We start from the raw sequence: 118,337 nt of genomic DNA on the forward strand, positions 1-118,337 counted from the left end.
ATTAATAGCTTCAAATGTGGCTGAATCCCCCTGAATCCTGTTTTTTAAAAACACTCTTAACTGAGTGCGGTGGCACATGCCTATAACCCCAGAGGCTCAGGAGGCTGAGGCAGGAGGACTGAAAATTCAAAGTCAGGCTTAGCAATTTATGGAGGCCCCAAGCAACTTAGTGATAACTTAGCAAGAGACCCTGTCTCACAATGAAAAGGACTGGGGACGTGGCTCAGTGGCTCTGGGTTCAACCTCTGGTCCAAAACCACCACCACCACCCACTCTTTGCCTGGCTGGTTTCCTCATTATTCTCTATCACAGTATAACTACCTTTTCCTGCATGATAATTTGTAACTTAAAATTACTTATCTGTTTGTTGTTTACTCTTCTCTAAGAAAACCATATTCTCTACAAAAAGAGGAACTAAGGCTGCCTTGGTCACCACTGTATTCCGTTTATGACAGCATTCTCACATGGGAAGATACTCCACAGGCTGAGAAAGGGGTTGAGGTTTGGACTTCTGGCCTAGAACAGTCACCAGGTCTTTGTTCATTAAAAATCATAGTAACCTCTATCAAGCCACAGAGAAAATAAAATGACCAGATCTGCAGAGGAGGTTCTAGTTTGAATAATGCATCAACCCATGTGTGTTCAGGAGGTAGACGTCATATAGTGACTGCCCAATAATGTGGGCCAAATAACATCTTTAATTTTCACCATTGGATTAGTAAGTAGTTCCTTTTCTCGGGGGAAGGGGAAGAGAGGAAGGAAGGTTTTTCAAATCTTTCCGTGAAGTCTTTACTATTATTCATACGATACCATGGATGTGAAAAAAAAAAATCTGGTCTGTTCATGGTCCACACAGCCTAACAATCCCAAGTTAATCTTTGGTTTGTGGGTCTTTCTATTGGCACAAACCTTGAGATTTCTAACTTTTACCATCAGATGTAGCTCCTCTTCTCCCCGCAAAAAAGAAAAAAGGTAGCACGGGCAGTAACAAAGGTGTCAGTATTAATGGCTGAAACCAATTTCTATAGTAAGAGCTGTGCCATGCCTTCTGGAAGTCTGGCACCTTTGCTATGATTGCAATGGTCTCTCAATTTCCATCTGTTGAAATCATGTTAGCTTTGCACGGTCTGGCTCAAACTCTATTGCGTCCATAAAACGTTCTCCAATCCCATCAACCAGGAGGAGACTTGCTACCCTTCACGGTCAGTGGACTTCCACGGGGTTTCCAATGCGCGGCTCGGTGAAGGTCTCTTCCTTTGGTGGTTGTGTTTGGACTCGGGTGTTCAGTTAAGAAGTTTCGCACCAAGTCCTATCAGCCGAGGCTTGTTTTCTTTTTGGCCACGCTACCAAAGCGTTGTTCAGTGGCCCCATCTAGTAAACCTGAGGAAAGTGAGGTTCAGTAAGGGTGCACAAAATTCAAGGCCTTTGAAATGACCCCAAGCTGCGTGAGCCGGCTCTCACTTTAACAGCCCCAGCCGCGTCACGGGGAAAAAACAGATGACTGCAAGGAAGGTGCTCGTTTGAGCTCCAGTCCTAAAGCTGACAACCCACAGAACTCGTTTCTCTTCAAGAAGACGCTGGAGGGCGCGCCGCGTCGGACGCTGCAGAGAACTTCCGCCTTGAAAAAAAAAAATGTCGTCACGGGGCAAACTTCCGGTTCCACTCTGGCTGGCAGCTCGAGGCCTTTAATCCTAGTTGGCAGTTATCCACACTCAAAAGCGACCCCACCCAGCCGCTCCCTTGGGCTTCTCCACACCCTCAGGAGCAATTTGCACGTCTCCAGGGTGTGACGGTTACGTCGTGACGTCACTGCAGATAAAGGGGTTAGGAGAGCAAAGTACAGAACATCTTGAAGGACTGGAATCCTACCGCCGAGACACTAGCTGAGAGCCTGGTGGCGGGACTAAAGTTGTGACTGGCATCCACACACACCCGTTGCTCTTTTCATTCCTTCTCAAACCAACCAATGAATGCGACGACGGAGACGGCAACGTGCCCGGGCCTCTAGAAGTGGCTCCTCCCTCCTTACTTGGCTTCTCTGGTCGCCATGCTTAGTGTGGCTACCCACTACCTCTGTAGTGTTTTTGTCTCTTCTTTGGATTTTTGATGCCCTTGAAGAACTCCTTCCTTCACATTTCTTTCCTTTCACCCTCAACTTACAACTTCTTGGAGTTTTTACTTGCTTGCTAAGTAACCAGCCACACTTGAGATGGCAGCTGGAGGCGGGGCCGAGGCGGGGCCGAGGCGGGGCGTGACCGGCGCGGTGACGTCAGCGCGCTGCGTGTCGGCAGGTGGAGGGAGAAGGGAAAGTTTGGCCCGTGCGTGGGGCTCGGGTGGAGGGCGGGACAGAGGGGTTGGGCCCAGGAGAACCTTCTGTTGCGGCTGCTGCGGAGACCGAGGCTGGGACGTGGACCCGGACGAAGAGTGCTGGACGCGGAGGACCAGGAGGCGAGATACGTTGCAGCTGTGAACCCTTGTCGCTTTGCCGTGCAGTGACCGGCGGCTGTTCCTTAGGCAGTTGGTGGGGGCGCGGCGGCGGCGGTTGGGGGTGGGGAGCCGCGCGGCGAGGAGACGAGAGAGGTCAGCGAGTTTGAGGGAGGACCGAGAGCCGCTGCCGCCGTCATGACTGAGGACTCGAGCGCCCTGCCCTGGTCCATCAACAGGGACGATTATGAGCTGCAGGAGGTGATCGGTGAGAGCAGGCGCCGCTGAGGGGGGAGGCGTCACGCTGGGCGGCGGGTGACACGCGGGAACGTGGGGAGCTGCGGGAACTCGAGGATTGCAGCATTCACGGGAATTGGAGGGGCGCTCGTGGGGCCAGAGGTTTGTTAGGCGCGTGTATGAAGCACGGGGTTGGTGGAGCTTTGTGAGGCGGGATGGGGTGGGGCTTGAGGGGCTCGTGGAAGATTTGTGTACATTTGACAGATGCTTGCACGCGAGCGACAGATTGTCTTGAAGAGCAAGAGAAGTGCTGGTGTGGGAGAGGCCTTTTGGGGGTCGTGTGAGAAGTGGGATATTGGAGTTGCGGGCTGAGCCCCCTATTTCTGGGATTGTAAGGTAGATTCATTCCTGCATCCGTTCGAGAACCACGCCAGGAAGTGCCAGACGTTGCTGGGGAAGCTGCAGGTACTGCGCTGAGGAATGTAGACCCAACTTCTGTTTCCTTCCAACGGACTTGCTGGTCAGGGAGGTAGACATTACCTAAGTAGTCAAAAAAAAAAAAAAAAAAAAAAAAAAAAAAAAAAGAAGAATTAAAAAGAACAGATTTTGGCAGGTGATGGGAAGGAAATAAGATGTTCTAATAGAGAATAACCTGGAGACCAAGTTAGGGTGATTTCAGGGAAAATTCTTTTTCTGAAGCAGTGATATTTAAATTGAGCTCTGAAGGATGAGAAGTGAGTCTTAAAGAGCCTAGGGAAGACGTTTTTTCCCCTTAACTGAAGGATGAAGAAATGCAAAGGCCCTGGAGAGGGAAAGAACTTGATATGTTTTAGGACCCGAAGGAAGGCTGGCATAGATAGAGATAAGGGGGAGCCAGATCTTAGGGACCTGTTCAGCCATGTAAGGATTTTGAAATTTTATTTTTAAGTGTCATTGGAGGTCTTCAACCAGGGATATGACACGATCTGATAGATCTGACTGCTGTGCTGGAGTGAATTTGAAGGGGGTCCAGGAATACTAGTTGGCAGAGACCAAAACTTTCACAAAGGTGGATTGTAATTTTCAGAGAGGCTTAGTGATAAGGGGGAGGTTGGGGACTGTGGATGAGGGTACTGTTTGTTGGACAACAATAACTCAAGTGACCTTAGAAATCAAAAGGGGGTGGGTTTAGCTAAACAGAGGCTCAATCCAGCTGACATGAGCAGACCCCTGTGTATTGGAGGAAGAATTGTCTACTTTGCCAGCATGCTGTGCTAAAATTAGTTTTATAACAAAGACTAACTGAAGACTCTTGAGCTGTCTTGCCTGGCTGTCAATGTTATCAGCATTGTGTCTGTGTTTTAAAGAAATGCCAACTTTTTTCTTTTTTTCCCCCCACTTTTCTTGCCTCTTGGTTGTTTTGTTTGTTTGTTTTGGTACTGGGGATTGAACCCAGGGGCACTTAAACACTGAGCCACACCGCTAGCCCTTTTTATTTTTTATTTTGAGACAGACAGGGCCTTACTAAGTTGCCGAGGCTGGCTTTGAACTTGCAATCCTTCTGCCTCAGCCTCCTGAGCTGCTGGGATTACAGGCATGTGCCACTATGCCTGGCTTTGCCTCTGGTTTTAAAACAGCCTAAGCTAAGTTTTATCTAAAAGATACCATATCTTTTACTTTAAGTCACTTCTTGGGTCTATGTCCTTGCTACATGTTGGGTCTTTGATATGTATTGATTGAGCTAGTTAGATCTTTTTGGGGAGGGGTGCTGGGGATTGAACCTTGGGAGTCTTTAACATTAAGTTACATCCTTAGCCTTTAAAATTTTTTTTTTTTTTAAATTTTGAGACAGGGTCTCCACTAAGTTGCCAGGCTGTCCCCAGATTTGCTATCCTCTTGCTCAGCCTTCTGAGTAGCTGGTATTATAGGCCTGTGCCACCCACCCAGAGAGATCTCTGTTTTTGATTGATTACTTCTGGGTCCCTTAATTAGGGTTTCATATTGAAGTAAGGGATTAAATGGGAGATTCCAAAATGATAACAGAAAAATAAAGGGCTCTCTACAGTTATTTTAGAAGAGGAGTTTTGCTTTATTTTCTGGTAGGGATACTTCTTTCTAAGGTGGAAAGGGTGGCTGTAGTCATTCTTAGTATGTTTATTGTTGAGATGACATGGAATTTCAGATTTGCAAAGGCTCTAGAGAGTTAGTGGTATTATTAATTTGGTGTCCTCAGAACCGTAAATTGTCTGTAAATGGGCAATAGAGAGTGACATTGAGTCCTCCAGGATAGGGTTACTTCTTATCCCATTAACCACAGAGTAGTCCAAGGCTCATCAAAGGTTAAGAACTCTACTGTGATTTGATTAGGTTATTTTTTTAAAACAACTTTACAGAGTTATTTTTTAAAACAACTTTTACATTTAATACTATAAAGTGTTCTTATTTTATTTATAAAATGTAACAGTGTTTTAGTAAGTTTGCTGTATAATTGTTGCCATCACCCCATTTTAGGATATTTCTATCAGCCCAATGAGATTCCCTTGTGCCTTTTCATAGTTAATCTCTCTTCCCTTCCCCAGCCTCAGGTAACCACAAATCTATTTTTTTCCTCTATAGATTGTGTTTTTTGAACTTTTCACATAAATGGAATCCATATAACATAATTTTTTAAAAGTCTACCTGATTAAAGGTGAATTTACAGAGTTGGTCAGTCATCACCAAAGGCCAGTTTTAAAATATTTCCGTCATGCCAAAAAGATGTCTCATGTCCATTTGTAGTAACTCCCTATACCCACCCTTAGCCCCAGGCAACCACAAATCTACTTTCTGTCTTTGTAGATTTGCTCTGGATGTTTCATATAAATGCAATCATATAATATGTAGTCTTTTGTATTTATATTTTTTTGCATAATGTTTTTTGAGGTTCATCATAGTGGTGTAGCATGTTGCAGTACATGGTTCCTTTTTATTGGACATCGGTTCATGGACATTGGATTGTTTCTGCTTTTGGTTATTTGGAATAAGGCTGCTATCAGAATTCACATTAAATCTTCATGTGAACGTGTTTCATTTTCCTTGAGTATATCTCAGGAGTGGAATGGCTCGGTCATATGATAAATTTGGTAATTTTTTTAAGATACTGCCAATCTTTTTTCAAAGTAGTTATACCATTTCACATTCTTCTAACTAATGTATGAGAATTCCCATTTGTCAACATTCTGGTCAGCTTTGTTGTCTGTGTGCTATCTTGTATACATTTATGTGGTACTGGGAATTCAACCTGGGACTTCACATGTATTCTACCACTGAGCTATATCCCCAGCCCTGTCTTTTTTTTTTTTTTTTTTTAATATTTTTTTAGTTGTCAATGGGCCTTTATTTTCTTCACTGATACATGGTGCTAAGAATCAAACCCAGTGCCTCACACCTGCTAGGCAAGCGCTGTGCCCCTGAGCTACAACCCCAGCCCTGTCCTGTCTTTTGGATTATGGCCATCCTGGTGGGTATGAAGTGGTATTTTACTGTAGTTTTGATTTTTATTTCTCTAATGACTGATAACAGTATCTTTTGCCTATCTGGATTATCCATTGCTATGTTTTGTTTTCTTACTGATTTATAGGAGAGGGAAAGAGAGTGGTATATGTGTATTCATTCTTCATATAAGTCTTTCATCTGGTGTATGATTTCAGTACAAGTATTTTTATTTGTCTTCCTTTGTGTGTGTGTGTGTGTGGGGGGGGTGCTGGGAATTGAACCCAGGGTCTCACACATACTAGGCAAGTGCTGTCCCACTGAGCCAACTCAGCCTTGTCTTCATTTTCTTAGTGGTGTCTTTCTTTTTTTTTTTTTCGTTTTTTTTTTTTTTTAAGACAGAGTGAGAGAGGAGAGAGAGAGAGAGAGAGAGAGAGAGAGAGAGAGAGAGAGAATTTTTTTAATATTTATTTTTTAGTTATTGGTGAACACAACATGTTTGTTTGTATGTGGTGCTGAGGATTGAACCCCGGGCCGCACGCATGCCAGGCGAGTGCGCTACCGCTTGAGCCACATCCCCAGCCCCTTTCTTTCTTTCTTTTTTTTTTAATATATACTTTTTTTTAGTTGTCAATGGATTATTTATTTATTTATTTATTTATTTATTTATTTATTTATTTATATGTGGTGCTGAGAATTGAACCCAGGGCCCCACACATGCCAGACAAGCATTTTACTACTGAGCACTACTGCAGCCCCCTTAGTGGTGTTCTTTTATTTTTTTATTTTATTTTATTTATTTATTTATTTATTTCAAAGAGAGAGTGAGAGAGGGAGAGAGAGAGAGAGAGAGAGAGAGAGAGAGAGAGAGAGAGAGATTTTTTTAATATTTATTTTTTAGTTCTCGGTGGACACAACATCTTTGTTGGTATGTGGTGCTGAGGATCGAACCCGGGTCGCACGCATGCCAGGCGAGCTCGCTACCGCTTGAGCCACATCCCCAGCCCAGTGGTGTTCTTTTAAAATACAGAAGTTTTGATGAAGTTTGATTTGTCACTTTTTTATTTTATTTATTTTATTTTTGGACAGTATTGGGGATTGAACCTAGGGATTTGTACCCTCTAAGCAAAGGCTCTACCACTGAGCTACAATCCCTAGTCCATAAACACAGTATTTCATAATTAACTATAATCTTCAAGTGAATCTTTTTTTAAAAAATATTTATTTGTTTTTTAGTTGTAGTTGGACACAATACCTTGATTTCACTTATTTATTTTTATGTGGTGCTGAAGATCGAACCCAGGTTCTCACATGTTTGAGGCAAGCACTCTACTGCTGAGCCACAACCCCAGCCCTTCAAGTGAATCTTCACAATTCCTTTATATTTCATCATTTTTTTTTTTTCAGGAGACAAATGGTTGGAATCTAGAAAAAAAAGATTTGAGAAATCATTTAGATTTAATTTTCAAAGGATTATGTTCCAGGGAAATTAGTGTAATTATTTCAAAACCTGTATATTTATTTGGCCTGTAATATTTTTCACATGTGCTACTTAGCACTGTGATATTTAATTATTCTCTCATTCTGTTTTTTTTTCACCTGTAGGATTTTACCAATATTTTTAGTTGCTTATCCAACATAAATTTCCTCTTCTTTAATAAGAGAACCCCAATCTATTTTGTTTTAAGTAAAAACATATTACTCAGTTAGAAAGCTTCATTTACCAACTTCCCTTGTCCCCTCCCCCCCAAATAATATGGAAAAATCCTACAGGCGAAAAAAAAATCTCTCCCTAGGAACATATTAAAAGTGTACCAATTGGGAATTCAAAGGACTTTCTTGTAAGAATTGTATCATCCTAAGCATGTTTTTGTAAGATTTTAAAAGTTATCTATGTATAATTATTTGTAAAAAAAAAAAAAAAGTATGTGCTCTTCTTATAATTAATTATCTTTTTACTATTTTTGAGCTCATTTCTAGCCTGTAGTTTTGTATTGGGATTTTTGAGCCTTTTATACTGTATTTGACATGTATTGAAGTAGTTGTGAAAGTGTGGGCTTTTATTATAAAGGTGTGGACTGACTTGAATTCAAATCTTGGCTCTTATTAGCTTTATGATCTTGGGGGCAAATTATATAACTGGTTTTACTGTTAGCTTTTGTCTAAAAGGGTGATAATAGTACCCGTGTCATTGGGGCTGTTACATGGATTGATTGTATTAAATGGTCCAAAAAGTGGTTGTTATTATATCCAACTTTTTTCCTCCTTTCTTTTTTGTATTTACAATTTTCAAATTTTGGTATTGACAAAATATAAAATACTATGTGATTTGTAATCTTGTAACACTGTAACACTTCGATATTTTGAATCTATTCTTGTGTATTGGAACATTCCTTCATCTTCCATTTTTTTTCCTTCTTTCTCAGTTCCAGGTCTTATATTCAAATTAGATGGATTTAGGGATTCATGTTAGACATGGTAGTATACCTTGTGTAAGTCCTGCCACCATGGTATTGCCAACAGTGCAGTATGATGGCAAAGATGAAAACCAGTCTGCACCATATGGCTTTTATTGTCATGTCTTGAAAAGTCTCAATAAATATTTAGTTTATACCTAAGACTAGGTTTAGAAAATTGAAAATTTCAGACTAGGTTTAAGATTTTTTCTTCTTCTTTAAGATGGGCATGATTCACTTGGCTTTGGTGAAGGCAACCCACAAGCTTTATTCTCTACTCCCCCTGCTTTTTTTTTGTTTTTGTTTTATTAGTTTTTAATTAGCTACACATATTGATATTTAAGTAGTAGTTTCCAAATACAGATTTCAGAACTTCACCTCAAATCCCTTCATAAATGTGAGGATCTTTGTGCTCTTATCAATAGAGTGATGCATAATGGTATATTTTCCCCTTGATTGGGAGACTCTGCTGAGGTAACATTTTCAGTGAGGGCAACAACAGTTTCATAGGGTTCTATAAAATAGGGATTATGTTTGTCTGCATGTAATGCAAATGAGGCATAGCAATGGCTTAAGAAATACTTTTCCCCTTATGTGACAAGAGAACTGGAGGTGGCAGCCAGTCCAGACTGTCAGGTACCAATGATCCTGGTTTTTCATATCATTGCTTTTAGCTCTCATTCTCATGGCTGCAAGATAGTTGTTCCCTCTCTAGCTTCATGCTTGCGTGTGGGCCAGAAGAAGAATGTGGCAAAAGGACAAAGACACATGACAGCTAAATTGGCTCCTGTTCAAAGGGCTTCGTTTCTTGGGTGCCTTACTCAGTGATTTCCACTTCTATTTATTGGTTTGAACTGTGTAATTTTTATTTTATTTTTTTGGCAAGGGAAGTTGGTAAATGAAGCTTTTTAGCTGAGTAATATGTTTTTACTTCAAACAAAATAGGTTGGGGTTCTCTTATTAAAGAAGAGGAAATTGTATGTTGGATAAGCAACTAAAAATGTTGGCCTTGGGTTTTGTTTTTTAAGTTAAAATAGTTAAAAAAGACATTGCAAGTAAATAATTAACATAGTAATCATATGTAAGTTACCTTTAATCTAAAGAGGTGACTGGGTGTGGTGGTGCACACCTGTATTCCCAGCAACTCTGGAGGAAAAGGCAGGAGGATTGCAAGTTCGAGGCCAGTCTCAGCAACATAGTGAGCCCTGTGTCAAAAAATCAAATAAGATAAAAAGAACTTGGGGGGCTGGGGTTGTGGGTCAGTGGTAGAATGCTTGCCTAGCATGCGTGAGGCTCTGGGTTCCATCTCCAGCTCCACATAAAAAAGAAAATAAAGGTACTGTGTTCATCTACAACAACAACAAAAATATTTTAAAAAATTTTTAAAAAATCAAAAAGAATTGGGTATGTAGCTCAGTGATATAAGTGCTCCAGGCTGAATCCCCAGTACCAATGGGGGGGGGTGTGGAAACTAAAGAGGTAATTGCCTACCAATTAAAAATTTAATATTGAAACATGTAGTTTCGATTTGGAGGCCCTGTGTTGCTTCTTATTAACTCTATGACTTAAGTCTTACCTTTGCTTATGTTGTTTGTAAAATCAGTAATACCTAATTCATGGGATTATTTTAATAGCTAGATGAAAAAAAGGGATACAAGTAAAGAAAGTGCTCAGTATAGTTCTTGGTATACAGAATAAGTATACAATAAATGTTATCATTCATGATGGTAACAGTTCGGACATGCTGAAGATGACTGGGTTATTTTGTGTTTGTTCTGACCCAAGCAAGTAGGTTTTTTTTTCTCCTTGAAAATATATTCTATACTTGATTGATAAATTCATTAAACAGATATTTCTTGAACTGCTGTTATAAGCCAGGCACTGTTCTGAATACTGGAGATAAAGTAGTAAAGCAAATAGATAAAATTCCCACTTTCATGGGGTTCATAATCTAGTGGTGGTAGTGAAGGAGAAAAATAGAGCAGTGCTAGGGACTGGGGACTACTAGGGATGGAGGTGGGGTATGGTTTTAAATAGGTCAGGGGAAGCCATACTGAGAAGGTGACATTTGAATTAAGACCTGAAGTAGATGAGAAGTGCTTATCCATAGGAACCTTATTCCAATTAGAGGGAACAATGAACACAAAGGCTCTGAAGTAGAAGCATGCTGATGTGAATAAGGAATTGGAAGGAGGTGAGGGAGGCCAGAGCTGGGGGAGACAGGGTGAAGTGACAGGTGAAGAGGTCAGAAAGGTAAGTGGTACAGATGCATGGTCCTTATCAGATAAGTCATTGTCAGAATTTGGTTTTTGCTTTGAGTAAGATTGAAAATCATTGCAGGATATTGAGCAGAGGTAAAATAGTTGTGAAAATAGTTTTTGTAAGGATGATAGGAGAGGTTATCAAGGGGAGGGGGAAGTGTAGTGGAGGTGGTATTGGTTAGACTCTGGATATGATATATTTTGAAGTTAAAAGAGAATTTGCTGTTGGATTAAATGTGAGAGAAAGGGGAGATAAAATGACTCCAAGCTTTTTGGCTGGAGTGTCAGGAAGATTGGCATTACTGTCCCTTGAGCTGGGAGATCACCAGAATGAGGAGGAGGGTGAGGGATGATTCACATCATGCTGTTTGAATAATTACTCAACACATATGGCAGTGTATCTTTATTTTCATCTTGTATGAAGAGAATAGCCTGATTTTTATGATGGTGCCTGTTTTTTTTTTGGGTGTGTGTGTGTGTGTGTGTGTGTGTGTGTGTGTGCGCGGCCAGCCAATTCTAGAAGCCTTAATTTTCAGTGTGACTCTGACAAGATTCTATTTAGAAAAGGGCTTACTCCACAATTCAGGTGACAATACCTTGTTTGCCTTTTAGAATGAACAGTCTGGGTTGGCTCATTCCTTTAATAAATGCAAAACCTTACTAAGGATTACTTTAAATAGTCTTTGGAATTTACCTGTTAGAGCTGTGACCAAAATTTTTGGGAAAATATCTTTAATTGATCTGACTTATTTGACTTATTTTTTTCCTCACAGGTTAGGAGTAATATCCATTTTTACCTTCCCTTAATTTCTGGGTCTGGTAAGTTGGAGAGAGACTCAGAACTTTTTTATTTTTAATTTCCCTCATGTGTGGGTAACTCCTTTTCTTACTTTCCATTTTGAAAGGTTTTAGGAGAAAGCTGCACCTCTATTTTTGCACACCAGTCCATTCTGGCGTGTACACTGACAATGCAGTTAAAGAATTAACTAGGAGAGAACAGAAGTTAGAATACAAACCAGTGCAAAATAATGAAAGTCTGACTTTGGGTATTTTATTGGAAATTGCTTTCAAATTTTCATTATATCAGGTCAGTGCTTAGTGGAGGGCACATCAGGGAGATAGCTTTTCACACTTTGAAATCATTCCTGAGTAGTACTTCTTACCCATATGTATGTGTATTCATACTGAAATAACAGTTTTTACAAAGTAACATTTATGTTTGCTGCCTATAGTGCTTACCCATTCTGTTCATACTAAGAAAAATGATGGTAAGCCCAGTGTAAATAGACTTGTAGTTTAAAAAAAACTGCATTAAGAAGCCTGCTTTAAAGAGGAGATAAAGCATTTAAAAAATTTGTTCTGCAATCCGTTTGTTACTAGATTTTTGAAAAATATTGGAGATAATAGTTTATTAGAACTGCACAATTCACAAATAGCTAAACTGTGGAACCAACCTAGATGCCCTTCAGAAGATGAATGGATAAAGAAAATATAGTATATGCACACAATGGAATATTATTCAGCAATAAAAGAGAATAAAATTATGTCATTTGCAGGTAAATGGATGGAGTTGGAGAATACAATGCCAAATGAAGTTAGCCAATCCCCCAAAACCAAATGCCGAATGTTTTCTCTGATATAAGGAGACTGATTCATAATGGGATTGGGAGGGGGAACATGGGAGGATTAGATGAACTATAGATAGGGCAAAGGAGTGGGAGGGGAAGTGAGGGGAAATGGGGGTAAAAAAGATGGAGGAATGAGATGGGTATCATTACCCTAAGTACATGTATGAAGACATGAATGATGTGAATATACTTTGTATACAACCAGAGATATGAAAAATCATGCTCTGTATGTGTAGTGAGAATTGTAATGCATTCTACTGTCATATATAACAAATTAGAATAAAAAAGTTCACTTAAAAATAATTATGAATAAAATTTTTTAGGTATTCTTTTACCCTCCTATTTGCATTATTAACTACTATTTTCTTTCTTTTTTTAAAAAAAATATTTGTTTCGTTATACATGGGCACAATATCTTTATTTTGTTTATTTATTTTTATGTAGTGCTGAGGATGGAATCCAGGGTCTCGCACGTATGAGGTGATTGCTGAGCCACAACCCCAGCCTACTATTTTCTTTTTGATACTGGAGATTCAACCCAGAGGTGCTTAACCACTGAGCTACTTCCACAGCTGTTTTTATTTTTTGAGAGAGGATCTCACTAAGTTGCTTGGGGCCTCGCTAAATTGCTGAGGCTGTCTTTGAACTTGTAATCTTTCCTCTTTAGCCTTCCATCTCTGGGATTTCAGATGTGTACCACTATGCCCAGTAAATTGCTATTTTCTATAAAGTAAATTTTTTTCTAATGAAAGAACATGGTTGACTTTCTAATTAATGGTATTGAAAGTATTGAGTTTTTATTGGATTACTGTACTTCTCTATTTTAGAATCTTTAAATATTTTGTTTTTGTTTTGGGAAAAATCATATGATGATGGATGAAAATGATTGTTGGATAGAACTGGAGCTTGCAAGTTTCTTTTTAATACTGGGTTTGGTGAAACCTTTATAGTTTGTCTTTGGTCATTGGTTAAATCACACCAGAACTTAGGGAGATTTATTCATTAAGTGAGTGAATCTTTGAAATAAAGATACTTTAATAGATGAGCAATTATGATTGATAATACTTAGGTTTGATGTTTCATTGTTGGTGTAACTAAATTTATTCCTTTATCTGTGCAGTATCTTCCCTTATCTATGGTTTTTTTCTTGCAGTTTCAGTTACTTGCAGTCAACTGAAGTCTGAAAATTTTAAATGGAAAATTCCAGAAAAAAATAATTCACAAGTTTTGAATTGTGTACTGTTCTGAGTAGCATGATGAAGTATCACATCACCCGTCCCCAGTATGAATCATTCCCTTGTCCAGTGTTTCCAAGTGGTATTTGCTACCTGTCCCCTTGCCTGTTTAAATAGCCATCTTGGTTATCAGATTTAATGTCATGGTATTGTAATGCTGGTGTTAAAGTAATCTACTCAATAAAAGTGCAAAATGTGGGCAATTTGAATATTCCAAAGAGAAGACACAAAGTGCTTTCTTTATGCAAAAGGGTAAAGATTCCTAATAAGAAAAAAATTGTTGCTAAGATATATGGTAAGAATGAGTCTTCTATCTGGGAAATTGTTAAGAACTGGAAAGTATGTTATTAAAATGTTCTTTTATTATTGTTTTACCTATTACTGTGCCTATTTTTAAAAATAAATCTTATCATAAGTATATGCGTATAATAAAAATATAGTATATATAGGGATTAGTGCTGTGCATGGTTGCAAGTATTCTCTGGGGGCCTTGGAAGATGTCCTCTGTAGATAAGGGGAGAGTACTGTATTTTTAACCTTGGCATGGTTTTGGTTTACATATGTATAACATTAATATGTTTAAGGCTGGTATTTTAGGTTTTGTGTATGTAAAATAGTCAATATAGGGTTACCCAGGAGTAGATGTGAGAATTAACACTGGTTAAAAAGACTAACACCTTTTGTACATTTTTGAAAATTAATAATCAGTGAACACATCTATATATTAGAAGATGTCTGTTATATAGGGTCAAAGGTACCATTAGAGGCCACATTGTGTTTTCTGTGATTTGAGAATGCTTCTGCTCCATGATTAGCTTCCTTCTATTCTGTAGTGTTTCCAAGAGTCAAGTAGTGGCTACTTGCTGAAGACAAGAGAGTTTAGATTTTTTTAGGGATTCCTTGAAGTGATGTGAAAGGAAGGGAGCTTAATTGCAAGCACTACCATTCTGCTCAACTCTACCTGTATTCATGTGCAATAGAGCATGTTCAACTAAGAAGCAGACAAACTAAACAATTTCAGTAGTAGCCTGTTGGATCATTTTTATTAAGCAAAGGATTTTAGTGTTCCTAAACAGTTGTGAAAATTGTTCAGTTACAATATTGGATGATGTTATTGAATGTAAACGTGTTCTTAAATATTGGATCTCAATCTAAATTTTGCGTTATTTGAGTTTTGTGCAGTTTTTGTTATCATTGGGATTTGGGTTTATCTATGTCAGTATTGACTGTGGTTATGTGTGTGTGGCTTTAGACAAGGATTTTTCAAATAGATTTAAATTTAACACATGTATACTCTGTTGAATTAGATAGTTGTATATGTGTATTATTTGCAATTTTTAATGTTTGAAACACATTAATTTAGAAATTTGACACACTTGAAGGATTTTAAATAATAGCATTATTGAGATGTAATTCACATACCATAAAATTCAGCCTTTTAAAATGTACAATTCAGTATATTTGCAGAGGTGTGTAACCATCACCACTAATTCCAGAACATTTTCATGATTCCAAAAAAGAAACTCCATTCCTGTTAACAATACTTTCCATTTCTTTCTCCCTATGGTCCCTGGAAACGGCTAATTTACTTTCTGCTCCTAATGGATTTGCCTATTCTGGATATTTTATACAATTGGAATCATACTATATATGGCCTTTGTGTCTGGTTTCACTTTGTGTGTTCAAAGTTCTTCTGTGTCCCGGGGTTGTGGCTCTGCGGTAGAGCACTTGCCTAGCTCGTGCGAGGCCCTGGGTTCAATCCTCAGCACCACATGAAAATAAAGAAATAAAATAAAGGTATTGTGTCCAACTACAACTAAAAAATAAATTAAAAAAAAGTTCTGTGTTGTAGGATGTATTAGTACTTTATTCCTCTTATTGCCAAATAATTCATTGTATAGCTGTACATTTTACAGTCCTACCAGCAAAGTAGGAGGGTTCCAGTGTTTTTACATCTTTATCAGCACTTATTATTGTCTTTTTGATTTAGCCATTTAGTGAGTGTAATTTGTAGCTTACAGTTTTGTGAAGGGATTTTTAAAATTGAAAACTCTATTAGGAAGTTTTATATACGTATGCATTATATGTTAATTATTATTTTGAATGAATAGGAATAAGAATAATGAAAAGATAGTAACATTGAAAAAAGTAAAATTTTAAATAGTATATTCAATTACTGTATCTGAGTCTAACCCTTTAAGATCTTTACTGTTAGATCATATAAACAAGGCAGGTTTAAGATGGTCTCTACCATGTTTTCATGTTTATCTAAGTTGGTTTATAATTCAGAAATTATTACAAAAATTATCAAGTTTCTTCTGCTACTGCAATATGGGTTCTTTGCTAGAAATCTAGAAAGCTTCTAGAAGATTTGAGTATTTATTTCAATAATATAAAGATTTTCTTCTTGTAGTATAAATAAAAATATGACTTATTAATTGGGAAAAAACAACTTATTTTTTTAAAAAACTTTTTTTTGTACTAGTTATTTATTTATAATAAGTCAATGCTGAGGATCGAACCCAGAGCCTTGCACATGCTAGGTGAGCGCTCTACCGCTGAGCCACAACCCCAGACCCAAGAACTTCTTTTTAAATTATGTTTCTGTGCATTAACATTTACAGACAGTACTTTCTTGTCTTTTTGTTTTTGGTGCCAGGGATTGAACCCAGGGCTGTTTAACTACTGAGCATCACATCCTCAGCCATTTTTTATTGAGACGGGTCTGATAAGTTCCTGAGGTTGACTTTGAATTTGTGATCTTCCTGCCTTAGTGGATAGTACTGTTTTTTAATCTGGTGTTTTGCTGATGAAGTGGTACTCCTTGCCTACTCCTGTTAAACAACTTTAATAGTTTCTTGTATTTCCTTTTAGAAAACTTAAACGTGTATCATTTTATGTAGGAGGGGCTTGAGGTGTAGCTCAGTGATAGAGTGCTTGCTTAGCATATGCCAAATCTTGAGTTCAATCCCCAACACTACAACAACAAAAACAACAACACTGGCTTCTAACATACTGCTTTGCTCTTTGCTTTTTATCCCTTAGATATTTGAGTTTTAAAGCATATACTTTCTTTTAGATTATGTAATTGTTTTGTTTTTTTAGGCTGGTATAAAAAATCTTCTGAGATAATTTTTTTCTTTTTTCTCTCTCCTCTTCCTCCTCTTCTTCCTCTTCCTGTTCTTCATACTGGTGATTCAACTGAGGGCACTTTGCCACTGAGCTACATCCTTATTAGCACTTTTTATTTTTTTATTGTAGCACAGGGTCTGGCTGTGCTGCTTAGGGCCTCGATAAATTGTTGAGGCTGATTTCAAAATAACCATCCTTTTGCCTAAGACTCTCAAATCCATGGGATTAAAGGTGTGTGTCACTGTGCCCAGCTAAGGTTCTACCTTTAAAGGAAACAACCACAGATTGCCATGGAAACACTTTGAGGTGATCCTTGGGATTATTAATTTTTATAGTCTTCTGTTTTATATTTAAGTTTGTGATCTATTTTGAGTTGTTTTATTTAAATAAAAGGTTTAGGTTGAAGTTCATTTTTTTGTCTTTGGATGTCTATCTGCTCCAGTACCATTTATTGACAAGGCTATCTATCTAATTCCATCGAAATGCTTTTGTACCTTTGCTAAAAATGGGGCACATTTATGTGAATCTGTTTGTGGTTTCTATATGTTTTGTGTATCTATCCCTCTGCCAATACCACACTGTCTTGATTATTGTAACTGTATAGGTCATGAAATTGGGTAGTGAGTCTTTTTGTTTTTTTGGTGATACTAGGAATTAAATCTAAGGCCTCATGCATGTTAGGTGCAACCAATGAGCCACTTCCCCAGACCAATCTTTCAGCTTTGTTATTGTTCTTCATTAGTGCATTGGCTATTGTGTTAGCTTTTCATTGCAGTGATTAATTATCTGATAAGAACTACTTAGGAGGAAAGGTTAATTTTGGCCCATGGTTTCAGAGGTTCAGTCCATGTTCTGCGTACTCCAAGGCAGAAACATCATGGTGGGAGGGTGTTGCGGAGGAAAGCTACCTAGCTGTGGGTGGGTGGAGGTAGGACAGAAGGGGCCAGGGACAAAATGTATTCTTTCAGGGAACACTGCCAATGATCTGCTTTTCCATCTAAGTCCCATTTCCCAATAATCCATTCCACTATCAATGGATTAATTCACTGATCTGATCAGAGCCCTCATGATCCAGACATTGTCTGAACAGTTTTCCCTCTGAACTTTGCTGCATTGAGGTCCATACTGTCAACATGTGAGCATTTGGGGAACATTCCAGATCCAAATCATAGCAGTTATTTTAGGGACTTTCCTTTTCCATATAAACTTTAGAATAAGCCTGTCTACAAAATACTTTGGAATTGGGTTTAATGCAATTTCTATCCTATCTATCAGTTTGGGGAATATTGATATTTTTACTGTGTTGAGCCTTCTAATCCACAAACACAGTTAAATGTCATTAGTTTTTCATCCTGAAAGATTTTTCATTAGTATTTTGTAATTTTCAGCATACATGAGATTCTGTACATGTTTTATTAGACTTATTACATTTTGGAGGGAGCAATTATAAATGGTATTAACATTTTAAAATTTGCTTTTACTCATTTATTGTTAGTGTATAATGAAATTGATTTTTGTGCATTGATCTTGTATGTTTCAGCTTTGCCAAACTTGCTTACTAATTATATGAACCTTTCTTGTAGCTCTGTCATCTGCAAATAGGAATTGTTTTTTTTTTTTCCTTCCTTTCTGATATGGGTGACTTTTATTTCTTTCTCTTAATTTATTGTAGTAGATAGGACTTCCAATACTTTGTCAAGTAAGAGTTAAGAATGGATATTTCTATTGTCTTCCTCATCTTAGAGGGAAAATAGTCTTTCATTATTAAATAGGATATAAATTGTAAGTTATTTATTTTTTAGATATTCTTAATGAAGTTGGCCAGAAATTCTCTATTCCTGGCAAAGGCTTTTTATCATGTTGATGAATTTTTCCAATGCTTTTTCTATTCCAGTTGATGTGATCATGTAATTTTTCTTCTGTAATGTGTTGCTATAGTGTATTACATCGATTTTTAAATATTTTACTAGCTATGCATATCTGGAATCATTTTACTTGGTTGTGATGTATTCTGTGTTGCTGATTCAGTTAGCAAATATTTTATTAAAGATTTTGCATCTTATTTCAAAATACATTTTTTAGTTGTAGATGGATAACAATATCTTATTTATTTTTATGTGGTACAGGAGGATCACATGTGTGAGGTACTGGGTTTGAGCCACAACCCCAGCCTCAAGATTTTACATCTTAAAATCATAACAGATACTGGTGTGTGGTTTTCTTATCTTTATCTGGGTTTAGTATTGGTAAAATGGCCTCTTAAAATGAATTCGGAAGTGCTTCTGCTTCCTGTTTCTAGAAAACATGTGTAAAATGGCTATTAATTCTTTTAATGCAAAGCCATCTTGGCCTGGAGATTTTGGGGGAACTTTAGAATTACAAATTTAATTTTCAAAGTAGTTATGTTATTGTATTATCCATATCTTGGCTGAATTTCAGTTGTTTTGGAAGAATTGGTTTATGTTTTCTAATTCATTGAATTACAAGCTAAGTTGTTTGTAGTATTCCCTTATCCTTTTTTTTTTTCTTAAATTGAGGTAAGATTTTACTATTTTAAAGTACACTTCATTTATTTTTAGTGTATTAAAATCTAATTCCAGAACATTTCCAGAAAAAGCCCATGTTCATTAAGTAGTAATTCACCTCCCTCTTTTCCCAGTCCATGACAACCACTAATCTACTTTTTCTCTGGATTTGCCTATTGTGAACATTTCATATAAATGGAATCAAATAGTATGTGATCAAATAGTATGTGAGTGTTTGTGCCTAGCTTCTCTTACTAATTAAGCATGGTGTTTTCAGGGTTTCTCCACATTGTAGCATGTATCAGTATTTATTCCTTGGCTCATGGCTACATCACTCCAACCTTTGCTTCCATTATTTTATCTCTTTGTCTGACTTTGACCCTCTTGCTCCCCTCTTTCACATTAGGACTCCTGTGAGTACTGTGCCTGCACAGATAATACAAGGTAATCGCATCTCAAGATCCTTAATTTAATAACATCTGAAAAATCCCTTTGCCATAAGTAACATACTGTCAAGTTTCAAGGATTAGAACACATACATGTTGGGGTGGGAGGCATTATTTTTATATACCACATGGATTTTAGATCATTTCATCATTATTTCACTGTTCTCTAAGGCTCTGTTCTTTTTTTTGTCTGTTATCTTTGTTGTTTAGATTGAGTAAACTATTGATCTTGTCCCTAAAGTCACTGAATTTATCCTCTGTAATCTCTACTCTCTTATTGAGCCCTTTCAGGAAAGGTTTTATCTCAGTAATTATATAAGTTTTAGTTGTATAATTTCCATTTGATACGTTTAAGAATAACTTCTGGGGCTGAGGTGTAGCTTAGCACTAGAGCATGTGCATAGTGTGTGTGAGACCCTGGGTGTAATCCCCAGAAACCCCTCTGCTCAAATTCCATTTCTTTGCTGAGATTTTCTATTTTTTTGTTTCAGTAGAATTCACAACTGTTTATTGAATTTTTTTTATGATGACTGCCTTAAAAAAATTTATTTTTTGGGGGGAGAGAAGTACCAGGGGTTGAACAAGGGGTACTTAACAGTGAACCACCTCCCAGCCCTTAAAATTTTTTTTTTTTTTTTGAGATAGGGTCTTGCTGAGTTGCTTAGGGCCTCAGTAAGTTGCTGAGGCTGGCTTTGAACTCACCATCCTTCTACCTCAATCTCTTGAGCTGCTGGGATTTCACACTGTCACACCCAGTGTGCTTTGAAATTTTTGTCATAACATTCCAACATCTTATTGATCTTGGTATTGATGTCAGTATGATGTTTTTTCTTGTTCGGATGTGTTTTTCCTGGTTTTTCATGGGTATGTCAATTTTTGATTGTATCCTGGACATTCAGAATATTATGTTAGAACACTCTTGTCTATTTTAATCTTCTAATTTAGCAGTTCCCTGTTTAGGTTTAGCATAGCTGCTGTCCTACTTTTGTGAGCTGTAATTCCTATGGTAATTTAGTTTTCAGAGCTCTTGTAGTGCTATTCTCTTCTACTTTATTCTCTTGACACCACTGTTCCTTCTTTTTAGATGCTGCCTTGGCTGTCTGGTGGCAGTGGGTCCCTGGCTTCATTACTGCTAAGGGCAATTTGCCTTGGCATTGCCGCAGGTGTAGGGCAGAGATGCAGCTGCCCTGCAGTGTATCTGGCCTACCACTGTTTTAGGTGTGGGATGAAGGGCCCTGCTGATGCTGTGGGGAAGCTGGCGCATCACTGTTTTTCATGAGGATTAGGAAATGTTTCTCTCCATTGGGTCTCTGTTGAGCTGTCCCTTTCATAGTCATTTGGCCAGAGAGCAGAATTTTCTCATTTGTCTGTCTGTGCATCCACCCGTCCACCCACTTCCCTCACTATTGTTGGTACCTGGTTACAGGCCTCTCTGGTGTGTAGTCTGGGATATGTGGAAGATAGAAGGAAACCCCAGTGAACTCACAGTAGTGCTTTCCTCAAGTCCTGAGTTCCCTGGCTAATCTTCTGCCTCCTTTCTAACTTTCAGGGTCCTTGTATAATTGTATGTTGTTGTTTTTAGGGTATTCAGTTGTATGATAGAAGAGCAGGGAAATGTGGGCCTGTGCCATCATATTGTAGAACTAGTACCCTAGAAATTTTGAATTTTTGCACTGGTATTTATTTTCAGTGAATATAAAGTGGTTGATGCTTTTATTCACTTTGCTCTTTTAGAGTGTTTCTTTGCATCTGTTGTTTACTCTAGGAATAATATATGACTCTTGTTTAAATAGTATGGGAATTAGAAGTGTCATGTCTCTCTGTATACATTTATTTATTTACTCATTTTATGTATTTATTTTTAGGGAGTGGAGCAACTGCTGTGGTCCAAGCAGCTTATTGTACCCCTAAAAAGGAGAAAGTGGCAATCAAACGGATAAATCTTGAAAAATGTCAAACTAGCATGGATGAACTGCTGGTATGCACATCTGATTTCTTAAATGGAGGGGCATACGTCTATATATTTATGTGAGAGTGGGAAATAATATGAAGTTTTTGGTTTGTTTCTTTAAAAAAAAGGTTTATATGTATTTATTCACTTATTTTGTGGTACTGGGTATTGAACCTATTGCCTTGTGCATGCTAGACAAGTGTTCTATCTCTAAACTATATCCTCAGCCCTTTTTATTTTTTTAATTTTAGACATGGTCTTACTAAGTTGTCTAGACTGGCCTTGAACTTGCAGTCCTCCTGCCTGACATCTCTAAGTAGCTAGGATTATAGGTGTGCTCCACCATGCTTGGGTGGGACTTACTATTTCTTCATTAGTAAATAATGTTTATTGTAAAATGTATAAAACCCAGGTAAGTAGAAAAAAATAAGTTATAATCCTCTCATTCCGAGATTAACATTTGCTATGTAATCTTTCAAATTGTGAACATTAAATCTATTCCAGGCTAGAGATAATAGCTCAGTGGTAGAGCACTTTCCTAGCATGAGCAAGGCCCTGGGGATGATTCTTAGCACCACCAATAAACAAACAAAATACATCTTTTTTTTTAGTGGCAAGATAATTATATATATATTTTTTTTATTGAAAAATTTATTATTCAACTCAGATTCTGTGTCTATAACTGTGGATTTAATGTTGTTTTTTTGTTGTAGTATTCTGTTGATAGATGACTATTTAAGTTGTTCTTTGGTACTGGATGATTACCATGTTTCTTCTTTTCTTCTTGGTATAAATAATGCTTGCTTACATCTCTGTTCCCTTAAATATTATGGTATCGTGATTCCTGGATCAATGGAATATTCCAAAAAGACATAGATTTCCTAAATTTAGATTCCTAAATACCAATTTGTATTAAGACCATTGATGCAAGTTGAGAAAATACCCACTCCCACCCTCCCGAGGCAGCATTGTCTTCTCCAAAGGCTAGGGAAAGGAGGAAGTAATGTGAGTCTCAAAGATTAATAACTGTAAAGAGATTAAAATGTCATCATACAATAATTGTTTTGTACTACTTTTGTGCACAGTGATGCTTAGAATAGTTTTAAATACGTAATAAGGACTCAGCAAGGAAAATATGTCAATTATCATTTAATGCTTTGAATCCTCTTTCTTTGGCATTAAGTGGAAATAATAATACCTGTTTTGGGTACCTCATGAGGTTTTTCTTGAAACCCACTATAAACTTTAATTTCTTTTATTTAGCTATAAAGCTATAACAGTATTTAAAACCATATAAAATGAACTAGTAATTTTTCTAAGAGCATATAAAGCTAGTAATAGAAAAGGAAGGGCTTAGGACTAGGATGACCTGCCTATCCAAAGTTTTCCACTGACTCAAATTGTTTCTCTTCTTTCTTTTCTTTTTAAAGTGTTTTTTTTTTCTTTCTTTTTTCTTTTTTCCCTGATGCTGGAGATGATAGAGCCCAGGGCCTCTCATGCTAGGCAAGTATTCTACCACTGAGCTATATACCTATAGCCTTCCACTGTCCCAAGTCGGATTTAATTTCTGATATTGTCTGTACAGAGTTTTAGTATTACACAGTAATTGAAATGAAAAAAAAAATGGATTTATATTTCGAACTTTTAGCAAGTATGACACATGTATCTCTTCTGGAATTGGTAGCACATGCACAGAAGCTGGAGTGAGTTGCTGGAATGATCTTGTCCCATCTTTGGTGAGAGAACATGCACTTGAAATGTGAGGCTGAGTGTAATCCTATTTGAAGATCTAGATTTACAGTTGCCAGCAATATCATACAGCAACATTTGAACTGCAGTGATGATAAGGGAAGCCTGCAAATTGTAAACTGTCAAAGCAAAACAAAATTCTAACCTACATATTAATACTAGAGTTTGAGAAGCCCAATTTGAATACTCATTATTTACTATTTATTGTACATTGTCTATAATGATAGAGACAAGAGACAAGATAAATAAAAAGCCTTATTATTTACTACTTAAGGATTAAAGAAACTGAGGTTCAAAGCTTAAATAACTTGGCTAAGTTCACATGATGATAATAGCAAACATCTTTCAGTACATTAGCCTCAAACATGTCTGAGATAGGTAGTAGCATTATTTCTTAGATGAGGGAAACAAATCATAGAAGAGGTGGAGTCAGTTTTTTTGACTCAAGTCTATTCTATTTTGTGTAGTATGTTGCTTTTAATCTTAGTTCAAAAGTAGAACATCTCTTCTTAAATATCATAAAACATCTATCTAGTATTTTTGTTTTTATGTCAAGGCCTTACTTTTAGAGGAGTACAAATTGATTTATCAAAAGAAATAAAATTGGTTAGAGATCTCTAAATTTTATCCAGAAGTATATATTTTGGCACCAGGGATTGAACCCAGAAGTGCTTAACCACTAGACCACATCACCAGACCTCTTTATTTTTTATTTTGAGATAGGGTCTTGATAAATTGCTTAGGGCCTTACTAAGCTGCTGAGGCTGGCTTGAACTGGTGAGGCTCCTGCTTCAGCCTCCTGAGCTGCTGGGATTATAGGCATGTGCCACCATGCTGGCTATCCAAATATTTTAATAAAGTCTTAAATGGCAAGTATAGTAAATATGTACTTATTAGCAAATATGAAAAAGAGCAAAAGTGACTTTTAATAGAACAAGTTAAAAATAATTGGCTTTTGGGGGAGTTGGGGAAATAAGCAAGAAAATTCCACTGGACTTGAAGAAATTTCAGGAATATATGGAATGCTGGAATCAGCTAATACTCTAAATTTATAATGAATCATATTTTCTTTGTAGAAATACATATATATGTATATCTGTCCATTTCTATTAGATATAATGTTAATGTAACTGAAACAACATTCTCGTGGAATAATTCTTGTATGCGTGGAACATACTCTCATTTTCTATTATATTTTTATTTTTTTATTTTTTTTAATTTTATTTTTTTTTAAAGAGAGAGTGAGAGAGGAGAGAGAGTGAGAGAGAGAATTTTTAATATTTATTTTTTAGTTCTCGGCAGACACAACATCTTTGTTGGTATGTGGTGCTGAGGATCGAACCTGGGCCGCACGCATGCCAGGCGAGCGCGCTACCGCTTGAGCCACATCCCCAGCCCTCTATTATATTTTTAAATGCAACTTTCTTAATTGATTTTGTGACCCATAAATAGGTTACAACTCATAATTTGAGGTGTACTGAGAGGTATTGAGACTGTACATTTCAGGTTGTAACAATTGTAAAGGAAAGGAAGACACAGGTTTCTTAGATGCAAAATTTGTTTATAGTCCCAAATAAACTGTCCATGAGGGCAGAGGCTTTATTTATTCTATATGAATAAATGAATACAGTAACATTACTTGGGGGACTGACTGAATTGTGTGAAATGGAGGAAAACTGCCTACTTTTGAGTAATTAGAAACCTGGAGTGTAAATGCTAGAAATCAAGATGAGTGAGTTTCACAAAGGAATGTAAAGTCACTATTAAAGGAAGAAGAAAGCTTAGGTGGAGAACTAAGTAGTCTTAACAGAAAGCCTTACATAACAGATTAATAAAGGACTTTTAAGAAAGCAGTTTCATTAGTAGGGGTAGAATTTACCCCTACTAATGGTTGTTGAGGAAACTGCTGGGAACTTTGAGTCAGAATGAATATACCACTTCTGGAAAACATTTATATATTTATTTTTCCTTTTGAAAGGAAGAGGAAAAAAATAATTTTAGTGGGAGTTAGGGTTTAAAGGAATAGAGGGGAAAAAAAGAAATATTTAAGTCCCTTTTCATGTTTGAATTTTGTGGGTTTTTTTAATAGTTTCCTATTGGAAAACCCTTTGTAGTAAGCCCTTTTCAAGTTAAAGCTCAAAATCCTTAGCTTTACGTTTAAGACCTTCCATAGTTTGATCCCAAGTCTTTGCACTATTGTCACCCTCCTGTGTAATTCTTTTTCCCTTTACCCCTCTCTGTTACTAAGTCACTAAGACCTCTTGTATCTCTTTATTACTACCTCTTGACTCTTCTTCTCCTTCTTTTTTTTAAAATGTTTTAGTTGTCAATGGACCTTTATTTATATTCAGTGCTGAGAATTGAACCCAGTGCCTCACACATGCTAGGCAAGCGCTCTACCACTGAGCCACCACCCCAGCCCCTCCTTTTTTTTTTTTTAAACAGTGCAAGGGATAGAACGCGGCTTATGTGTGTTAGATAAACGCTCCACCACTGGGCTGCACCCTAGCCACTTAAATTTTTAAACCCTTTATTTATTTTTTGTAGTTGTAGATGGACAGCATGCCTTTATTTTATTTGTTTATTTTTATGAGGTGCTGAGGATTGGACCCAGTGCCTCACACTGGTAAGGCAAGCGCTCTGCCACTGAGCCCCAGCCCCAGCCCTTAAACCTTTTATTTTGAGAAAACTTTTAACAGAAAAGTTGTAGAAGTAGTACAAAGAGTTCCAACGTGCTTTTCATCCAACTTCTTCTAATGTTAACATAACTGTAGTGCAATTAACAGAATTGAGAAATTTATCATTCTTCCATCATCTCTCACCCAGATGGTGGCAATAGCTTGAAAAGTCTTTGCCTCTAGTCTTGGCTTCATTTACTTCCTATGTTGTAGCAAGAGTGATTTATGAAAAAAATATATATGGTTAAACTTTTTATGCCTTCCTATAGCTGTTAAGATGAAGACTAACTTTTTTGACATACTTACAAGGTCATTTATGTTCTGGTTGTAGGTAGTTAAACAATCAAAACCTTAAAATCAAAAACCTACTTATCTTTCCTATTTCAGTGTCAGTGCAGTAAAATTTAAAAGACTTCACTGATTATGACTCCTATATTTTCTCAATATGTTTCTTCACTGAATTTATATAATATCTAGTACTTTTCTCTCAAAATTATATTTACTATTCTTGTTGTAACAGTATAACTAGCAAGGTACCTGGCACACAGTTGGTATAGTAGGCACATAAAAAATATCTGTAGAAAGCATGAATTGTTTACCATAGGCAGATTTATTTATTGTGTCTTAAATGTATCTGACATATTTCATCTTATTTAAAAATCACATTACCTTGCACCTTATACTGTTATCCTTTTTTTCACATCCTATAGAACTAAACCTGGTTCCCACCTCCTTTGTAAAGAATTCTTTGGTCACATTTGCCTGCCTTAACTATTCTTTCCTATGATTCTTGTAACATTTAATATATTTATTACTCACTTAGCACATATGTGCTATCCTGTCAGTTAGCTCTTTTATGTACATATCGTATCTCTTCAACTCTGTATGTCAGTAGACAAGTGCTTACTTCAGTTCCTTCTTCCTTTTCTTTCATATTTACTTAGCTTTTAGTGCAGAAGACCATGCAGGTGAATTTGGGGTTTACAAAATATATATGACAAGGTCCTTGACATAAGTGAATTTATTTTATTTATTTATTTTTTTTAGAGAGAGAGAGAGAGAGAGAGAGAGAGAGAGAGAGAGAATTTTTTTTAATATTTATTTTTAGTTTTCGGCAGACACAACATCTTTGTTGGTATGTGGTGCTGAGGATCGAACCTGGGCCGCACGCATGCGAGGCGAGCGCGCTACCGCTTGAGCCACATCCCCAGCCCCATATAAGTGAATTTATATTCAAGTAGAAGCTGAGAAAAAAGAAAACTGGCTTTTGTGTGAGCACTTCTTATGAATCAGAAATTATGAGCAATTCACACACTGTGTATCTTATTGAACAGATATCAAGGACCTTGTGCAAGGGCATGAATAAATGAAAAGCTACATAAAGTGCTGTTGGATTTCATTTACTCAGCAAATATTTATTGAAGGTGTTCTGTGTGCTGGGTGCAATGATGAGTTCTAAGAATAATCTTAGTTTTCACTGAACTTACAGTTTTGCGGGGGATGCAGAAAATAAATAGGCAGTTATAGTATGGTATGATCAATTCCACAGGGGTTGGGAATCAACTGTTAAGTACTTGCCTTCATGTGGCTCTTAATCTAGGAGTGAGAGATGAATAAGCATAAAGTGTACTATCCAGTACATTATATGAGGTGATGGAATGAAAGACATGGTACTTGGAAGATAAGAGACAGGGAACCTAACAGACTTGGGAGGAAATTTTATCTAGAGTGAGATCAGAAGGAAGAAGCAAAATGTCCAGAGTTAGAAGAAGCATGGCAAATTTCAAGTTTTCTGTGGCTGGATCATAGGACTGGGTCAGAGTAGTTAAGAATGAAACCAGGGTGTTAAACAGGGCCCTGATCATACCCTGGGCTTTCTAAGGCATTTTATCATACCAAATCTAATTTAAACTCATAATCTATGGTAGAGTAAGCTTAGATATCTGGTTCAGGTTTCTACTCTGTTTTAGTATATAACCTTGTCCTGTTTCAGTATGTTTTTCTTTAGGGTGAGAATTGTTAATTATTTCTCAAAAATGGGAGTAAAACAATATATATTTTTAAAGTATCCCACATAAACAAAAACCCCTATTCTCTGTTTATTAGTAATTACTTTCTGTGGCTATTAAACCATATTTCCCAAGATGGTTCTTTCAGGACACCTTGAAATAAAAATGTGTGTCCCAGTGGAGGACTCTTGTGGTATTGTAACAGGGTGTGGTGTATAGTGTGTGTTTCAAGTTTCAAAGATGACTACTGAAGTGAGTTAAAGGGGTAGGTTGGGGATGGATTGTGGGAAGGCAAGTGGCTTTTTGGCTTAATTATTCTTGAAGAGATCAGGGCTGTGGAGTTTCTAAAAGGTTGTGACAGTATTGGGATCCCTGTCTGTATTTGCTAACTTGCAATGTATGTGTTAAGCTTGCATATAATGAATTATCATGTTTTCTGTTTGTAGAAAGAAATTCAAGCTATGAGTCAGTGCCATCATCCTAATATTGTGTCTTACTACACATCTTTTGTGGTAAAAGATGAGCTGTGGCTAGTCATGAAGCTGCTAAGTGGAGGTGAGTGGTGTGCAGTAAAATGTTCCGTTCCACAGGTTGAAAAGTTAAAAATTTCCTTCTTTTTATCCTGATTTGATTTCATGGACATTTGTATTTGGGGAGATACCAAAAATGTATTATCTGTTAAAGAGGCTAGTGTATAAGCTGAGACAGATTTCACACATTGCATTGGGTTGTTATGCCTCTTAAATCTTTCTTAATTTAGGATGATTCCCTTGCCCTTCCTGCCTTCCATGCCATAAGCTTATTGAAGAGTCTTGATTCAGTTATTTTGTAGAAGGTTTCACATTCTGGATTTATTTGATTTTTCTTCTTGTTGATGTTTAATTTGATCTAGATTTCTCTATTTTTTGAAAATTAGCTGTAAATACTTTATTAAATTCAAGTTAAATATTTTGGGGCAGAATACTTTGTAGGTGATGCTGGACACTTCGTATTACATCAGGTCAGAAAGTGTTTGCTGTCTGGTTGTATCTTTAATAGTGATTTTAATTTTGTTTGCTTAAGATTATGACAGCCAGACCTCTCCATGGGAAAGTTAACTTTTTTTCCCTTTGTATCCAGCAAGTAATCTCTGAAATGATACTCTGGCACTGTGTGAATATCTAGCCCCCATGTCTTTTAAAATGACTTTACCATCCATTAATAATCCTTGTTTGCGTCAGTTCATCAAGGATTTTAAAATGTGATTTTTCTTATTGTATCATTTCTTTTGCATTTATAAATTGTCATTCTTTTGTGAAGAGGAACTTTGCCTTACCAACTGATGCCCTGTACTTAATCTGTACTGTAGTTTAACTGAAAAAGGCAGGTTTTATAAACCAATTTTCAGAGTAAAAAGTTGCTCAAAAATTACCTCCAACAGTAGCAAATGAGAGGGTTTTTTTTCCTCCTTCTTTTTTCTAGTTGTGTTGGGCCTTCACTTTTTTGCATATCATTATGACTCAAGTTTTTTTGTATGTTGGCAGTGTATCACTCAGTTGTACTTGGTTCTCTTTGCTGCTTTGTGTCCAGATTTTGTTAGTGAAAATCCCTTAAGATCCCTCTTGTATTCTTTTGACATGAGCCCACTGATCTTTGATTACATCCTTTCTTTTTGATTGAACGTTTCTTAGGTTGACATTTATATATTTTTTTCCAGACCCAGAATCATTTAATACTCTAAGCAGCTCTGTTATTTTTTTCTAGGGAATGATATTTAGAAAGCATAACTTATACTTGGTATGCTCATTGCTACTGCCTTGTTGGTGCTCCTAAAATTTGGAAATATAATATACATTATAAATAATAATTTGACATTCATATTTCTAATTCAAAGTTTAATATTGTAGACTTATAAAACTTCTCTAATACTATGCTCGAATCTCTTTCCTCTTACAAAAAGATCTTGGTCCACAATATTACCATAATTACATGTGCGCTGTATCCTGCAGACAGACACACACATACAACACACACACACATGCTATTATTTCTACTTTATCCTTACAATAAAATATAAATATTGCTAATTGCAAAGAAAGGACTTGGGCATGAATAGATTGAAAATTTTGTTATTGTTACCTGAAGGTCCATGCCACATGATAAATTAGTCTTTTTGCCAGGCCTGGATTTGAGTTATGTGGCAACATTGGTAGGACTCAGGAATGCTGGCCCTGGAGCCACTCCAGGCTTCTCATTTCTGCCTGTTGGTTTTGTTTGCCTATGTATTTTGTGAGGGAATATGATTTTTCATTTTAGAATGCAGAGTTACAGAAAAAAAATCCATATTTGTTTAGTTTGTAATTTTAATACTGTCCCTCACTGAACATTGTACTTCTCCAGAGAAGCTCCAAAGGTAAAAAGATAGGCTTTAGAATAAGTTCCGCCTTTCCAGCTTAGCAATTGTATGTCATTGGGCAAACTGTTTCAACCTTTTGAACCTTTTTTGTTTTTTTAAACATGGCTGTTAAATGAGGATACCTTCCTGCATTTCAGTGTATTGGTGAGGAGTAAATAAGATGATAAATGTAAAGCATCTACTATTGTGCTGACATGTAAGAGTTGCACAAGAAATTTTTATTCATAAGTAGTAATGTTCCCTTGCTATATTTTGATGCTTTTCAGTGTAGCCAGAATCACCTTTTTGTTTCAATCCCATTAGTGACACACTGGAGAAACTGGATTGCTTTGTTAAAGGCCCTGTTCATATGATGGTTGGAAGCCTTGCTAACACCAACCACCTTTCAAGATGGTGGTCAAGCATGGTTCTTTCTGTATGGACAGATATGGGAACATTAGGTAATACTGTATCTTTCCTTATTGATCACCTGTGGTATAATTTATTTGTAATTTACAAAAATGTATAATACAGAGTTTTTAATGTTTTGCAGAAAAATTCTCTGATATAGGAATAAATTGTATACATAATTCTGTCTTCTGTATGCTAGCCCATCTTTTCTGCTACTTCTAAGCAGAAAGACTCTTCTTCTTTTTTTTTTTAAAGATTCCTATTCCGGGCTGGGGTTGTGGCTCAGCGGTAGAGCGCTCGCCTTGCACGTGCAGGGCCCTGGGTTTGATCCTCAGCACCACATAAAAATAAATAAGTAAAATAAAGGTATTATGGCCAACTATAACTAAAAAAAAAAAAAAAGATTCCTATTCTTTTGTTAATGAGTATATGTTCTGATCACAGAAGGGGTGGACATGTAGATGGGTGAAATGCCTTTTAAAAATAGCTCCTTGTCCCTTCTGGTCTTTGATTTCCTTGGGTAGTGTCTAGTTTTTCCATCCTTATAGTCAGAAATTTCCTGAAGGATAATTTTCAATCATGTTCCAGTCATAACTCATAATATTTACATGTTTAAGAACCAACGTAATCTTTACATCTAAACTTCTTAAATATTAAAATTTTTGCATTTTTTTGGAAAATGAAATCTTTTGTTAGTATTAAGTGAATAAACATTTAAACAGAAAAGATATATTAAGCAATATTTAGGGAAACAAAAAGCTAGAACCAAGTACATCTTAAAATTTTTTTAAGTAGAGGAAATTACATGAGGGTTTATAGTGCAGCTAATACACTATTCATTTCCGCTGTCATGTATTTAAAAAATAAAACCAATTAAAAAAAACACTATTCATCAATACTTATTGAACACCACTACTTTGGTAAATACAATAGATAGTTCCTTGCTCTCCATGTAATTACAAGTGTGTAGAGTGCCATGAAGAAGTACCAAGTGCCATGGGAATACGCTACAGGAGAGCCTAACCTTATTGAGGGGTAATGGATGCACTAGGATTAACAGAGACTTCCCTTAAGAGGTGACATCCAGCTGAGACTTAGAAGAATAAGCAATAATTAGCCAGGTGAAATGAGGGATGGAGGTAGTATAAGGGGAAGGATGGGAGAAGCGATCCAGATAGAGGACACTCTACAAAAGAGGGATGGAATAAAGATGGAGGAGTGTGGAGTGTCTCAAGAATCTGGATATCTGGGTGCCACAGCCACAGGAAGATTTGGGAAGACCTTTGGGGGAGGCTATGACAATCTCTTTGAATAATTTAAAAAATATAAATTACCAGAAAATGCAAATATGAATATAATATCTTCTTTTATATCAGCTTCTTTAGCCACAGTATTTAAAACAAAAGTATATTTTTGATTTAGCAACATTGTACTAATGTAGAATTTAATAAACTAAATTGTAAAATAAATAGTAACTGACACTCTTAAATCATCAACTGGGTGAACATCATGGTTAAATAAGTTAGCTGGATGTGGTGGCACATTGCCTGTAATCTTAGTTACTTGGGAGGATGAGGCAGGAGATTCATAAGTTTGAGTCCAAACTTGGCAAATTAGTCAACCCTCAAAATGAAATATAAAAGGGCGATGTAGCTTCAGTGGTAGAATACCCCTGGATTCAATCCACAATAGCACAAAAACAAAACAAAAAGTTTCATTAAATGTCAGTACTGCAATTATTTCATAATGCTTTCTTATAACAGTAATATTCTTATATTTTGCTAGTTAAAACCCTGATGTTGAATGTTGGGATTTGTTAGTAATCTAATGAATCTTTAGAAATTAGAAGCATGTTTTGTCTGAATAGCTGTTCATATAGTTTATAAGTACCAAACTGTCATGTGAGATTTTTTTTAGAAACCCAGATAATTAAGAAAACTTACGAGAAGAAGAGAAAGAAGTATCTGTAGTATATAGAGATGAAGAAATCTAATTTAAATGAACTGTCCTAGAGAGTGAGTATTTTGTTATTTAGGAATCCCACAAACGTTTGTCATTTTCTAAGAGATAAAAAGTGTGAGTACTTCCTTGATTTACACAGAACCCAGGTCCGGTACCAGATATTTATAGATTAGTTTTGAAGGTTCAGTCAACAGTGGAAGGTTTTAAACTTTTGCACCTTCTAGGGGCCTGAAATGGAATAATTAACCAAGCCAATTTTGGCCCCTTTGAAACCCAGCCTAAAGATTTAAAACTTCATAGTAGAGACACTTTTAACTAAATCAAATGAGTTGATTTTTTAAAAAAAAATTTTTTTGTAGGTGTAGATGGAAAGAATGCCTTTATTTGTTTATTTTTACATGGTGCTAAGGATGGAACCCAGTGCCTCACACATGCTGGGCAAGCACTCTGCCCCTGAGCTACAGCCTCAGTCCAAATGAGTTAATTTTGTATTTGAAGAATGTCTTTTTTTTTAAAAAAAACTTCCCTTTACTAGGTAATGAAACTGGGGTACTCCTTTCCAGCCATTTTAGTTTTTTGGATTTTGAGGCGAGGTCTTGCTAAGTTTCCCAGGCTGCCCTTAAAACTTGCAGTCCTCTTCCCTCAGACTCCCAGGCAGCTGGGATTACAGGCTTGTGCCTGTTTGCCTGGCAGAGTGCCTTTTCATAAAAGTAAATGAGGAAATTAATGTGTTGACTGAGTAATTAATTTGAGTTGTAATTGTCAGTTTAACAGGAATCTTAAGCCAGCCAGTACTTCACTACTTTGTCAGTATTATTTTATCATAATGATTTTTTTGGACAGTTAAAGCTTTTGCAGTTTTTTTTGGTTGGAGGTGGGGGGTAGAGTGTTGGGAATTGAACCTAGGGGTCCTTTACCACTCATCCACATCCCCAACCCTTTTTATTTTTTGAGACAGGATCTAGCCTATCTAGTCACTGAGATCACAAGTGTGTGCCACCACACCTAGCATCGCATTGTTTTTTAAATGTTCTGTGCCACAGGCTGTGAAGACATAGAATATAATTTTGGAGGGGGGGGATAGATATGTGTTTTAACTTTTTGCTTTATGTTATAGAATTTTTACTAAATCCCCTTAGTTTTCCATGTGATTTATTTGCCTTTATTTTGAAAAATGCTTAAATTTTAGTGGTGGACAGCTTTTATCAAAGTAGCATAGGTTGTTAAAATGTCTGAAAAAGCACTTCTTGGGCTCAGATATCTTGAATGACAGTCTTTAGGGTCTGCATCTTTTACTTACTTGCCAAGTAATTCCTTCATATGTTAGAGTTCAAGATCTGATTATCCTAGCAGAGTATTTGTTTTTTTCAGATTGTGCTTGAGAACACAATATTGTCTACACTATTATAACTTTCCCAGTTGTTTCTACTTTTTAAAAAAAAAAGATATTAATAAAGTCACCAATGATAATCTGTAGTTTCCTTTTGCTTTAGCATGCTTTACCTTCAACTTTCTCTTAGTTAACATTTAAATTGTATGATTTTGATATTTGAGGAGCAAGTATTACAAGCACCATCATTGAGTTTGGTGCTTTGTAGCATCTTGTGATGCCAGGAAAATCAAACAGATAAGAAGGGTTGGGGGGACTCTAGAAATAATACCTGTCAATTAAGGATGAAGATTTGCCACTTATAAAATTATTGTTGGAAGGAGACTAAAATGGAAAAGAAATAGTTATACCAAGGAAGGGAGAGTTTTGTCTATTCCTTGTTCAGATGCCTGATTTGGACTTACACTGGGATGTGCATTACTCTTAATTTTGATTGTTGGATGATGTGAAATTAATTTGAAAATTTAAAATTTTGAAAAGGAGCTCTTCCTTCACACTCTTCCAAAATATAGAACTAATAATTTTTTTACACATTTAAAACAATGTTTATTGAATATCTCATTTTTTAAACAAATATTTATTTATTTTTTAGTTATAGGTGGACACAATATCTTTATTTTACTATTATGTAGTGCTGAGGATCGAACCCAGAGCCTCATGCATGCTAGGCGAGTGTTCTACCTCTGAGCCACAACCCCAGCCCCTGAATATCTCATTTTTCATTTGGGAGATGCTAGAAGGGCCTGAGGCCCTTCAGCCAGGCTTATTCTGGAGGCAGAAAAAAATGGGGCCCAAACCTGGACCCAGAAAGTTCTCTTAAATATATGTTCTTGGCCCAGGCCAAGAACAAGATACTGCTGATTCCTTTTAGAAGTACGTGAGGCTTCAAATCTGCTCAATTAAGATACAAATTCTGCTTCACTTCTCACTAGTGTCAACATGGTCAGGTTAGGCCTTACTTCTCATTTTCAGTATCCATGTCATACTACACAGGTGCCACATACTAGCCTAGTAGCCACAGAAGGGATTTCAGCTCTGGCATCCTGGGATCACTGCTGCTGAAACACCAACGAACAGCAGATAGCCTTCTGCTACATGCTGGGCCAGGGACACAGGAAGTGGTAGTTGTCAGGAACTGGAAAGTCTTAAGATGCTCTTCCTTGCAGCTAACAAGGTAGCCTGCCAGTTTTATGATGCCAGTAGAAAACATAAAAACTCCCAGGACATCTTCCTGAAGAGCTGCTGTGGCTGTAAACCCTTCTCCTACTTTGTGGAATCATCCTGCCTTTTGAAGCGGGTCTCCCATGAGGTCACAGGTCCCAACCCAGGGGTGGGCTTGAAGGTCATAGGACCCATCTCTAGTGGGGTCCCTAGAGGTCACAGGTTCCATCCCGCTTATCGGTGCCCTCTAGGTCACACAGAAGAAACCCTGTTTCTCTTCTGAGCGAGACCCACAAAAGAAAGGCACAAGTCGTCCCACAGCACAGGAGTCTCCTTTAGGGCCCTTGCGGGGGGACCAGCCCTTGTAGGGAGGGCCCTGCCTCCTACCACTGAACAGCAACCCCAAGACTCTTAACCCGGCCTCATTAAAGAGCTCAAGCTGCCTGGAGTCTTTCGATGGCAGCGGATACTGAAGGGACCCAGGAAGGGATCTCAGAGACCAAGAAACTGCATCACCAGCCACAAATACTGCCATGCACACCCAGAACTAATAATTTTGATGTGCTCTAAGATCTTTGTAGCTTCCTTTCTTTGAGCTATCAGTCTGGAAATTCCCTGAAAGTACGCAGTCATGTCATATATCTCTTGTCATACTCTGTGGCACCCAGTACGAGATCTTGAATATAATGGGGCTTAATTGTTAAGTAAATACACTGCTTAATTTTTCTTTTCTTTCTTTCTTTTTTTTTTTGGTACCAGAGATTGAACCCAAGGACACTTTTACACTGAGCCAGAGTCTTCCTGAAAAGTTGCTTAGGGTCTTGCTAAGTTGCTGAGGATGGCTTTGAACTTGCGAGCATCCTGCCTCACTCTCCCCAGCTGCTAAGATTACAGGTGTTTACCTCTACTCCTGGCTGTTGTTTAATTTTTTAAAAAACTGTTAATTTTAAATTCCTAGTAGGAACTTTTTCCTTGGCATTCCCTAATTTAGATATCCTTAAAGTTACAAACATGCAGCTTGCTCAGTGATTATATAAGTGTCTTCTTGCTAAGCAGTAAATACTACTTTTATGTGGGTTGAAATTCTCAGAAGAATGAAACATGGCCCATTGGTGTAATCATTTTGCTTTAGGGATCAATGTGTGATTGATTAAACTAAACTGAACCAAGTTTCTCCCTTAGGCCTCCCTGCTTCCATATCACAAACATGTGAATCTCAGCAATAAGAGGGGAAAGAACTAGTTTGATAATATGCTAGGAAGTGCTGTCTGAGCTGGTGCAACAGTGCACATCTGTAGTCCCAGTGACTCAGGGGACTGAGGCAGGAGGGATTGCAAGTTCAAGGTCAGCTTTAGCAACTTAGGGAGACCCTGTCTCAAAAGAACAGTAAAAAGGACTGGGGATATGGCTCAGTGGTAAAGTGCCTCTGAGTTCAGTCCCTGGTACCAATAAAACAAGAAAGGGAAACACTGTCTAGAATTTGGAGCCTCTGTGGTTTATCATCTTGAGAAAATAAACTAACTGAGGCTTTCATAGGGGAGGAAAGATATAAGAATCTTACTCTTTTTCATCTGAATTTTCAACCAGTTTTAGGACTCAGGATATAGCTCAGTGGTATAGTGCTTGCCTAGCACATTCGAGGCTTTGGGTTTGATACCCAGTACAGTGAAGAAAACCAAAGATAAAAATAGTTTTCTCGTTTTCAGTCCTCTCCTTCACTGCCCTCTCACTTCTTATGTGGTATTTGTGTATAGTTCTGGCCTTTTTGGAGCCAGAACTCCAGAAGGATCACTTTTTCTTAAATGTATACCTTCTCTGCAGGCATTGAAAGTAAAATTTTTTCACTTTGTTTAGTCAGTTACTTTTTATATTTCTGCTTTCTTTCTTCTATAATATTGTTGCCATTTCCCCCCCTCCTGCCACACAACCTTATTAAAAAATCTCTTTCCCGTTCTCTTTGTTCATCCTGGATTTATGCCCCCTCCTTTTAAAAATAAACTTTATCAAGTTATTGTATTTTAAGTGGGAGCTAGAGTGAATTTAAATTCAGTCCTTCATGAGTTCTGGGAATTGCGCTCAGGGTGTCCTACCACTGAGTTATACCCCCAGTCCCCCTTTGTGGTTTTGAGGATCTTACCTAGACCACTTCTTTCCATGTATTTGGAATTAGTATTGTTTTCTTTTTAAGTGAATGAAATAAAACCATCCAATAGGGTATGTTTTCAGCAGGGTTGAGTAAGTGATTTTTAGTCTTGATCATTGAGGTTTTGTACCAAAAAATGGATATTGAATCTTTCTAGTATAGTCTGTCTTCTGTTTCAGACTTCTTGACATAGTTTCTAATAGTGAGGATTGTTTTGTTTTGGTTCTATGATCTTTATAGGTCAGTATATTCCAGACACCTTAGGAACCAAATCTCTGGCATGCTTTTTTAAAAATAATTATTATTATCAGTTTTTGTAGTCAACATTCTGTGATTTAAATTACTGTTTTTTCCTCTCTCTCTTCTCGTTCTTTAATAGAAGCTTATTTTCTATCCTGGGAAGAATAGGATTGATAAGACATCTGGGGTATTATTTAAAGAGAACTTCCATTGTTATTCATGTTTGTCTCTACCTATTTTATTTCTATAATTTATTAATCAGAAAATTTAAGTGTTTAAGTTACTTTGTATACAAATCTGATCCTCATACTTAGGAAGTATACAGATGTGGTTAAAACTCTTTCCCTACTTCTTCCAAATTCTCATTAGAGGTCTAAAGGAGATGCTGGTCTAACATACTGTTCGGATGATAGCAATTTACTTTGTGTTTTAGATTGGAATTGAGAATAAATGATTACTTTTAAATGTCTCTCTGTTTCCTCATGTTCACTCTTTTTTCCTTTCTTACATAATTAATTTTATGAAAAGGTTTAAATGTGTTTTGATTCCAGAATGGATCTGAATTATACTGAACAAGTTAAAAATTTTTCATGAACTGTGTTTTCTGTTTTCAGGTTCTGTTTTGGATATTATTAAGCACATCGTGGCAAAGGGGGAACACAAAAGTGGAGTCCTGGATGAACCTACCATTGCTACGATCCTTCGAGAAGTATTAGAAGGGTTGGAATACCTGCATAAAAATGGGCAGATTCACAGGTATATAAAAGATGATACTTCTATCTTTTGGATAGATAGCAGTGCTGTATCATGTTATTGAGGCCAGTCTCATTCTTCTACAGAATTATTCATAGCTCTAATTGTTGTCAAGGCACTTTGTATCAATAGTTTCAGTACATTGTGGTTAGACCTTTAATTATACATCTGGTGAGTATTAAAAAAGTTATAAGTACTTCAATAAAATCAGAAAACATAAAATTAGCAATTTTTTACTGAGAGGCAGTTACTAATAACATTTGGAACATTGTTTTCCATTTTTCTTTTATGTGCTTTAAAAGTATCTAAGATAATGATGTGTATATAATTTTGTCTGTTACTTGTTTTGTTTTCTATTTCCAGTATTTTCCCAAATTATGAAAAGTTCTTTGTAAAATAGCACTGTTTTTATTAAAACTTTTTTTCCCTTTCTTTTCAAATAGATAACATAACCTGGTTCTGGCACTGCTAAATGAATAGTGATAGCTAAATGAATAGTGATAGATTCTGGGTACAGGAGTCTTTGAGCACTTTCCCAGGCCCATTATGTGGATTACCATATTGTGCAGGTGGAGTTCTCATTCAGTCCTATGGGAATTGGAAGTCTTTTTCCTTAGGCCACTTTTTGGTGCTCTTTGGAGTGTTTGGACACTCTGGGCCTACTGTTGTCCTTTGCTATTTGACAGAAGGCTGGTAGATACTAGGCCTGGTTTGCCCTCTGCTCTTGAATTGGAGGGCTGTGAGATGCCAGCTGTGCTACTGATGGTGGTATGGGCCTACCTGCTGCCCTTGGGGTAGGGCAGGGTGTAAAGTTTTCTGAGTTGGTCTTCATTGGTGACTCTGGTTCTGGAATAGTGGGCTCTCTCGCAACTGTGGAGTCCAGGGTGAGGCCTCCTGTTAGTACTTTGCCAGGCTGCCCCTTCACTGCTTCTCTGATCAGAGAAAGCATGCTTGGGCCTTTTTTTGACCTATGCTTGTAGTTCTTAGTTTCAGAGCCCTCAAGTGCCCAGTCTAGGATGTAGAAGATTAAAAGAAAGCTTAGGAAACTTAATGGCCTGTTGCTTTTCATGTCCTAAGGCCCTTAAACACTCTGCTCTTCTCTTTTCACTTTTCAGAGTTCTTTTGTGATTGTTGAATTATGTCTGGGAATTTTAGTTGTATTTAAAGAGAAGGAGCAGGGGAAAGTAAATTTATATAATTAAAATTTTTTTATTTGCCTGAATTAATTACACATGACAGCAGAATGCACTACAGTTCATTGTACATAAATGGAGCACAGTTTTTCATTTTTCTGGTTATACACGAAGTAGAGTCACACCATTAGTGTAGTCATACATGTATCTAGGGTAATGATGTCCCATCTCATTCCACCATGGTTTCTATCCTCATGCTTCCTCCCTACCCCTCTGCCCAATCCAGAATTCCTCCATTCATCCCATGCCCCTCCCCGCATTATGTATCGGCATCCACTTACCAGAGAAAACATTGAGCCTTTGGTTTTTTGGGATTGGTTTACTTCCCTTAGTAGACATTCTCCAACTCCATCCATTTACCTGCAAATGCCATAATTTTATTCTCTTTTAATGTTGAGTAATATTCTGTTGTGTAAAATTTATATGATTTTTTTGGGGATTGGAATAAATCCCTAGATTTGGGATGGCACCATGATTTGTTTTTAATCTATTTCATTCCTGAGTTAAGATTCTGAGTGTAATATGACAGGTTTTTACATGTTATATGGGCCCATTCTCTGAATATTTTCTATTTATATTGTTATCAACATTGTAATAAACATCTTCCTCTGTGGTTTTTATTTTTTTAAAATCTAGCTTTCTATAAAGAGTCAAGGAGTCAAAGGGAAAACATTTTATAAAAAAAAAAAATTGCCACATCTTTTCAGAAATGTACAGATTTATGCCCCTGTTAGCAGGTTATGTAAACGGTAGAATTCATTGGACCTGTGCTAGCCTTGCCCATTAATATTTCAGTTTGCGGGACTGGGGATATGGCTCAAGTGGTAGCGCGCTTGCCTGGCATGCGTGCAGCGCTGGGTTCGATCCTCAGTACCACATACAAAGATGTTGTGTTCACTGAAAACTAAAAATAAATATTAAAACAAAAAATTCTCTCTCTCTCAAAAAAAAAATTTCAGTTTGCTAATTTTGATGAAGGAAGAATGGTATTAACTTTAATATTCTGGATTATTAGTGAGTTTAAATATTGATTTGTATGGAATAATTGGTATTTCCTCTTGTGAAATGTTTGCTTCTGACTTTTGCCTGTTTTTCTTTGGGATTTCACTGCTACTTTGATTATTCTGAATTTTTTATCTGTTCAGAATGCCCTTTTTTCAGTTTTTGTCTTAGTTTGGCTAAAGGATATGCTGTTTGGGTCTTGGTCAACTTGTAGAATAGAGGGGCAAGAGGGAATGAGGTTGTCAGATTATGATTAAAATCTGGAAAATAGGATGGGCTGATGGAAAGTCAAGATGGGTTGGTTGATTGGAGATGTACTTACTTCCATACATACACATCATTGAAGTCAAAGAATAGTCTTAGTGGAGTGATTGAATGGTTTCCTAGAAAAATAGGAGGTTATGGTTAGAGAGTAGTAATTTTGTACTTGACTGCATTTTGATGAAAACAAGATAAAAAACTGAGGAAGGAGATGACTAAGGGGTGGTGGAAGAGGAGGTCTGTAGAGGTGGCATTAGTGAACTGAGAAGGAGTGCATTGCATGATCATCTCTGTGATGGTTGAAGTTTCTTAGAATAATGGCAAGATCATTTGGGCTTAAATAAACAACTGGGAAACTGAATGATGGCAGCAATGAAGACGGTGGATGGCAATGCCTGAAGGGAATTTTTCTTTTTTGTTTTTTTTAAAAATTATTTTTAGTTGTAGATGGACACAATACCTTTATTTTATTTATTTACTTTTATGTGGTGCTGAAGATTCAACCTGGCCTTACACATGCCAGGCAAGGTCTCTACCACTGAGCCACCACCCCAGTCTGGAAATTTTTCTTTTAACTGAATGTTTAATACATTTGTGGGATTCAAAGGAATCGAGAAAGGATTAGAATTCTATAATATATATTAGACATTTATGTAAAAGATATTGCCTTTTTTTCCCCCCAAGAAGTTTTCCCCTATTTCCTTATCATTTCTGTCGTCCTCAGAGCAAAGAATAGTAATTACTACTTTCATGGATAAGCTGCTCCATTGTGTTGGACAGTAATTATATCTTTATGTTTCACATCATCATTTGTACTATTTCACAGTGAAATTGAACTCCACTCAAAGTAGAACCTAAAGAAATTAGAACAAATAGTAGTCAAATTCATATGAATGAATGCTAAAGGCCTAAGGATTTTTAAGTGCTGATTTAGTAATAAAATGTCTGCTGGCACAAACCTTATATTTACTCAGATTATTAAAACTACAACAATAGAAATGATAGCCATTTTAAGGAAAAAAGAACTCTGGGACAAGGTCATTAAGTAAAATACATTTTAAATATAAATACCATGTATTTCCTGATTAGTGTCAAGTAAATATCTTAATTAGTGTCAGGTAAATATCTTAATTATCCTGAGTTTATGTCTCAGAGGAAAAAAATCAGAAACAGTTACAAAGAAAGTGCTTTACTTTATATTATCAGATTCATTTTCAAAATAATTGAGATCCAAAAAAATAATAATTGAGATCCATGGGGAAAATTGTTTTAGTTTTTCTTTTTATCAAAGATGTATTGGTCATTTTTTTGGTAATCCATTTATGTCTGCATTCTTTGTCTACTTTGCCTTCATTTTTATGATTGGATTCTTTTTTTAAAAATATTAATTTTTTAGTTATAGTTGGACACAGTATCTTTATTTATTTATTTTTATGTAGTGTTGGGGATCGAACCTAGGGCCTCGCCTGTGCTAGGCGAATGCTCTACCACTGAGCCACAACCCCAGCCCCGATTGGATTCTTTTTTTAAAAATCTTTTTAAAATTGTGGATGGATCTTTATTTTATTTATTAATTTATTTATAGGTGGTGCTGAGAATTGAACCCAGTGCCTCAAACATGCTAGGCAAGCACTCTACCGCTGAGCTCAGCTACGTACAAACCTAGCCCTATGGTTGGATTTTCTAGTCTGTATATGACTAACAAAGGGGGAAATTGGAGGGTATATGTATTGCTCCACTAAATTTTTATAGATCTAGAGCAGAATCGGAGTGATGATATAGAGTATACACTATTATCTCAGGCTTGAACTTCTAAACTGGAGAGTGAGGCTGGCTACAAAGCATGGAGGAAGCCAGAAAAGCAAACTGTGCATGGCTAGGTCTCCATGACCATGACCTTGTGGGACCTTGCTGAACAATGGGAAAGTGCTGTGGTAGCTGGGAGGTCAGAACCTATCTCTACCTTGAACACCCAGTCTGCTGCCTGCCTGGGGCTACTCAGGCCCTGCCCACCCACATCCAGAGTCCAAATGGCAATCTGATTGATATTATATTTATATAAAAGAAGTATATATAAAATAAGAGGAAGGAAAAGCAAATTGAGGCTCTAATCTTTTTCCTCTCTATCTCTTGGATTGATAATTCTATCTTTAGGCTTAATGAGGTTTAATGATTCTTCTGCCATCTTGAACCTGCTGTTAAACTCTGCTGGTAGATTTTTCATTTCAGAAATCATACTCTTTTTTTTTTGATACTGGGGATTGAACTCAGGGGCATTTAACCACTGAGTCACATCCCCAGGTCTATTTTGTTTAGAGACAAGGGTCCCACTGAGTTGCTTAGTGCTTCTATTTTGCTGAAGCTGGCTTTGATCACATGATCCTCCTGGCTTGGCCTCACGAGCTGCTGGGATTATAGGTATGTGCACCATACCTAGCTCAGTAATCATACTTTTTAATTCCAGAATTTCCTTTGGGCCTTTTTTATTGGTTACTGGGGATTGAACTCAGGCGCACTCAACCACTGAGCCACATCCCCAGCCCTATTTTGTATTTTATTTAGAGACAGGGTCTCACGGAGTTCCTTAGTGCCTCACTGTTGCTGAGGCTGGCTTTGAACTCACTATCCTCCTGTCTCAGCCTCCAATGCCGCTGGCATTGCAGGTGTGCGCCACCGTGCCCAGCTCCTTTTGGTTCTATTTAAAATGTTTTTATATCAGCATTAAGAATCTTTGTTGCTTCTTTTTCTTTATATATTTTTTATAGTTGTAGATGGACACAGTACCTTTATTTTATTTGTTTTTATGTAGTGCTGAGGATTGAACCCAGTGCCTCACACATGCCAGCCAAGCACTTTACCACTGAGCCACAACTCCAGCCCCCTTTGTTGCTTCTTTATCTTCTTTTTACTTCTTTAAATGTGGTTTCCTTTGATTCTTTGAACATAATTTATTTATAGTAAATGATTTCAAATCTTTCCTAAATCAATATCTGTGAACACTCAGATAATTTCTAATTGATTGCACTTTTTTTTTTTTCCAGAATATGGGCTACACTTTTCATTTATCTTTGCAAATCTCTTGTTTTTCTGTTGGAGAACCTGAAATTTTAGATGCAATTTTGTAGAAACTCTGGATTTTGATTTTTTTTTTCTCTGAAGGCTAGTATTCTAATTTTTTTCAACCCCCCTTCATTAACTTGCCTGGGACAAATCTGTGAAATTTGTTCTCCCCTTTGGTAGGTAGTCATTGATGTGATTTCTCTGCTTAAGTTGTTTTTTTTTTTTTTTTTTTTTTTTTGTGGTTGTTTAAATTCTTTTTATTTTAAAGTCTGGTTTCCTAGGAGTTACTCTATGTCCCTCTGAGTACTCAGCCAGTGAAACTAGTGATTATGCTTATATATCAGGAGCCACTAAGGCTTTGCTTTACCAGAATCCTTCTATGAATTTAAAAATGAGCATTTTCAAAGTTCTGTTTTCCAGTTTACCTGGATTTCAGTTTGAACCAAGCATTTTTTTGTGGGGGGTAGGGGGGTTGTACCGGGGATTGAACTCAGGGGCACTTGACCACTGAGCCATATCCCCAGCCCTGTTTTTTATTTAGAGACAAGGTCTTACTGAGTTGCTTAGCATCTGACTTTTGCTGAGCTGGCTTTGAACTTGAGATTTTCCCATCCCAGCCTCCTGAACCGCTGGGATTACAGGTGTGTGCCACCATGCCCAACCCTGAACCAGGCCTTTTTGAGTCTTCTGTGTTCTTGTGTGTATTCTCAAGGTTGGCCAGAAGTGTTTGACTAGCAAAGGCCTCTTTGTCTCTGTTGTGCATGTGTGTGTCTTCAGCCAGGATATTTTTATCTCAGTCTGGACTGAAATTACAGGCTATAGAGGCACTCTTGATCCTTTCTTGTTGGCTAGTCTTGAAAAAGTCATTTCTACTCACAGTGTCACTGGGTGTAGGTGTTGTCCACCATTTGTAATCAAGAGAGCGCTTCAACTCTGACAGAAGAGCTGCCAGTCATCAAGTTGCGTCTACCTTAGAGGTACTACCTCCATGCAGACTAAGCTGGGGCTGGTTCCAGACCAGAATACCATGGAATCACACTGTTCTTATCTGTGATGCAGTAGTGTTTTCAAGCATAAATGTTTCTCAGGTTAATTTCCAGAGTACTGAAATGGTTGTTTTGTCCAATTTGTTCAGCTTGAAGGTTGATTTTTGGGGGGGGAAGTCTATTAATTTCCTCATTGAATTGTATCTAGAAGATCCACTCTTCTACATGTATTTTCTTGTCTTGAGATTGTCTTAAGAATAAATACATTTTGCAAGTAAATGTATGGATCTGGAGATTCTCATGCTAAGTAAAATAAACCAGTCCCCAAAAGCCAAAGGTCAAATGTTTTCACTTATATGTGGAAGCTAATCCATAATAAGGGAGAAGAGGGGAAGAATAGATATTCAGTAGATTAGACAAAGGGGAATGAAGGGAAAGAGGGGGGGTAGGAAAAGGAAAGACAGTGGAATGAATCTGAAATAATTTTCTTAGGTACATATATGAATACACCATAATGAATCCCACCATCCTGTACGTCTGTTAAAATGGGGTTCTAATTAGAATACAATATATTCCAGGCTTGTGTAATTATATAAAAATGAATTCTATAATATATAATTAAAGAATCAGTAAAATTTAAAAGGCGGGGGCTGGGGATATAGCTCAGTTGATAGAGTGCTTGCCTTGCATGCACAAGGCCCTGGATTTGATCCCTGGTAACACACAAAAACACAAGCAAAAATGAAAAATACATTTTCCTTCTATAAAGAAGCCCCTAAATAAAATCTCTAAAGAAAAAAGTTTTTATGGTTATATTTTGTATTCTTAAAACTAATTTCTAAATAAGAAAATTTACATATTGCCACAAGCATAGATAATATGTTGCTATTATTAATCTCACTTTGCAAGTGAAGAAAATAAGCCTTGTTAAGTTAGGGGATTTGCTTAAGCTTACAAAACGGGTCTATAAAGAAGTTTTCAGTGGCTTATAAACTAATTTTGAGGACCATTCTGAGTGGGAATTTCAAAGATATTTTTGGCTGTGATTTTATGTCAAAGTAATACTCTTTAAATGGCAGCCTCTTAGGTAACTGTTAAAAGGGGTAATGCTAAATTAGCTAATCGAGAACTGACACACTGAACAAAATAGATGTTACAGTCATACAAAGTAAAGCTGACTGAATTTCTTTGTGCCTGAACTTAATATCAATTTTTATTCGTTTTCTAACAATTTTATCCACTTTATTTTCTCTCTAAAAATATAACTTTCATTCTCTTGCTTTTTGTAGGTTAGTGTTCCTGACGCATATCATTTTTCTCTCTGAAGAACTTCTTTTAACATTTCTTGGAACACAGATATTGAGTTCCTTAATTAAGAGTTTCTTAATTCTTGTCTAAGAAAGTCTTTATTTTACTTTTGAAAGGTAATATCACCTGATATAAATTGGAGGTTGGTGGGGTTTTCTCTCAATACTTTAAATATTTCACTTCCTCTATCTTCTTGCATGCATGTTTTCTTAAAGAGAAGTTGGATGTAATTCTTTTTTGCTCTCCTACAATAAAGTGTTTTGTTTGGCTTATTTCAAGATTTTTGTCCCCCTTTAGAAGTCTTTGGGTTTCCCCAGAGACTTCTTAAATAAGGTCCAAGACATTAATATCTTTCACTTGCAATCCCTTAAAATTTCACAGAACTATTTGGACAGATTCATAATACTCAGTTCATCTGGCAGTTGAGGAAAACTCCAGTTTTCACCGTTAACTACCCAAAAGAAGATCCAGCACCCTGTTGAACACATTAGGTATTAGAGAGAGAATGTACCTCACTTGGGCACTCTACTGGTCCTTCATATCAGCTAATCTGCAAATTAGCATCCTTTGATGGTGGTCAAAACTATCAGGCTGGGCTGGGGTTGTGGCTCAGTGGTAGAGCGCTTGCCTACCACACATAAGGCACTGCGTTTGATCCCCAGCACTACATAAAAAAAACTACACAAACACAATAAAGGTATTGTGTCCAATCACAACTAAAAATGTTAAAAACACAAAAGTAACAGGCTGTATGTTGGAAGCTGTCTAGCAAGCTGTGATAGTTTCTAGTGGGGGCCCTGTAGTTCTAATGATCCCTTTGAATTACAATTCTTTGTGATTGGAGGTATGTAACTGGAACATACATATTCAGGATTGTTATTTTCCTGATGAATTTTTTCTTTTGTTATTACGTAATGATCCCTTTTACTCCTAAAAATGTGCTCATGTTAAAGACAATCATGTTTTATTTTAACATAGCTAAATTAGCTTGCTTTTGTTAAGTATATTTCATGGTGATCGATCTTCCCTGTGTTCTGGCTTTATTAAAGGTCACACTTAAAAGAGTACCTAGCCTTAAATTAGCCCAGTCTATGTTTAGGTGTAAATTTAAAAATGAGCCCCCTACCCATTTGGGCATTGTCTTGGTTCTATTTCTCAAGATTTACTGTTCTGCCTCTTAAATGTCTCTTTCATTTCTTCTTACCATGAGGATTTCCTCTTTGTTTCATGTTCATCTACTTGGTAATTTTTGTTTCCTAATTTATTCAGGATTTCTTTGTTTTTAGCAGTGAAGGGTATGTTTTGGGGCAGGAGCCTCAGACTTAGTAATGATAGTCTCTGCTTTCCATGCAGTTGTGCTATATTGTTTGGGATGGGAATTTTCTGTCTCATACCCCACCCCTGCACCTCTACCCACCCACCCACCATGGCTATTGAACCTAGGAGAGCTCTACCATGAGCTCTATTACCAACCCTATTCATTTTTTTTTTTGAGACAGTGTCTCCAAAACAGCAGGGTCTTTTTGCTAATGTGTCCAGGCTGGTCTTGAACTTGTAATCCTCCTGCTACAGCCTCCTGAGTTGCTGGGATTACAGCTGTGCACCACCACGCCCAGCTTCTCACACTTTAAATCAGAGATTCAATCTTTCATATTCAGTGAAATCATTTGGAAAGCTTTAAAAAGTATCGCTGCTTGGTCCACTGCCAGAAATTCATTTAATTGGCCTGGAATAATGCCATGGCACTGAAGCTTTTAAAAACTCCCATGGTAATTCTAACATGCAGCCACGGTAGAGAACTACTACTTAGACTTTAGCAGTGAGCAGTCTGAAATATACAGAGACTTACACAGAGATGGATATTTTTAGTAGGTTTTGCTACTTCTCATATGTTTAAGGTCCAGTTGTTACTGTAGGTGGATTTGTGTGTTAGCCTGCTGAATCAGGTCACATAATTTTCTTCCATTTCTATTGTGTTTTCCCCCGATCCTTTAGCTTTAGAGATTTTTATTAGGATAAACATATCTCTAAATTAGACTTTTCTTTCTTTGTGTACCTACCCAAATATTTTTCCCATTAAGAAGATTAGCTCTAACAGAAATGTTAGATATTTTAAGATGCTTAAATGTGATATATTTCCAGCTCTGGTTTTGATTCATTGCTTCTCTTGACCTCTTTTCAATTTTTCCATAAACTGTGCCTATTGATGAGTAATAAAAATGTTATGAGTACAAACTTCTATTTTGTACTTATGAGAAGGCCAAGCATTCTTTGATATTCTTTTTTAATTTTAGGAGGAATGTGTAACTTTTGGGCAGTGGTGACATGTGAGAAATGACAGTAAGCAGTGAAAAACAAAACTCAACTATTCTTGCTAAATAACAGTAGGTGGATGATTCAACTGATGGGGCTGCTGAGTTGCTTAATAATTGTTTATGACAAAGTAAAAAAAGTTCTTTAACCTGAGGCCTTAGATTGGTTTTCAGATACATAGTTATAGATCTTTTTCCTTGAAAGGTCCATTGTCCTGTTGTGTGTGAGGACAGACTGTGGTGTATTTGATTATTCACTGGGTCATGATTTTCCTCTGCTTTTACTCCTGGAGATTGTTCTGCAGATTGCACTTTGGGTTCAAAAGAGAAACAAATTGATTATCAGGAAAAATAAACAAAAAGTGCAGGCTCTACTGAAAATCGGATTGATATGTTTTCATTTATGAAAGACAGAAACTTAAAAAACATTTGTATAGGTAATCCCTATACATGGCTTAAAGCATTCCAACAACACAAGATGGTGTATGGTAAAAAGCTTCATCTGGGGCTGGGGATGTGGCTCAAGCGGTAACGCGCTCGCCTGGCATGCGTGCGGCCCAGGTTCGATCCTCAGCACCACATACAAACAAAGATGTTGTGTCCGCCGAGAACTAAAAAATAAATATTAAAAATTCTCTCTCTCTCTCTCCTCTCTCACTCTCTTTTTTTTAAAAAAAAAAAGCTTCATCTGTGCTGACTTATGTTGATACCATATACCTTGAGGTGATGTGATAAAAATGACACTCATGAGTTTCCTTTTAAACCCAACACCAGTCTAACAATGAGAAAAATGTCATATAAATTCTTTAGAAGAATGTTTGACAAAACACTTGACTAATGCTTCTCAGAACTGCCAAGAACATCAAAAACAAGGAAAGGATAAAACACAGGTATTCATTCATTATACATAGTATTTCATGGTATGAATGAGATGTGCCACAGCTTAATTGGTTTCTTACTGATGCAGTGGTTAGGTTTCTCACATTCTTTGACTGAAGTGTATTAGTTTATAACTCTAACATCTGGAACGAAGTAGGAGGTCAAGGATAGGGGTTGGAGTATCAGGGAGGGTACAATCTAGGTTGCTTTTTTTTTATGTTGTTGTTTAGTTGAAATTTTTATTTACTTTGTTGATAATCCACTTCTTTACAGAAGAGGGTTTAGAATCAGGTAGTGTCCTGCATAGTTTAGTTGATGGGTATCTGGGACATGCTAAATAAGATATAGGTCCAGATGTAATTCAGGATAAAATGGGGAGGCTGACCTGGAAATACAATCATACAGTAGTAATACACTGTGGTAACATTGTAATACAACCTGCTATAAAAACACATGAGAGAGTGGCTAATCTCTACTCCCCCCCTACCCCCCACAGCTTTTGATGAGCTCAGAAAAGGGAGTTGGAAGTTAGTGGTTGACTCAGTTGAATGGCTTTTGTCACTAAGGGAAGGGAATGTCCTGAATTCTTTTCTATTTGTAGTATCTAAAGAGACTCTAGGTTCATGGAGCAAAAGCAAGTCAGCTTCTTCCACTCTATTGAATCAGCCTCTGGGAAAACACTCGTAACTTGCTTGGGTTTCTGAGCAATATACAACACTCAAGAACACAATTTCCTTATGCTTCCGTATATATCAAGGAAACGCATTATATGCTGTGGTATGATGCTGCTGCAAACAGTTGTGAAACTGTTTGCCAGCAAATGGTTATGTTTAAAGATGGAGGAAAAAGGGACATGGACAGGAAGGAATGACGTGTGTTTCTCTGACTCGTTTTCCTGATAGACAAAGCTTTCCTCCATGAGCTGGCCTTGCTTTTTTTCTTATCTAGCCTTAAGTACTGCCTTTCTTTTTCTTTTTTTTTTAAATATATATATATATATATATATATATATATATATTTATTTATTTTTGTTGTAAATGGACTTTTATTTATATGCGGTACTTAGACTCAAACCCTGGGCCTCACACATTGCTAGGCAAGTGCTCTACCACTGAGCCACAATCCCAGCCCCTAAGGTACTGCCTTTCTTTTGTTTATTTAATTATATTTGTTTTAATTGCAAAATGACTACATGAGTACATTCTTAGAAGATATTTGAACACTGTTCCCCTTGACTTTAGCCCCACTCATCACCATGGAAACCATTAAAGGATGTGTGTGTGTGTGTGTGTGTGTGTGTGTGTGTGTGTGGTGTGTGTATGTGTGTGTGTGTTGTGTTTGTGTGTAAATGTAAGTAAAACAGTCATATAAAATACACTCTTATTTGACTTGTTCATTTAAAATGTGTGTTAGAAGGCATTTCATTTCACAGTCTGTTGATGGACATTCTGTTTCGTGGATGTAGCAGAATTAATTTAACCTTTCCACTATAGCTGGCTGTCTAGGTCATTGCCTTATTTGTTGTTATTGTGCTAGTTATTACAAACAATGCTGCAGTGGAATCTCTGTATATGTGTGTGTGTATACACACACACACACATATATATATATAAATTTTTTTTAGTTGTAGATGGACATAATACCTTTATTTTATTTATTTTTATGTGTTGCTGAGGATTGAACCCAGTGTGTCACGTGCTAGGTGAGCACTCTACCACTGAGCCACAACCCCAGCCTCCACTGTGAGGCTTTTTCTGGGTTATCAAGAAATGGATTTGCTGTTCTTAGGACTTAGAGGTTTTTAGTATACCAAAGAAAACATGTTGTAGACTTAAATGAATAGTATAATATCATTTATACTGGGGGAAATGTCCAGGTAAGCCATAGGTAATATATTTGTTAATTGGACTAATAACATTTGACAACTTTGGAGAGAATACTAGACTTGAGAATGATGGTCAAAGGACTTTGATCTTCTTAGTGATGTTTAAAAAAATTTTTTTTGTAACAAGAATATATTCCTGTATTACTTGAGTTGTTATAAATATCAATAAAAGTATAGTTGGATTGGAATAATTTATATCTGTCTTTATGCTATAAGCTCAGAATAGTCTCTACTTTCAAGTGCATATTGATTATTTTAACAAAATCGATCAGTTAGGAGTTGGTGGGTGGGTATTTGAGGTTCCTGAGAGAGAATGATCTAGTATTTGTAAAAAGTGTTTAGTAGAAAAGTTAGTATTAGGTGAGGGGAGATGCAGGTCATGTTCTTTGGCCACTGTGATCTCAGTCGAGAATATTTAGTCACCTTAAGTTATTTCTAGATATTATAAGAAGAACCTATACCTTATTGTGGTTTTCTGTTCAATGTTTAGATTCTGGTAAAGTGACTAAAATTTTAAAAAGCTTATTGTTGGCCTTAATACCCTTTAATACAAAATAAAACATTTAAATATTGCTTGTGTTGTGTAAATACAGTAAACAATTGCTTAAAGTATATTACTCCAAAGAATATATGTTTTTTGAGATGTGACTTTTTTTCCTTAAAGAGATGTGAAAGCTGGAAATATTCTTCTTGGAGAAGATGGCTCAGTACAGATTGCAGGTAAGGATTGGTGTTCCTTTTTATTCTGATTTAATGGTCAGTAGAACCACATTACATATCTTTTATGTTAGTATTTTCTCCTGTTCTCTGGGCCATCTCTATTCAAGCATCCTGTGTTGGTACATCCCTGCTGACTCTCAAGATATCTTCTACTACTCATCCCTCATTTCTGATCTTGGACATTTTTATGACCATTACTCATTACTTTCCAGTTGTCCACTCCTCATCCTGATCGCGGTCTTCTGCTTTGGATTCTCATCGCATTCTATGCTTAGCATTCTGTACTTTGCTTTAAAGGAGAAATAGTCGAGAATCCTCACTATGTTTAAGAGTAAATATGCTGTAGAGAGATAATATAGAGCTGCTTTTGTCCTAGGAGAAAGTATTTGTTAATTATCAAGAGGAATCTGAGAAGTGGAAGTGCACTTTTGGCAACTTCATAACTGTGGGATAATAAGAGCTGGAGGCCAAGGCCTGCCAAAGGTGGCTATCCTGATGAAACACCGCCTCCTTCAGCTTGGTCCCAAGCTGCTAAAACAGTTAAATGTTTGGCAGGAAAAAGGTGGTTACCCAGACCTTAAATTATTTCTTTCACCTTTAGAAGATAATTTAGGCAAACATCTTCATGTCCTTGAGGTAAGGAAATGTTTTAACCAAGCCACATAACGCTCTAACATAAATTTGAGTCCTTTAAAAATAGCAATTCTGTTTATCAGAAGAGGAACAAGCAGTTTTATGACTATGGTAAAAAGGCAAGCCATAGAGTAGATGTTTACAACATGAATAATTAACAGGGATCAAATTTAGAACATATAAATAACTCACTAAGGTAAAAAAAAATAATAAAGTGGGCAAAAAGATTGGCATAGGCACTTCCCAAATGAAGAAATCCAAACATAAATATAAAATCTATTAAATGAAAAGTACAGTCACATTGGAATAATATTCTCAATTGACTGACTTTGTAGAAATACCTTGGCAGTACCAGTTATTGGTGATATATTCACTAATGATGGAGTATAAATGAGTTAGAACCATTTATTAAAATTGAAGAGGTGTATATTGTAAGACTATGATTACTGCATATATAGCCCAGAAAAACTCACCTCTATGTTTACCACAGTAATCTTAATCATTATGAGTTTGAAAAGATTCATCACTTCATTAGTAGAGCATATAAATAAATTGTGACTAATTTATATATCAGAATACTATATATAGTGAGGGAAATGAACAGATCTACAGCGACATACAAAAACATTAAAAATAAAATTACAACGTAGGATGATAGACTAGATGTGATATCCTAGCCTAGTGTGAATGGCACCAAACAGGAATTCAGGAACAACTTTGCTGCCTCTCTTTCATCTGTGTCCAATTTATCTCCAGGTAGATACTGCCTCCTTAGATAACTTTAAATATTTTTTCATTTTTATATATTTATTTGTTTTTGTATGTATGGTGCAAAGTATTGAGCCCACAGCCTAACAAATGCTAGGCAGGTGGGTCCTCTACCATTGAGCTACACCTCCAGCCCTATTTGTATATATTTTTTAATTGTGATAAAATATAACATAAATTTTGCCATTTTAACCATTCTTAAGTATATGGTTCTGTGGCATTAAGTATGTTCATGTTGTGTAGCTGTCACAACCATCCATTTCTGGAACTTTTTCATCTTCTTCCACTAAAACTCTGTACTTATTAAAAAGTAATTTCCCATTACATTGTCACCCTGATTCTGAACAACTGTGATTTTACTTTCTGTCTCTGAATTTAACTACTCTAAGTACATCATAACTAGTCATACAACATTACTTCTTTTGTGATTGGCTCATTTTATTTAGCATAATATCTTTGAGGTTAATCCATATTATAGTACATTGTGGATTTTCATTACTTTTAAAGATTGAATAATAATTCCATTGTATGCATATACTATATTCATCCATTTATCCATCAAGGATGATAAAAGCTTGTTTCATCTACCTTTTATCTATTGTGAATAATGCTGCTATGAACACACGTATATGAACATCTGAGTCCCTGTTTTTCATTTCTTTTGAGTATATGCTCATAAGTAGAATTATTGGATAATTCTGTGTGTGTGTGTGTGTGTGTGTGTGTGTGTGTGTGGTGGTTTTTTTTTTTTTTTTGAGGAACTGCCTCAAAAACATGGCAGCTGCTGTTTTCCTTTTTTTTTTTTTTTTTGTAGTGGGAGTTGAATCTAGGGTTACTCTACCACTGAGCTATATCCCCAGTCTGTCTTTCGTATTTACTTTTTTTTTTTTTTTTTTTTTTTTTTTTTTTTGTCGTGCTGGGGATCAAACCCAGGGGCTTGAACATGCTAAGCAAATGTTCTACCACTGAGCTATATCCCCATTCCCTATATTTTTACTTTGTGAACGGGTTTCCCTAAGTTCTCTAGGCTGGCCTCAAACTTGATAATCTCCTGCCTCAGCCTCCTGCTTGCTGGGATTACAAGCATATGCCATGTGCCCTACTTTTTTTTTTTTTAATTAATAGTAGCTTTTCTAATTGGTGTGAGTTGGTATCTATCTCATTGTAGTTTTGATTCGTATTTGCCTAGCAATTAGAAATATTGAACATCTTTTCATGTATTTATTGACCATTTGCCTTCTTTGGTGAAATGTCTACTCAAGTCCTTTGCCATTTTAAAATTGGATTTTTAAAAATTGTTGAAGTGTGGAGTTCTTTATTCTGGATATCAATCCCTTATGAAATTTTTGGCTTACAAATATTTTCTCCCAATTCTTGGGTTATGTTTTGCACTCTGTTGAGCGATATTTTAAGAAAATGTGATGAAATAAATTTTGGTGAAGTCCAATTTATCTGGTTTTTCTGTTTCCCAGGATTTGGTGTCATATTCAACAAGTTGTTGTCAAATCCAGTATTATAAAGTATTTCCCCTGTGTTTTTAAAATAGTTTTTGGGCTTACAGATATATTTTTTTTACACTATATAGAATTTAGCATAGTGTATTCTAATTACCTGATTCTACCTTCTATAATGAGAAGTTGCATAAAGGTAGGGAACATGTCTCCCTTGACCTTTACTTTTGATCCTGTCATTTAGTAGGCACCAAATTCCATTTTGTACTTTATTGAAATTGTTAACAGAGGAGTTAAAATGGTTTATTTCAAATTTTAGTTACTTTTTGTCTTTAGTTGGCAATTTAAATTGAGGCAAGTAGGGTATTTGCTGCTTGATTTCTCTTCTTTATAGTTGGAGTAACAGTGGACATTTTAGTAAAGTGGATGCTCTCATTTACATGCCTTAGCTGACTGCTTTAACTCAAGTCTTCAGGGTTGGTAAGTCTTAGGGATAAGAGAAGTGTATAAAAGGAAAATCTGAAGATTTTGAATCATTAAATTCTGGATTTAGAGTTCTGGATACAGTTTCTTCATCTGTAAAAAGTGGTAAATAATAGTATCAACTTAAAATGGTTGTTGTTAAGGAGTAAATTAAAAATTCCCTGTAAAATACTAAGCACCTGATTAAGTATGGGTATTTTTACTAATAGAACAAACCTATGCCTTAAAATTCTTAAATATAAAATACTTAACTAATCAGGTTATGTACACTAACTATATCTTCAGGTTCAATTATGAGACTTCTGATTTTTTTAAAAACTTACTCAATACCTAGATATTCACCAGTTTAGGAGCATTAAGAATTAAGATAAATTTTTTAAAAACTTGTTTTGTATAGATGTGCTGTTTTACATAGAGACAAGCCAATAATCACTTCAAGATGAATGAATTAACTGTTTTCTAAATCTATTTTTAAAGTTTACAGTGCTAGAATTAATCTTTCTCACACTAGGTTTGTCTATAATTTATTCTATTTTCAAGTATAGACCCATTTTACATACCACAGGGTGTTCTGAAATAGCAAGAAGGGAATTGGATAAGGTGTTTACTAAAGTATATAAAACTCTTCACTATATTAGATATTGTTCTTTGGTTGCATCAGAAATTATCATTGGCTAACTTAACAAAGCAGGAATTTTTTGAATATGCTGGGAGTGAGAACACAGAAAGAATCCACCAACAACTAAGCCTCAGGATGAACAAGAACCCAGTTGTGCTAGTGAACAAGATTCTTCTGTTAACATGACTTGACTCCAGTGACCCCCATTTTTCTTGTTTTTCCATTCAAGCTTCAGGCAAGAGCTATGATTGATCAAGCTTGGATTAAGGTGTCTAAACCTGGCTCAAATCAGCTATGCCCTGGTGTCAACATCACAGAACACAGTTACATGACCAGAACTACTATAAAAGGAGGAATATTGGTGAGACAGGCAGTCCTCCTCATCAGTGACTTTGGTTTCAATATTTTGGAATAAAATCTTTGTGGAGAAAATCCTGAGGCTTGGATAAACTTCAGTTTACCAATGATATCTATTAAGAAGTCAAGATGGGATATTAAGTTAGAATTACTAACTCTAATTTATTTGGAACCATCTTCTTGTGAGCTTTTTGAACCTGTAGGAGTTTTTGAGCTGAAAGAGCCAGATGGTAGAAAAGGAAACGAAAAGAGAGGAAGGAAAGAAGGAAAGATGGATCCCATCCTAGTATGTAGAATGGATTTGAACAAGGAGCAGATTAAGATGATACTTTGTGAGAGTGGAGAGGAATGGAATGAAGGACCTGTTAAGCTATACCTTAATTTAGCCACAAAGTTCAGCAAATTGGTCTCTCTCTATATGTCTTATGTATAGGATGGTGACTAACAACATATTAGTTTCCTATTGGTTTATGATTATTACTGACTTTATAATTCTCTGCTGTTGTATTCAATTTCAGACTTTGGGGTTAGTGCTTTTCTAGCAACAGGTGGGGATATTACCCGAAATAAAGTAAGGAAGACTTTTGTTGGCACCCCTTGCTGGATGGCACCTGAAGTTATGGAACAGGTACTATGATTTTTGTCTTTTAAAAAAATGGCTTAGGTTTTTGTGATGAAACTGAGTAAACTAAATGTTTGCTTTTGTTTAGTACATATACCAGGTTAGCTTTAAGAAATGTATATTTCTCCTCCTTGGTTAAAACTTAGTCTACTCTTTTTTGTGTGTGTATGGTGCAGGGGATTGAACCCAGGGCCTCATGTGTGCTAGGCAAACACTGTACCACTGAGTTACATCCCCATCCCTTTTTATTTTTATTTTGAGACAGGGTCTCACTGAGTTTTCCAGATTGGCCTTGAACTTATGATTCTCTTGCCTCAGCCTCCTGAGTACATGGTATGATAGGTGTGTATCATAGCTGTAAAATCCCCCAAAAGAATCTAAACAAAAAAGCCAAAGCATAACTCAGAACATAATATAATAACAATTTAAAAAAAATCTTAATACAAAATAAATGACCTAGTAGTTTTACATGTTTTTTTAAAAAATTTATTTTTAGTTGTTGATAGACCTTTATTTTATTTATTCATATGTGGTGCTGAAAATCGAACCCAGTGCCTCACACATGCGAGGCAAGTGTGCTACTGCTGAGCCCCAGCCCCAGCCCTTACATGTGGTTTTGTTGGTGTTTCTTGAAGGTCTAAGTGATCTCCACATCCCATTTCTTATTTGCATTTCACATATCTACAACCTGTTGTCACTTATCCCATCACTTAAAGAAAACTCCGCTGATTCTCAAATCTAGTGCTTATTTCTTATTCCTTATTTATTTTTCTCTTTGTTGGCATTTGAAATTGGTAGCATTCCAACTTTCAATACCAGCCTCAGCACCTTAGCAAGGCATTAAGCAACTCAGCGAAACCCTGTCTCTAAATATAATAAATGCAAAAATAAATACAAAAAATAATCCAAAAAAGGGCTGGGGATGGGGCTCAGTAGCTGAATGCCCTTGAGTTCAATCCCCAGTACCTCCCGCCCCCCCCCCCCAAAAAAAAAGAGAGAGATGATGTATCTCTTGTTACTGTGTCAAACAATTCATATTATTTTTCTCTTCATAAATGTTTTATCACAAATGGTTTTTCTGTTTTCATGTAGAATTAATAAGCATTGCTTTTAATTGATTATGTAATATTCTTATAAGTTACTATATCATAGTTAACAATTTCTCTTTTTGTGAAGATTCAGGTTGCCTCTTTCCCCATTACCAAGTATATTTAGTTTTTGTTTACTTTAGATTATTGTATTCTATAATGCTTATGAATGCTTTTCATTGTTCTTGACGATAATATAGTAGAAACTACCTTTTTTAAAAAAATTATTTATTTTTTAGTTATAGTTGGACACAATATCTTTATTTATTTATTTTTATGTGGCACTGAGGATGAACCCAGGGCTTCGTGTGTGCTAGGAGAGCACTCTACTGATGAGCCACAACCCTAGCCCCAATAGAAACTACCTTAAAGAGCTTTTAGCAAAGAAGAAAAAAAATTTAAATATTTATTGTTTTAGTTGTAGTTGGACACAATACCTTTATTTCTTTTATTTATTTTTATGTGGTACTTAGGATTGAACCCAGGGCCCCACGCATGCTAGGCGAGCGCTCTACTGCTGAGCCACAATCCCAGCCCCAAGAAAAAAATTTTTAAAAAGTGCTTTTAAATTGGTTAAAATAATCATGCACATCTTTCTGTTCTTTGCAGGTCCGAGGTTATGATTTCAAAGCTGATATCTGGAGTTTTGGAATCACAGCAATTGAACTGGCTACAGGGGCAGCTCCTTATCATAAGTATCCACCAATGAAGGTGAAGCTCAAATTCAAAATACTATACCCAAGTTCAAGTCCCAGTTTCTTTTCAGAGCTTTTCTTCATTTGCTGGTCTTACCCTGGTTTTCCATTTTTTTTTTTTTTTTTTTATTGTGGCAAAATATCTGTAACATTTACCATAAATTTTTCATCTTAACCATTTGTGAGTATACAGTTAAGTGATGTTAAATATATTCATAATGTGAAATATCTTACTGTCAATATCTAAGTGTTTTCTTAAAAATTTTTTTTGGTGATACTAGGGGTTTTAGTTATCGCATTTAGGTCTTTCCATTTTGAGTTGATTTTTTTTTTTTTTTTTTTTTTTTTTTTTTTTTTTTTTTTGCTCAGGGGAAGTACTGGGAATTGAATTTTTTTTTTTTAAATATGGTGAGAGGTTCTGGTTTTATTCTGCATATGAATGTCCAGTTTTCCCAGCACCTGTATTTTGAAGAAGATGTCCTTTTCCTAATGTGTACTTTTTGCATCTTTGTTGAAAATAAGTTGTAGATGCGTGGGTTTATTTCAGAGTTCTCTGTTTTGTTCAATTGGTCTGTATGTGTGTTTTTATGCCAGTACCATCTGTTATGGTTACTATAGCTTTGTAGTGTGTTATGAAGTCAGGTATCATGACACCTCCAACTTTATTGAAGTTGCTTTGGCCATTCAGGATCTTTTTTGGTTCTATATGAATTTTAAGATTTTTTTTTTTTGTGTGAAGAATGCCTTTGTTATTTTTTTTATTATTAGTTGTTCAAAACATTACAAAGCTCTTGACATATCATATTTCATACATTTGATTCAAGTGGGTTATGAACTCCCATTTTTACCCCGTATGCAGATTGCAGAATCACATCGTTACACATCCACGTTTTTACATACTGCCATACTAGTGTCTGTTGTATTCTGCTGCCCTTCCTATCCTCTACTATCCCCCCTCCCCTCCCCTCCCATCTTCTCTCTCTACCCCATCTACTGTAATTCATTTCTCTCTCTTGTTTTTTTTTTCCCTTTCCCCTCACTTCCTCTTACATGTAATTTTGTATAACAATGAGGGTCTCCTTCCATTTCCATGCAGTTTCCCTTCTCTCTCCCTTTCCCTCCCACCTCTCGTCCCTGTTTAATGGTATTCCTCCCTGCTCTGTTCTTAGTTGCCCTCCTTATATCAAAGAAGACATTTGGCATTTGTTTTGTAGGGATTGGCTAGCTTCACTTAGCATAATCTGCTCTAATGCCATCCATTTCCCTGCAAATGCCATGATTTTGTCATTTTTTAGTGCCGAGTAATACTCCATTGTGTATAAATGCCACATTTTTTTTATCCATTCATCTATTGAAGGGCATCTTGGTTGGTTCCACAGTCTAGCTATTGTGAATTGTGCTGCTATGAACATCAGTGTTGCTGTATCCCTATAGTACGCTCTTTTAAGGTCTTTGGGGAATAGTCGCCTTTGTTATTTTGGTTGGGATTACATTGAATCTGTAAATTGTTTCATGTGGAATTTACGTGTTAACAGTATTAATTTTTCCAATCCATGATCATGGGATGTTTATCCATTTTTTGCATATTGTCTTTGATTTTCTACATCAATGTTTTATAATTTTAATTGGAGAGGTAATTCATTTCCTTGGTTAAATTATTCTTATGTATTTTTGTAACTAGTATGAATTGGCTTCCTTCCTTCCTCCCTCCCTCCCTCCCTCCCTCCCTCCCTTTCTCCCTTCCTCCCTTCCTCCCTTCCTCTGAGTATTGAACCCAGAGGCCTTCTATCACTGAGGTATACCCCTGGCCCTTTTAAAAAAATTTTATTTTGAGACAGGGTCTCACTTAGTTGCTGAGGCTGGCCTGATTATAGGATTCTTGGTTGATAGTTGATAGATTTTTTTTCATTTAGCATTTTGAATATTTTGGCCCTCTGCTTCTGGCCTTCATAGTTCTTAATAAAAATATAAGGAAGATCTGCCGATATTTTGTTTATTTGTACCAGGGATTGGACCCAGGGTTTTGTGACTGCTCTATGAGTGTTCTACCACTGAGCTACATCCCCAGCCCATGTGCTGATATTCTTATTGAGGATCCCTGTATATGAGAAGTCTTGCTGCTTTCAAGGTCTTTCTCTTTGGAAAGTTTGATTATGATTTATCTTGGCTTGAATCTCCTTATATTCATCTTACTTGGAATTTATTGATCTTGATTGTTTACATTTATTTCTTTAATAAAATTGAAAATATTTTAACAGTATTACTTCTGTACTTTTCTCTTTGATCTTTGATATTTCAAATGTCTCTTAGGCTCTGTTTTTTTTTTTTTTAATCCCTTTTCTTTCTGTTTCTTAGAAATTTCCATTCAAAGTAATTGATTGTTCCTTTTGCTTACTCAAATCTGCCTTTGAATCATCTAGTGTTGTGGGTTTTGTGTGTGTGTGTGTGTGTGTGTGTGTGTGTGTGTTTTAGTTGTACTCAACGTCAGAAATATTTTTGGTTTCTTTTGAGTTTTTTAAAAATTTCATCATTGACATTTCTATTTTGTTCAAGCATTGTTTCCTGATTTTCTTCATATCTTTCTTTAGTTCTTTGAGCATCTTTAAGACAGTTGTTTTTTCTTGAGTTTGGATGATCTCTTTTTAATAATCTCTATATATGTAGTTTTTTCCTGGTCTTTAATATTTGGTTCTCAAAAAAGAGAAAAAGAAAAATGAAAGGCGGGGATTGACTCTTTCAATCTCCTGGAAGTCACTTTAGCTGGAGAGGAAAGGACTTGTACCACCATTGGGTGCTGACTCTTTATATGCATCTTTGTGATCAAAAGTAATCAGCAGTGAGAGAACCAATCTCCATTAGGTAGAAGACATAGTCTTTTGTTCTTCACTCTGGATCTTCATACTGTGTGTGTTTTAGTTACCTTTTTTACTGTTTTGACTAAAAGATGTGACAAGCAATTTTAAGGAGGAAAAGTTTATTTTGAGGGCTCACGGTTTCAGAGGCATCAGTCCATAGACAGCCAGCTCCATTCCTTCGGGGCTCAAAGTGAGGCAGAACATCATGGCAGATAAGTGTGGCAGAGGGAAGTGACTCACATGATAAGGAAGCAGAGAGAGAGAGATTCTACTCATCAGATACAAAATATATACCCCAAAGGCATGCCCCCAATGACCCACCTTCTCCAGCCACACCCCACCTGCTATCAGTGACCACTGAAGTAATCAGGGGAGTAATTCACTGATTGAGTTAAGGCTCTTATAATCGACAATTTCTCCTATAAACCTTCTTGCATTGTCTCACACATGAGCTTTGGGAGGGACACCTAATATCTAACCATAACAGTGCAGTTGTTCTAGGAATATGTAATAGCTTCCTACCCTAGAGTTGGAGGTTGGGGTGGGTAGCTCTTTCTTTCCTAATAGCTGAAATAACCAAAACTTAACTTACTGTCTAAGCCTTTCCTTGGAATTTGTAAGCTTTAGTAGAATCCAGAGTTCCAAAATCATTAGTTCAGATTATCCAGTGTAGTTGTCTAGGTATGTGGAAAGAGATTCCTGATACTTCCTATCCCACCATCTTCTCCCCCATAGTGTTCTGTGCTGTATTCCTTTAAACCCCCGTAATGGTTACAATATGAATTAAACATTAAAATACAACCTAGGTGCTTGGCATTGGATGGCTTTATATTATAGTTGACTTTTTTATGTTATGCCTTTCCATCTCTTGAGTCTTAGTTTGATAAAATTATAGACCAACATCTCTCAGTTTCCCATAGTCACCTTTACAGAGCAGCCTCAAAGGGGATGATGATCATTTCTACTTCATAAGGTTGTGGGGAGGATTACGTATTTGTGTAAATATAGCTAACATGTTTTACATGATTTTCTGTGCAGGCACTGTTTTAATTGCTTTTCAAATAATAAATAATCCATGCATAGTGTTCATATGCCAGATATGCTAATTATTTTCATTATCTATTGGATAGAAATTAATATAAATTTTGCTTCATGATAGAACACTGTGCACCTTTTATTAAATGGCCTGTCATTGTGTACTGATCTAGTAGTTACCGGAAATGTGGTTATTTCAACATTAGTGACAGAATGAGTTTTTGTGTTACAGTATGGTTCTGTCAAGAATGCTCATAACCATATTTATCTGTGTGGCTGTTCTCTAGTTGTAATATGTACATGAATTCTGTTTTTCTGTTCATAACTGGTGGTTGTGGTTCTGCTTTTTCACTGCAAAAGACGCCCTGTGGATGGATGACCACCATTGTAAATTGTCATATAGGTATCACAACTGTATCATAGAACCTAAAGAAAAGATATTATTCTGTCCCTGCAATACTGTAAAGTATAGAGAGGAACAAAACCAGTAAAAGAATGTTATGAAAACCCTCTATATATCCATTTTTTAAAAAGGATATGTTTTTACAGCTGCAAGGTGGGAGGCTTTTTTTAGGCCAAATGGTTTACTTTTAAAAAGATGATGATGATTGAGGTCTATTTATCCATTGTAGATTATTATTCCTGCAGTTCTAGCTGGACATACGTGTTAACTTATTTGCTCAAAAAAAAAAAAAATTGCCAGCCTTACTGATTCCAATTATGTAAGTATAAATTGAATCGGAAGAGCAAGTAATAACACTGATTCGGGCCTCTTTTTTTTGTGTGTTGATTTTATATTTTAAAAAATGTTGCAAGCTTTTATACAAAAAGTTAAGCAATATAGAAAAACACAAATAACTTAGATCCTTCCATATAAATATGACCTTCATTCCTTATATCTCTATGCATCAAGCTAGTATATTGCCATGAAATCCGAAGCAGGAAGGAATGTATCATGGACAGAATAATCAAAATTGTCAGTTGTTGCAGGGGAGGCAGAAAGAATGTGGACTGAGAACTTACATAGCTTTGTTAATTTGGACATCATTGGTTATATATATATATATATATATATTTTTTTTTTTAATTGATTGATTGATTTTTGTGGTGCTGGGGATGGAATCCAGGGCCTTGTACATGCAAAGCAAGTACTCTACCAACTGAGCTATATCCCCAGCCCATCATTGGCGATTTCTGTGGTGGAAGCTCTAGAAAGAGAAGGCCATGGACAAGGAGTCAAGGTAAAGCAGGCCCATGAATATGTAAAATTAGTGAGATCACACTCTTAATTTTGCTGTGGTTTTAATGTTTTTTTAAAGGTAATTTGGCAGTATAAGAATTAGGACTGAGGGACATCAAGAAACAAAGGATTCTAACTAAAGAACATCAATGTTGACACAGTAGGCCCTTGTGAAAAAACTATTGGGAGAGCCAGCTGTATACTTTTTATTACTGTGGAAGTCACAAATAAAAATGGGTTTTAGGGCTAGGGGTGTAGCTCAGTGGTAGAACACTTGCCTAGCACCAGTGAGGTCCTGGGTTCTATCCTCAGCACCACATAAAAACAACTAAATAAAATAAAGACTAATTAAGAAAAAAAATAACAGATAACTCTGGGTTTTAAACAACTGGCCTAATGTGAACTTTTGTTTGTTTATTTACGTATTTAGCAGTGCTGGAAATCAAACCCCAGGCTTTGTGCATGCTAGGCAAGTACTCTACCACTGAGCCCTAGCCCCAGCTCCCTAATTTGTTTTTATTTTGTAGGAGGGAAAGTGTGTCTGTATTGAAAAATCTGGACCATAGTTGTTAATTAAATTTCATTGAGTCTTCAGAAGTTTACACTGTATTGAAAATTTTTACAGGTTTTAATGCTGACACTGCAGAATGATCCTCCTTCTTTGGAAACTGGTGTTCAAGATAAAGAAATGCTGAAAAAATATGGCAAATCATTTAGAAAAATGATTTCATTGTGCCTTCAAAAGGATCCAGAAAAAAGGTAAAATATAAAAGAAACCATACTTTTCTGTCCATTGATATGTAAACCATTGTGGGTAATCTGAGATTCATATCTAAAGGGCTAACTATAAAGTTTTAAAAAATATACAGAGACTATTTTACAAGACAGTTTCACATTGATGGTCTTGATTTCTGTCTTCTTTTTAGTATATAGTATACCCTAAATAGTTTTAACTATTTCTTAGTGTTCTGGAGCTATAAAATTATATATTGTGAATGCTGTATTAGTAAAAAACCAGGTTAATGGGAGATGTTTGTGTTTACTTTGCACTTAAAATTTTTAAGTAAACAAATATCATTTATAATTTAATAACAAAAGGAATATACATAACAAGTTTATATTTAGTGTCAAATAATAGTACTTTTTTCCATGTTAGAAAGCTTTTAGTAACTGGACCAGAATTTTAAGTTGCTTCTTTGTCAGTTCTAGATAGATTGAATGGCAAGTGAACAAATAAGTAAAAATATTCAATGCATATATTTTTGTCTATTAAACAGCATTATAGAATGTTGGAGATCATTGAGTACAAGCTTTTCTCTGTGGTCACCCAGATGCCTAGTCATAGATGTGGGAACTTGAATTCAAAAGTCTCAAATCATAATTTAGGCCTCTGTTCTATACCTTATTTTTCTGTTTCATATATGTATATAAGTTCTGCATAGAGACAGGTTTTACATTCACAGGTTCAGCCAACCATGGATCAAAAGTATTCTAAGAAAAAAGTAAAACTGTACTGAACACATAGACTTTTTCTTATAATTATTCCATAAGCAGTATAGTATAAAAACTATTTACATAGCATTTACATTTTATTGGATATTATAAGTAATCTGGAGATGGTTTAAAGTACATGGGAGAATTGTATATAGGTTACGCACAAATACTGTGTCATTTCTTATAAGGGACTTTAATATCTACAGATTTTTGACAGTGGTGAGGGGTTCTGGAACCAGTTCTCCTGAGATACCAAGGGACAACTGTGTATTCCACTGAGTTTCTTAGCACTTAAAGTTCTTTAATTTTGTTTTCTCTAAAGGTCGACAAAAGTAAGATTTTGACATCCTTGATCATATCTCTAGTATATATAATGGGGCTTCAGAATTTACTATTGGAATTATTGGAAAGGGTAAGAAAAATAGGCAGCAAAGTTCATACCTAAAAGTTGGAAACACTTGCTTCTCCCAAGTTAGTGAACAAAAAGAATAAATTCTCTTGTTACAGATAATTAGAAATGTCAGAAAAAAGCTATCAAACTTAAAAATCCCTGGATACCAGAAATAATGAGGTAACCATAGATTAGGGAAGAAGTATTAGCAATTAATCCAGTAGCTGCCTTCAGTGGGACTGTTCATTCTAGTAACCTGCTAGGTTTTGGATTTCTAACTCCCATGCTATGACTAGAATTGAGATCTTGGGCTCCCCACCACAGAGGGGATTTTGCACTGACATGCTGCTTAAGCTAAGATCTTCAGAAATGTACATACTCAGTAAAACGGTAGACTAGAATAAAACTGTCCGTCATATCATCATCATTAAGAGAAAACAGAGATCTTTCCCGATTAATGTCAAACCCTCAACCTTGTTCAAGATATTAAGATTATTCAATGATATAATTAAAATCATAAAAGAAATCAGAACCCAAAAGAGTTTGAGCATTACGAAAATGTAAGTAGCACTATTAGAAATGAAAAAATATAGTAATTAAAATTACTTAATGGATTCCTTTGAGTGTGGGTTGGATTGTGATTTGTTTCGGATTAAAGTATGAAAAAGAAAAAATGGCAATTTTACAGAGGAGAAATCTGGTCATAACTCCATCAAGTGATAAAGGTTAATCACCACCATTAATACAACGAAATGATACTATGTAATTGATTTGATACAATTAGAAGGGCACATCACCTACGAAGTATTCTTTCTTTGAATTTGTAATTTTAGTTAATAACTAGAAAACAATCAGACATCCAAATTGAGGAGTATACTACAAAATACCTGGCCAGTACTTTTTAAAAGTGTCAAGGAAAAGAGACTAAGAAGATACTATCACTGATGGGGGAGATGATGGAGACTGGCAACTCAGTGCAACAAGGTGTCCTGCATTAGATGCTACAGTAGAAAAATGAAAGTAATGAGGGGCTGGGATATAGCTCAGTTGGTAGACTGCTTGCCTCACATGCATAAGACCCTGGGTTCACTCCCCAGCACCACACCAAAAAAAAAAAAAAAAAGAGAGAGAGAGAGAAATGAAAGTAATGGAAAAATTGGAGAATCTGAGTAAAGCCTGTAGTTTAGTTAATAGTACTGTACCAATGTGAATGTTTTAATTAATGGCTTGATAATTAGACCATGGTAATGTAAAATGCTAACATTAATGGAAGCTGATGAAAGGTAAGTGGGAACTTTGTACTACCTTTGCAACTCAAATCTATAAGTCTGATATTGTTATAAAGTGTTTTTTTAAAAAGAAAAAAAACCTGGGAAGTATAAAAAAATCTAATTTCTGTTATTTAAACCAAAATAAAACTTTGTTTAGGGCATTTCTAATATATATGGCATTTCTAGGATAAAACAAAAGAATGAACTGGTTAAAAATCTACCTTTGGGGCTGGGGATGTGGCTCAAGCAGTAGCGCGCTCACCTGGTATGCGGGCGGCCCGGGTTTGATCCTCAGCACCACATACCAACAAAGATGTTGTGTCCGCCGAGAACTAAAAAATAAATATTAAAAAAATTCTCTCTCTCTCTCTCTTTCTCTCTCTCTCTCTCTCTTAAAAAAAAAAAATCTACCTTTTCCAGTGTTGCAAAACAGCTCACATGCAGCCTCAGGGAACAGATTACTTACTAAGGAATAGCAGGTAGACTGGAAACGACTTCCCCTTAAAGAGCCTGTAGAAAAGATAACTATTGGCTCAGCAAGTACCAGGCACTTTTATAAACATTTAGTGTATATCATCTCGTTTAATTCTCATGCCATCCATGACGATGGCACTCTTATTTTCTTTGTTTTACCAATAAAAAAACCTGAATCATAGGTTAAGTAACTTTGCCTGAAGTCACACATCTAATAAATGGTGGAGTTAGGATTTTGACCTCTGCAATCTGACTTCAGAGTGCCTGTTTTCAATCTCATTACACTTTATTGAGGAAATTGTTCAACATATAGCACAAAAAATGAATGGTATAAATATGAAAGAAAGATGAACATTCCAAGGGTGAGAAAATTCAGAGAGTGAGGGTGTGCTTATGCACATCTGTGTTCAGGTTGAATGTCTCTTGTCTGAAATGCCTGGGACCAGAGAGTTTTTGGATTTCAGAGTGGTTTTTTTTTTTAATTTTGTAATATTTGCATTTTCCATAATGAGATATCTTAGAAATGGGATCCAAGTCTAAACACAAAATTGTTTTTATTTCTTGCATAACATATACATAGCCTAAAGATTGTTTCATGCACAAAAGGCAATATTGTTGATTTTGTGCATGAAACAGTTTCATGGCATGGAATTTTCTACTTGTGGCATTATGTTAGCACTCAAATTTTGGATTTTGGAGCATTTTAGATTTTAGATTTTTGAATTAGGGATGATTAACCTATATAAATAAACACACAAATATTTACATATACACATATATGAACTAGTCAGTAAAGACTAGAGAGAATGTAGGGGAAGCAATAGTCAAAGAAATAATGGCTGAACATTTTTTTATTATTAAACACTATAACCTCAGATTAAAGAACCATTTTCCCCAGGTTCCAGGCATTCTCTACCTTTTCCAATGTTGCAAAACTTCTTATATTCAGCCTCAGAGAACACATTACCTACTGAGGAATAGCAGGTAGACTGAAAACCACTTCTCCGTAACAATAATTGAGGCCAGCATATAGTTAAATAATGCTGAGAGAAGTTAACTGTTAGCCCAGAATTCACCATCTAGTCTAACTAGTATTAAAGAGTGAGCATGAAGTGAAGATATTTTTCACACAAACATTGTTTTCCAATCACATCCTTTCACTTAACCCTTCAAAAGCTGTACTTTTTGAGCAGGGTGCAATGGTGCACACCTGCAATCCCAGATACAAAGGAGGATTATAAGTTTGGGATGACCCAGGGCAATTTAGCAACATCTTGTCTCAAGATTTAAAAATAAAAAGGGCTGGGGATGCAACTCAATGGTAGAGTTCCCCTGGATTCAATCCTCAATACTGGGGAAAAAACTTTAAAAAGAAGGAAATGAACCTAGAAGAAAGAATAGTAAGGAGCCATCTTGAGCAAATTGTTGAAGCAATGAACTCTTTTTTTAAAAATATTTTTTAATATTTATTTTTTAGGTGTAAATGGACACAACACAATGCCTTTATTTTCTTTTTTTATGTGGTGCTGAGGATTGAACCCCGGGTCCCGCCCCCCCCCCCCTTGCTATGTGAGCACTCTACCGCTGAGCCACAATCCCAGCCCCAAAACAATGAACTCTTGACTAATTTCACATTTAATTGCTTTCTTAAACGTCCTTTCCCATTAAATCCATGGCCTCAGTCTTTCTAGGCAAGCTCTCTACTACTGAGCTGCACTTCTTGATTGCTAGTCCTCTAGGGATTGGTTCTTAAGCTTGAATGCACACTGAAATGACCTGGACAGTTTAAAAAAAAAAAAAAAACCCACAAAAACAAAAACCTGCTGATACTAGATTTTGTTCCAATACATTCTGCTTTCATTGTTCGTTAGGATTTTTAAACACCTCAGATACTCGAACACACAGCAGTGATTAAGAACTGCTGCTCAGGCTGGGGATGGTGCTTGCCTAGTGTGTGCTGAGGCCCTGTGTTTGATCTGCAGCATGCAAAAACAAAGAAACAACACCCCCCCCACACCTCTTAGAGGCTTGACTAGGTAATATTGAACCTTAGATGAATTGTGATTTTTGTAGAATTACATGTTATGTGTGTGGCATAATCAGGTGTGGGTTTTTTAAGTGTAAAATTCTTTATTCTGAAATAATGTATTTTTAAAAGTTTTTAAAATTAATGATGAATTTAGTCAAAACTGTAAAAATATTGCTCACAGTTGAATTAAAAATTGACTTTGGTTAAATCTGGGGAATATACTTTACTTTTGGAATTTTCCGGTCTTCCTTCCCCTTCCGTCTCCTTTCTTCACTCCTCCTCCCTCTTTCTTTCTCATATTGAGATTGAAGTCAGGATCTGGACATGCTAGGCAAGTGCTTTACTAACTACTGAGCTTCATCCCTGGCCCAAACCTTCAGATTTTTAAGGGAAATTGTGAAATCTGGTTTTCAGAATCTAGTTGCCTTAAGTTGAAACTTGTCAGGCAGCCTTGTGACAAGAAGCAGAGTTTTTCCTTTCAGGAGGAAACCAATGCCTCGAGGACTAGCAAGTCTAGGAATGTAACTCACTTTCCTCTTTGTGATCTTAAATATGTTTTTATGCTTTGCTAAAAAATTAGAGTAAATAATTTCTCTTGGGAAATAATAATATTAAATAGTAAATATGTTGGAAGTGTTCTTCCAGAAACAACATTTCACTAATGAAATTTTCAAAAAATGTCTTAATTATTATGAAAACATTTCTATTTGAGTGTTTTATTCTACTTGATGTCTTATATCCAGGTTATCCTACTTTTGTTTTTTAGCAGGTTAAGGAAAGTGGAGCCTACTCAGTTTTTATTTTGCTGCTCAAAAAGTAATTTTCTCATTTTTGAAGATATAAACTCACATTGCACTTGAATTAACTGCGAAAACTGTTTTTTTTTTTTTCCCTGCTTTTAGACCAACAGCAGCAGAACTATTAAGGCACAAATTTTTCCAGAAAGCTAAGGTAGGATATTTTATCTTTTGATTTTATATGTGTTTATATGATCCTACCATATTATGTTCAGTGTTCATAAGTTGTATTTCTTAAGATGATTCTGTGTGGAAGAATGATAGAAGATAAAATAATAATTACTGAGGGTATTATGAATACAATTTTTGGTATATAAGACACTTGCTTTGGAATTCAGTAAATATCTTTTTATGGTATAAATTAAATGTCAAGCTTATCATAGCAATATTTAATATTAATTTTTTGCCATTATAATCTGTGAAAAACATTGAACTCTCATTTCAAGGTTTACTACTTAATTTGTGAATAATTTATATCCCAGAGATAGTGGTATGTTATTATAGTTGGAAATTCAGGATCAACAAAGTTTGCCATATAATAAAGCAAACTTTCTATAATGGTTTATTCAACATATTGAAGCTCTGTCTCAGTTTCTAAAACCATGGCAGTAATGTACTATAGTAGTTTCATACTACTTCATAAGGCATATTAATTGTGATGAACATTTCTTTGTCAATTTTATTGGTTCAACAAAAAATTTTTATAAAAAGAAAATACTTATTTTTCCCCTCCAGAATAAAGAATTTCTTCAAGAGAAAATATTGCAGAGAGCACCTACCATTTCTGAAAGAGCTAAAAAGGTAAATGGAGGATCTAATAAGTTTTCTTAGGAAATTTCTTAGAATTGATTTATTTTTGATTTTGAAAGTAAATGTTAATTAATATTCTGTTAACTGAAGCAGGATTATTCATTTTCTCTCAACCTTTTCTAAAGCATTCTTTGGTATATTCATCCAACAAATATCATATGCTAGGGCATTACTCTGCTATCTACTGGAATACAAAGGTATGCTGGACAGTAATCTGTGAGTTAATTCTGACCCCTGTTTAATCATGCTTTCCAGCTTCTTGAGTGAGTTGTGATTTTATGTAGCATTTATAGCTATAGTACCTGCTAACTGCAAAGTTTTTGTTGCTTTGACTGAAAGACCGAAAGAACCTTGATACATAAGTAATTTCTAAGAACTTTGGTCAGAATGTGAACATAGAAATACATTAAGATTTCAGTTTGAGCAATTGTGAGTTTTTCCTTCCAGTAGGGAAAAACCCTTTCTTCCCTTTCCCTTCTTTTCCTCAATACAGACTTATCCAGTCTAAAGGAAATGAGGCCAGCTGGCTTCTGCTGATGTTAGACTTGAGGGAGAAGGTAAAGAAAGGTATTGTACCTCTTGGAGCATGGTGGTAGGATTGTCTGGGAAGTTCGAGTAAATCTAATAAGTGACTTATTCACCTCCATAGGTTTCAGTACTTGGGAATTCTGATGTTATTTAGAAAGTTTTTATTGATAAAGAATCAGAAAAGTATATTTAACACTTTGAAATGATATTCGTAGCACTGGTAGCACAATTAACTCGTCTCTACTTCATAGAGATATATCTTCTGCAGACTTAGATACTTAAATCTTGTTATTAAGGTTCCTTCCTGCTGGGTGTGATGGCACACATCTGTAATCCCAGCAGCTCCAGAGGCTGAGGCAGGAGAATCATGAGTTCAAAGCTAGCCTCAGCAATTGAGTGAGGCCCTAAGTAATTTAGCAAAACCCTGTCTCTAAATAAAATATAAAAAGTGTTGGTGATATGGCTGAGTGGTTAAGTGCTCTTGGATTCAATTCCTGGTACCAACCAACCAACCAACAAATAGACAACCACTCAGGGTCCTTCTTTTCTTTACAAGGAGTTCTTGAGAAGTACCAGGTTACTATTTTCTAACTTTTAAACCTACATTTAAAGAGTTATACTACCTCCCTTCTGGAAAAATTTCCCCTCTTGCCTTAGGATCTTTTGACTTGCTATACTCTCTCCCCCCACCCCCCTTTTTCAATGGTTATATCCATTGTTAACATTAGAATTACCTTGAGACTTTAAAAAAAAGCATCATAAGTAGTGTAATGCCAAGCCAATTAAGTCATCTCTAGGAAATGGAATCTTGAAGATTACTCTTCATGGATAGTCACTTGGTCAGACACTCATGGCTCATTCTTCCATTTCATTCAGGTCTCTACTCAAGCTTCATTTCCTCAAAATAGTTTTTTCTGATTATCTTAAAATAGTCCCCTCCTATCACTTTCTGTTCTTTTATCCTACTTTATATATATATTTTTTAAAGGACTTAATCACCATCTGACATTTACTATCTTTCATTAGAACAAAAGCTTAAGGAGATCAAGGACTTTTGTTTGTAGCTGTATCTTCAATAGGCCTAGATCAGTTCCTGACACTCTGTAGATATCCAGTAAATAATTTGAATGCATATTAAAATCTTTATGCTTATAATTGTTTGCAATAAATCCCAATTGAGAGAGATGTTTAATATCTTCAGTGTAATTTATTTAGGAAGACGGACCCTCAAAAAGATAGCACAGTGAATATCTACATTTATTCCCACTCTCTACTTAATAAAAGATATGTTAAGAGAATTAAAAGAAAATTCATAAACCCCAAACTGACAAAATATGAGAGAAATGAAGGCTGCAACCAAGTTTTCAAAATTATGATGTCAATAAGCTAGTGGTAAGGGACTTGGCAAGTCAGAGGACTCCAATTGCTAAATCATCATTAAAGTTTTAGAACCTGCCTTACACAGCAATACCCCTAAACCTAGGTGGGTAGCAATACCAGGTACCTTTAGAGTATAAGTAGGGCCAAAAGCCAGAAGATTGGTTGACAGTTCCTGTCCCTCACTCCATGCTGTACACTAGGCATTATATTGAAGTTTATTCTGCAGAAAGATAAAAGAAATGGTATTTATACTAAAGGAAACCAAGCATAGTTGAAGATAGAAATAACTTATTGAAAATGGATATTTCATTGAATGTGTACATACTGAACTCTTCAGTCATATTACTTTATTCAGTTACTTCAACATAAGCATTAAAGCTTATTGTCCTTCAGACAGAATATTGGAAGATCTAATCAAGATCAATCCAACTAGCCCCAGAAGAAAAATTTAAAAGGTACAGATGTTTAGGGTTCTCCTGTGAAATGCCTACCCAGATCTTTTTGCAGCAAAACTCATAGTCAGCAAATTTTACTCCCTTAAAAGCTTAGTGCTTCAAATTGATTTTTTAGTTTCTGGATCTTAATAGTGCACTTGTGCAGGCATCTAGGATCGAAGGGTATATGAGGAAAATTCTTTAAATAAAATCATAACTCTTCAGAGGTAAGAATTTGCCTTCATAAAACAAGAACATGATACTATTAAAAAAGAAGCATTTGTGCCAAGATAATTCAATGAGTAAAGAACAGTCTTCAACAGATGGTGCTTGGACAACTGGGAGAATGAGGTTGGGTCCTTTCCTCCCACCATGCAAAAAAAATTAGCTTAGATTAGATTGTAGACCTAAATGTAAGAGCTAAAGCTTTAACTCTTGAAAGAAAATACAATAGTTCTCTCACCTGCAGTTTTATTTTCCTTAGCTTTGGTTACCTATGATGAACAGTTACCTATGAAAATATTAAATGGAAAGTTCCAGAAATAATTCATAAGTTGAAAATTCTGCACAATGAAATCTTGCTTTGTCCTGCTCTGTCCCAGGTGTGAACCATCTCTTTGTTTAGCATATCCATGCTGTGTATGCTACCAGCCCATTAGTCACTCAGTAGCCATATCAGTTATCAGATTGAACTATCGTGGTATTGCAGTTCTTGTGTTTAAGTAACCATTATTTTATTCAATAATATACCTAAAGCATAAGAATAATAATGCTGGCAATTTTATTGAGGAGTGTTGTTATAATTATTCTATATTAGTATTAGTTATTATTAATCTAGTAATACAAAATTTTATAAATTAAACTGTCATAGGTATCTTTATAGGAAAAAACAGTATATATAGGATTAGGTACTATCTTCGGTTTCAAGAATCCACTGGGGGTATTGGATTGTATTTACTAGGGAAGGAGAGACTTGTTCATAGGAATAAATCTTTGGGACCTTCCTTGAATTAGGCAAAGCTTTCTAAGCTATGACACTAAAAATACAATAAAAGAAAATAATTGATAAGTTGACTTCATCAGAATGAAAAACTTTTGTGCTTCAGTAGATATCATCAAGAAAGTGAAAAGAAACTTACCAAGTGGGAGAAAATATTTCTAAACCATAATGTGAAATGGGACTTGAATCAGAACTTTATAGAGAACTCCTTCAATTCAATAATGAAAAGACAACTCAGTTGAAAAAAATGGGCAAAGGATTTGGGTAGAAACCTCTTCAAAGAAGATATACAAATGGCTGATAAACACGTTAAAAGATGCTCAGTATCATTTGCCATCAGAGAAGTGCAAATTAAAATAACAGTAATATACTTTACACCAACTAATAATGGCTATCGTTAAAAAAAAGTAACAACTGTGGGTAAAGAAGTGAAGAAACTGGAATCCTTATACATTGCTGATGGGCATGTAAAATGAGCAGCAGTTTTGAAAATAGCCTCGGGGTTCCTGAAATGGCCAGAGTTATTATATAACCCGGCACTTCTATTCCTAGGCATACCCAAGAGAATTGAAAACATATGTACACACAAAAATGTGCATAAGTGCTCATAGCAACATTATTTATAGTAACTGAAAAATGGACACAAATGTCCATCAACCGATGAATGTCCATACAATGGGATATTATTCAGGAATAAAAATAATGAAGTACAGATGGTGTTCAATTTAGGATTTTTTTCAACTTTGTGATTGTGCTTAAGTAATAAGCACAATGGTTTTCAGTAGAAACATACCGTGATTTTGAAATTTGATCTTTTTCTGCACTAGCAATATTTGTATAGTACTTTCTTAAGATGCTGGGCACGGGGTGGTGGGGGAGGGTGGGGGATATGTCACAAGAAAGATCAGGAGTCACAATAACCTCAGTAAGCCAGAGTGTAGTAGAACAGTTCAAAATTTGGAGGGAGAAAATATTTCTAACTCAGATTCCTTTTCTCTACCAAATCGTGAATGAAATGTGGGAATACAGACAGGATATGTTTAGAAATGCCTGACTTTAATAAATGTGGAGGAAGTACTTAAACTAAAAAAAGGGCAGTTGTATGACCCAGGAAGCACAATCCTCTGCCTTGTGGTAGAGCACCATCTGAATTAGCCCTGATATGAAACTAGGCTGGCTGGAGCAGATGGAGGGAGAGAAGATTTACCCAGCTGAAAGAGTAGATATTAACTTCAAGGAAAACAAGATACGCAGCAAAGAGAGCTAATCATAATTTATAAGGCTCAAAAGTGATATCATGTATGTATAATCATGTGATGTAAATACCAAGTATTGATCTAACCAAGATTAGAGCGTAACTTGAAAAAAGAGTACGGAGTTGATAATACAGTGAAAATTGTCATCTTCCATAGTGGGACGTTCCATAGATAATTCCTAAAACCAAAAAAGTAGTAATGTGATTCATTATTTTAAAATAATAAGCTAAAATGAGTTGAAAGTAAACTATTTTCAAGTATAATTTTGGTTTAAGAAATTGAAAAAATAAAAGAATACTCTTTATCTTGGTTTTATTTTTGAGATCCAAAACCTTTTATTTCTTAACTGTCTCAGGACATTAACACATTAGTCAGATTCGAAGAGGCATAGAAAATGTTTTTATGTTGTTTGGGCTCAGTATAGAAGGTTGTGACTAAAGACTGATAAGTGGAGATTGTGAATAGAGAGAAAGTAAGGTTTGGAGGGTATGAACTTACGAGGTAATACTTACTCATAAGGAAAATAATTATTCATTTAGCAGGTTGAAATGATAGAGGCGGGGTGTGGTTGTGTTTTCTGCTTAGTAAATGTTAAACAATCCACATCTGTTTCTAATGAGCAGGTTCGGAGAGTACCAGGTTCCAGTGGCCGTCTTCACAAAACAGAGGATGGAGGCTGGGAATGGAGTGATGATGAATTTGATGAAGAAAGCGAAGAAGGAAAAGCGGCAATTTCACAACTCAGGGCAAGTTTTGTATTTAACTGTATGTGGTTCTTGTTCAGCCTAACCAGCTAAAATGTAGAGTACGAGTGTTAACTGGCCACGTTTCTTTGAAAAACTTAGCAGGTGTCTAATTCATTCTGCATGGAAAATTGGACTTGGTGCATCTGTTTGAATATGATAATATTTAGACTATTTAAACAGGACCCAAATTTAATCTGGGCATAGTGGTGTACACCTGTGATCCCAGTGACCAGAGCTAACCTCAGCAATTTAAAACAAACAAAACAACCAAAAAAAAAAAAAAAAAAACCAAACCCAAATTTAGAGATGAAAACTATGTTTGAGATGAAAAAATACAGTAGGTAGGATTAATGGCTAATTAGACCAGAAGAGAATAGTGAACTTGAAGGCCTGCCAATTAAAAACAAAACAAAACTTTGTCCTTGAAGTCTGTGTCCTTCTGCCAGTGTACTGTTCTTTAGTTGGTGTCCTGGATTATTTGTCTGGGGTGTGTGTGTGTGTGTGTGTGTGTGTGTGTGTGTGTGTATTAGTTTTTGTTAGAAGCATCAAAGACAAGGGCCTTCCTTTTAGTTTGTTTGTTTCATAATTCTTACTTAAAGTTAGTTAATGCCTCAAGTTGATTGTGGGGACTCATTCCCAAGAACAGAAGTTTGTGTAAAGGTAAGTGTCATACCCTTGCCTGCTCGATCTTTTTTGTAAGATGAATATTGGAATAGTGGTAATACCACTGCTTACTTTCAGGATCTACTCTACTGTGAATACTTACCACTCTGTTATCAACCTTCAATATTTGTTGAACTTGTTTATCAATTGAAGTCTTGGAGTCTAGTCCTTTTGCTGAGTTATTTGTTGACTTTGCCAATGAAAATTGGCAAAACTTAATTAAGCTCTAAGCTTGGAAAAGCTCTGTAAAAGATAAGAATTGTAAACATTAGTTACATGTAATTGAATTTATTATTTAACAAATGTGAGATCATGGCATCCTTTTTTCCTTATCTTTTCATGTGACTTCTCTCTGGTCACATTGATGCTCTTGTGTAATGTTACATTAAAGCTTCTAATAGAACCTAGAGCTACATGAATATTGTAGTTCTTCCTCCCTGTGAAAAAGATGATGATATTATTTTCCCTCTAACAAATATTTAGAAAGATAAATTGTAGCTTTTCACTCTCTGATTATTACTTGCTATCTATCAGAAAGAGAAATTTCGTACTTCTAAATTAGTTACACTAGCATTTTCATAACCTAACACACTAGTGTCTAAATATCATAGAAAATTATGGGCTTATCTACTGAATAAGTAAATTTATGTTCAACATTTCTTATGTTATATTTTAGATGTTTTTGAGACCATGAATTCTAAGAAAATGAATCTTTTAAAACTAAGTTGAACTATATTAAGAAGACAATATACCATGATAGAAGCTGAAAATGTAGCTGAGTGGTAAAGTTTTTAACCTAGCATGTATGAGGCCCTGGGTTCAATCCCTAGCAGGGAGGGGGAAAAAAAAGAATATACTATAATCTGATAGGGACAATGATGGTTCGGTGTTAAGAAAACTTTTAATATTAACAGGTCTAAGAAGGCAAAAAGTCATATTGTTATTTTTGTAAATTTTTATTTTGTCGAAGCCATTGACAAAGTTCACGTTCAAAATAAGGATTCATATAGATTTAGATTTCCACTTGTTAATATCCTTATTCCCCGAGGACATCCCTTAATGTGTGTGTGCATATGTATGTGGGGGTCGGGGTAGGGGGGTGGATCTGCTGGTGAGGATTTTTTAAGGTTTTGTGACTGAAAACATCTTTCATTTACCTTTATTAAAAAAAAAAAGTGGGTTTGCAGATTGTAGAATTCTTGATTGACAGCTTTTTCTTCCAGTATTTTTTCAATCAACAAATATTTATTATACTATACATCAGATCCTCTTATGCCACAGTCTGGCTGGGCACAATCAGGAGCCACTTGTCAAAAGAAACTAACTTTATTTTTAGAACCACATGCCAAACAAAACAGCTCCTCAGGAAAAACCCTCAGAGCCCAACTGCCACCACCGGCTTCCCACAAGCCTCTCCATCTCCCACAATCCTCCTGCTCTTGAGGCCGATTGGCTGGGTCGTGTGGGCGGAGCCAAAAAAGTCCCCCAATGAGCAGCTCTGTAGTCTGAAAGGGCGGGGAAACAGCCCAATGAGCATCACCGCAGAGGAGCCAATGAGCTAGAAGTTGCTGGGGCCGCTGTGAGCCAATCATCAGCTGGCAGTCTGAAAGTTTGCTGGGGCCCCTTCAGCTGTGGCTCTCAACATCTACCCCTCTCTGTTTAAACAACAAGCATGTGGCTTAGGGACCGTGCCTGCCTTAGGTTGTCCAATAGTACATATGGTCCTTACCCGTTATCGGATGAGCTGACATCAAGGCGTCAGCCTCCTGTCTTAGGTTGGTACCATTGCAATTGGATCTTATCTGTCACTGACTACCGGTCCAGTATACAGCCACACCTGTGGATAGGTCTTTGTAGGGGGGGGGTGTGAGGTTCTTTGCCTCACCTCTGTTGGCCCCCAAATTTTAGCTGAACGACCATGACAAGCAGAAGGGAGGAAGATTCACCAAGCCAATTGACGGCTCCTTTTGGAAAAATTGTACCACCGATGACATCATCAGCAAAAATACCCCAACACTACCACAGGTGGCTGCACCAACAGATAGTTCACAATGCATATAAGTGATACATAGTCCAGGCAAGTTCTGCAAGCAGTTCAGTGATGGCTATTGCAGAAGCTGTAGATTGGTTTTATCTTTGTCTTCACCGGCACTGGGATGAAGATAGGAATTCTGGCAATAATGGCTAAAGAAAAAATTATGTAACATTCCAGAAGGCACTCAAAGAAAACAATTTTCTTAACAATTTACATTGTCTTCACCGGCACTGGGATGAAGATACATCCGCTGTGAGCTAATCATCAGCTGGCAGTCTGAAAGTTTGCTGGGGCCCCTTTGGCTGTGGCTCTCAACACTTTTACAGGTTATTTATTGTTATACCACTTATCAGATACTCTTACAAGTTTTTGAGTATCAAATATAGTCTTAATTCTTGCTATCAATGTCCTCCTAGTTGACAGAGGAAGCAAGTATAGGAAGAGATAAATGTCTTTATAGAGTATTTGTTCCTTTTCTATTTAATTTTGTATTTTATGTGGCAATTTTTTTTAAGAGAGAGGGAGAGAGAGAGAGAGAGAGAATTTTAATATTTATTTTTTAGTTTTCGGCGGACACAGCATCTTTGTTTTGTATGTGGTGCTGAGGATCGAACCCTGGCTACACACATGCCAGGCAACCGCGCTACCGCTTGAGCCACATCCCCAGCCCTTATGTGGCAATTTTTTTAATGTTTGTTGTATTGTGTTGTGAAAATTTTTATGTACTGGGAACTTTCTTCTAGTTATTTTAAAATACACCATTTGTATTCTGTATTCATTATTTTAAAGATGTTTTTCCACTATTTTTTATCTTCCCTGTTTCCACTAAGAAATTTGGCTACACTCCTCTCTCTCTCTCTCTCTCTCTCTCTCTTTTAAATATTTATTAGTCATCGATGTGGTGCTGAGAATAGAACCTAGTGCCTCACACATGCCAGGCAAGCACTCTACCACTGTGCCACAACCCCAACCTCTCTCTTTTTTTTTTTTTTTTAATAATGTATCTTTTTTTTTTTTTCCAGGCTGCTTTGAAGATTTTTTTTTCCTTTTAAATGGCTTTGAGCAATTTGATTACAATATGCTACATGTATTTTTCTTCATGTTTCTTGTGCTTGGGCTTTGTTGAGTTTCTTGGATCTGTGGATTTATAAGTTTTTGTCAGGTTTGGAAATTTTTCAGCATTATATCTTCAAATAATTTTTCTTTCTTCTAATAACATGTTTATTAAGCTGGTCAAAGTGGTATCAGAGCTCATTAATTGTCTTTTTATTTTTTAAAGATTCTTCTTTTGACTGGGGTTGTGGTTCAGTGGTAGAGTGCTTGCCTGGCACTTGTGAGACCTTGGTTTCAATCCTTAGCACCACATAAAAATAAAGATATTATATCCATCTACAACTAAATTTTTTTTTAATTTTTCTTTTAATTTTTCATAGTTTCTGTGTTATCTTTCAAGTTCATGTATATTTTCTTCTGTAATTTCTAATCTGCTACTAATTTTATTCAGTCTATATTGCGGGTTTTCTAATTGTCTAGAAGTTTATTTTTTTATCTTATATCTTCCACATTTCTACCTTTTAAAGATATGTAATATATTTATAATAACTATTTTAACGGGTTTTCCTGCTAGTTCTAACATCCATGTCAGTTCTGGATTGATTTTACTTGTTTTATCAATTCTCTTCATATTGGTACAGGAGTGTTTTCCTACATCCTCATACCTGGTGATTTTTGACTGGCTGCCAAGCATTGTGAATTTTACCTTGTCACATGGCACTCATTTTGTATTCTGGTAGATCTTCTTGAGCTATATTCTGGATTATATAGTAAAGTAAGTTGAAAATATGTTTTTCCCCAGTCTCAGGTTGTTTTCTCACATATATGCATTGATAAGTGTTCTGCTAAATATTCAAAAGGAATCCTCTGCAGATCTCTAGGGTTCTCTCATTATGTAGCTCTTTCTTCCCTAGTACTCTGTCTTATTATCTTATCTGTCTTGGCCTCCTTGGATTTGTAGCTCTGTTTCTTCTATTCATGCAGTTAATTGGATTCCACATAGGTTCCCCTTCCCTGTGCCATAGCATCCAAAAAACTCTTAAGGTGGTTCCTGTGTTTCAGGGATCATACTCTTTCTTTGTTTTTCAGTATCTTGAAAACATTTATTGTTTTTCTTTGCTTTGCTCTTCTTTGTTTCCTTTCTCTCTTTCTCTCTCTCTTTTTTTTTTTGGTTATTGTTTCAGACAGAAGGGTAAATCTAGCCCCTTGTTACCTATTGTTGACAGAGCTGGAGCCTACAATTGTATTTTAAGGGAATATGAAACTACTGAAGAGGTACAAAAACAACTAATCCAGGTAATTTAGGGACATGGTAATTGACTATCTTCTTTCAGTCGTAGAGTTGGTAGAGGAGAGGGAAAACTTCAGATAAATCATAAACTCCTTTTATTATGATTTTTTTCATGTTTGTACATGCAAAGCAGTTCTGAAACTCTTTTGTATAATGAGGTTAAGCAAATGAGTAAATGTCTTAATGTTCTTGGGAGTCAAGATTCTAACTATGAAAGAAGAGACGTACAAATGTGAAATAGGCAAAGTGAGAAAGGATTCTGTGAAGGTGGATTTGAATTGTAGGCATTGGTATGGATTCAGGCTTCTGAAGTGTGTGTGTGATCTGAATGTGTATGTGTACATGTATGTATGTAAGTATGTATATGCTTGAATGTATTTTCAAGCTTTGTCTATTGAAAGGCCTAGAAACAAAGATACCACAATAACAAAGAGCACACCTTATGTCCAGATAATTTTCTCTAATATCATTCCCCACTAAAAGAACTGGGCTCTTAGAAAAATGAGTGGTTCCAGGACAGGGAAAATGTTAGATGAATCATGAATATCTTTTTATACCAGTTTAAAAAAAAAAGTCTGAGGGAATAAATGATGCAGAAATCAGCTTGAAGCAGTGTGGTACAATTTAACCATTCAAATAATTTCTTTAAAAAATAGGAATCTTTGAGTCTGTACCAATTATAAATAGATACATAAGCCAATGAGGAGAAAGATGTTTTTTCATTACACAGAACTGCCAAGTGCTGTCTGGTAAATGTGGAGACGAGAATTGGAGGTAGAAGAATTGTTATTTTATAGCCATTGCCATTGGATCCGGGAAGAATCATCAAATACAGGGGGAAGTTTTGAGGAGCAGGATATTTTTAAGATTACCTTTTAGTTGCTAGATAAAGAAAAAATCATAGTTACTATCTACTGGAGAATTTAGAAAACTCTTTGGCCAGGTGATTAAATTAATCTTCACTGGTGGGGGCAGATGAAGATTTCATACCCTATGAACGACACATCACTATGCAGATTTCCAACTGGAAGTTCATGTAAGTCTAATCATGAAGAGACAGTAGACAAATCCCAAGTAAATAATATTTTGTTAAAGTAGTGGTATGGTAGTGCGTACTATATTCTTTAAAAAATGTTAATATTCCAGATTTTAAAAATCTAAAGAAACGGTGACAATGTAATTAATACATGATCCTAGACTTCATCCTAAACTGGAAGAAAATCACAAGATTATAAGGAGCATAAGGGTCTGCTGGCATTTGGATTGTGGATAGTAAATTAGATAAAAGTATGGTATCTTTGTTAAATTTACTGAAGTTAAAAAACTGTACTGTGAAACTTTTTAAGAAAATGTCTCTGTTCTTAGGAAACACACATTCTCTTAAGTGGTAAACCATGGTATATGCAGCTTATTCTCACATGGTACAGGAAAAGTGATTTAAGTATCTATTATGCACCCAAACTTTACATGGTGAAAAAAAAAAAGCATCTTTTATATTGTTATTATTGTAGCATCTTTTCTGTAAAAGAAAGAGAAATAAAACTTGGAATTATTTCCCAATACAGAATCCCCTGCCCCAGTAGTATTGAGGATTGAACCCAGGGCTTGGCTCACGTTAAGCAAACACTCTATCACTAGGGTATACCCTGTTCCCTGCTGTCCCCAGAGCTCTCAAATAGAGAAGTGTTTTAAAAAGGGTTTTGGTCGGCCCCTTACTTGCTGTGATAACTTTAGCTATTATCTGAACCTTGATTTTACTTAATACAATGGTGATGAAAATTATAAAACCTAAATTGGCCTTTCAAGTAGCCTGGCTAAATCCATAGTTGGTAGGATTTGCCATACATTAATATTTGTGTAGAGGTAAGTTCTTTTTGAAATGACAATGTCTGGATCCCAGAATCATTTCCAGCTGTTATGATTTACTAAATAAACAGCTCAGGTTTTCATGTGGCAGATTGTAATTGGTTATTTTCAAATAAATATTAACCTGTACCAGGTACCTGACATCTCACCTTAATTTGTATTAAGATATTAATTTTTTTCTTCTAGCCATTTTTATTTTCAGACAACCCACATTTATTTATGTACCAGATCTCTAAATATCTAGCAATAAGAGTAAGGGGTAGTAGGAGGCATCCCCTCCTCCTTACTTTCTCTCTCTCTCCCTGCCCCCTCCCCCTCTCTTTTTTAATAATACTGGTGGTGGAACCCAGAGCAGCTCTCCCAAGTTCTTTCTCTCTCTCTCTCTTTTTTTTTTTTTTTTTTTTTTGAGACAGGTCCTCATTAAATTGCCTAGGCTGGCCCCAAACTTGCTATCCTTCTGCCTCAACCTCCTGCATTGCTGGGATTACAGGGATGTGCCACCATGACCAGCCTCTCCTTACTTTTTAAAAATTATTATTGTAATTGACAAAATTATGGGATACAGGATGATAATTAGATCTATGTGTTTCGAGTATAATGATCAAATCATTAACATTTCATTTCCTTAAGCATTTCTTTTTCAAATTTTTGATTAACACATACTACTTGTATATATTTATAGGGTGCAGTACAGTATTTCAATACATGTGTATTACATATATTGATTAAATCAGGATGGTTAATGTTTCTGTCTCCTCATCGATCTTTTGTGTTTCGAGCTTTCAAGCTCTTCTAGTATTATTGCTTATTGTGAACCTTAGCCACTCTACTGTTTTGTATAACACTAGACTTTAATACTTATCTTTACTTGTGTTTGGGTAACTTGATCCAGTATCCCTCTGTCTGCTGCCTCCATACTACCACAACTTTCCTAATTTCTAGTCATTACTATTATATATATATATATATATATATATCCCAGTCGAATTCTTTTGTAGGTAGTAGATTCTTGAAAAGTAACTTTCAGGTCATTGTTCTGTAATTTTGTTTCAAGAATTTTCTCCATTAGAGTCCTCAATCACTTGTCTCAAATCTGTGCTTTGAGAGTGTGTTGGATAGCTGGCCTGAGGTTTATTTGGTCTAGAATTTTAGGCACACAGTATTTTCATATTACTTTGAATGTGACCTCCCTACTGCCTGAGAACTAATGACAGTCCCCATCATCTCTTCACTTATATAGCTGAAACTGTAAAAAATTTTAAATACAGTAAGTATATTGATACATTTATTATAGGCTAATTAGACAAAGAATACAATTGTATCATAGCAGTTTTCTTTTTTCAGAAGACTCACTGTAGTAACTTATAAGTTAATTTATGAATCAGAATGAAGTAAAATTGGCTTGCATTCAACATTACTTGAAGTTACCTGGAACTGACTATAAGTAAACTAAGTCTGAGTTAACAAGCATCCTTTTCTGTATTTCTTCTAGTCTCCTCGAGTGAAAGAATCATTAACAAATTCTGAGGTAAGTAATTGCAATTATTAAATCCTTGTTGTTTTATATATGCTTCTGTTTTGTTTTTAAAAGTCTTTATATGTGTGCCTAAATGGGAATGAGCCTTTATACCAGTTACATTTTAAAAGTTGGTTTAAGAGCCTGGAATGTTGGTCCTTGCTTGCTTAACTTCGTGATTTGCTTTTTTGGTTTGCGCTGCTTGAAGTGGGAAGCAATCTTTATGCATTACTCTGCCCAGGAATTTGTTATACATTTTTGAAAGTTTTTTCAGCTTTTTCTCTTGTCGGGTAAATTGTATTTTCTGTAGTTTGTTTCAGTGTAATAGGAAATATTACTAAACAGAATCCAGTTAGGTTGGCTTTCCTTCTTTTCACTACCTGAGAAAAATAATTTCATGGATCCATTCTGTACATATTCTTCCTCTGGCAGCATCTTCCATTCTGAGCTCAGTATTTGGTTTAAAGGCAAGTGTATCTCTTAAATAATTTTCCCACTTCATTTGTGTACATACCACGCAATTTGTATGTACAATTATATACATGATTCATGTACATAGAACTTTATAGTTTAGAAATGAGCCAGTGCAGTGGCACATACCTTTACTCCCAGCTACTTGGGAGGCTGAGGCAGAAGCATAACCAGTTAAAAGCCAGCCTCTTTGAGTGCCGGGAATGTAGCTCAGTGGTAAAGCACCCTGGATTCAAGCCCTAGTACAAAGAAAATAAATTCTCTACCTTAATGTATGTATTTTTGTTATACTTCAGTTTTTTATTAGAGCATTATAGTTGGGCTCATCTTGACAAATTTGTACATGCATGATCTTCCTACTGATCTTCTTCCGCTCATCTATTTTTGATTGGTTCTTTGTACTTATACATAAAAGTGAAATTCCCTGTGGTATATGTGTATATGCACATAGTTCAATTTAAAAAAAAATCATTCTGCATTTCCTCTCCTTTCCCATCCCTCCTCTCTGCCACTTGATCTTGTTATTCTGCTCTACTGATCTTCCCTGTGACTTTATGAAATCCTGTCCTCTCTTCCTTCTTTCCATTATTTTGCTCTAGCTTGCACATGGGAGAGAAAACATTTGACCCTGATTTTCTGAGACTGTCTTATTTGACTTAGCATAATGTTCTCCATTTCCATCCAGTTATCAACAAATGCCATAATTTCATTCTTTTTGTGACTCAGTAAAACTACATTGTGTGTGTGTGTGTGTGTGTGTGTGTGTATACGCGTATACACCACATTTCCTCCCTTCGTCTATTGATAGGCATCTGGGTTAATTACATAATTTGGCTCTTGTGAATTGTGCTGCTATATTGCTATTGCATGCTGATTTTAGTTCTTTTGGACAAATATCAAGGAATGGAATAGCTGGGTCATTATGGTGGTTTCATTCCTGGTTTTTTGAGGAATCTCCATACTGCTTTCTACAGTGCAGTAGTATGCAGTTCCATCAGCAGTGTACAAGTCTGTACCTCAGGTACATTAGTAGAATTGTATGTCCTTGACCCTTGAAATTATGCATGGTCATGTCAGTTCTTTTGACCAATGTAATGTTAGCAGAAGAGTCACTCTGTGATTCTGTGTTTCCTTAATCCTGCTGCCATAATCTGCATCCTTGACTGAATGAAGGGATGATGTCATGCTGGTCAGAGATATACTTGAAGTATGTGTAAGAAATAATAAAAAGTAAAGTTAAAAATAACGTTGTTTTAATCTGCTGATGTTTTAGAATTATTTGTTACTTCTAATTAAGCCGAACTTGATAATTTCTCAGAAATTGAATGAAAAGGTATTTTATAGATTATTATAGTTTTTCTTTTTAGTGTTCTTCTTGTGCTTTTGCTAAATAACTTCTCCATGTGAATTCTCACTCATACTCATTACATTGTTTTTTAACTTAATTATGACAAAATTTATATGACATAAAGTTTACTGTCTTAATCATTTTTAGTTTGGTGTAGCATTAAATATAGTCATGCTGGAATACAACCATCACTACCATCTAAAGAACTTTTTAATATTCCCAAACTAAAATTCTACCTATTGAATAGTAATTCTCCATTTTCTTCCATATTTGTCCTGGCAGCCACCCTTCTACTTCCCGTCTCTGTAAATTTAACTACTCTGGTATTTCATATAAGTGGATTCATACAGTATTTGTCTTTTTCTGACTGGTTTATTTCACTTAGCACAGTGTCCTCTGGGTTCATCCATGTTGTAACATATGTCAGAATGTCTTTCCATATTAAGGCCAAATATTACTGCATTGTATGTATATACTGTTTTGTTTATTCATCTTTTAGTGAACACTTGAACCTCTCTGTCTTTTGGCTGTTGTGCATAATGGTGCTATGAACATGGGTATACAAATATCTGTTCAAAACTTTGCTTTTAATTCTTTTGGGTATACATCTAGAAATAGAATTGCTGGATCATGAGGTAATTCTATGTTTTAATTTTTTAAGGAACAACCATACTATTTTTCATTAGAACTTCCACCATTTCACATTTCCACTAACAGTGCACTGGGATCCCAGTTTCTGTACATCTTCTTATTGCTTTGTTATATGTATCCTTTTTGTCTTTATTATAGATAAAACATACATGTACATACACTTTGGAAGCTAACCTTTTGAAATAGTACATTTTCAAAAGTAATCTTTTTAACTATAATTATCAACATATTAATTTTACAAATTAATGGGTTTCACTGTAATTTTTACATTCATGCATAATTGTGCTTTGATCATACCTAACTTCCCTTCTGTCATCCTTGCCTTTCTTTCCACTCTACCTCCCTTGCACCTCTACTTCCCCTTCCCTTCCCTGAAAATCCCCCTTCTACTTTGAGGCCAACTAATATTAATGTGCTATATTTCTGTCAAACTCTGAAACCAATGAAGAACTTTTTGCTTCCTCTTATGTATGAAATTAAATGATATAAAATTTTACTTCTGATCTCATTTATTTTACTTTCATCAGCTACTAGACCTCTGTTGTTGCCTTTTGAAAGTTTTTACTCTTTTATTTCTAAATTTTGGTCATTGCCATTGGCATTTTTCCCTAACTTGTAATTTTTAATTTTGTTTTATTCAACAACAGTTTTTTTTCCCAAAATTGCATAATCAAAATTTATGAAATAATTCAAAATGCAAGATAATTTATATCGTGTCTGTTTGTTATAAAGCTTCACACTCATTTTTTAAGTATATTTTTAGATATGTTAAGGAATCATTGGTTGATTATCTTTCTTTATATGTAATAAAAGTCCCCAGGTCATAACCCATTTTATTTTGCTGTATCAAAATACCTAAAGCTGGATAATTTATAAAGAAAAGAGATTTAATTAGTTCATGATTTCAGAGGCTAAAAGTTAAAGATGATGTAGCCCCCTTTGGTGGGCCTCTGGTGAGGGCCTTCTGGCTGTATTGTAGCATGGCAGATGGCATCAATGGTAGAAACATGGAGTACATATGAGAGATCACATAGCAAGAGACCTGGAGGGGTCAGGCTGTCTCTTTTATAACAGCCCACTCTGAACGAAGCTAACCCACTCCAACAAGACCAGCATCAATCCCTTCACAAGGGCAGATATGATTCAGTTACCTCCCACTAGGCCCCTCCTCCTAAAGGTTCCACCCCTTTTCATACCACTGTATTGGGGAATTCAGGGAATTCAGTTAAATCGAAGCACCATGTGTAAAAAAATGTAGCTTCAATAATTTCTTACAGAAACACTATACATACTTTATATATAAATACTTTACCTACTTAACTTTTTATTTTGGAGAAGCTGTTTTGCTGTGTGAAGGGGATGAAGTAAATGTGGTTAAAAATAAATATGATAGAGGCTGGGATTGTAGCTCAGCAGTGGAGTGCTCGCCTAGCACGTTCGAGGCCCTGGATTTGATCATCAGCACCAAATAAAAATAAATAAATAAAATAAAGGCATTGTGACCAACTATACCTAGAAAATAACTTTTTACTTTATAACTATTTCAAACTATTTTGAAAAAATAAAAAAATTAGTAAATATGATACAAAATGAAAAAAGCTACACAAAACACTGTTTGTTAGATGCTCCATTTACACAAAATGCCCAATAAAGGCAAATTTACAGAGACTGAAAGTAGATCAGTGGTTGTGAAGGGCTGGATGTGGAAGCAAGAATTTACTAAAAGGGTTTGTGAACCTTTTGGGGGGGTGATAAAGGGTTCCAAAACTGCATTTGGTGATGGTTGTATAGTTCTTTAAACTGTGCAAATACCCTTGAATTATACACTTAAAATGGATGAAGCTAAAAGCACGTAAATTGTATCGAAAGTCGGTAAAAAACTAAAATGCCTAGAAATATTTGACTTCTGTTTGATATGTATATTTAGAGAAGTGTTGTCAAGCCAGTACATCATAAAAACTGCTTTGAAGGTCAATAGGGAGCCTACATCCTGGGAACAAATTTTTACTCCTCACACTTCAGATAGAGCCCTAATATCCAGAGTATACAAAGAACTCAAAAAATTAGACAGTAAGATAACAAATAACCCAATCAACAAATGGGCCAAGGACCTGAACAGAGACTTCTCAGAGGAGGATATACAATCAATCAACAAGTACATGAAAAAATGCTCACCATATCTAGCAGTCAGAGAAATGCAAATCAAAACCACCGTAAGATACCATCTCACTCCAGTAAGATTGGCAGCCACTATGAAGTCAAACAACAACAAGTGCTGGCGAGGATGTGGAGAAAAGGGTACACTTGTACATTGTTGGTGGGACTGCAAATTGGTGCGGCCAACTTGGAAAGCAGTATGGAGATTCCTGGGAAAGATGGGAATGGAACCACCATTTGACCCTGCTATTGCCCTTCTCGGACTATTCCCTGAAGACCTTAAAAGAGCATGCTACAGGGATACTGCCACATCCATGTTCATAGTAGCACAATTCACAATAGCTAGACTGTGGAACCAACCCAGATGCCCTTCAATAGATGAATGGATAAAAAAAAGTGGCATTTATACACCATGGAATATTATGCAGCACTAAAAAATGACAAAATCATGGAATTTGCAGGGAAATGGATGGCACTAGAGCAGATTATGCTTAGTGAAGCTAGCCAATCCCTAAAAAACAAATACCAAATGTCTTCTTTGATATAATGAGAGCAACTATGAACAGAGCAGGGAGGAAGAGCAGGAAGAAAAGATTAACATTAAACAGAGACATGAGATGGGAGGGAAAGGGAGAGAAAAGGGAAATTGCATGGAAATGAAGGGAGACCCTCATTGCTATACAAAATTACATATAAGAGGTTGTGAGGGGAATGGGAAAATAAACAAGGAGAGAAATGAATTACAGTAGATGGGGTAGAGAGAGAAGATGGGACGGAAGGGGAGGGGGGATAGTAGGGGATAGGAAAGGTAGCAGAATAAAACAATTACTAATAGGGCATTATGTAAAATTGTGGATGTGTAACCGACATGATTCTGCAATCTGCATTTGGGGTAAAATTGGGAGTTCATAACCCACTTCAATCTAATGTATGAAATATGATATATCAAGAGCTTTGTAATGTTGTGAACAACCAATAAAAAAAAAATACACAAAGGGGAAAAAAAACTGCTTTGAAAATGTCACCCTGTAAGGCTCTGTTTGACTGTCAGTAAACCTGCTTCTCTTTCCAATCAAGTTAACAGCACTGTATGCATGGTTTCATTATAGCTCTTTTCAACAACTGATCCCATGGGTACTTTGCTCCAAGTTCCAGAACAGATTTCTGCTCATCTACCTCAGCCAGCTGGACAGATGTCTACCCAGCCAACTCAAGTCTCTCTCCCACCACCTGCAGAGCCAGCAAAAACAGCTCAGGTAAAGCAGGGATGTCTTCTAATGGCCACCTAGTACTGGTAGATTAGAAAAGCAGATATTTATGTGCAATAGCCTAATGTGCTCAGGTTGTTGTCCTAGTAGATTTTGGAAGAAGTTAGAAATTATGTCTTCATAGTTTTGAGTACTCACCTGAAGGTAAGAGAGTTCATAAGGATCTTAAGCAACAATAAGTTAAGTTTGAAAACTTTTGAAACATCAGAATTGTTTGGCTAATTTCTTATTGGCTGTGTGTTAGATCATTATTAACTTAAGATTGCAAATGATGGCATTCATGGTGGGGCTAGGAGAATCATCTGCTTTACTGTTTTCTTTTGCTCATTTTTGTTTGTATCATTTATTAGTATTTTTATAGCCCGTGGTTTTTCTAAATTACTCTTTTTAAAATACTAATTTTGTGAGAGTTGGTTTTATTAAAACTAAGTGATGTATAAACTCAAAGTACACACAAACTTCATTAAATTGTATTTATCTGAAAGCAGCTGAATGAGGTCCTCCCTGTGAATCCCAGTATGCTGTGTAACTCCCATGCTCCCTTCAGGAAACTTCTGATAGTACATATGTGACCTTATGCTATATTGCTAAAGTAAGGGTTTTGTGTCGATTTATTAATTGTTAGAAGTTGTCCCCTACCCCCAGTAGTTTAGGTGAAAAAGAAATGAAAGTTGTGATTTCTCCTTTTGTAGTGCCATGTATCATGTGTTCTGGCTTTGAAGACCAGTGCACTGGGCATGTCTAGTTAATCATGGAGATAACTTCTTTTAACCTTTCATCCTTCCAGCTTTCCATTTCTGCCATCATAGGGGGAAAAAAGTTCTAATGATTAGAATTATTTTACAAGTAACTTAGAGTTTATGTCTGCCATTAAACAGGAGATAGCTAAACAGTTTTCAGAGAGATTAGTTTAACTATAGAAAGACCTGGAACGCTTCGGTTGAATGATCCCCGAGGGGCAGCTGATTTAGGCCCTACTTGTGTGTTGCCAAGTGGTACAGGCGCAGATTTTTTAAAAAATGATAAACCTAATTTTTCACCTTTGTATAGGGGAACAGGGGCAAGAAAAATATAAAATATATGGAATTTCATCTGGGTTTGAAAATTATTATGTTTGATACAGGTTGATATTTAGCTTTTGTTGCTGCTGTGGAGTGCCTGTCCTGCCACAGCAGGGAATGAATGTCTTAGGGAGCAGGATGACCTCAGCTGGAGAGGAAAAGAATTGCTGCCAGTGGATGATTCCTCTGCAGTTACCTCCATGCTTAATATTCACAGGCAATGACTTTATACTTTTCAATGCATTTTAGGCTTTGTCTTCAGGAGCAGGTTCACAAGAAACCAAGGTCCCAATCAGTCTAGTACTAAGATTAAGGTAAGAGGACATTTTCTGTTTTGTGAGTTCCCTGTAGGTGTTGAATAATCTGTGCTGAGAATAGCTAAAGCCATGATTGTGTCCCCCCAGCATCAGTAGGTGTTAATTTGCTGGTGTATTATTTTCTTAGAAGTAACAGCAAAGTGTGAGGACCTGGCAGTTAGCAGTTGCTGTGACTAACTGATGCACATACCCTCCTAGTTTGTCCATTAATAGTGACAAATGTGTACATTTGCAGCATAGTTTGAATTAGAAAGTATAGTCTGTAGATGAGAATGTTTTAGGGGAGGAGCACTCACTGGCTTATCTGAAATTTAGTGACTATATAAGCATTATGGACTCTGGGATTGACTAACTCAGAAGGGGAGTGCTTTGTGATTGGTAGATCAAATAAAGATGAAAAGGAAAACCTCTAAGTATATTCCTAGTTTGTTTCTCTGTTATATGGCAAATGTTGGTAGTTCTGGTGGGGATGTATAGAGTGGTCCTAGCAGGCTGCTCAGCAGTAAGTGCCCTGGGTAGCAATCTGTTCATTTTAAACACCCCTCAACCCCTAACCCCTCAACTTCTGCCAGGGTATTAAGAACTCTGGATTAGGATTCCAAAGTTTTCATGTCAAAATAGCTATTACTGTTATATTGTTCCAGTTAGGTCTCTTTCTACTCATAAATGTATTTGAAAAAATTAGTATTGAAAAAATGTCATGTGAGACAGCCCAAACCCTCTTTTAACTATTAGTAACATTTTAAAAAAGAGTCCCACTGATTACTATTAACTAACCCCACTTCTGCTTCTGAATTCTTAGTTGACTTCCCAATAGGATCATAATAGAGATAGAAGCAGATAGAATTCTTTAGAGAACTTTTAATGACTAATGTTCCAGACTGTTTTTGGAAGTTAAATATCATGTTGTTTGTGCTTACCGTGCCAGTTAAATCAGTAAACTGGTGCTGAACATTTCTATCTTAATTTATTCAGCTGCCAGAAAGAATAGACTAAGGAATTATGTATTAAGAACAGACTATGTTGGGCCCTGTTGGCACACACCCGCAATCCCAGCAGCTTGGGAGGCTGCAGCAAGAATATCTCTGAGAGCCTCACATTTGGTGAAGGCCTTGGTGCTATTTCATCCCATGGTGGAAGAACAAGATAGCAAGTGGCAGCCAAACTCACTTTTATGACAGATTCACTCATGATAATGAACCCACTCCTACTTTAACAACATTGATCAATCTTATGAGGGCAGTGATTCAGGAGGCGGAGGCAAGAGGATCACAAGTTCAAGGCCAGTCTTATCAACTTATCATCGAGGCCCTAAGCAACTTAGTGAGACCATGTCTTAAAACCCCAATACCAAGAACAGAAAAAGAAAAAGGGAAAAAAACAAAACAAAACAAAACCTAGTGCATTGGTAATTAAGTTTTCAGCATGTGAACTTTGTGGGACTTATTCAAACCATAACATCATCTTAGAAGAAATACGGTAGGAGTGGACATATAAGAATCTCCCCCAAAGTATGAGATTTTTATGTTCTTCAATGGGAGATGTAAATTCAAAGGCTTAGGACAATTAGAGTATAATTCTGAATTGTTAGCTCTGAGCCCTGAAGTGTCAGCACACCAGGACAAATCATATAACTTGTGGGAACAGACTAATCTTTCCAAGGCACAGCTTTCCTGATATATATTGGCAGACTCTTATGCATAAATTCACAAATTCTTATTTTATTTAATTCTGTTTTTTTCCCCACAGGAATTCCAAAAAAGAACTAAATGATATTCGATTTGAATTTACTCCTGGGAGAGGTGAGGCATCAAAACCATTAAAAACAGATTAACTTCTAATGTGTTGTTTAATCAAGTGTGAAATTTCTGTCTTTTAGATATATTTTGCTTTTTTAAGATGATAAAAATTTCTTGGTTTTGGGGGTCAAATGAATAGAATGAAATAAAATGTAGTTTACTTACTACTAAACTCATTTAGAAAATCTAATGTAATAATACAAATAGTAAATGACTGTAGCTCTTATTTACTGCTTACAATGGATCAAGTATTTTGCTATACATTACATTAGCTCATTAAATTCTTATAACAGCCTTCTAATGAAAAATTATTATCCCCATTTACTAGATGATGATGTCAAGGATTAGAGAGAGGCAGGGTAACTTGTTCAAGGTCACACAGCTGCAGAGAGGTAGCTAAAGTTCAAACAAGATCTGAGTTCATAGTTCATGTTCTTATCTCACTGTACATGCTCATTCTTTGTGGTAGTAAAGAAGAAGTCACCTCCATTTTCCCTTCTCCTCAGGCAGAACTGAACCTTGGCATGTACTGTTTCTGATTATGAACTTCACCCTAGAGCAAGGGTTGGTTGGTTTTGTTTTGTTTTGTTTTGCTTTGCTGTTGTTATTCAGTGTTCTGATTTGAGGAGTGGCCAGAAGATAGCAGTGACCTTTCCTTACATCCCATAGTTGCTGTCTCAGTATTAACATCTGGCCATTAAAGAGAACAGATGTAAATGTACTAACGTGTATCTGTTTGACTTTTTTAGAGCAATGCAAAACTCACATTTTCAGGAATTAATTGAAACTTCTGGTCATCATGTGAAAGTATATGCACCCCTTCCCATTGGCTCTCCCTACTCCCACTCAGGGCTTACTGTCCAGCCCTCAGGAACCAGCACCACTGAGTCAGTTGAAAATGAAATAAATTGGGGTAGTCCATCTTCTTCTTTTTTACTTTTTCTTTATACCCATTGCTCAGATTATACCACCTGGATGACTAGGTAAGGAGAAAATCCACAAGATAAATAAGAAAATGATTTTAACAAAAACTTAAAACATAATACCAAAAGAGAAGAGATTATAATTTGTTCTCTCAGGTTTTGAGAAAGTTTTACTAACACTTGAGATGTTCCACATTCAAAATCATATCTCAGAGCCTGGGTCTAGGATTGTGCTCTGTAGAGTCACTGTTGAAGGTTCTTCTGGCATGGGCCTTAACCCTCTACATTCCACCATTTTAAAAGTTATCTGTACAATGAGCTGATACTTGACACCTGGTTTATACCAATTCTGTCTTCTAGCCAGACGTAAGAGAATTTCTCAGTTGAGATCATTGCCAGTGGAACAGGACCCTGGTTTTGTGGACTTAGTAGCTCATTTGGGTTCAAGCAATGCTGTCACACATGCTGGCTTTGAGTGTTAGCAATGATGTATGTGCACAAGAAATGGAATGCCTTCTTGTTTGTCCTTTCAGATACAGCAGAGGGTGTCTCTCAGGAACTCATTTCTGCTGGCCTGGTCGACGGAAGGGATTTAGTAATAGGTAACTATACTGTGCTGTGCCTTGTGCCCCATGTCTCTGTCTATATATTTAGTGCCTAGAAAATCAGGGTTGTGTTCCACTGAATAGGTCTGATGATTCTTGAAATGATTCTTGCCTTGGCTGAAACTATAGGTACTGAGGACATTTCCCTTACCAAGCAGAAATATCCCACTTTCAAGTTTGCTTTGTGACTTCCAGTGGTAGTAGATGAAAACACAGCCAGGTCTCTGGGATACTTTGGTAAAAGTGGTAGTAAAAGTCACAAAACAGGAGCTTGGTCATTTTTCATCTGTTTTGGTGTATCTAGTCTGTGGAGCACAGAGGTGAGCAAATATTAGCGATTTAGAAAAGCAAGAAGGAAGGGAAAAGGCACAAGCACAAGCTATAGGTACATTACTGATGGGAAAGACCATCAGGTTGAGAAGGTGAATAGTTTCCCTTCAAAAAGCCAGACAATGGATCATTTAAGCTTTGTGGGCCACATGTCATCTGTCATTTTAAATCATTCTTAGTTTGCAGGCAGAACCAAACCAGACCATAGGTCATACTTTGTTGACTTCCATTCTGGGAATTTCTGGTCCATTAATGGACAAAACATACCTGTCCTTCCCAGGCTAGTTGATAAATTTTAAATGAAGTTAATTTGCCAGTGATTCAAGATTCATTGTGTAGTTTGGGGTTGAATTTAAAAGATGCTTTCATTTGAGGAATGATTGATCTTTCTGCTTCCATTTTGATTGTACAAAGCTTAACCACCATTTAACCTTTTTGATAGTGGATTTATGTAACTTCTTATTGCTTTTCTCTGTTTGTATGATTACAGTGGCAGCTAATTTGCAGAAAATTGTGGAAGAACCTCAGTCAAATCGATCTGTCACTTTCAAGCTGGTATTCATCCCTTTCTCTTTATTAAGCCATCTTACCATTTACACATCAACAGCCTCTGCAGACCAGATTTTTATATTCCCTGAATAATGAGAATATTAAAATATGGCAGTGTTCTCTCTTTAACTGTCTCTCCCCCACGTCCTCCCACCCCAGTTTTTTTTTTTCTGCTTTCCAGAACCCTCTAACCCCAAGCCCTTAACTGTTCTCAAGTGAAATTATAAGCCAGTCTGACTTCAGCTGTGTATCCTGTCTTCAGGAAAAAAACACCTACATCAACCTCCCATTTGTGTCCCAGGAACTCTTTACCCACTGCCTGCCTTCCCATAGTCCCATGTCAATTTTAATTGCTACTGCAGTTTTATTTATAAATAGCAACAGCTTGTCATTTTGTTTGGTCCTCAGGCATCTGGTGTTGAAGGCTCGGATATTCCTGATGATGGCAAACTAATAGGATTTGCCCAGCTCAGCATCAGCTAAAACACAGCCCCAGAAGAGGCGGCCTAAGGAGATTCCACACATGCGTATCTCTGTTGCTTCTGTTGGCCTAAACCCACTACTGCCAAAGAACCCAGCAACGAACCTCCCGGCTAGGAGCTTTAGAATTCTTTCTTTATGTTCTTCTTGCCATCATTCCCCTTTTTCCCACAGGGAAAGTAAAGTTGGATCACCAGTGGCCAGCATCCCCTCAAAGAGTTCCGTTAGTAAATGTGCTGCACATGTCCCCTTTCTTCCGCCATCTGAGAAATGGCCCGTGTGCCTCAAGGCTCAGGAGGGAGATCGCTCAGCTCATTCTTGCCTTACTCCAGTAATGGCCCAGGTGGAAAGTAGCAGCTACATTGGGCAACCTCGTCCTGCCTGTTCTCCCACACCTGCCCAGAGGTGGGCATCTTGGGATATCTCTACCACTGAAGTAGCAATTAAAAGTTGATTGTTTAGCTGGAGCCCAGAGAATTTAATTAGTGTTTTTTTCTTTGTATCTGATGTGAATTCTAGCAACCTTTGTTAGGAAAAAGCACAGCCTCGGAGGAGGCAGCCTAAACTGTGTTCTTGTTTTGTTCATGGTGTCTCTAAGTGTTTTGCTAAAGCTGCTCTCAGGCACCCCCTTCATTGCTCCCTCCAGAAAGGGTTGCTAGCCTTAACTTCAGCTGGTGCAAAACATTTGACTGTAGTCAAACTTCAGCCATCAGATCCTTCAAAGTGGAACTTTGGACTGTTTTTGCAGAAAACATCAAGTAATAGCTTGTAAAAGTAAATTTTGCCAGAGGTGGTTTTTGAACAGGAAAAATAATCATAACTCATATCACTAGGGAAGTATTTATTTTCAAATTTTAAGAAATAAAATTGAAGAAAAACTGCTCCTCGATCCTCCAATGAAAATCAGTGCACCTGGCCTCTGAGTCATGAGGAAGTGGGTATAAAAGGCTGAGATTACTACAGCAATAAAAGACTCACACTGGGCTAGAGGCCTGGCTTCCATCCCTCTCCTGCACTGACTCTGTGGAGGGGGACCCTGTGCGCTGAAACTGACTCAAGATGGAAAGTGAAACCACATGTGCCGTGACCTTTAGGTTTTATGAGTAGACAGTGTTCATTTGATTTTCTACAGAAGTTATATAAATTATTCTTTAGGTTTAAAAAAGAGCACTCATAATGCAATATGTGAATAATCAGTGGGTTTGAGTTTTCTTTTTTCCTATTTCATTGTCAGACTTGTCTAATTGCTAATAACCCTGCCAAGTTACCAAGTTTTATGTATGAATGGGATACTTGATCTGGCCTTAAAGAGACATACAACGATGGGCTGTGGCCCCACAGAGAAGGGAGAGTTGACTTTCACAGAATCTCTTGAGCCCTTTCTAATGTTGTTGGTCTGAACAAGATTACCTGGTTTTCTCTTGGAACACACCTGAAAGTTTTCCCCATAACTGACTTGATATACCTTTATTTCATTCGTTCTGAATCTGTAGTTTTAGTCATGGGCTTTCTTTACCTGCTCCAGGTGTAAAGGCATGTTGGTAAAGGGGTGGATGTTGGGGAGTGTGAGAGGAGTTGGATTTGGGATGGGGATTGGGAAGAAAGATTAGAAGAATAGATACCAAAGTTCAAGGTCCCAGCATGATTGGTAAAAGAAGGGAGTTTGCTGAATCAGCAGAGAGAAAAGAGATTGACCAGCTTGCTGGAAAAATATTTAGCTTTTCCTTTTCCTTTTTTGGGGGGTGGTGGTGGTGGTCGTGGTGGTGGTAGTGAGCGATGGAGAAGCAAGGATAGGGAGTTGGTAATGAGGTGTGGAAAAGATACAATGTCCTCTTTGACAACAGGCTAGTTGCTTGCCATAGAGTCCTTTTTTATTTCAAACAAGCCCATTATAATTTAATTATTTATGAACCCATGGTGGGGGTGACATCACTGTTTTAGCTTTTCATTTGGAGGTGGTATGGCCCAGGCTGGGAGTGAGTGGCCTTGTTCACTTTCTCTAGCCCACCAGTAGCTTTGAATTGCAGTGGGATAGGCATGACAATAGAAGGTGGGGGCTGGGGCTTATCTTTTTTTGTTGTTCAGTTCATTGGTTGCCTTGCTGGGAAATAGGAGACAAACACCAAGTCCCATGACAGTGTTATTTCTTCTTCTGCATGTTGTGTGGTGAATTCCCTCTGCCAGCTTGTGCAGTGATGCTGAGAAAACAGGTGAACAGAAACTGCCCAGGTGCGATAGCATGTGACCTAGGGAGCCTCCTCACTCCTTTCCAGTAGTAGTGGTTCAGGGTGCATCTCTGTTACTAGGTCCCCAGAATACCCCTGTCCCTGGAGTTAGGGACTAACTATAGCACAAGGTAATATGTGCCAATGCTATTTGTGAAAAGTATCGTCTTTCTAAATTACTAATGGATTTGTTTGGGGTTTTTGCTTAAGTTTTAAACCAAATCTTAGAGCCAGCTGATACTGTTTAATAATCTGGAGGATAGAATAATGGTGTATCAATAAGTGGAGGTTCCTCCTTATGACATATGCTAGATTATGGAAGATGTAAAATATTCAATTTTCTCCCCCTTTTTTTGACTTTGTATTTTACTGCATGTTTTCTTCATTTTTAATCAATAAAGAATAAATTGTCCCTTGTGTTGTATGGATCCTTTACTTCAGTGGCTGTTGGTTGAGAGTTGTGGGGACTAGGTCGTGGAGTTATTACTTCAGTTTTTCATGTAATAAACAGATGCCAAAGTGCATATAAGCTATAAAATGTATCTATTGACCTATAGATTATCTAGAATTGCTTAAAACCACGGACAGTTGAGGAAACTGAAACCCCAAAAGGAAAGGATGAGGTCTGCCCAAGGAAATCTGAGAAGCTGGGATATGGAACTTCTTGTATTATGTTTTGATCTTTTCTGAGTTCATGCTTCGGGGCAGTGGAAAGATGCCAGGGTCAAGCCCTTGGAAATCCCTTTCAGGAAGTGTTGAGCAGGACTAAACCTGCCCCTACTCAGCTTTGATACCAAATGGTTGAGTTCCATGTAAGATTCTAGGCTCCTTTGTATTCGTGTCCTCTAATGACTAGATGAATCTTCCTGATCGTAATCCTTCCCAAGAGAAGTGGCCAAAATTCATGGTAGGCCTTCTTATGGGTCCCAGTATTTCAGAGCAGAAGGCTATGGATTCTGGCATTATAGCCCCATATCACCTGCAGCTGATGTGTTTGCTTTCAAGTGAGTTATAAAAGTGAACTCAGTATTGTTCGTTACAATTCATATTATACATATAGAGCTCAATTTTTCATATCTCTGGTTGTACACACCATTCATGTCTTCATACATGTACTTAGGGTATAAAATCATGGCATTTGCAGGTAAATGGATGGAGTTGGAGAATATAATGCTAAGTGAACTTAGCCAATCCCCAAAAAACCAAATGCCAAATGTTTTCTCTGATATAGGGATGCTGATTTATAATGAGGTTGGAGGTGGGGGACGCATGGGAGGATTAGACAAACTCTAGATCAAAGGGGAGAAAGGGGGAAGGGGAGGAGAGGGCATGGGGGTAGGGAAGAGGGTGGATTGAGATGGACATCATTACCCTAATGGGACAGGGAAAAGGTATAAGAAGCTGGGGGAAGAGTAAATTGGACCTCTCCACTTACCCATTCTTTCAAACAGGCTTAGAGCAGCTTACTAGGTTTTACTTCTTGCATGGTTGCTTAGTGCAGCAGTTCAAGGTTCCTCTTTTGGGGGTCAGATCATTTACCCCATTTGCTTTTACAATAGACTATCTTTTTTAGAACAGTTTCGGTTTCATAGTAAAATTGAATGGAGTCACACTATTCATGTCTTCATACATGTACTTAGGGTAACGATGTCCATCTCATTCCACCTTCTTCCCTACCCCCATGCCCCCTCCTCCCCTTCTGTTCTATCTAGAGTTGTCTAATCCCCCCCCCCGCCTCCAACCCCATTATGAATCAGCATCCTTATATCAGAGAAAACATTTGGCATTTGGTTTTTTGGGGATTGGCTAACTTCACTTAGCATTATATTCTCCAACTCCATTCATTTACCTGCAAATGTCACGATTTTATACCCTAAGTACATGTATAAAGACATGAATGGTGTGACTCTAGTTTGTGTACAATCAAAGATATGAAAAATTGAGCTCTATAATTTATAATACATTCTGCTGTCATATATAACAGAGTAAAAAAAGGCTTGCAATCTAAACTGATACTTTGACAGCTGAATTAGAAGTAGAATTGGAAAAAAAATTGAATGGAAAGTATAGAGAGTTTCAAATTACCCTCAGATTTCACATATGAACAGCCTTAGCTGCTATCAACATCCCACACCAGAGTGCTACATTTAGTACAATTGAGAAATTATATTGACCCATCATTATCACCCAAGGTCAATAGTTTACATTAGGGTTCACTCAATGTAGTTTAGTCTGTGGGTTTTGACAAATATGTAATAACATGTAGCCACCATTATAATACACAGAATGATTTCAGAGCCTTCACAGTCCTCTGTGATATTCTTATTCATCTCCCCTTCCCTGGTTCTCCCCTGGAAACTAGTACTGATCCTTTTACTATCCTTGCCTTATCTTATAGTTAGCATCACACGGTATGCAGCCTTTTTAGATTGGCTCCTTTTACTTGGTAATATGCATCCAAAGTTCCTCCATGTCTTTTCATAGCTTGCTTACTCTTTTTAGCACTGGATTCCATTGTCTGTACCACAATTTATCTACTGAAGGACATCACAATTGCTTTAAGTTTTAGCAATTGTAAATAAATCTGAAAATATCCATGTGAAGGTTTTTATGTAGTCTACAACTCATTTGGGTAAATTACCAAAGAGCAGGACTACAGGATCATATTATAATGATATGTTTAATTTTGTAAGAAACCACCAAATTGACTGTAATTTTGTGTTCCCACCAGCAATGAGAGTTCCTGATTCTCCATATCCTTGACAGTATTCAGTGTTATCAGTATTTTGGATTTGACCATAGTAGTAGGTGCAAAGTGGTATATCGTTTTAATTTCTAATTCCATAATGCATAATGTTGTTGAGATCTTTTTGTATGCTCATTTTGCTACCTATATATCTTTGGTGAAGTATGTATTCAGTGAGCTTTTCTCAAATTGTACCTTTTTAAGTACTCTCAGAAAAAAACTAATACAAAAATAGTACAAAGAATATACCTATACCCATCCTCCAGCTTCTCCAAATGTAAACATCTTATATAACAACACACAGTTTTTCAAAATCAGGACATTTACACTGATATGATACCATCTGACTAATCTACAGACCCAATGCTAGTTTTCAGTTGCTCCACTACTGCTCTTTTTTCTGGTCCAAGTTTCAGTCCAGGATTCCATATTGTATTTGGCTGTCATAGTTCTTCTGTCTTCCCATCCATGAACATTTATTTAGCTCTTTGATGTCTTTCATTAGAGTTTTGTATTTTTTAATACAGAACTTTTACATATTTTGTAGATTTATGCCCATGCATTTCATTTTGTTGGGTGCCAGTGTAAGTGGTTTTGTTAATTTATTTTTGTGGTGCTGGGGAGCAAACCCAGGGCCACATGCATACTGAGCGTGATGTGCTCTACCACTGAGCTTCATCCTTGATGGTATTGTGCTTTTAATTTCAAATTGCATTTTCTCTTTGTTGGTATATCGAAGCAATCAACTTTTGTATATTAATCCTGCATTCTGAAACCTTGTTATAGTCTACTCCTTCCAAGAAGTTTTAATTACTATTATTCTTGTGAGTTTTCTATATAAACAATAGTGTCCTCTGTAGTCAAGAAAGGTTTTATTTTTCCTCCCCAATCTGCTCTGGTTTGTGTATAATTTGAGTGTCCTCAAAGGTACAAAATCAAGAATTGGCCCTTGGGGTGACTGTGCTATAGGACCTTAGGATGGGGCCTCGTGGGAGGTCCTTAGGTGCTGAGGGCCATTGCCAAGTAGGAATGACGCATTGAAATTTCCTTGCCAGCGTACCCCATGTTAAATGGACTTGCCTTGGAAATTCGCTGTGACATTGCATGTGTGTTTGAGAAAGGTGACCCTGCTCAAGGACCAGGGTGGATCCAGGATTAGGGTGTATCCTGCAGGTTTGAGGAAGTATCCCGCTCCTTGGGTTTAGGGCGTTCCCGGTTTAAGACAAGTTTAAGGCGTTCCCAGTTTAAGACAATATGGGTTTTAGGGAAGTTGGATGTTGAAGATTATTGCTGCTGGGAATAGGGCGTTCCTGCTGCTTGAGTTCCCGTTGAGTTCTCGTGAGATTCAAAAAGTATTGGAGAAGAAAGCCTCCTGGAGTAGGTGAATTGGGCGGCAGCAGAACTTGGATTTCCCCAGAACGTGTGTGTAGAGGCCGGTGTGAGTTCGGGAATAAAGAATTGCTGTTTGAATCTACAAAGCTGTGAGTGGCTCGTGATCTTGTGCCCAGCCAAGACTGCGGCACTTAGGTTGGGACTTACCCTTTTAGGGAATAAGGGGAACCCATTCTCTCCTTCTCTGCTTCCTCACTTAAGATGGGACTACTTGCTCTGCCATACACTATTGTCATTGCTATCTGCTTTCCTCACCAGCATTCCAAAGCAGTGGGGGTACCTGATCTTGAACCTCCAAAACTTGAGCTAAATAAACTTTTCTTCACAAGTAACTTTTCTCACATATTTTGTTGTAGTAACACAAGATGACTACTATACAACTTATATACATTTTGCTGTATTTTATTACTGCATTACGTAGGACTCAAGTACAATGTGGAAAAGGAGTGGTGAGAGTGGACCTTCTTGTGTTATTCCTGACCTTGGAGGAAAGACTTCTAGTTTTTCACCATTAAGTATGATGTTAACTGAAGGGTTTTGTTCTTCACCAAATTGACAAAGTTCTCCTCTGTTCCTGGTTTGCCAAATTTTTTATCATGAGTGCATGTTAGATTTTTGTCAAATGATTTTTCTCCATCTATTGACATGATCATGTGGTTTTCCTTCTTAAGCCTATTAGTGGGATGGATCACATTGATTTTCAAGTGTATATACCTGTAAGTCCCACTTGATTGTGATGTACAGTTTTTTATATACATTATTGGACTTAATTTGCCAGTATTTCATTGAGGATTTTCCCTTCATGTTCACGAAAGAGACTGCTCCATATAGTTTTCATCTGATGTCTTTGTTATTGGTATTATGGTAATGCTGGCCACATAGAATGTATTAATAAGTACTTCCTCTGCTTCTGTCTACTGGAAGAAATTGTAGAGAACTACTATGATTTCTTTCAGTGTTTGGTGGAATTCACTAGTGGAACCATCTGGGCCTGGTGCTTTCTGTTTTGGATGTTATTACTGATTTAATTTCTTTAATAGAAATGGAAATAGAAATAGATATGGGCTTATTCTAATTTTCTATTATTTTGAATATTATTAAGAGACAGGATTTCTTTTTTTTTTTTTTTTTTTTTTTTTTTTTTTTTTTTAAATTTTTAATATTTATTATTTTTTAGTTCTCGGCGGACACAACATCTTTGTTGGTATGTGGTGCTGAGGATCGAACCCAGGCCGCACGCATGCAAGGCGAGCGCGCTACGGCTTGAGCCACATCCCCAGCCCAAGAGACAGGATTTCAAATGTTGCCCATGCTGACCCTGAACTCCTGGACTCAAGCAATCCTCCTACCTCAACCTTCTAAGTAGCTGGGAATACAGGCATGTACCACTGTGCCTAGCTTAAATTGTCCATTCTTGTATGGGTCTTAACAGATAGTATTTTTTCAAGGGATTGGTCTCTTTTATCTAGGTTATCAAATTTGTGGACATAGAGTTGCTCATGGTATTTCTTTATTATCTCTCTCATGTTTGTGGGCTCTATAGTGATGTCCACTTTCTTATTTCTGATGTTAGCAATTTCTGACTTTTTTTTCTCAATTAGTCTGTAGATGCTTACCAATTTGTTGATCTTTCCAAAGAACCAGCTTTTGATCTCTGATTTTCCTGTTTTCAATTTCATTGATTTATTTTTTATTATTTCATTTTTTCCTGTTTACTTTAGATATAATTTGCTCTTCCTTTTCTAGTTTCCTAAGGCTGGGAGTTTAGATGGTTGATTAATTTAGGTCTTTTTTTAATTTTACACACACGTGTATTCAGTGCTATATTTCTCTGTAAGCACTATTTTCTCTGTATCCCAAGAATTTTGATGTGTTCTTTTTTAATATTTTTTTTTGGTTGTCCATGGACCTTTATTTTATTTATTTACTTATTTATATGTGGTGCTGAAAATTGAACCCAGTGCCTCACACATGCTAGGCAATCACTCTACCACTGAACCACTCTACCACTGAACCACAACACCAGCCCTTGATGTTTTTTAATTTTGTTCAAATATTATAAAAAATTTCTATTTTGAGTTTTTTTTAAAATTTTACCCATATGTTACTTAGAAGGGTGTGTTTATATTATGGTATTTTCCAGCTATCTTCCTATTTTGATTTCTAATTTAATTCCATTGTGATCTGAGAACAGACATTGTATGATTTTTAATCTTTTCTATTTGTTCAGATATGTTATATATCCCATATGTGGCCCAAATTTGGGGAATATTGCATGTGAGCTAAAGAAGTATATATACTTTATAATTGTTGATTGAAATAATCTACAGATGTCTGTTATATCCAGTTGATCAGTGGTGGTGTTGAGTTCCACTGTGCTTCTACTGATTTTTCTGACTATTGAATCTTTCCATTTCAATAGAAGGTTGATCGAAGTCTCCAAATATAATAGTAGATTCATCTATTTCTACTTGCACTTCGGTCAGTTTTATCTGTATTTTGATGGGCACATACAATTAAGGATTGTAATAGCTTCTTAGAGTATTGATCCTTTTATCATTATGTAATACCTCCTCTTTTTCCTTGATGACTTTCCTTGGTCTGAAGTCTTCTCTGCCTGAAATGAATTCAACTGCTTCCACTATGTGTGTGAGAGTGTATGCACATGTGTGCATGTACAGGGCTTGAGCCCAGAGCCTTGCACATGCTAGGCAAGCACTGTACCACTGAGCCCTCTTTAAGATTTTTATTTTGAGACAGAGCCTTATAAAGTTGCCCAGGCTGGCACCAAACATATGATCCTCCTGTCTCAGCATCCTGAGCAGGTGAGATTACAGGTGTGTGCCACCACAGCCAGCCCCACTTCCCCACTTTATTTCTATTTATTTATTTATTTGTTTATTTATTTATCTATTTATTTATTTAACTTGTAGATGGACACAATGCCTTTTTTTAATGTGATGCTGAGGATTGAACCCAGTGCCTCACATGTTCTAGGCAAGCACACCACCACTGAGTACAACCCCAGCTGCCCCCCACTTTCTTTTAATAGTGTTAAAATGGTTTCTTTTTCATCCCTTTTAATCTATATGTGTCTTTATATTAAAAGTGGGTTTCCTGTAGAAAACACTTGGTTGGGTCTTACTGTTTATTTTGTTTGATCCGGTCTGATAATCTCTTCGTTATTTAATTAATGTATTCAGACTACTACCATTAAGGTAACTATTGATGTAGTTGAGTTAATATCCACTTTATTTGTTACTATTTTTTTTTTTGCCCATGTTTTTGTACTTTGTACTTTGCCTTCAACTTTTTCTGCCTTTTGTGGTTTTAATTGAGATTTTCATATGACTTCATTTTCTCTCTTAGTGTATCCGACTATACTACTTTTAAAAAGCCTTTATTAGGGCTGGGGATGTGGCTCAAGCGGTAGCGCGCTCGCCTGGCATGCGTGCGGCCCGGGTTCGATCCTCAGCACCACATACCAACAAAGATGTTGTGTCTGCCAAGAACTAAAAAATAAATATTAAAAAAAATTCTCTCTCTCTCTCTCTCTCACTCTCTTTAAAAAAAAAACAATTTCTTTAAAAAAAAAGCCTTTATTAGTGGTTGCACTATGGTTTGCAATATATATTTGTAACTAATCCAAGTACCCCCCCCTTTTTTAATGTTTTTTAGTTGCAGTTGGACAATACCTTTATTTCACTTATTTATTTTTATGTGGAGCTGAAGATCAAACCCAGGGTCCCGCGTGTGCGAGGCGAATGTTCTACCACTTAGCCCCATCCCCAAGTACCCTTTTATTTTTATTTATTTATCTGGGGGTGGGGGGTTGGGGATTAAACTCAGAGGCACCTAACTACTGAGCCACATCCCCAGCCTATTTTTGTATTTTATTTAGAGACAGGGTCTCACTTAGTTGTTTAGAACCTCACTTTTGTGGGGGCTGTCTTTGAACTTGTTATTCTCCTGCCCCAGCCTCCTGAGCTGCTGGGACTACAGGTGTGTGCCACTGTGCTCGGCCCAAGTACACTTTTAAATAGCTCTTTTGCTTCACAGAAAGTGCCAGTTTAAAATGATCCTATTTCTTTACTCCCAACCTTTGTATCATTGCTGTCATTCATCTCAAGTATACATAACCCCCTCCTTTCCCCACAACACATATATTATTTGTTGCTATTATCACAGCTAAGAAAAAATGTTTTTGTTTTGCCTTTGTTTAATTTATTTTACAGTGTTTTTCCTTTCTTTATGTAGTTCTGAGTTTTTTACCTATATCATTTTTCTTCTCTCTAAAGACCTTCTTTTAACAGTTCTTACAAAGCAGGTCTACTTACAAACTCCCTCAATTTTTGTTCTCCTCAGTCTTAATTTTTCCTATCTTTGGAGGATAAATTTATAGGATATAGGATTCTAAGTTGGTGGCTTTTCCTTCTCAGCACCTTAAATATTTTATTCTACTCTTCTTTTTTTTAAAAAAAAATGTTTTCTTAGTTGTAGATGGATGCAATACTTTTATTTATTTGTTTGATTATTTTTATGTGGTGCTGAAGATTGAACCCAGTGCCTCACACATAGGAGTCAAGCACTCTACCACTGAGCCACAACCTCAGCCCTATTCTACTCTTGCATAGTTTTTGAGGAAAAGTCTGATATAATTCTTCATTCTTATATAATTAAGGTGTGGTTTTTCCTCTGACATCCCTCTGAATTTATCTTTGATTTTCTGTAGTTTAAAAATGATATGCCTAGAAGTAGGATTTTTTTATTTGTTTTGTTTTTGACATTTATTTTACGTGGTATTCTCTGAGCTCCTTGGATCTGTGATTTGGTGTCTTGACATTAATATAGGGAAATTCTAAGTTACCGTTGTTTCAAGTATTACTTCTTTCACTCATTACACATATTTACACCTTTAGTAGTTGTCCCACAGTTCTTGGATAGTCTGTTCTGGTTTGGGTTTTGGCTCCTCACACCATCCCATCTCCTTTCACCCCCCACACTTAATTTTTCAATTTGGGAAATTTCTATTAATGGTATCCTCAAGCTCAGCCATGTTTAGTCTATCAATAAGTCCATTAGAGGCATTCTTCAGGCCCCATGTGGGGCCGTATGCTATAATCCCAGCTGCTTCAAGCTGATGCCAGCCTGGGCAATTTAGCAAGCCCCTGTCTCAAAAAAGCATTTTTCATTTGTTACAATGTTTTTTGTTTGTTTGTTTTTGTTGTTGTTGTTGTTTATGTCTAGAATTTGGTTCCTTATTAGAATTTCCAACTCTGCTTATGTTGCCCCTCTGTTCTTTTTATGCTATTTTATCAACTGGATTCTTTAACATCTCAATCAGGGTTTTAAATTCCCAATCTGGAGGAAGGGGCAAGATGGCAGAATGCAGTTAGGTAGCAAATCTCTACTCCTCTGCAGTCCAGAATTGAAATAGTGAGAGAATAGCTGGTCAGAGAGGTAGGACACAGTCTGGCTACTGGAACAGAAAATAGAACAGAATTCATTAAACCCAAACCCTTCTAAGGGTAGGCCATGGGAGAGGGGTAACAAAAAAAGGAGGAGAGGCAGAGAAGATAAGCTTACCTTGGCAACAATAGAAAAGAAAGAAAGAGTTAAACCAGGACAGGAACTACAAAGCCACTTAGCAAAAGTGCACAGCTTATCTCAAATTGCTAGAAAACTCTGCTGGGCAACCATTTTGTTGAGACAACACTTAAATATACACAAGTGCATCTTATCTATACACAGCAGCAAATCCTATCACAGGGAACAACTTTGATATGGGCTGTCCAGTGACCTGCATGGAGAGATAACTTAGCTGAAACTGAAGGGATGTGGGGTGGAGTAGAACTGGAAAGCAAATCACTTATCAGAGTGTGATACCTGGGTAATAGCAAGTGCCTCAGCGGCTGGCCACAGCTGCGTGTTCACAACAGCCAACAGAAGCCCAGCCCACACACACACACACAACACCATAGCAGCTTTGTAAACCCCACAGAAGCAACCCACAAATGCATGCTTCACAGATGCCAGCCTATGCAAAGCATGGGCCCAGCACAGGCAGAATCTGTACAACCCACAGTGGCTGCACAAGCCCCTAACAGCTGGCAGAGCCTGCACCCAGCAACCCTGTGTGTCCCACAGAGGTGGATCACTGACAGGCATCCCAGACACCAGCCCTATCAAGTTCCAGATGTTGGCCCATGGCCCACATGTACTCCAACTGGGGGCAGTTGTCATGCACTTCTAATCGGTCACACTGTTGGCCACCCTGTGCCACTATCACAAGAGTGCCATGCCCCTGCTATAGGCCATTGCACTCCAGGAAATCTGAAACCTAGATAAGCTAGCTTACACCTGTTTGGAGAGCTCCAGGTACATAAACTGTTTCTATAGGTGAGCACATAACCAAAAATAATTACAGGCTGTCTCCTCTGACCCTTCAGAAAGCTAGTATGTGCCTGGAAACACCAAAGAGCAGACGGATCCTCCTAGATTTACATCAGATGTGGACTGGTGAGATTGCTACCTCTACTCCCAAAGAAAGTTGGAGTAGTTGGGCATTTACTAAGCCTCCCCAAACCTGATAAAATCCTAATCAGGAAGGCCCAATGAGAAGTCTTTCCATCTCAGATAGCCCAGTATGGAGTAACATAAAACTCTCAGTTTTTTATTTCACAGATACTATTTTCTATGTTGGAATGATAGATTTTCCCTTATTATTTGATATTACATTCCTTAATCCAATTTTATGTATTTCTTTTTAATGTTTTGAAGTGTTAGTTGGAATTATTCCTTTTTCTCCTTATGTTTCTACTCACTCCTCTCTCTGTTCTTGCATTATCTGATCCTACTTTACCACTCCTCATTTTTCTTTTTTTCCTTTTCATTTCCTATATAGTTGAATAGTAATTTTACTTTTTTAATGCTCAGTTTCTCAGCCTATTTTAGAACATTACTTCCATTTTCCACTTGGATAAATGGAGTTTTAGAGAATGTTTTCAATAAGATTTTAAGGTTTGTTAATACATGGCTTTGTTCTAAAGCATTTGCAGTTACTAGGATTATTATTTCTTAATCAAAACAGTGTTAGAGACTGAACATAACACAGTGAGTGGGAGTCTTGACACAGATCTACACCCAGCCTGGGGCACACACAACAGAAGAGAGAGAGAGAATCATTCTAGTAGATGTGCAAAAAATCAACACAGAAATACAGGTAACATAAGAAAATGAGGTAATAAGATGCCACCAAAAGTTCATAACACTCCAGTAACTGATCACATAGTCAATTAAAGTGAATAAAGGATTAAAAAAGTTGACTGTGAAAATATAAGGCATAAATTAAGGGAGAAAATTAAGGATATGAAAGCATTTCAATAAGGGGATAGACATTCTGAAAAAGAACCAAGCAGAAATCCTGGAAATGAAAAACCCAAATAAAAAGTTGGAAGTCTCATCAATATATTAGGTCACAGAGAAGATGAAACTTCAGACCTTGAAGACAAGGTATGTGAATTTGAACACTCAGAAAGAAAAGAACCATGATTAGAATATACAAGAACTCTGGGACAACATTAAAAGACCAAATTTAAGAATCACTGGTATGGAGGAAGTAGAGATACAGGTTAGTGGCATTGATAATCTATTCAGTTAAATAATAGCAGGAATTTTTTTCAAACCTGGAGAATAATATTGGTGGACATTCAAATACAGGATGCATTGAAAACCCAAATAGTCAAGACCAAGAAAAAAAAAAAGTACATGCAAGGCAAGCACTCTACCAATTGAGCTATATTGTTAGCCAACCTAACCAAAAAAACAGAAGAATATCCAAATTAATAAAATTAAAAGATGAAAAAGAATGTATCTTCTACAGGCATTGCTGAAATTCAGAGGATCATTAGGGGCTATTTTGGAAACTGCCGCAGTCTGGCTGGGCACAAATCACGAGCCACTGAAGCAGGAACAAACTTTATTTCTGAACTCCACCAGCACGCTCCACACACACTCCTGGGAACTCCTTCCGAATGCCACGCAGCTCATTCAGGAACCTGCAGCCGGAAAATCCTCCGGAAATCCCTCCTTCTGCACTTCCCCAACCAATGGGAACTCTCCGGGAATTCCCGGGAATCCCCACGAGAACTCCAAAGTAGCGTGAGAACTGCAAAGTAGCCACCAAGGCGGATAGTAATGCTTTGTCAATCAATACTATTGGCAAAATGCCAGGGGCCATTCCGACTCAGCTATGGCTCTCAGCAATTAGGGGCTATTTTGGAAACTTATATACCAACACAAGGGAAAATGTGGAAGAAATGGACAAGTTTCTAGACACATGGCCAACCAAAATTGAACCAAGAAGATATAGAAAACCTAAACAGACCAAGAACAAGCAATGAGATTGAACCAGTAATAAAAAGCCTTCCAGCCAGGATGGTGGCACATGCCTGTAATCCCAGTGTCCTGAGAGGATGAGGAAGGAGAATTGTTTGAGGACAGCCCCAGCAACTTAGCAAAGCCTAAGCAACTTAGTGAGGCCCTGTCTCAAAATAAAAAGTAAAAAACCCTGATTCAGTGATAAAGCACCACTGGGTTCTATCCTCAGTATCCTCCCCCCAACAAAAAACAATCCTTCCAACAAAGAAAAGCCCAGGAACAGCAGGATTCTCATCTGAATTCTATCATCCCTTTAAAGAAATAATGCAAATACTTCTCTTAAATTATTCCATCAAGTAGAAATGGAATTGGAGACCCTTCCAAACTTACTCTATGAAACCAATATCACCTAAATACCCAAACCAGTTAAGGACATATCACAGAAAGAAATCTATAGAACCATATCCTTGATGAATGTAGATTGAAAAATCCTTAACAAAATATTAACAAATCATATTCAACAACATGTTAAGATTGTACATCATGATCAAGTTGGTTTCATTCCAGGGAGGCAAGGATGACTCAACATATGCAATTCAATAAATGTGACTCACCACTTTATAGAATCAAGGATAAAAATCACATCATCACCTGAATAGTTGCAAAAAAAAAAAAAAGTCTTGGGCAAAATTGAGTACTACCTGTTCATGATAAAAACACAAAAGGAATCTGGAAATAAGAACTTTCCTTAACAAATAATATATGACAAACCCAAAGCCAACATCATACCTAATGGGGAAAGGCATTCCTCTAAAATGAGAACAGGACAAAGATGTTCACTTACCACTCCTATTAAATATAGCACTTAAAATTTTGGCCAGAGAATTCTTTAAGAGAAGGAAATAAAAGGGATACCAATAAGTAAATGAGTTGAATTATCACTGTTTGCTCTCCAGGGACAAAGTATAAAACCCAAAGGCCTGGCTCCAGTGACCTACTTCTTCTAGCCATACCCTACCTGCCTACAGTTACCAACAAATATATGAAAAAATATTGAACATCTTTATCATTCAGGGAAAGGCAAAACAAAATTACATTGAGATTCCATCTCTTTCTAGTTAGAATGACAATAATCAAGAATACAAATAATAACAAATGCTGGCAAGGATGTGGGGTTAAAAGAACAATTATAATCTGTTTGTGGGACTATAAACTAGTACAATCACTATGGAAGCCAGTATGGAGGTTCCTCAAAAGACTAGGAATGGAACTACCACATGGCCCCAGCTATACCACTCCTTGGTATTTATCCTAAAAAATTAGAAGTCATCATGGTACAGTGATACGTGAGTACCCATGTTTATAGCTATGGAATTCACTGTAGCCAAGGTATGGAACCAGCCCTGGTATTGTCAACAGACAAATGGATAAAGAAAATGACACACACACACACACACACACACACACACACACACGCACGCAATGGAGTCTTATTCAAAGAATGAATTTATGTCATGCAGGAAAATGGATAGAACTAGAGAGCATCATGTTAAGTAAAATAAGCTAGTCTCAGAAAGTCAAGGATCATATGTTTTCTTTCATATGCAGAAGGTAGAAAGAAAAAAGTTAAAAAAAAAACACCACAAGGAGCTGGGTGTGGTAGTACATGCCTGTAATCCCAGCAGCTTGGGAGACTGAGGCAGGAGGATCACGAGTTCAAAGCCAGCCCCAGCAAAAGTGAGGCATTAAGCAACTCAGTGAGACCCTGTCTCTTAATAAAATACAAAATAGGGCTGGGGATGTGGCTCAATTGTCGAGTGCCCTTGAGTTCAATCTCTACCACAAAAAATCCACCACATTTAAAAATAGAAGGAAGACAAATAGATCAAAGGAGATCAGAGGAAGTGGCTCAGGAAGAGGGAGGAGGAAAGGGAAAGAGGAGATATATACTGGGGGACTAAATTAACCAAATTGTGTTATGTGAACAGATGAATATATCATAGTGAATCCACTATTATGTATAATCATAATGTACCAATAAAAAATTCCCAATCTGATAAATCCCTATATTATATCTATGTCTGAGTTTGTTTCTGATGCTTGTTCTTTCTTCAAACTGTTCTTTCACCTGTTAAAATGTCTGGTAATCTTTTACTGAAACTGATGTGGTAAGGTGTGGGGAGCAAGAAGTGGTCTGTAGCCCTGGAATTAGGTCTCAGTGGGCTGTAGCCTTCACTAACTAGTGCCTGTCAGTCTTCCACTCCACCCCATTAGTTGGGACAGGATGTCTAGACCAGGCAGGAGTTAAACATTTCTCTTCACCCAGATTAGTTAGAGCCTGATAAAATCTCAATAAATTCGGCTCTATTAAAGTAACTTCTCTTGAGGGTAGGCCTTGTTAAGAAAAATAGAATGCTCTAACTCATTTCAAGTGGTTACTTTCCTCTTCCCCTGCTAGAAACATAAGGAATCCCCCCCAACACCCTGTTATTTACTGTGAACCCAGGAGAGCCTCTGGAGTAAAATTCACAGAAGTATGGGGGCCCTTCCTTGGACTTTTGTGATGTCCATGTTGAACCTCCAGTAATTTTTCATCGACAGTCCAGGTTTTCTTATCCATCTCCTATTTCCTGTGGAGGTTTCTTCTTGTGGATTTCTGCTCAGGTAAATGGTAATTTTCTGTGTCACTTACCTCTCTCCGGTTGGAGGCAGTGACTTCATGTGACTCACTTTATCTGACAGATTTAATGTGGTTTTCAGTTTGTTCATATTTTTACCTGTTACAGTTGTATGGTAGGTAGCTCCTTCCATGCCAGATCAGAAACCAAAAGTCCTACCCCAAAGTTTTATTTGCTAAAGTTATTCTCAAATTTGGAAGAGTTTGGAGATGCCATTAAGTCCATTGCCACAAGAAATTGCTAAATTTGACCTGAAGTTGCCTCTATAGGTAGTGAATTTAATATGTAACCAAGCCTCAGCCCATCACAGCAGTTGAGCTTTTAGCACATTGCCAAAACATGTCCAAGTAAAGCAAATGCCTGGCTGTAACCAATCAGGCTATTTCTGTGTGTGTGTCTTCCTTTTGTTTGTCTACCCTACCCACATCATTGAGTGGATCTCTCTGAACTTTTATTGATTCAGGATATGGTCCAATTCATTAATTGTCTTTTTTTCTCCAATACTGTTAAGTTTAATTTGTCTTCTGTTTTTTTTTCTTTTAATAAGATGTTTGACAACCTCCCTCTGCCTCTACCCCGCCCCCCCACAAACATCTCCCTCCATTCCATGGAAAGATGATTCCTGGTGAGCTTACTGACTCTTCCTATACAGAAAATTATTCATTCTACTTAAAAGTGTCCTAGTTGTTAGAAAATTCCTGTTACTTCCTTTTTTGGTTTTAGTTGTGCACTAAAGTAGAGACAGCTTCACAATGAGAAAAGGAGCCATACAAGTTGTTGGCTCTCCCTGAAGGAAGGCAACCGCACTCCGGTCCCACTGGCAAGAAGGACAACTAGATTGCATGGGGAAGTCAGAGACCTTCATGCCCACTGGAGTTGGGCTCCATCTCTCAGGTTCATGTAGTAGAGAAAGATCCCTGGACGGAGAGTTGAGTGTGATCTTGGAAAGGCTTCCTTCAAGAGGAAACCTGTTCTGGACCTTGAAGCATCATGAGGAGTCTTTGGCAATCTCACTGGGATTGGGAATTGGGGAGGGCAAGGTTAACAGGAGAAAGAAGTAAACAACAGCAACAACAACAAAAATAGAATTTGAAAACTATTAGAGGCAAAGTGAGACCAGTGACATCCATTGTTATGGTTTGGAGCTCACATGTGAGACAACGCAAGAAGGTTCAGGGGAGAAATGATTAGGTTGTAAGAACCTTAATCCAATCAGTGGATTAATCCCCTGATAGGGATTAATTGAGTCGAAGTGACAGGGTATGGCTGGAGGAAGTGTGTATTGGGGCATGGCTTTGGGGTATGTGTTTGTATTTGGCAAGTGGAGATCTCTCTCTCTCTCTCTCTCCCCCCTTCTGAATCATCATGTGAGCTGTTTCCTTCTGCCACACTCTTCCACCATGATGTCCTACCTCACCTTGAGCCCTGAGAAATGGAGTCTACTGTCTATTGATTGAAACCTCTGAAACCATGAGCCCCTAAATAAATTTTTCCTCCCCTAAAATTATTCTGGTTCAGTTTGTTAGTCACGGTGGTGAGAACGCTGACTAAAACATCCATTGTCTCAGTACCGATTTGGGGATCCTACTTCCAACTGGAGATGAGTTCTAGGAAGGTGTTTAGTCATGTCTTGCTTTTCTTTTGGAGATTTTCTAATCTTTCTTTTTCTGTATCCAAGAAGTGGAAGAATCCTTGGAGACCTTCCAGTCCAAACTTTTCCTTTACTCAGATAGGGAAATTGAGGCTCAGAGGTGGGAAGGGGCAGATTCAGGATGAATCAGTAGCAGAACCCAAGCTTCCTACCTCCTAGCAACCATTTTCTTGGCAAGTCAATAGAGGTGATGCAGAGAATGAGAACACTCAAGCAGGCTAGGTAGAGAAAAAGATAGAGCTGGGGACAGTGATAAGCCTGATCAGGGAATTTGGGATGAGCCAAGAGGAAAGTGCTCTCCTTTGGCAGCCTATCACCCACAGTCTACCCTACCTTCAACAGCTGGGCCAGCTAGGTGACCAGTATAGGCACACAGTATCCAGAACTGCCCTGCGCAATCTTGCTTCCTTGTGTTTTCTCCACTAGTGTTCCTCTGCCCATCTTTTTTTTCTTTTTTGGTGGTGCTGGGGGCACTCTACCAACTGGGCTATATCCCCAGCCCATCTTTTAAGATGGTTCAAATTCATAGCAGGAAGAACTTTTCCCATACACAAGCAGGTTGTGTGTTCATGTGCTATGGTATATATGTATGCATGTTCCTGGAGTGTGGTGGAGGAGAGAGACTTTGTCCTGTATTCCTGTTATCACTGAGATTGTTTGAGAACTCTTTTCTCAGCACTAACCTCAGGCAGCTGCATTTATTGTTTTCTTGGAGATGATAATGGTTTCTTCACTGATTAGAGTAGTACTCAAAATGCAACTCATAGTTTTTGCATGGAACTACTTTGCACTCTTGGATTGTGTTTGGTGCTTAAAAAAGAAAAGGCTCCTGTGCCTGACACACCTAGTAGTGCCTCCTGGGCTTGGCTGGTGTTGCATACTATCAAACACTAGGCATCTATAGGAGAAGAGGAAGTCCATCAGGGTTAAGAGTCTGGGTTAGGTTTTTGGCAGAGTTAATATGCAGGCTGTTTTTTTTTTTTCTTAGTTTTGACTAATCACAAGATGTTTATTGACCAGACTGTTGTTCCTGGAGAGCAAGATGACTCAGAACAAAGGAGACAGATGCCAAATGAAGGCAGAGATGCAGGAAAAACTGAACAGTGGAAGTCCTTCTTACAGGAGTACTTGGCAATGGAGTACCAGGTTATGAATGGGAAATAAATAAGTAAATAGTTATGTCCCATGTGAATGCTTTCCAAAGAGGGACCTCAACAGAGGAAGCCTTCAATAGTCAAGTGTGCAGGACAACCTGCTTTTGCAGTGGCTAACAGTCAGCCTCTCTCCCTAGCAACCTGCGTCACCACCCAAGGAGCTCATCAACAAAGTGGCCATGGTGATAGGGATGGAGGTTATGCATGGGCTCAGCAACATGGATTTCCTCTCACTGAGGCCAACCTGGCCACAGCCGCTGCTGAGGGCCTCATCTGCCAGCAGTGGAGAATGGCATTGAGCCTCCCTGGGACATCATTTCTCAGGTGATCAGCCAGCCACCTGGGGACAGGTGGATTACATTGGACCACTTCCCTCATGGAAGTGGCAGCATGTTGTTCTGTTAGGGTCTGTAAACAAGTCAAGATGGCGCCTGGCATTTTGCCAGAGGGAGTGGTTTGTGAAGTAACGCCAGCGAGCCATTAAGTGTGGAGATTCCTTATTGTTTGACTGCTGTATCTAGTTTATGTTAATTAAGATGAGCTGGGTGTAATGTAAATATACCCCTCCTGTCCTACAATAAACGGCTCCCACTCCTGCTGTATCAATGTGCATAGTTGCTCGTCACCCCCCCCCCCCCCCCCCCCCGTTATTTTGCTGCAGCTGGACTGCGGCATTGTTCTTCCTGGAATAGATACTTTGGGTTGGGATTTGTCTTCCCTGAATGCACTGCTTCTGCCAAAACCACCAACCACGGATTCATGGACTACTGTATCCATCATTGTGGTGTTTCGCATAGCACCACTTCTGATGCAGGAACTGGCTTCACAGGAAACAAAGTGCACCGAGAGCACATAGTCATGGAATTCATGGGTCTTTCTGTGTTGGGGATATTATCTCACTGCTTGTACTTCTCTTGCACATTCAATACTTAATTTGGAGCTCATCATCAGTGCAGACAGGTGCCTGGTTTCCCTGAGCTGCCTATAATGCCTCTCTGTACAGACACGCTCACTGTGTATTCAGGTCTTGGTTCTGGAATCAAGTTCTCACC

The 118,337-nt window shown here is 36.8% G+C and overlaps 1 protein-coding gene across 3 annotated transcripts; it reads left to right on the plus strand.

The window, feature by feature from the left end:
• The first annotated feature begins 2,280 nt into the window (after positions 1-2,280).
• Positions 2,281-99,697, plus strand: OXSR1 (oxidative stress responsive kinase 1). Of its 3 annotated transcripts, XM_081285890.1 has the most exons (19): positions 2,282-2,692; positions 19,755-19,792; positions 21,660-21,772; positions 28,628-28,736; positions 38,477-38,618; positions 52,166-52,221; positions 57,051-57,160; positions 58,852-58,953; positions 64,693-64,826; positions 70,629-70,677; positions 71,259-71,324; positions 76,555-76,677; positions 85,078-85,113; positions 90,838-90,984; positions 92,307-92,371; positions 94,124-94,176; positions 95,630-95,698; positions 96,522-96,586; positions 96,989-99,697. In XM_081285890.1, exons 3-19 carry the CDS (start codon positions 21,758-21,760, stop codon positions 97,061-97,063), a joined length of 1,416 nt encoding a protein of 471 aa, XP_081142016.1. In that variant the 5' UTR covers positions 2,282-2,692; positions 19,755-19,792; positions 21,660-21,757; the 3' UTR covers positions 97,064-99,697. The 3 variants fall into 3 exon arrangements, with proteins under 3 accessions (XP_081142017.1, XP_081142016.1, XP_081142015.1); XM_081285889.1 differs by lacking the exon at positions 19,755-19,792 and having other exon boundaries at positions 2,285-2,692; XM_081285891.1 differs by lacking the exons at positions 19,755-19,792; positions 21,660-21,772; positions 28,628-28,736 and having other exon boundaries at positions 2,281-2,692.
• The last annotated feature ends 18,640 nt before the right edge of the window (positions 99,698-118,337 follow it).

This window comes from Spermophilus citellus (assembly GCF_964194105.1).
Source record: "Spermophilus citellus genome assembly, chromosome: 3".
NCBI classification, from domain to species: domain Eukaryota; kingdom Metazoa; phylum Chordata; class Mammalia; order Rodentia; family Sciuridae; genus Spermophilus; species Spermophilus citellus.

Coding starts and splice junctions, on each gene's coding strand:
- OXSR1 (XM_081285889.1), top strand. CDS start 2,623: ATGACTGAGGACTCGAGCGCCCTGCCCTGGTCCATCAACAGGGACGAT. Junction 71,325..76,554: donor TTTCTGAAAGAGCTAAAAAG/GTAAATGGAGGA, acceptor TCTAATGAGCAG/GTTCGGAGAGTACCAGGTTC. Junction 90,985..92,306: donor AGCCAGCAAAAACAGCTCAG/GTAAAGCAGGGA, acceptor AATGCATTTTAG/GCTTTGTCTTCAGGAGCAGG.